Source organism: Mobula hypostoma, chromosome 18 (assembly GCF_963921235.1).
Source record: "Mobula hypostoma chromosome 18, sMobHyp1.1, whole genome shotgun sequence".
NCBI lineage: Eukaryota > Metazoa > Chordata > Chondrichthyes > Myliobatiformes > Myliobatidae > Mobula > Mobula hypostoma.
In genome coordinates, this window is record NC_086114.1 from 57494066 (window position 1) to 57616921 (window position 122856).

Consider the following 122856-nt stretch of genomic DNA (forward strand, 5'->3'; position numbering starts at 1 on the left):
GGAAGGGCATTCAGGACATCACCAGCTACAAGACAACACTACCTGCCTGTGCTGATGATGCCTCCCTCCCAGATGTGATGGACAACTTCTACACTTGCTTTGAGGCTGAAAATGACGTGGCAGCGAGTAAGACCACCCTTCCTCCAAATGACCAGGTGCTGTGTCTTACCGTGGCCAATGTGAGGAGAGCCCTGTGCAGGGTCAACCCACGGGAGGCTGCTGGACCCGACAATATTCCTGGCAGAGTGCTTAGAGAATGTGCAGACCAGCTAGCAGATATTCTCACTGACATCTTCAACATCTCCCTGAGCAGTGCCGTCGTTCCTACGTGCTTCAAGGCTGCCACCATCGTCCCCATACCGAAGAAGTCTTCAGTGTCCTTCCTCAACGACTACCGTCATGTTGCTCTCACATCCATCATCATGAAGTGTTTTGAGAGGCTCGTCATGAAGCACATCAAGACCCTGCTGCTGCCCTCACTGGACCCCCTGCAGTTCGCGTACCGTCCCAACCGTTCAACAGACGATGCCATTCCCATCACCCTCCACCTGGCCTTAACCCACTTGGACAAAGAAGACACGTATGTTCGAATGTTGTTCATAGACTTCGGTTCAGCATTCAACTCAATCATTCCTCAGAAACTGATTGGAAAGCTGAGCCTACTGGGCCTGAACACCTCCCTCTGCAAATGGATCCTAGACTTCCTGACTGGGAGACCTCAGTCAGTCCGGATTGGAAGCACCATCTCCAACACCATCACACTGAGCATGGGGGACCCCCCAGGGCTGTGTGCTCAGTCCACTGCTGTTCACTCTGCTGACCCACGACTGTGCTGCAACACACAGCTCAAACCACATCATCAAGTTTGCCGATGACTCGACCATGGTGGGTCTCATCAGCAATAATGATGAGTCAGCATACAGAGAGGACGTGCAGTGGCTAACGGACCGGTGCAGAGCCAACAACCTGTCTCTGAATGTGAACAAAACAAAAGAGATGGTTGTTGACTTCTGGAGGACACGAAGCGACCGCTCTCCGCTGAACATCGATGACTCCTCCGTAGAGATAGTTAAGAGCACCAAATTTCTTGCTGTTCACCTGCCGGAGAATCTCACCTGGTCCCGCAACACCAGCTTCAGAGCAAAGAAAGCCCAGCAGCATCTCTACTTTCTGCGAAGGCTGAGAAAAGTCCATCTCCCACCCCCCATCCTCACCACATTCTGCAGAGGTTGTATTGAGAGCATCCTGAGCAGCTGCATCACTGCCTGGTTCGGAAATTGCACCATCTCAGATCGCAAGACCCTGCAGCGGATAGTGAGGTCAACTGAGAAGATCATCAGGGTCTCCCTTCCCGCCATTACAGACATTTACACCACACGCTGCATCCGTAAAGCGAACAACATTATGAAGGACCCCACACACCCCTCATATAAACTATCTGGAAAAAGGCACTGAAGTATTCGGGTTCTCACGACCAGACTATGTAACAGTTTCTTCCCCCAAGCCATCAGACTCCTCAATACCCAGAGCCTGGACTGACACCAACCTACTGCCCTCTACTGTGCCTATTGTCTTGTTTATTATTTATTATTATTTATTGTAGGCCTGCACTGTTTTGTGCACTTTATGCAGTCCTGGATAGGTCTGTAGTCTAGTGTAGTTTTTGTGTTGTTTTTACGTAGTTCAGTGTAGTTTTTGTATTATTTCATGTAGCACCATGGTCCTGAAAAATGTCTCATTTTTACTGTGTACTGTACCAGCAGTTATGGTCGAAATGACAGTAAAACGTGACTTGACTTGATAGGGAGAATGAAGCTACACCTGTGTGAAATAATTCCTGCAGTGCCTGGTGATCAATGTGATTCTGTCTCAGAGGCTGATGTCAGAATATCTTTCAAGAGGGTATACAAGAGGGTATAGCAAGGTGTTAGGCTCTGATGATGTACCTGGCAGGCTTGGAAAACCTGTGCCAACAAACTGTTCAAGGACATCTTCAATCTCTCACTTCTGTAATTGGAGGTGCCCACCTGCTTGAAAAGGGTTACAATTGTACCAGTGGCTAAATAGAGCAAGGTGAGTTGCCTCGATGACCATCGCCCAGTGGCACCCGCGTCTACTGTGATGAAGTGCTTTGAGAGGTTGATCATGGCTAGAATCTATTCCTGCCTAAGCAAGGATCTGGACCCACTGCAATTTGCCTATTGTCACAGTAGGCCTATCTCACTGGCTCTCCACTTGGTCTTGGACGACCTGGACAATAGCAATATCTACATCAGGCTGCTGTTTATTGATTACAGCTCAGCATTCAGCACAATCTCACACCCTCAATTCTAACCATTAAAGTTCAAAGTAAGTTTATTATCAAAGTATATATATGTCACCATATAGATTTCCTTGTGGGCATACTCAGTAAATCATAATAGAATCAATGAAAGAACACACCCAACGTGATGGACAAACAACCAGTGTGCAAAAGACCACAAACTGTGCAAATACAGAAGAAGAAAAAAAATAATAATAATAATAAATAATTAAGCAATATATATCAAGAACAGCAGATGAAGAGTCCTTTAAATTGAGTCCAAAGGTTGAGGGAACAGTTCAGAGATGGGGCAAGTGAAGCTGAGCAAAGTTGTCCCCACTGGTTCAGGAGTCTAATGGTCGAGGGGTAATAACTGTTCCTGAACCTGGTGTGTGGGTCCTGAGGCTCCTGTACCTTCCTCCTGATCTCAGAGGAGAGAAGAGAGCGTGGCCTGGGTGGTGGGAGTCCCTGATGATGGATGTGCTTTCCTGCGATGGTACTCCACATAGATGAGGCCAAAGCCCAGGATTCCACACCTCCCCCTGCAACCGGAGCCTTGACTTCCTCACCGGCAGACCACAAACTGCACTGATCAGAAATAACACCTCCTTCTTGCTGACAATCAACACTAACACATCTCCAGGATGTGTGCTTAAGCCACTGCTCTACTCTCGCTAAACCCACAACTGTGTGGATAGGCACAGCTCAAACACCAGCCATGAATTTGCTGATGACGCAACTACCGTTAGCAGAATTTCATGCGGCGACGAGGAGGCGTACAAGAGCGAGATAGATCAGCTGGTTGGGTGGTGCTAACACAGCAATCTTTCACTCAATATCAATGAGACCAAGGAATTGATTGTGGACTTCAGGAAGGGAAAGTCTAGGGAACAGACGTCAAGGGACGAGCAGTGGAAAGGCTGAGCAGTTTTAAGTTCCTGGGTGTCAACATCTCTGAAGGTCCATCCTGAGTCCAACATATTGATGCAATTACAAAGAAAGCGTAAGAGCAGTAATATTTCATTAGTAGTTTGAACCTTGGGCCAAAGGGCCTGTATTGTGCTGTGGGTTTTTCCATCTCCAAAGACTCCTGCAAATTTCTACAGGTGTACCGTGAAGAGCATTCTAACAGGTTGCATCACCGTTTGGCAGGAAGGAGCCACTGCACAGGATCAGGAAAGGCTGCAGAAAGCTGTAAACTCAGCCAGTTCCATTATGGGCACTGGCCTCCCCAGCATCGAGGACATCTTCAAAAGGCAATGCCTCAAAAACATGGCAGCCATCACTAAGGACCCCCACCCCCAGGACAAGCCCTCTTCTCTTCACTACCATCAAGTACAGCAGCTTGAAGACACACACTCAACAGCTTCTTGACTTCTGCCATCACATTTCTGAATGGACAATGAATCCATGAACACTGCCTCACTATTTTTCCCCTTCTTTTTGTACAATTTAGTTAATGAAACATTTTATATGTTTACTTCTTATTGTAATGTATAACTTTTTATTATTATGTAATGCAATGCACCGCTGCAGCGAAAAAACAATTTTCATAACACATGCCAGGGATATTAAACCTGACTGATGTCTTTTCCTCTGTTGGGCTCCTACATCAACTCTTTTCTGCCCTCTGGTGGCTTAACAGTGATTGTAAAAGTCTATTGGTCCAAAAAGAGGTGTTAAAATACATAACTGACTCGATATACAATTGTAACTGAGTCCAAATGAACACATCACAGCAACCTATCCATTAACAGTTGCAAGAGCCACCACAACACCTCAGGACTGGGTGTGATTAGCTGCTCAGACTGTTCAATGACATGCTGCTCTTGTTTCCCTCGGACTGAAGTTTCAAAGGATTAAATTCTCACTAAAGCCATTGCTACATTTCTATAGCGTTTCTTTCAGGGTCAATGCACCATTCAGAAATGCCATTTTGTTGCTGATCACAGAATCTTGGACTTTGTCAGCCCATTTTGACACACAAAATTATACTATGCATAAATTCATAAAGGAGACAAAATTAATATTATTTGTGATTTGGGTCATAGAGGAAGCTTAGGAAACATCTTTTATTTTTAATCTTTTAGACCATTGTATCTGTACCAAACTAAAGCCCAACTGGTGATGATAGGGTTTACCTATCCTGTGTACCAGAAATTAAGAGAGACTCAGTAAATTTCCAGTTCAAGTAATTAATTAGCTAATTATATAACACACAACACAGTGACTGCTTGAGGTTGCTTAAATTTGTAACTAGCCTCCACTTGCTGTATATTTCTGATGAAGATCCTTTGGCTCTATTTGGAGGAGAGTCTCTTGCGAGCTCTGTATTCTCCAAGCTCTCTCAACAGGGCCTGGCTAAGTTGACTACATTTGCTTGACAGTAGACTGCTCACTGCAAGATGTTTTCTACTGGGTTCTGCAGTACATCTACAATCCAAGGGCACACCCACTGAGACTTCAGAAGAGCTTATCAAGGACATGGTGATAGTCAGACTCACTCAAGGAGTGCTTCGAAAATGGTTATTTCAGTGGTCAAAGTTAATAAATATATCATCAAAGTACATATATGTCACCATATACAACCCTGTAAGTGGCGGTGTGGAGACATGTATCTACCTAAGGAAGTGTCAGGCCCTCCTTCCCTCCATTAGCCTGTAGATCACCCTTGGGAAAGGTGTAGCATCTGCTTATTCCCCCCCCCCACCCCCACCACCACCGCATCAGGCCCATGTGAAGCCATGGCAGCAGGTGATGGATGAGTAGCTGGTTCATATCGCAAGTCCTGACCACTGACACCAGGCAGACAATCTAATCACCCATCTTGTAAAGACACTGCCCAGAAGAAGATAATGGCAAACCACTTCTGTAGAAAAATTTGCCAAGAACAATGATCATGGTGACCCACGTCATCTGACACAGCACATAATGATGATGATATGACCGTCATATTCATTTCCTTGTGAGCAATCACAATAAATAGAAGAAACACAATATAATCAATGAAAGACTGCACCCACCAGGACAGACAAACAACCAATGTGCAAAAGACAACAAACTGCGCAAATACAACAAAAAAGTGATAATAATAATAATAATAAATTAGAAATAAGTATCGAAAACATAAGATGAAGAGTCCATGAAAGTGAGTCCATAGGTTGTGGGAAGAGTTCAGTGCTGGGGATGAGTGAAGATGATTGAAGTTATCTCCTCTGGTTCAAGAGCCTGATGGTCGAAGGGTATTAACTGTTCCTGAACCTGGTGGTGTGGGTCCTGAGACTGCTGTACTTTCTTCCTGATGACTACAGCAAGAAGAAAACATAGCCTTCATGGTGGGGATCCCAGCTTTCCTGCCACAGCACTTTGTGTAGATGTGCTCATTGGTGGGGAGGGGTTTAACCGTAATGGACTAGGATATATCCACTACTTTTTGTATGATTTTCTGTACAAGGGCATTGGTATTTCCATACCAGGCTGTGATGTAACCAGTGAATATACTCTCCACCACACGTCTATAAATGTTGTCAAAGTTTTAGATGTCATCCCAAATCTTTGCAAACTTCTAAGAAAGTGGATACGTAGCTGTGCTTTCCTTGTAATGTCACTTCTGTGCTGGGCCCAGGACAGGTCTTAATCTAAAATGATACCAGGAGAATTTAAGATTGTTGACTCTCTCCGCCAATGAGGACTGGCTCATGGATCTCTGGTTTCCTCCTCCTGAAGCAAATAATCAGCTGCTTGGTTTTGCTGACATTGAGTGAGAGGTTGTTGTTGTGGCACCACTCGGCCAAATTTTCAACCTCCCTCCTATATACTGATTCATCACCATCTTTGACTTGGCCAACAGCAGTGGTCTCGTTGGCAAACTTAAATATGACATTGGAGCTGTGCTTAGCCTCACAGTCATAAGTATGAAGTGAGTAGAGCAGAGGGCTAAGCCCACAGCCTTGTGGTGCGCCTGCACTGAGGGAGATTGTGGAGGAGATGTTGCTGCCAATCTGAAGTGACTAGGGTCTACAAGTGAGGAAATCCAGGATCCAGTTGCAGAAGTTGGTATTGAGGTCAAGGTCCTGAAGCATATTGATTAATTTTGAAGGGATGATAGTATTGAATGCTGAGCTGTAGTCAATAAAGAGCATCCTGATGTATGCATCTTTGCTGTCCAGATGTTCCGGAAGAGCCAATGAGATGGTACTTGTTGTGGACCTGATGTGCCTGTAGGCAAATGGGAGCAGATTCAAGCTGCTTCTCAAGCAGGAGTTGATATGTTTCATCGCCACCTTTCAAAGCTAATATCACAATGAGTGTAAGTACTCCTGGATGACAGACATCGAAGCAGGTTACCATGAGGACAGTTAGATGATTAGACTTCCCTAAACATGGAACAGTAGGCATTCCTAATCATAGTATAGCAGTGGTCAAGTGTATTAGGTCCCCTGGTGCTGCAGGTGTTATGTTGATGATAATTTGGCAGAGATTTCTTCAAACAAGCCTGACTGAAGTCTGCGACAATGATTTGAAAGGCAACCTGGAAGGCCGTTTCTTGTTTGCTAATCGTGGCTTGCTTAACATCTGTCTTTGGTGGTATGTAAATTGCGGTCGGGGTCACAGAAGAGAACTCTCTTTGTAAGTAGAATAACTGGCACTTAACCATCAGATATTCCAGGTCAGGGGAACAAGAGTGCACCAAGACCGCTGCATCAAAGAGTTTACGTCAAACAAAGACACCCACCTTCTGTCTCCTCTGACTCAGCAGTTCAGTCCATCCTGTGTGCTAAGAAGCCTTAGGGTCTTAATGACATCTGGAGTGAGCCATGACTCCATGAAACACAGACGCAGCAATTCCTCATTTCCCTCCAATACAGCAACCTTGCCCTTTAGGTCCCCAATCTTGTTCTTCAGAACATTTGTACGTTTGCTAACAAAAAGCTGGGTAGAGGGTGTTCCATTCCTCAGCATTTCAGTGTGGCTTGGCCTCCTCCTCCCCTCCTTCTCCTTCAACTGTGGCAATGTACCTTCATCCACTTGAAGATGCTGTACCAGCATGTTTGAGGATTAGGTCCACTGTGCCCTTCAGAAAATCATGAAATCACAAGTTCATTAAGATGGTTCAAAAGTACATTGCTTAATGAGAAATAAGCAATGGGGTTCGCATGTTTAACTGTTGTTCATTCTTTGGGGCACTTCTCCATTTTCGTGGATGTTTGCGAAGAAAAAGCATTTCAGGATGCATATTGTATACATTTCTCTGACGTTAAATTGAACCTTTGAACACGCTGCAGATTGCAGTGAGAGTAATTCAGAAGTACATTTAGAAGTTTTGTATGAAGCCACAACATATCACTAGTGCTGTCTTGGTTTATAAACAAACTTGTCTTATATATCGGTCTGATAAACAAGTTTGCTGACAAAATAAGGATTGTTTGAGTTGTAGAGACGATGGTTGCCAAAGGATATAGAGGGGAAATAGATCAGCTGGAGAGTTGGCGGGTAGAATTTAATCCACACAAGAGTGAGGTCATCTGATACTGGCTGGGTGTATACACTCAGTGCCCACTTTATTAAGTACAGTACTGTGCAAACGTCTTAGGCTCGTGAAAATATTGGTAAAGTAAAAATCAGCAATATATCTTAGCAAAGGCAGGGTGTAGATTACATGTGCTGATTTAAAACAACAGGAGAAATTACTAAAAATGAAGACTCCAGATGGAAGCAAAATTGTTAGTACATTAGTAGGGGGATAAATGAATGTTCGGAGTGTTATTTCAATTATACCTCCGTGTGGGTCTATGGAGGATATTAGGGACAAACTGAGAGGGGGATAAGTTATTTTGGTGACGAGGTTACTGACCTGGAGAGAAGGGGAAAAATGTGATAATCTGTCTGCTCTGTTGTGTTTTTCTGATGAAGTGCTGCTGTCAAGTCTTTTTAGGCTGCTTTAGTTATTCAGTCAGAATGTATGACCCTCCACCATTGCGGAGTTTTAAATGCCAGTGAGAGGGACATGTTCTTCTTCCGGGGAGAATTGTGATGTACAAAAGGCAGAAGTGAACACAAATATAGGGATTGAGAAATTGGCGCTGAGACAAGATGCGGCAAGTGCAGAGGATGCCCAGTTTTACAAGAGGCTGAGGAACTTCAGGAGGTGAAGTTAGCACATAATATTTTTTATGCTGAAGCACAAGAAGATTTGATTCCTTTACATCTGTAGAGTGACGGGGGAAAACAGACACTTACAGGGACTCAGGTGGAGGAAGACCATGGAGTGAGGTTGTACAGGTGGGGAGTGGGGGGTATTGATGAATAAAAAATTGATTTTCTTGCATTTATATGTGCTGTAGTTAATGGAACAGTACGGTAGGAAAGAGATTGGGGAATGGGCTGGTGTTGAGGGTGATTGAGGAATGGGCTGGTGGTGAGGGTGATTGGGGAATGGGCTGGTGGTGAGGGTGATTAAGGAATGGGCTGGTGATGAGGGTGATTCGGGAATGGGCTAGTGATGAGGGTGATTGGGGAATGGGCTGGTGATGGAGGGTGATTGAGGAATGGGCTGGTGGTGAGGGTGACTGGGGAATGGGCTGGTGGTGAGGGTGATTCGGGAATGGGCTGGTGATGGAGGATGGTTGGGGAATGGGCTGGTGATGAGGGTGGTTGGGGAATGGGCTGCTGATGAGGGTGACTGGGGAATGGGCTGGTGATGAGGGTGACTGGGGAATGGGCTGGTGATGAGGGTGATTGAGGAATGGGCTGGTGGTGAGGGTGATTAAGGAATGGGCTGGTGATGAGGGTGACTGGGGAATGGGCTGGTGGTGAGGGTGATTGGGGAATGGGCTGGTGATGAGGGTGATTGAGGAAGGGGCTGGTGGTGGAGGGTGATTGAGGAATGGGCTGGTGGTGAGGGTGATTGGGGAATGGGCTGGTGATGAGGGTGATTGGGGAATGGGCTGGTGGTGAGGGTGATTGAGGAATGGGCTGGTGTTGAGGGTGATTGGGGAATGGGCTGGTGCTGAGGGTGGTTGGGGAATGGGCTGGTGAGGGTGATTGGGGAATGGGCTGGTGGTGGAAGGTGATTGGGGAATGGGCTGGTGATGAGGGTGACTGGGGAATGGGCTGGTGATGAGGGTGACTGGGGAATGGGCTGGTGGTGGAGGGTGATTGAGGAATGGGTTGGTGGTGAGGGTGATTAAGGAATGGGCTGGTGATGAGGGTGACTGGGGAATGGGCTGGTGGTGAGGGTGATTGGGGAATGGGCTGGTGATGAGGGTGATTGAGGAATGGGCTGGTGGTGAGGGTGATTGGGGAATGGGCTGGTGATGAGGGTGATTGAGGAATGGGCTGGTGATGAGGGTGATTGGGGAATGGGCTGGTGGTGAGGGTAATTGAGGAATGGGCTGGTGTTGAGGGTGATTGGGGAATGGGCTGGTGCTGAGGGTGATTGAGGAATGGGCTGGTGGTGGAGGGTGATTGAGGAATGGGCTGGTGAGGGTGGTTGGGGAATGGGCTGGTGGTGAGGGTGATTGAGGAATGGGCTGGTGAGGGAGGGTGATTTGGGAATGGGCTGGTTGTGAAGGTGATTGAGGAATGGGCTGGTGATGAGGGTGATTGGGGAATGGGCTGGTGATGAGGGTGATTGAGGAAGGGGCTGGTGGTGAGGGTGATTGGGGAATGGGCTGGTGATGAGGGTGATTGAGGAATGGGCTGGTAATCAGGATGATTGGGGAATGGGCTGGTGGTGAGGGTGATTGAGGAATAGACTGGTGTTGAGGGTGATTGGGGAATGGGCTGGTGGTGAGGGTGATTGGGGAATGGGCTGGTGATTAGGGTGATTGGGGAATGGGCTGGTGGTGAAGGTGATTGGGGAACGGCTGGTGATGAGGGTGATTGGGGAATGGGCTGGTGGTGGAGGGTCATTGGGGGAAATGGGCTGATTGTGAGGGTGATTGGGGAATGGGCTGGTGAGGGTGATTGGGGAATGGGCTGGTGAGGGTGATTGAGGAATGGGCTGGTGATCAGGGTGATTGGGGAATGGGCTGGTGAGGGAGAGTGATTTGGGAATGGGCCGGTTGTGAGGGTGATTGGGGAACGGGCTGGTGATGAGGGTGATTGAGGAAGGGGCTGGTGGTGGAGGGTGATTGGGGAATGGGCTGGTGATGAGGGTGATTGAGGAAGGGGCTGGTGGTGGAGGGTGATTGAGGAAGGGTCTGGTGGTGAGGGTGATTGGGGAATGGGTTGGTGATGAGGGTGAATTAGGAATGAGCTGGTGAGGAGGGTGATTGAGGAATGGGCTGGTGATGAGGGTGATTGAGGAACGGACTGGTGATGAGAGTGATTGGGGAACGGGCTGGTGGGGTGGAGGGTGATTGAGGAAGGGGCTGGTGGTGAGGGTGATTGGGGAATGGGCTGGTGGGGTGGAGGGTGACTGGGGAATGGGCTGGTGATGAGGTTGATTGGGGAATGGGCTGGTGATAAGGGTGACTGAGGAATGGGCTGGTGGTGAGGGTGATTGGGGAATGGGCTGCTGTGGTGGAGGGTGATTTGGGAATGGGCTGCTTGTGAGGGTGATTGGGGAATGGGCTGGTGTTGAGGGTGATTGGGGAATGGGCTGGTGTTGAGGGTGATTGGGGAATGGACTGGTGATGAGGGTGATTGGGGAATGGGCTGCTTGTGAGGGTGATTGGGGAATGGGCTGGTGATGAGAGTGATTGGGGAATGGGCTGGTGGGGTGGAGGGTGAATGAGGAATGGGCTGGTGATGAGGGTGATTGGGGAATGGGCTGGTGGGGTGGAGGGTGACTGGGGAATGGGCTGGTGATGAGGTTGATTGGGGAATGGGCTGGTGGTAAGGGTGACTGAGGAATGGGCTGGTGATGAGGGTGATTGGGGAATGGGCTGGTGATGGAGGGTCATTGGGGAATGGGCTGGTGGTGAGGGTGATTGGGGGATGGGCTGGTGGGGTGGAGGGTGATATGGGAATGGGCTGGTTGTGAGGGTGATTGAGGAATGGGCTGGTGATGAGGGTGATTGGGGAATGGGCTGATGGTGATGGTGGTTGGGGAATGGGCTAGTGATGAGGGTGGTTGGGGAATGGGCTAGTGATGAGGGTGATTGGGGAATGGGCTGGTGATGAGGGTGATTGGGGAATGGGGTGCTGGTGAGGGTGATTGGGGAATGGGCTGGTGAGTGTGATTGAGGACTGGGCTGATGATCAGGGTGACTGGGGAATGGGCTGGTGAGGGTGGTTGGGAATGGACTGGTGATGAGGGTGATTGAGGAATAGGCTGGTGATCAGGGTGATTGGGGAATGGGCTGGTGAGGGAGGGTGATTTGGGAATGGGCTGGTTGTGAGGGTGATTGGGGAATGGGCTGGTGATGAGGGTGATTGAGGAAGGGGCTGGTGATGAGAGTGATTGAGGAATGAGCTGGTGATGAGGGTGATTGGGGAATGGGCTGGTGGTGAGGGTGATTGTGGAAGGGGCTGGTGGTGAGGGTGATTGGGGAATGGGCTGGTGGGGTGGAGGGTGACTGGGGAATGGGCTGGTGGGGTGGAGGGTGACTGGGGAATGGGCTGGTGGTGAGGGTGATTGGGGAATGGGCTGGTGATGAGGGTGATTGGGGAATGGGCTGGTGGGGTGGAGGGTGATTGAGGAAGGGGCTGGTGGTGAGGGTGATTGGGGAATGGGCTGGTGGGGTGGAGGGTGACTGGGGAATGGGCTGGTGGTGAGGGTGATTGGGGAGCGGGCTGGTGATGAGGGTGATTGGGGAATGGGCTGGTGATGAGTGTGATTGGGGAATGGGCTGGTCGGGTGGAGGGTGATTGGGGAATGGGCTGGTGATGAGGGTGATTGAGGAATGGGCTGGTGATGAGGGTGATTGGGGAACGGGCTGGTGAAGAGAGTGATTGGGGAACGGGCTGGTGGGGTGGAGGGTGATTGAGGAAGGGGCTGGTGGTGAGGGTGATTGGGGAATGGGCTGGTGGGGTGGAGGGTGATTGAGGAAGGGGCTGGTGGTGAGGGTGATTGGGGAATGGGCTGGTGGGGTGGAGGGTGACTGGGGAATGGGCTGGTGGTGATGGTGATTGGGGAACGGGCTGGTGATGAGGGTGATTGAGGAATGCGCTGGTGAGGAGGTTGATTGGGGAATGGGCTGGTGATGAGGGTGATTGAGGAATGGGCTGGTGAGGAGGGTGATTGGGGAATGGGCTGGTGGTGAGGGTGATTGAGGAAGGGGCTGGTGGTGAGGGTGATTGGGGAATGGGCTGGTGATGAAGGTGTTTGGGGAATGGGCTGGTGGTGGGGGATGTTTGGGGAATGGGCTGGTGATGCGGGTCATTGGGGAATGGGCTGGTGATGCGGGTCATTGGGGAATGGGCTGGTGATGAGGGTGATTGCGGAGTGGGCTGGTGATGAGGGTGATTGGAGAATGGGCTGGTGGTGAGGGTGATTGGAGAATGGGCTGGTGGTGAGGGTGATTGGGGAGCGGGCTGGTGATGGGGGTGATTGGGGAATGGGCTGGTGATGAGTGTGATTGGGGAATGGGCTGGTGATGAGGGTGATTGAGGAATGGGCTGGTAATGAGGGTGATTGGGGAATGGGCTGGTGGTGAGGGTGATTGTGGAAGGGGCTGGTGGTGAGGGTGATTGGGAAATGGGCTGGTGATGAGGCTGATTTGGGAATTGGCTGGTGATGGAGGGTGATTGAGGAAGGGGCTGGTGGTGAGGGTGATTGGGGAATGGGCTGGTGATGGAGGGTGATTGAGGAAGGGGCTGGTGGTGAGGGTAATTGGGGAATGGGCTGGTGGGGTGGAGGGTGACTGGGGAATGGGCTGGTGATGAGTGTGATTTGGGAATTGGCTGGTGATGGAGGGTGATTGAGGAAGGGGCTGGTGGTGAGGGTGATTGGGGAATGGACTGGTGATGGAGGGTGACTGGGGAACGGGCTGGTGATGAGGGTGATTGTGGGATGTTGGGGCTCTTTTTGATGGTGTTGGACCTGGGTTTGGATTGGCTTTTTATGCTGATGATGGGGCTCTGTGGAAAAGGGACTGTAATACTGCCTATGTGATAAAGTCTGTGCAAACAGTGTTATCAGCAACGGAAGAATGGCTTTTGTGGTGCAGTTGGTGGCGCAACGACATCGGCACCGGACCCGGGAGCGGAGGTTCCCGGGTGGTTTTCGGGTTCGAAACTCGTTGGGTCCGCACCGCAGTACGCTTTCCATCCGTGCCGGGTAAAATAAAAGGGAAAATACTGTGGAAATGTCTGTGTGAGGAGTGGCGTGCCATACAGTCTCTCTCTCCCTCTGCACCTTGTAAAAGACAAGAAAAAGACGCACACGCAGACACACACACACACAGACTCGCACGCACGCAGGCACACGCCAAAAAAAAAGGAAGAATGGTGTTCGAAATGGGGTTCCAAATTTTCTGTTTATATATGTGGTTTTTACTCGGAAATGTTGTGTGAATCATATTCACCTTACTCTGAATGGCTGTTCATCGTTTAGGGTTCCTGTGTTTAAATACTTGGGGTTACAGTTGGATGCAAGACTGACTTGGAGAACACATATAAAGTTTTTGGAGGATAAATATAAGCAACTCTTTTCCAGATGCGGGAATAGATTTGTCGTTACTGGGAGATAGACAGGGTCTTGTGGGTGATGAGAGGGTGTCTCACAGCAGAAGTATTTTCCTTTTTTGGTTAAATTTATAGATTTCTGAAGAGCCAGTAGTAACTGGGTGATCTCAGGGATATATATCCTCTGCTTTAATGTTGAGTTTGGGGAAAAGGCTGACAGATGGGTTGTCTGTCTATGCAGCAGAATTTATGGCCACCATCATTAGTTTGCAATGGGTCAAACAAGTCGCCAAATAGTCATGATCAGTTCAGATTCTGCCTTGGGACTGCAGAGTCTAGAATCAAAGTGTTCAAGGAGACCTGAGCTGTTGATGGAAATGTACTATAATCTGTTGTTGTTGTTGTTCGTCCTTCGTTGTCGAAGATGACCATGACTTAAAGTCAAATGGGAGATTGGTGGCTGTGGGTCCGGAGGTGACTGACGAGGCCAGTCCGGGCCCTGATCCGGACACAAGTGGGTGGGTGCTGTCGTGGCAGTGGATGCTGCTCGGGCCTTGCGCACAGCACGCTTTCGTTGCGCCTCGATGATGCGCCTGACTTCAGCTGCACGGGCTCCTGTGGTGATCTTGCTGCGCCAAGCTGGACGGTCGAGGGCGAGCGTCTCCCACGTGTTGATGTCGACACCCAGGTCTTTGAGGGACGCTTTGAGGCAGTCTTTAAAACGTTTCTTCTGTCCCCCGAACTGAGCGCTTGCCCTGACACAGTTCTCTGTACAGCAGCTGCTTAGGCAATCGGCTGTCTGGCATTCTGACCACATGTCCAGCCCACCAGGCTTGGGCTGGACATGTGGTCAGAATGCTGGACTATAATCTATATGGATACCAACACACATGGGTCTATCAGGTCATGAAAGGGCAGATGTTATAGCTAAACAGGCACTTATAAATCAGAGGAAGATATTATAGTCAATATGGGAAAGTATGAAGCCAGGTCTTGTAATAGGTTGGCTGGAATTAGAAAATGGCAAAATTTGCTGGAAAGGAGTGGGACAGGGAGGTGGTAGTACAATTTAGCCTAATTAGCTCAGGGAAGGAATAGGAGGGAGGATGTGTGGTGGCCAGACTGAGGTTAGGACACACAGCTTTGCACCCCATTTTGGCACTTGTTGGTAAACATGGGAACGAGTGGTGTGACTTTTGGAAGGTACCAGAGACAATGGAGCATGTAATTCCGGAACTTGAAGCAGGGATGGTGAAGTCATGTAGGGCCCTGGTGAACCTTTTAATTAAAACAGGTTTGGAAGGCAGGATCTGATCCTCGCCATACTTCATTACGTTAGTGGCGGTAATATACTTTTCTGATAGGTGCGGGGCGCCTTCAGCACAAAAGAAGACAGTTTGTAAATCGTGCCCGCTGAGACCCCGACCCATGGTAACGGGAGGGACCCTGAGGCTGGAGCCTCCTCGTCCGGGACAAGAGGTGCAGCCGGCCAGCCCACAAAGCAGCTACCGCCCGTCGATGCGGCCCGCTGGCCACGTGACGTGAATGCGCCGCCCCGCTGGCCACGTGACGGCCGCTCGGCGGTACACGCGTGTACCTCATTGGAATGGACATCGTCACTTCCGGGAGGGTTGTCATGGTGCCGAAGGCCTACTGAGGGAGCGCTGAGCCTCTGTCGATGTCTCCTGGACACCAGCGGTAGCATCAGAGAAGGTTAGTTGGGGATTTTGGTGATGGCGGCGAGGAACTGGTAAACCCTCTGCCTCTCAGCCTGCCTGGCCTCGCGGGGGAACACCGGGTCCGGGAATAGCGGGAGCCGCACACCTTCAGCCTGGGCCCAGCGGGTGCCACACGCACCGCTCTCCACTCCCTGTCCCCTGAAGCTTGGTTTAAGTTGCTTTGCGCCGAGTCGCCTTTAAATGCACGCTATGTGTTGCTGTCATTCCAGAGTAAATCGTCGGTTGTTGTCGGTCAGAAGCTGGAACGATGAGCACGCAGGTAACTCCACAGCGTCTTTAAATTCAGATTAGTTTTATTTGTCATACACACCAGAGGGTGCAATGAGATTAATTCTCGCATGAGGCTCACAGAAATAAACTGTACACAACAATAAACCTTACAAGAATAAGTATAAAACTGCAGAATGCACAATGACTGTAGTGCAAGCAGAGATGTTAAGTGGCAATAAAGGTATTAATTAGAGACAGATAATTAAGAGTCCAAGATTGTGGTAGTGTCATTAATAAGGGGAATGGGAAAGACGTGCTTGGTTCAAAACAAAAACCTGATAGCAATGGGGAAGAAGCCTTTTGAATCCGGGTAAGTTCCTGTATCTTCTCCCAAAAATAGAATAGTTGATGGCTAGGGTGACAGGATTGCGTGACAATCTTTGTAAAGGAAGCAAAGTATTTTGATTCACTGTCATAAAATGGTTTGTGTGCTCACATCCTTCTTTCTGTTTACAGTACAGCATCCTATTCAAACAAGAACATGGTGAGTGAATTTACAAAGAGGGAAAAAGTAATGGAGTTTATTTTGTGAAAGCACGTTTAATGTTTTGACTGTATGATGCTAACCAGAGCTATCTATTTATTAAAGGAGAGTTGTATTTTGTAGGTTTAGTTTTTTTGAAGGTGTATTTAAATGGATTGATGAGGTAGAGCAGTGGATGTTGCCCATTTGATGAAGTCCCACTTGGAAGGCAAATCTAGAAGGTTAGGATCCATGGAATCCAGGGAGAGCTAGCTATGTGGATTCACAATTAATTTGGAGGTCAGAAGCAGGCAGTTAGTGGTTGAAGGTTTTCCAAAATGGAGGCCAGTGATTAGTGGTTCACTGCAGGTATCTGTTGGGACCTTTGTTTATATAAATAATTTGGATGCCAATGTACAAGGCTTCAAAGTTTGAAGTAAATTTATTTTCAAAGTACATGCCTGTCTCCATATACAGTCTTGAGATTTGTTTTCTTGCGGGCATTCTCAGTAGATCCAGGAACCATCTTCAGTACATCTACAATCCAAGCACCCAAGGGCCCACCCAGCTGAGACTCAAGAAGAGATTATCAAGGACATGGAGACAGTCAGACTCACCCAAGGGGGTGTTTCAAAAATGATTGCCAGTGGTCAATGTCAAAGTAAATTTATTATCAAAGTAACGTATTACCATATACAATCCTGCCATTCATCGCAGTAAACACAAGAAACAATATAATCAATGAAAGACTGCACCCAGCAGGGTGGGCAAACAGCCAATGTGCAAAAGACAAAAAAAAAATACTTGGTATCAAGAACATGAGATGAAGAGTTCTTGACAGTGAGTCCTTAGGTCATGGAAGCTAGATCAGCAAGTTTGTGAACGACTCAAAATTAGAAGCTGTAAATAATGAAGAAGGTTATAATACATTATGGGGCATGTTGATCAGTTAGAGAAATGGGCCAAGGAGTGACAAATAGATTTCAATAAGGATAAGTGTGATGTGATGCAGTCTGGAAAGTCAGACCAGTGTAGGACACTAGGGAGTGTAATGTAAGGGACTGAGGAGTACAGGTGCATAGCTCATTGAAGGTGACGTCAAGGGAAGGCAGGATGGTGTAAAAGGATTTAACATTCTTGCCTTCAGTCAGGGCATTGATTATAGCAGTTGGGATATTAAGTTGCAGTTGTATTTGGTGAGGCCACACTTGAAGTGGTACTGTGTACAATTTTGGTCACCCTGTTATGGGAATGATGTGGTTAAATTGGAAAGAGTGCAGAGAAAATTTATAAGGATGTCACCAGGACTAGAAGGCTTGAGTTATAAGGAGAGGTTGGCCTGGCTTTATCCCTTGGAACATAGGACAATGAGAGTTGAACTTACAGGAGTGTTTAAAATTATGAGGGGCTTAGATAAGGTGGATGGTAACAGTAGTCTCCCCAACTGTACCTGATCAGCTTTATGGGCCGAAGGGTTTGTATTGTGCTGTAGGTTTTCTAAGTTCCTAAGACTGTTAAAATTCAAACTTTCCTCTAAATGAAAGCATAAATTGAAAGAGTGAAATATGTATGGCATCTCTCCTATAGAAGGCACTTTATAGCCAGTGAAGTATAGTTATTGTTATGGGTAACAAAGAATCAAGTTTCCAGAAATAGCTATGTGGTATTGACCACGTAATCTATCTTTGATGCTAACTGAAAGATAAATAGCACCTGGGGCTTGATCTTTGTGATGTCATTGAAACTTTTGGATGCTGGCTGTATACAACATACAAACATTTCTGCCTCTGAAGCACAGTTGCTGCAAATTTTGTTCTGGTGCATTTGCATCCTGATATTACTTTCATTCTCTTATGCTCCACCTAATTTCTCCTTACATTGCCTAACTTCACGTTGTGCCATTTCAGACTTCCACTGAAAAATATTTCAAGATTTGACTGGTTTTTGAACAATCAGGAAATAAAGTACTTTCTCATCTGCTACTGAATGTTTGAACTGTCCTGTTGAGTGTCCATAACATAGAAACACTAACTGATCTCATGGGTCAAGTGGAAGGAGCTTGTGCCTTTGGGACAGCAAATTGAGTAACCTTCTGTTTAGTCTGCCCTGCATCATGATCTGTCAAGAGGTTACAACTTCTTGACTTTGGTTATATAAATTACTTCTGATCTAAATTTTTTTTTTGAGGTTTTTCATAACTTCACTAAAAGTTGACTGATATAACGTTTGTTAGTTTCTTGAGTATCAATAATCAGAGGAAAGATCACCCATTTCAAACATAATTTACAGGAATTGGGGAATTGTATTTAAATGTTAGTATTAGTGACTATCTTCTTTTAATTGAATTTTGAGTCTGCCTGCTCTTTGGTATTTATATTATCTGTTCTGTTGCTTGATAAAGATTTTACTTGTTAACATTAAATGAATAACCTTTGGTTATTTCTTGCAGCTCATGACGACTCCATCTGGTCTGTAGCTTGGGGAAAGAGTGAGAAAGATGGCTCAGAGACTATAGTGACTGGCTCATTAGATGACTTGGTTAAAGTCTGGAAATGGTAAGCTTGCTTTTGACATGGAACTGAGAACTGTTTTGGAAAGAGAAAAGCCAGTTGCTGGAGATAATAAAGTCTTGCGGGTTCTATGAACAGAAGCAGTTGATGTGTCAAGTCAGAGTGGATGGCTGTGGCCCGTCCCACTGTTTTTCACCCAAAAGGTAGTTGGGTTCTGGAACACGCTGCCTGAAAGGCAGAGATGGTCACAGCATTTGGGCTACACATTGAGTTCTGGAACATGGGATAAGCATGGGTGGATCCTCAGGGTCATACAGCACAGAAACAGCCCCTTCAGCATGGACATGGGGCTGACGGTGGCTGGTTCTGTGCTCTATGACTCTATAACTAAACTAGAAATTAGTTGATTTGCTTACTATGCTAAGACAAAAGAGACTAGATAGTGGAACCTGGAACAACAAAGAAACAGAATACTGGAAGGACCTGGTGGGTCATGCAATAACTGAAGGCAGAAGGCATCCCTAAGCGAGGAAACATTCATTTTTAACCCGGACTGCTGCATCTGGTGCTCACAATGTGGCCTCCTCTACTTTGGAGAAATCAAGTATATGCTAGGTGGCAGTTTTGTCACTCTGTCCACAATGGTCATCCAGTTGCATGTCATTTTAACTCTTCACTCCCACTCTGACCTGTCTCTACTCATTGCCATGAAAAGACACTCAAAAGAACAATAGTTCATGTTCTCCTTGGCTAGCTTTCAACACATCTTTTCCAATTTTAGGTAATCCGCACTCCCAGCATTCCCACACACTAGGTCTTATTTCCTTTGTTCCCTCTTCCCCTTGGGCTCTTCTCCAGGGCATTGCTTATCTGGCAATGTAGCAACTGACAAGCACTATAGGGTTAAAGAAAAAGTTGAGGACTTGAGCTGGATGATGTTACTTTGCATGTGGAATCTTTTAGAACAAAGTTGTCAAGAGCCAGTGGTAGATAAGAAAGGAGAGGCCAAAGAGACTATTGGCAGGCATATGGTGAGGAAAGGAGGAGAAACTATAATTGTAGGTGGGTTGTTATTAGTGGGTTTATAAGTCATTCACACAAGAAGGCACTTGAAACTTCAATTGGAGTTGTGGTTTGAGCATGTTATGTTGATGTGAAATTCCTTATTGAGCACTGATTTGGAAGGAACAACTTGTTCTTCAGTAAGGAGAGAGTGTTTGAGTGTTTGGTGGTGTAAAAATAATGAGGATGGTAATGGACCACAGGCAGAGATGGGCTGGCAGAATAGTTGATGAGGTGGTGTAAATTGTATAGGAGCAGAATGACCTGTAAGTACAGGGGCGTATATCCTCAGAAAGTGGCAGGTCGTGGTAGTGAAGCATATGGGATCATAAATAGTCAGAGGCCAGGTACTTGAAGGTAACATTGAAAACCTTTGTAAGATGTTTAGCTGCAGTTGAAATGATTTGTCTGATTCAGATTTTCATGTTTTAGGAAAGATGCAGTACTTTTGGCTATGAGGGAATTCAGTTCCACACTTGGATCAGGAAAACTGGGGGTGCCACATTTATGATCTTAAAGGAACAGACTCTTTGTTCACTGGTGCATCAATATTAGAACAATACACAGCAGGATGCACATTGTTTTGCTCCTGTATCCTTGGGCAGGTTTTACACAGGATATTTGCAATTCTAAACTGCTTTGTCATATTTGCTGCCTTCTTCAGGCAAGATGAGAAGTTGGAACTGCAGTGGACTCTGGAGGGACACCAGCTGGGAGTTGTATCGGTTGATATCAATCACACAGGCGCCACTGCAGCCTCCAGTTCTCTGGATGCACATATTCGCCTCTGGGATTTAGAGTCCGGCAAACAGATCAAGTCGTTGGATGCTGGACCAGGTAACGTATTGTTTCAAATTTCTGTTGCTTACACTAGCTGCTTTAAAGCTACTTAATGGATATCAGTTTAATTCTAGTGAAATCTGGCAAAATAATGTACAAAAATCCAGTGACTTGTATTATTGTCAATACACTTCACTTCTGGAAGGTTGTGTATTTATTCAGCTTGTTGGGCTATCCTTTGCTGGAGTATCAGACTACACTGCAAAGTGCTGCTAGTTATATGTGAAGGGGAAATTAGAATTTGAACAAATTAGCTATGAAGCTTTCTTTTGTGAAAATGATAATTGGATTATAATTGAGTTACACTTGGGGTTCACAATATAAGAACCTCCCAACAAAACATTGTTTAAAATATCTTTAGACTTGGGTTCTTGTGCAATCAGAAGGGTTGGGCTAAAAGCCAATGGCTTGCAAACCTTTCAGTGAATCTTGGGGGGGCGGGGGGGAGTCTAGTTAATTTTAACACTAGAGTTCAGATGCCTGGGGAGGGGACTTGGTGGGGTTGGATGGTGGGTCCACAGTTACATTAACCATTTTGGCTTAAGAGACCTATTTTACTACTTTTTACACTGGGTTTCCTGTTGCCTCATTTCATTCCCTGGGGATTTTGTTTCTTGCCCTGTAGTTATTGTTCAAAGTGGCTGTGCCAAATCAAGTGTTGATATTGCAAATTTTTTCACAAATAGTGATCCTTTTTTCCATAATATTTTACATTAAACGACTAACACTGATTTGTTTTTCAGTTGACGCTTGGTCTGTGGCCTTTTCTCCAGATGGCAAGTTTTTAGCCACAGGGAGTCACTTGGGAAAAGTAAATATATTTGGAGTTGAAAGTGGAAAGAAAGAATCTTCTTTAGACACAAGAGGGAAATTCATCCTCAGCATTGCATACGTAAGACAAATCAGTATAATGTTATTTTCATTTGATATATTTCATTTGATGATCTGAAACTTGGTTCTGGAGAAGATGTTAATTTTAATGTGCTATCAGTCTTTGATTCAGTTTGCTTTGCCTCTGAGTGGGCTGTGGGTTGTGAACCCCAGTGCTCAGTAATTAGCCATTAGTATTAAAAGCAAGCCTCATGTTTCTTCATTCCTGTAACCCTGCATGATTTCTGTGCTTTAGTTCTGGCTTTTTGAGCTTCTCTCAATTTTCACTGCCCTACCATGTATTCCTTAATTTTCTTTACTCTGCTGAATGTGGGTTGTTCCTTCTATTTCCAAAGCTGAAGCTCTGAAATGCACTCCCGAAGCACACTTTTTTTTCTTAAAACCATGCCCAAGTATTGATTATACCACTAATTCATGTTAAATTTGCCTTGCTTTGAAACTTGTTGTTTTGAAAATTCTGTCTTTGTACAGTAACATTGGATACCTTGACCTCAATTCTGCAGGTGTAAGAAATTTTCTGCAGTCTCCAGGGCTGACAGAATATAAGAAACAAAAGCATGAGTAAAATCAGGGTGGATCTGAGCCACTTTCCTTGGTTCCCTTAATATCTAATAAACTGTTGGTCTCTGTCTTAAGTACTGTCAGTGGCCACTTTATTATGTATACCTCCTTGTTAACACAAAATCACCCAATCATGTGGCAGCAACTCAACGCATGGAAGCATGCAGACATGGTCAAGAGGTTCATTTGTTGTTCAGACCAAACATCAGAATGGGGAAGAAATGTCAACCAAGTGACTTTGATTGACTAAGGAATGATTGATGCCAGGCGGAGTGGTTTGACTATCTCAAGCTGTTCAGCTCCTGGGATTTTCACGCACGTTGGACTCTAGAGTTTACAGAAAATGGTGCGGGGCAGTTCAGTGGGTGAAAACGCCATGTTAGTGAGAGAGGTGAGAAGAGAATGGCCAGACAACTTCAAGCTGTTAGGAAAAATGACAGTAACTCCAAAAAACCATGTGTTACAACACTGGTGTGCAGAAGAGCATTTCTGGATGGGCCACAGCAGCTGACAACTGCAAACACAGAAATTATGTATCTCCTGTACCTAATAAGATTCACATATATGAATGGAACTGCTGCCTTTTAGAATCAGTAAGGATACTAGTAGTAAATACCATCTGTCTCCCTATTATTCCAACCAAAACTGCAAGTTTTGTGGGTGCTTTATTCATTATCTGCTAACCAATCAGTTGGACATTTGCTAGATGTCCTATTGGGGGTGAGGGTTTACACAGAAAAGGCTGCAAGTACTCACTAAGTCAGGCAGCATTTGTGGCATGAGAAATGGGGCTAAATTTCAGATTGGCTTTTCATTAGAATGGGGGGGGAATAGAAATGGAGTCACCTTTTAGGTTTCAGTGAAGGGAAGTACAAAAGGAATGTCAGTTAAAGGGTGGAGTCTAAGAGAGACTGAGAGTGTAAAAGTTTGTTTCTAGCAATAGTTGGTCGGGAGGAGTAGAACTTCATTCAAATATTCAAATTGAATTTCAGGTCGCCATTCAGTGGAAATCTGAAATGGGAGAATGCTTTTCAGCTTCGGTTTTCTCTGTTGTCTGATTCCTTGGGAAGTGATCTTTTTCTAGAACTGGATCATTTTGATGTAATTAGTCTAGTAAACACATTGTTTGTTCAGGATATCACCACTTCACAGGGAATTTTAAATCTTTTTAAATTAATGCATGTATGTCACAGTTTATTCAGTGATAAAAATATACAAATACAACTTAAGCCATGTGTTGCAGTGTGCATTCGCTACTTCTGATTCCAAGGCCATCTCCTGAGGAGTTTGAGTAGCCAGTAGTGGCTTTGAATGTTCACAAGTTTTAGGTTTCAGTCTGTTCCTCAACATTTTTTCCTTTTTTTTAATATAATATGTGTGTTGGGGCCTGTAAGCGATCTTTATTTTTTTTCTTTTGCATGGTGCAATTGTTTGACTCCTTTTTAAAAAAAAACTCAATACTTCAAGGTTTAGATGTACAATAAGTTGCATTAATATGGCTTGGTGATAATGGGCAAAGTGGTAGCTACCTAGTTCATACATTTCAATGATTTAATATTTAAGTTATGAAAGATTGCTTTGTACTCTGAGTTTGTTATCTGATGGGGATGAATCAACTAATTGGAACTTTTCACTGATTATCAGTAAATCATAAATTGTGGATTGATTAACAGGCAAACAAATGGAAATGGTTCATCTTTGGTTGGGGAACATGTAACTCGTTCTGAAGTCCAGCTGTTCACATTCTATCTCAATGATTTGGATGATGGGGCCAACCTGGGTGGCAGTGAGATTTGTCAGGAGGACCCTTTGAAGCTTCGAGCGTAAGAATGAGAGGTGATCATACTCAATCATATATAATTGCCAAAGCAATAAGATAGATGTTTCCCCTGGCTGGGATATCTGGAAATAGGGGTTTGTCCATTTGAACTGAGGTGAAAGGATCTTTCTCAAGAAAGAAATCATGAGGCTTTAAAGAAGGCATGAGCTTGCCTTAGCAGAGAAGGCGAAGGAAAATCCTAAGGGATTCTACAGATAATTTAAGACCAAAAGGATTGCAGGGGACAAAATAAGGTCCTGGAAGATCAGAATAGTAATTATGCGTGGAGCCAAAAGAGGTGGGGGATATCTTAAGTGGAGTTTTTTGTATCTGTATTTACTTAGGAGATGCACACAGTGTAAAAATAAGGCAAAGCAGTAACGATGTCATGGACCCTATACAGATTACAGAGGAGGAGGTTTTTACTCTCTTGAGGACCCTGTGGGAGGCAAGTGCAGAAATTGCAGGGGCCCTAGCAGAGATATTTAAATCATCATTGACGGCAGGTGAGGTGCCAGAGGATTAAAGGATAGCTGTTCTGCTGTTTAAGAAAGGCTCTAAAAATAAACCCCCAAAATACAGGCAAATGAGCCAGATATCAGTAGTGGGAAAGTTATTGGAAGGTATTCTAAGGGACCGGATATATGAGTACTAGGATAGACATGGATATACTGATTAGGGATGGTCAGCATGGTTTTGTGTGTGGTAGGTCGTGTCTAACCAATCTTATAGTTTTTCGAGGAAGTTGCCAGGAAAGTTGGTGAGGGTAAAGCAATGCATGTTGTCTACATGGACTTTGGTGAGGAATTTGACAAGGTCTGTCATGGGAGGTAGGTCAAGGAAGTTCAGTCACTCAGCAGTCAAGATGAAGTAGTAAATTGGATTATGCATTGGCTTTGTAGGGGAAGCCAGAGAGTGGTAGTAGATGGTTACCGCTCTGACTGGAGGCCTCTGACTGGACTAGTGAAGTGTTGCATGGGTTGATGCTCAGCCCCTTGTTGTTTGTCTTCTACATCAATGATCTTAACTAAATCAGTAAATTTACGTATCACACCAAGATTGGGGGTGCAGTGGACAGTGAGGAAGGCTATCATGGCTTGCAGAAGGATCTGCACCAACTGGACAAATGGGCTAAAAAATCTGCAGATGGAATTTAATGCAGAGAAGTGCAAGGTGCTGAACTTCGGTAAGACCAACCTGGTTAGGTCTTGCACAGTGAATGGTAGAACACTGAGGAATGCGGTAGAACAAAGGGATCGGGAAATATAGGTCCATAATTCAATGAAAATGGCGTCACAGGTAAATAGACTCGTAAAGAAAGCTTTTGGCACGTTGGCAGTCACGAATCAAAATATAAAGTACAGGAGATGGGATGTTGTGTATAAGATGTTGGTGAGCCATAAATTTGGAGAATTGTGTGCAGTTTTGGTTACCTATCTAAAGGACAGCTGTAAATAAGGTTGAAAGAGTACAGAAAATTTATAAAGATGTTGCTGGGGCTGGATGACCTGAGTAATAATGAAAGATTGAATAGATTAGGACTTTATTTCTCGGAATGTAGAAGGTTAAAGGGAGATTTGATAGAACTATATAAAATTGAGGGGTATAGATAGGGTAAATGCATGCAGGCTTTTTCTACTGAGGTTGGGTGGGACTGAAACTGGAGGTCATGGGTTAAGAGTGAGAATGAAAAGTATAAGAGGTACATGAGGGGAAACCACTCAGTCGTGTGTGTGGAATGAGCTGTCGGCACAAGTGGTGTGTGCGAGCTTAATTTCAACATTTAAGAGAAGTTTGGATAGATACTTGGATGGTAGGGGTGTGGAGGGCTATGGTCTGAATGCAGGTTGATGGGAGTAGGCAGATTAACCGATTTGGCATGGACTAGATGGGCCGAAGGGCCCATTTCTGTGCTGTATTTTTCTATTACTGTATGTAAAGTGTGGCTGCACTGATAACCAATTAATTTGGGAGCATTAATTCACAACCTAAGGGATGCATCTTCTGTTCCCTGCAGAGTCCTGATGGGAAATACCTTGCCAGTGGTGCTATTGATGGTATCATCAACATGTTCGATGTTGCAACTGGAAAGCTTTTGCACACATTAGAAGGTAAAGTATACAAGTGGTGTGGTTGTAATCAGTGGAAAACACCAATCTCTGCAAAGTATAGTCATTGTACCAATGTGTTTTGAAGCTAGGCAGGTAGGCAGGAGTCTTTGTGCTTGTGATTCCCCCCTGTGGTCAATACCTCTGGGGAGAGAGGCTGATGGTGATGCAGCTGAATTTTTAAGTAAATTGTATAGCTGGTTTATGGCAGTGGATTTGCATAGCTTCCCAAGCAAATTATAATATTTTTCATAATTCCATTTACCTGCCTACACTCTTAAACTTGCTCTCTTCTCAAACCGTTGTGTGTGCATCTGAGCCACTTTGTTTCTTGGGCATTTATTTGCCGTGTCTGTCAGGTGCATTGTCATTAAAGACCCCCATCACCCAGGACATATCCTCTTTTCATTTTTACCATTAGTGAGGGAGATACAGGAGCTGTACGTGAAAGCACACATTATACAATTCAGGAATAGTTTCTTCTCTGCTATCAGATTTCTGAATAGATATTGAACCCATGAACACTACCTCATTACTTTTTTCTCTTTTTGCACTACCTATCTATTTCAACTTTTTAATTACTTTGCTGCAAAGTTTGCAGGTGATATGAAGATAGGTGGAAGGGCAGGTACTTTCAAGGAAGTAGAGGGGCTACAAAAGGACAGAAAGATTAGGAGAATGGGCAAAGAAATGGCAGGTGGAATTCAGTGTCGAGAAGTGCATGGTCATTGCTAAATCTGGACAGTCCCATACAATTGGAGAAGAACGGACTCTGCCAGTAGTAAGGGAGGTTCTGAGCACGTTTTACACAAGTCATCAGACCACATAATTAAACAACTCTGTTCAAAGACAATAGGTGAAATACCTGATATGTGGCAGACTCATTGTGCAACATACTTAGGGCAACAGAATTTCCCTGCCGTTGTGGATGAGTCAAGTTTGCCAGGCTTCAGGTTATGTTTGCTTCATAAAAGAATAAAGCATGATTCAAGAGTTTTTATTTCTAAGGAGACAAGAAACAGATACAAAGGGGAGTCAATATTTCAAGTTGTTGAGCAATTTTCAAAGAGAGGGCATACCAAGATCAAGTCAGGTCGTCACTTTTTACTGTCATTTCGACCATAACTGCTGGTACAGAACATAGTAAAAATGAGACGACGGTTTCCAGGACCATGGTGCTACATGAAACAATACAAAAACTACACTGAACTACGTAAGAAAAAAAAACTCAAAAACTACACTAGACTACAGACCTATCCAGGACTGCATAAAGTGCACAAAACAGTGCAGGCATTACAATAAATAATAAACAAGACAATAGGTACAGTAGAGGGCAGTAGGTTGGTGTCAGTCCAGGCTCTGGGTATTGAGGAGTCTGATGGCTTGGGGGAAGAAACTGTTACATAGTCTGGTCGTGAGAGCCTGAATGCTTCGGTGCCTTTTTCCAGATAGTTTATATGGGGGGTGCGTGGGGTCCTTCATAATGCTGTTTGCTTTGCGGATGCAGCATGTGGTGTAAATGTCTGTGATGGCGGGAAGAGAGACCCCGATGATCATCTCAGCTGACCTCACTATCCGCTGCAGGGTCTTGCGATCCGAGATGGTGCAATTTCCGAACCAGACAGTGATGCAGCTGCTCAGGATGCTCTCAATACAACCTCTGTAGAATGTGGTGAGGATGGGGTGTGGGAGGTGGACTTTTCTCAGCCTTTGCAGAAAGTAGAGACGCTGCTGGGCTTTCTTTGCTCTGAAGCTGGTGTTGAGGGACCAGGTGAGATTCTCCACCAGGTGAACACCAAGAAATTTGGTGCTCTTAACGATGTCTATGGAGGAGTCGTCGATGTTCAGCGGAGGGTGGTCGCTCTGTGTCCTCCTGAAGTCAACAACCATCTTGTTTTGTTCACATTCAGAGACAGGTTGTTGGCTCTGCACCAGTCCGTTAGCCACTGCACCTCCTCTCTGTATGCTGACTCATCATTATTGCTGATGAGACCCACCATGGTCGAGTCATTGGCAAACTTGATGATGTGGTTCGAGCTGTGTGTTGCAGCACAGTCGTGGGTCAGCAGAGTGAACAGCAGTGGACTGAGCACACAGCCCTGGGGGGGCCCCGTGCTCAGTGTGATGGTGTTGGAGATGGTGCTTCCAATCCGGACTGACTGAGGTCTCCCAGTCAGGAAGTCTAGGATCCATTTGCAGAGGGAGGTGTTCAGGCCCAGTAGACTCAGCTTTCCAATCAGTTTCTGAGGAATGATTGTGTTGAATGCTGAACCAAAGTCTATGAACAACATTCAAACGTACGTGTCTTCTTTGTCCAAGTGGGTTAAGGCCAGGTGGAGGGTGATGGCAATGGCATCGTCTGTTGAACGGTTGGGATGGTACACGAACTGCGGGGGGTCCAGTGAGGGGGGCAGCAGGGACTTGATGTGCCTCATGACAGGCCTCTTGAAACACTTCATGATGATGGATGTGAGAGCAACGGGACGGTAGTCGTTGAGGAAGGACACTGAAGACTTCGTCGGCATGGGGACGATGGTGGCGGCCTTGAAGCACGTAGGAACGACGGTGCTGCTCAGGGAGATGTTGAAGATATCAGTGAGAATATCTGCTAGCTGGTCTGCACATGCTCTAAGCACTCTGCCAGGAATATTGTCCGGTCCAGCAGCCTCCCGTGGGTTGACCCTGCACAGGGTTCTCCTCACATCGGCCACGGTAAGACACAGCACCTGGTCATTTGGAGGAGGGGTGGTCTTCCTCGCCGCCACATCATTATCCGCCTCAAACCGAGCGTAGAAGTTGTTCAACGCATCTGGGAGGGAGGCATCACCTGTACAGTCAGGTGATGTTGTCCTGTAGTTGATGTCCTGCATGCCCTTCCACATGTGTCGTGTATCTCTGCTGTCCTGGAATTGGTGTGGATTTGCTGGGCATGTACACGCTTTGCCTCTCTGATGGCCCAGGACAGGTTGGCCCTCGCTGTTGTTAGGGTTGCCTTGTCGCCTGCTCTGAAAGCGGAGTCACAGGTCCTCAGCAGCGCACGCACCTCCGCGGTCATCCATGGCTTCTGTGTGGTCTTGGCCACAGTGACGTCATCGATGCAAAGACCATCACTACGTGCTCTAACCAGAAGATTCGTGCTTATGGGGCATTATCAATGAAAGGATGCCACTGTGGGGGGTTTTTCCTTTCTTGAAAAAGGGTGTACCTAACATACTTGGAGTTCACTGTATAATTCACAGACACCATCTTGTTGCAAAAAAAACCCAGGTGATTGACTGCACAAATATTTAAATACTGTTATCACAGCAGTAAATGAGATCAAATCCCATGCTCTCAATTCTCGACTGTTTGAGAGCTTTGTAATGAGAATGATGAACAGTTTGAGCGCTTGCTGTTGCGCACAGAAGTCAGATGGTTCTCAAAAGTAAATCGCCTGAGATGCTTCTATGTGCTTTTAGAAATTGATAAAATTCTTTAGACTCTAATGCTTCATTCAGTAATGAACTCAAAAAATATTAAGCATGACATTGCTTATTTGTCAATTATTCACAATAAAAAAGCAATCTCCAATTGCAAGGAAATGTGAATCTTATCAATGTAAAATTGGTCGTCTCTACATTTCTGTCGGGAGGTAACCCTATTTATGTGAAACATTGGCCATCGCGGCCTTCTCTAATTTCCGAGCCCCTCTAAATTGGAAAAGGAAGGAAAGATACCAGATGATCGTCAAGTATACTGTGCCCACCTGGGTGAGCTGCATAAAGACGCGACAGATTTCAGGATTTCTCCATCACAATTCCAGATTGGGTAATAAATCCATTACTGAACACTTGGAATGAGGAATTACAGGAAGGATGGAGGAAGAACTGATCTCGCTACAAAAAGACTGAGCTGAAGCCAAGATTCAAAAAAAATCATATCAAGACTTTTGATTGCAGAAAGAAATATCTAGACGCTATCCTGCACTATGGCGGGGGCGGGGAGGGAGGGCACGGGAGGAGTCAATATGTTCTTTATTGTTTTTCCAACATCATATTTAGTGGTGGAAAACACATGGTTTCAGTGTTCTTTGAAAGCAGCAAAACAGACTCCAAGTTACTGAATGTGGGGATCTGAGAATCCTAAGTGACGTTCAGTCTGGTTGAGAAGCTGATATCACTGCACCAAGCTCATCCATCTCATTGAAAGGAGAAAAAGCCAATGAATAGTTGGACTACTAATGTACACTCTAAAATTGATGAATATTACTTTTACTGTAATTAAATAATTGTATTGGCTTTAAATTTTAATTTTTTTTTACAATTATTTGTCTCTTTGAATTTGCAGTTTCTGTTTTTCATGGTGCACCATAAATCAAGATTCTTTATAAATTCTGTGTAATGGGCGGATATGGGATGAGGTGGGGCAATGGGAATGGTCTGGGAGTCTAGGGGGCAGTAATCCGAAAAAGTTTGAGAACCACTGCTCCAGGTGGACTGGTTTCAATGTGAAATATATATTTTGTAAAGGAACTTGTCAATTACTTTGTTTTTAAATTATACAACTCTTTGAATTTCAGGTCATGCTAAGCCAATTAGATCTTTGACATTCTCCCCAGACTCTCAGCTTCTAATTACTGCCTCTGATGATGGATACATAAAGATTTATGATGTGTAAGAGGTTTCACTACATTTATTTGATGTTTTTGTTTAAGATTGGATTTCAATATTCCCTTTCTATTTTGTGGTTCTAACACAAAACCTTTAATTATGTCTTCCTACAGACAACATGCCAATCTTGCCGGTACACTGAGTGGTCACGGATCCTGGGTGCTGAGTGTTGCATTTTGTCCAGATGACACTCATTTTGTATCAAGGTAATGCAGGACTAAATGCTAGTTTTGAAATGCTGATTTCCACTTTGTTCTTCAATTACGCAGTAGGTACTGGACAAAAGTTTAACGTTTTTCTGAATTCTGTTTGTTATCTCACCAGACACATGAATCAGGTTAATTTTAGACCAATACTTCTGTTCTTTAATATACAGTTCTATATCTCGTGTCCTGTTGAACTCTAAGCATTAAAGTAAGCTAATATACTATCTGAAAAAAAATGTTCTAGTGAGGGTTTTTAACATCACTATAGATGCTACCAGTCTGGAGTTTACCAATTTTATTTCAGATCGACAGCATCTGCACTATTTTTGATTTCCATAATATATTTTTCTGGTTGGTCTCCAATAGTATCACTAAATGGTGCACCTCCATCTATAAAACAGTTGTTCTATTTCTCACTTTGCTTTGCACAACTCAGTAAAGGGAGCAGGGGTAGTGTTAATAGGATGAGAAAAGGGTTGTAACAAAGCTATGACAGTTTCTGTCAGTGCCACTGAAATGATTTGTTTAGAAGCATCTGTAGAGACAGCATTATACTTTGATGATTTAATATTTTCCATGAATTCAAATCTGTCTTGGATTAAATGTATAATTTTGTCAATTTTGTGTGCACAAATTTAGCATTGTAAAAACAATGACATAGTTCTGGAGGATTGAAAAATTGCAAATATCACTCCACTCTTCAAGGGAGCGAGGTAGAAAAAAAAGAGAATTGTAGTCCAGTTAGCCTAACCTCAGTGGTTGGAAGATGCTGGAGTTGATTGTTAAGGATGAGGTCTCAGGGTACTTGGAGGCATATTTAAAGTGGAGGTTGATGATTAGTTGGGCTATGAAAGGTTACAGGGAGGATGGTGCTGAGAGGGAAGGTGGACCAGCCATGATTAAATGGCAGAGCCCTCAATAGGCTAAATGGCCTAATTCTGCTCCTATCTCTTAATGGTCATTCTGCAGCAGCACAATGAGTCAGTTCATTTTAGATTTTCTAAATTCTAATCAAAAGTTTCAGTAAATAGGGGCAATGCACTGTTGTATCTGTTTATTCACTTGATAATGTTGATGTTAGGTGCCTAGAATCTGATCAGTGGATTTGATAACCATGACCTAGTATGTCAGTGTGCCCTATTGAAGATTGCTGCTTGAGCTGAAGTATTATTTGTAACCAGCTTCTGTTTTTCTTTTCATCAGTTCTTCTGACAAAAGTGTAAAGGTTTGGGATGCTGGTTCCAGAAGCTGTATACACACATTTTTTGATCACCTTGATCAGGTAACCTTAAAAGTGTTAAGTATAACTCTTGAGTTAATTAAATTCTGTGCTGTAACTATTGTGGCTGTTGTAAAATATTCTGCATTCTCAATAGGTCTGGGGTGCTAGATATAATGGAAATGGATCGAAGATAGTCTCTGTCGCAGATGATCGTGAGATCCATATTTATGACTGTCCAATCTGAAGTGTCCACTGCTCAATGTGAAACTGCAGTAAGATCTTCATCTTCAGCTGCAAACTGGGAATGTGTATAAGGCCAATAACATCAACAAACTAGTTAAAAATATTGTGAAACCAAAGGCCCTGTTGTGAAATCTGAATTGAATAAATCATTCCTCGTTTGCATTCAGATTATGTGGGAAAGTTTTCTCAAGCATATTTATTGCTTGTGTTTACGCTGTCCATTTGTGTATCATTTTTGTTTTATTTTTGAAGTTGGCAAAATAAATATGGTTTTATATATATGATTTGAGACTGAAACAGATGAAATTGTAGTTTTTTTATGAGCTCTTTTAATCTCAGCTACCAACCCTCTCATTTTGAGTTGGAATTGATATTGATTACAGAAACTAATCTGGCCTGTGGAAACTACATAATTATCAGGAAAGACTAATGTTAAGTCACTCGAGAATGTTTTGTACATAACCGGTAAATCTGGTGACAATAGTCGATGGTGATGGAAATGCAATATTAAAGTACAAATTTAATTCAGTTGTATATAATTGATTATTTTCTTTAAACTGGGATGAACTTCAGTGGGGCAAGAATCATTTGTTATTTCTTGCTATTGGGCTTCTTATACTCAAAGGAAAACATTTATCCAGTCTATACTGCTATCCCCATATTTCTTCATATTGAGTATCCTTTTAAAAGCATGTAAATTAGTGTCAATATTACTTGTCTGTTTCTAAGTTTTATTTTGATGTATACTTGTAATGACACTTGAGCAAAATGACTATGAAGCCAAAGCTTGCAAGAATCCCTAGAGTGACATAGAACAGAAATTGGCTACAGAATCTTTGCTACCCCTTAACTATCATTCAGTTTGGTCCCTTCGTCAGTACTAAATATTAGCATGAAAAGGTGTTAGAAAATAAGTGGATCTAGGTGAGGAGTAATAGGCAGACTGTGAAGGGGAAAGTTGAAATAGTTCCAGAAACTGGGAGCAATGAAGGGCTGAAGGTGATGGATTAATAGGAAAGGTATGCAGAATACAGAAACCAGTGGGAAGGTGATGTGCAGTTGGGAGGGAAAGAGGGCTGGGGTGAGTGTAGGAAGAACTATGTACTGAACATCAGGGGAGAAAGAAAAGGTAATGTATTTCTATGCAGAAAGAACCAACCAGAGCCCCAGGTCAGTAAGGGAAGGATTGGACCAGAAGGTAGATGTCAGGGAAAGTATTGAAAGGTAATATTGAAATAACAGTTTAAAGTGTGTATATTTTAATGCTAGGGGGCATTATGGGTAAGGGTGATAAACTTAGAGCATGGATCAGTACATGGAACTGCAATGTGGTGGTCATTACTGAAACTTGGTTGAGAGAGGGGCAGGAATGGGTAATTAATGTACCAAGTTTTTGAAGTTTTAGGAAAGGTGAGGTGGTAAAAGTGAGGGGGGGACTCTAATCAGGGACAAATCACAGCTACACTTGGGAGACATAATGGAGGGGTCAGACAATGAGTCAATTTTGAGGAAAGGGCAATCACACTGATGGGATTATACTACAGACCCTCCCCCAGTTGCCACATTGCCACTGGGACAATGAGGAACAGATACAGAATCAATTAATAAATATGTAAAAATAATGGTTGTCATGGAGGATTTTAACCTTCCTAATATAAACTGGGACCTTCTTAGTGGGGCAAAATTTAATTGTATCCAGAAAGGTTTCTTAAATCAATGTGTGGATGGTCCAATGGGTGGAGAGGCTGTACTGGACTGGTGTTGAGTAATGAGCCTTAACTTTCAGAATAGCTATAGATAAGGATAGGTATGGTCCTGCGGGAGAGTTTTAGATTGGAGTAAGACAAAATACGAGCGCATTATGCAGGAGCTAGTAGAGTTAATTGGAAACACTTTTTTTTCTGGCAAATCCACATCAGACATGTGGAGGGTGTTTAAAAATAAATTGCACGGAGTACAGGAAAGATCCTGTTAGAAGAAAGGATGGGGATGGAAAGATGAGAAAAACTTGGATGTCCAGAAAGGTGATGAATTTAGTAAAGAAGTAAAAGGGAGTTGCCGTGCTTTGGAAGTTAGAATCAAACGAAACATGAGTATAAAGAAGACAGAAAAAAATTAAAGAAGGGAGTTAGGAAAGCCAGGAGGGCCCATGATAAGTCCTTGGCAAGTAGGATTAGAATTCCCAAGGCATTTTGTATGTGCATCAAGAACAAGAGAATAACTAGGGAGAGGATAAAGAGGGGAACATTTGCTTAGATGCATAGAATATAAGTGAACAATTTAATAAGTACTTTGCTTCAGTAGCTACCAAGGAAAATAATACGGGGCCAGGAGATCGGTGCTGAGTGTATAAGTCACCAGGGCGTGAGGGATTTACCCCAAGTTATTGAAGGAGCAAGAGATGAGATTGCTGGGCCCTTGACCAGTATCTTCATGTCCTCGCTCGGTACAGGTGAGGTCCTGGAGGACTAGCAGGTGGCGAATGTACCCCTATCTAAGAAGGAAACAAGGAAAATCCTGGAAACTATAGACCAGTGAGTCTCACGTCAGTTGTAGGGAAATTGCTGGAGGGATGGGATATATGAGCAGTTGGAACCCATGGCCTAATTAGGGAGAGCTAGCGTGGCTTTGTGTGGCAGGTCGTGCCCTGCCAACTTGATTGAGTTTTCTGACGAAGTGATGAGAAAGACTGATGAAGGTAGGGCAGTGGATGTTGCCTACATGGATTTTAGTAAGGCACTTGACAAAGTCCCTCATGGGAGGTTAACCCAAAAAATTAAGATGCATGGGGTCTGTGGGTGAATTGGCTGAATGGATTCAAAACTAGCTTGAGCATAGAAGATAGGGGAGTGGTTGAAAGGACTTATTTGAGTTGGAGGTCTGTAATTAGTGGTGTTCCACAGGGATCTGTGCTGGGACCTCTGCTGTTTGTGATGTATATAAATGACCTTGATGAAAATGTAGAATGGTGGGTTAGTAATTTTGTGGATGATACCAAGATTAGTGGAGTTATAGATAGTGTAGAAGACTGGTGAAGGGTACAGCATGGCGTAGATCAGTTGCAGATATGGGCTGAGAAATGGCATGGAGTTTAACCCAGATAAGTGTGAGGTGTTGTGCCTCAGTAGGGCAAATGCAAGGAGACAGTGCAAGACCCCTAACGGTGTTAATGAGCATAGCTCCTTGAAAGTAGCTACACAGGTTGAAAGGGTGGATAAGGCTGCTAATGGAATGCTTGCTTTTATTAGTTGAGGCACTAAGTCCAAAAGTCAAGATGTTGCAACTTTGGCACATCTGGAGTATTGCATACAGTTCTGATCTCCCCACTACAAGAAAGATGTTCAGGCTTTGGAGAGGGTACAGAGGTTTACCAGGATGCCTCTTGGTTTAGAGGGCATGTGCTGTCATGAGAGGCTGGATATACTTGGGTTGTTTTCTCTGGAGTGGTGAGGACTGGGGGAAGATCTAGGATAGTGATCTATAAGATTATGAAAGGCATAGATAGAGAGGGCAGAAACTGTTTCCCAGGGTTGAAAAATCTAATACCAGAGGGCATTGAAGATGAGAGAGGGTAGGTTCAAAGAGGATGCGAGGGGTAAGTTTTCTGCTTAAGAGTCGTGAATGACTGGAATGTGCTGCCTGGTATGGTGGTAGAGGCAAATACATTAGAGGCTTTTTAAAGAGACATTTGGCTAGACATAGATGTAAGGAAGATAGATATGGATATGGTGTAGATAGGAGGGATTAATCTTTGGGTGGTTTTGATTTGCTTTTTAGCTGGTACAAGATGTGGGCTGAATGGCCTGTTTCTGTGTTGTACTCTTCTATGTTCTAATGCTCCACTGGAGCTCAGTTTTCCATTAAGTTTGGTAAATGTTGTTCGTCTGCCCATCTGAAGTTTGTTTCACATTTTTTATTGTGAAACCTCCAGCTGCAGTCCTAGACCTCCTGACTATTGTCTTACACCTTTAATTTCCCCTTTACCCCATTCCATTAGACAGTTCATAGCGATTGTTTGGATTATTTCCTTTTTGGATAATGCTGCAACAACATTTTTGTCCAGTGTTTCCTCCACAGTTCTGCAGTACCCTCACACTTCTCTGTCTTTGTCATCAAAGGGGTGCTCCATTGGAAGAGGGAGGAGCCTACACAACAACCACCCTCACCAAACAGTAACCATTAAGTATATTATAAATGTACATATTTGTGTAACATGCCACTTCAAATTCTAGCACTAACAGCAGTAACTACCTACATTCTTGCATCTTATTTATTTTCTACTATGAGCAGCTTCACTACCAACTGTCACACACATCAAAGTTGCTGGTGAACGCAGCAGGCCGGGCAACATCTCTAGGAAGAGGTACAGTCGATGTTTCGGGCCGAGACCCTTCGTCAGGACTAACCGAAAGAAGAGCTAGTAAGAGATTTGGGAGTGGGAGGGGGAGATCCAAATTGATAGGAGAAGACAGGAGGGGGAGGGATGGAGCCAAGAGCTGGAGAGGTGATAGGCAAAAGGGATACGAGAGGATCATGGGACAGGAGGCCTAGGAGAAAGAAAAGGGGGAGGGGGGGAAAAACCCAGAGGATGGGCAAGGGGTATAGTGAGAGGGACAGGGAGAAAAAGGAGAGAGAGAAAAAGAATGTGTGTACATAAATAACGGATGGGGTATGAGGGGGGAGGTGGGGCATTAGCGGAAGTCTGAGAAGTCAATGTTCATGCCATCAGGTTGGAGGATACCCAGACGGAATATAAGGTGGTTTTCCTCTAACCTGAGTGTGGCTTCATCTTTACAGTAGAAGAGGCCGTGGATAGACATATCAGAATGGGACGTGGAATTAAAATGTGTGGCCACTGGGAGATCCTGATTTTTCTGGCGGACAGAGCGTATGTGTTCAGCGAAATGATCTCCCAGTCTGCGTCGGGTCTCGCCAGTATATAGAAGGCTACATCGGGAGCACCGGATGCAGTATATCACCCCAGCTGACTCACAGGTGAAGTGTCGCCTCACCTGGAAGGACTGTCTGGGGCCCTGAATGGTGGTAAGGGAGGAAGTGTAAGGGCATGTGTAGCACTTGTTCTGCTTACAAGGGTAAGTGCCAGGAGGGAGATCAGTGGGGAGGGATGGGGGGACGAATGGACAATGGAGTCGCATGGGGAGCGATCCCTGCAGAAAGCGGGGTGGGGGGGGAAGATGTGCTTAGTGGTGGGATCCCGTTGGAGGTGGCGGAAGTTACTGAGAATTATATGTGGACCCGGAGACTGGTGGGGTGGTAGGTGAGGACAAGGGGAACCCGATTCCTAGTGGGGTGGTGGGAGGATGGAGAGAGAGCAGATGTGCGTGAAATGGGGGAAGATGTGTTTGAGAGCAGAGTTGATGGTGGAGGAAGGGAAGCCCCTTTCTTTAAAAAAGGACATCTCCCTAGTCATGGAATGAAAAGCTGAGGAACCATTACTACCACTCTCTGGCTACTCCCACAAAGCCAATGCCTAATCCAATTTACTACCTCATCTTGAATGCCAAGTGACTAAATCTTCTTGACCAACATTCCACGCAGGACCCTGTCAAATGGCTTGCTAAAAGTCCATGTAGACAAAATTCATTGCCTTGTCCTCATCCACTTTCCCGGTAACTTCCTTGAAAACTCCATTAAGATTTGGTAGACACGATCTACTACACATAAAGCCGGTCTGATTATCCCTAAACAGTCCCTGTCTATCCAAATACTTATATATCCAGTCCCTTAGAATATCGTCCAATAACTTTCCCCACTATTGTTATCAGGCTCACCAGCCTATAATTTCCTGTATTATTTTTAGAACAGAGGAACAACATTAGCTACCATCCAATGCACCAGTACCTCACCTGTTGCTAAGGATAATTTAAATATCTTTGCTAGGACCCCTGCACTTTCCTCCCATAGGGTCTGAGGGAACACCTTATGTCCTGGGGAGTTATGCCTCAAGACAGCAAACACCCCCTCTTCTGTAATCTGTAACAAGTCCATGACCTCACTGCTGTCTTGCCTTACTTCCATAGACTCTGTGTCCATCTTCCAAGTAAATACTGATGCAAAAGATCTCTTTCAGCTTCACACATGGATTACCATTCTGATCTTCCAGAGGACCAATTTTGTCCCTTGCAATCCTTTTGCTCTTAACATACACATTATTCTTCGTAACTCCCGCCACCTCCAACGGGATCCCACCACTAAGCACATCTTCTCCCCACCCCCACTTTCCACAGGGATCGCTCCCTACACGACTCCCTTGTCCATTCGTCCCCCCCATCCCTCCCCACCGATATTCCTCCTGGCACTTATCCTTATAAGCGGAACAAGTGCTACACATACCCTTACACTTCCTCCCTTACCACCATTCAGGGCCCTAGACAGTCCTTCCAGGTGAGGCCTGTGAGTCAGCTGGGGTGATATCCTGCGTCCGGTGCTCCCAATGTGGCCTTCTATATATTGGTGAGCCCCAATGCAGACTGGGAGATCATTTTGCTGAACACCTACGCTCTGTCCACCAGAGAAAGCAGGATCTCCCAGTGGACACACATTTTAATTCCACGCCCCATTCCCATTCTGATATGTCTATCCACGGCCTCCTCTATTGTAACGATGAAGCCACACTCAGGTTGGAGGAATACTACCTTATATTCCATCTGGGTAGCCTCCAACCTGATGGCATGAACATTGACTTCTCAAACTTCCGCTAATGCCCCACCTCCCCCTCGTACCCCATCCGTTATTTATTTATATACACACACATTCTTTTTCTCTCTCTCCTTTTTCTCCCTCTGTCCCTCTGGGTCCCCCCCCCTCTTTTTCTTTCTCCCTGGGCCTCCTGTCCCATGATCCTCTCATATCCCTTTTGCTAATCAACTGTCCAGCTCTTGGCTCCATCCCTCCCCCTCCCCCTCCTACTTTCAAATCTCTTACTAGCTCTTCTTTCAGTTAGTCCTGACGAAGGGTCTCGGCCCGAAACATCGACTGTACCTCATCCTAGAGATGCTGCCTGGCCTGCTGCATTCACCAGCGACTTTGATGCGCATGGCTTGAATTTCCAGTATCTGCAGATTTCCTCGTGTTTGCATCACTACCAACTATTACCAGTTGGTGTTCTCCCCCCACCCACCACCCAAGTCCAGCCTCTACAAACTTGGACATGCATTACTTCAAGCACAATCTTAACTTCATCTCTTCTGTAATGTCTTCCCACTACATCTGCTGTAGAAGTAAGTTAAATTAACAGTTAAACTTTAAAGTGTGAATGTTTAAGGTATTTATTCATTTATGGCATCCTGGTGGTTAGATAAGCTTTAGGCATTCATTTTTTAAGCAAGGGTCCTAGCAAACACAAGTACAGTTGCAAGAAAAAGTTTGTGAACCTTCTGCAATTACCTGGTTTTCTGCATTAATTATTCATAAAATATGGTCTGATCTTCATCTAAGTCACAATAATAAACACAATCTGCCTAAACTACTAACACACAAAGAATTGGACTTTTCATGTCTTTATTGAACACATTGTTTTATCATTGATGGTCCAGGCTGGTAAAACTATGTGAACCCCATATTATTAACTGGTAGAACCTCCTTTAGCAGCAATAACCTCTACCTGGCAAGGAGGAATTTTAGACTACTCCTCCATACAAAACTATTTCAGTTCATCAATATTTCTGGGATACCTTGCATGAACAGGCCTCTTCAGGTCATGCCACAGCATCTCAATTGGGTCAAGGTCTGGACTGTGACCTGGCCATTCCAAAACATGAATGTTCTTCTATCTAGACCATACCATTGTTGATTTTGTTTCAGATCATTGTCTTGTTGCATCATCCAACTTTTATTAAGCTTCAGGTGATGACTGCATTCTCCTGTAAAATTTCTTGATACAATTATTTCCTCAATGATTGCAGGCTATCCAGGCCCTGAGACAGCAAAGCAGCCCCAACCATCATGCTCCTTCCACCACACTTGACAGTTGGGATGAGGTTTTGGCATTGGTGTATAGTGCCCTTTTTCCTCTAAGTATAGCTATGTGGTTTTTTACCAAAGCATTCAACTTTTGTCTCATTTGCCCACAGAACATTGTCCCAGAAGTATTGTGGGCCATCGAGGTAGTCTTTTGCAAACTTGAGACGTGCAGCAATGTTTTTCTTTGGGGAACAGTTATTTCCTCCATGGTGCCCTTCCATAACACCATTCTTGTTTAGTGTTTTTCTTATAGTGGACACATGAACAGGCTTTAGCAGGTTTGAGAGATTTCTGCAGGTCTTTCACTGTTACCCTTGGGGTCATTTTCACCTCTTTCAGCATTGCATGTTATGCTGCTGGTGTGATCTTTACAGAACACCACTCCTAGGGAGAGTAGCAACAGTAATGAATTTCCTCCATTTGTGCAGTGATCTCATGAACACTCAGGTCTTTAGAAATGCTTTTGTAGCCTTTTCCAGCTTCATTCATCTCTACAATTCTAAGGTCTTCTAAAAGTTGTTTTGATCAAAGCATGGTGCACATAAACAGATCTTTCTTGAAGAGCAATAACCTGACATAGTGTATCTTTTTTTAAAATACAGGGCAGGGCACTTATACAAGCCCCAGCTCCAATTTCATCTCATTGATTATTACACCTAACTCCAAGTAGCTTTTGTAGAAGGCATTACCCCCAGGAGGTTCATCTGCTTTTTGATCCTGGACTGTGATTGTTTAAATGGTGTACTCCGTATTGATGAGAAGTACAATTGTTTGTCTGTTATTAGTTTGGTGTTTGTCTATTATTGTGACTTAGATGAAGATCAGACAGATCAGACCACAATGAGTAATTAATACTGAAAACCAGGTAACTGCAAAGGGCTCACAAACTTCTTACAATTGTAAATAGCCCAGTTTAATAGTGGAACATGTTACATAACCGGCAACAGTGAATATCAATCAAGACAGGTTATATAAAAACAACCAAACGTTTATTAAACACGGATAAACGATTTAAAAAAAACAAAAACCTTAACCGGAAGTTAACCGCTATGCAGCCGTTCAACAAATGGTCACTTGGCCCTGGTTCTTAAAGCATTAAATGCGAAAACAGTTCTTAAAGCAGTAAAGTCAGGTATAGTTCTTAAAATGGTAAATTCCGAAGTCCAACAGATTTATACGTTCAATTCGGAGAGACTTCTCTGGAGAAAGATTTCTTCATAGACGCGACTTTCCTGCTGGTTCTGTCCGAAGGATTCAGGATACAGTAAATAAACAGTTTAAAATAACTGACCTTAATTTCTTTTAGAAAGCAAACCTTGCATGAACTCTTTGCTCTTTTGGCAAGAGTTATCTTCGATGAAGGAGTAGTGACCTGCAACGACGACTCAATAAGGTCGATCCTTTGTTAAACTGTCAAACGATGCCGACTCCTCTCAATCCTTCGGGTCCTGTACTTTGATAAAGTCTTCACTCTCCCTTCTACTGCTAGAATAAGGTACATCAACACATCTAGCAAAAATTTCGGTCCAGCAATATTGTACCTTGCAACAGAACGTAACAACAGTTTAAAAAATGAAACTGCGTCATAAAAACAAATATGGAACAGAAATGGAGACACAGTAAGTTCTAGCTGGAAATCTAAAAACTAACTGCATCATCTGGGGTCTTCCCTTATATACCCGTGATGCACATGTCATCACGTGACCTCACATCGGCGGGAAAATTACATCAGGTGACCTCCAAAAGACCATTACATCATTCTCACACACAAAAAAAATCACAGATCTCCTTGAGGCATGTAACAAAGACAAGGACACCAAAACATTATTTGATAATCCTAAGTTTAATACCAATTATGACATTATGACCCTTAGAAAGACACTTCAAATTTATGTTTAGGTCCATGTTTTAGCATAAACAGGTCAAACATTAGATAGACTAGGACAAAGTACACCGTGCATCAATACACACAAAAAAAATGCTTCAATACACACAAATCCTTGTCACAAATTTTTTAAAATGTAGGTATTCTCTTACACCACAACTAAAAGGAAAACAAATTACCACTTTGTTTTTCAAGTATATGATGCACATGAAATGTCTTGTTATGTTCCTGGATAACCAAAGCAATGCTTTTTAGGATATTAAAATAGTTCTGATGCATTGCAAAGTCTATTTCACCCCTCAAATATTTGCTCTTCATTAAGAAGTTTGACATTGAACACCACCTCTAGGTCTTTGATCTTCTTCATATGCTTCCCCACTATAATTTCTGCGCTGCTGTTCTGGACTAAATTCTGATAACTCCACATGTTCCATATCGTCACTGATCAATAGTTCTTGACGTGGTGGAAGCAGATGTTCCAGTTCAATCAAATTTTCTTGTGAAATCCATCCATATGACGGAAACTTCACCTAATGATGAGACACAAAACCTTAAGTATGCTAAGTTGTCATATGGGGATTTCAGTAACCTTAATATTCTGTGGTGAAACTTACTGAAAATTGTATGATCAATTGTCCTTTTTCAAATGGGTCTCTATAAATAGGCATTCCTTCGTTATAAACACATCTAAGGCTGCTCTCTTTCACAACTTCACCTAAAAGAAATCAAGTGTTTGTTTAAACACTAGATCAATAGATGGTTTAATAATACAAAAAGGCATTAGATATTCCTCCATAGGCATTAGATATTCCTCCATACCCAAAGTTTGACCAAGAAAGAAAAATGAGCATCTAATAAATTCTCTCCAATACCAAGCCTAGAAGCATAGCACATATAGTAAATAGGAAATATTGAAGGCCAACATTTCATGAGGGTAATGGCCAAACTAAACAAAGTGCGCTAATTGATACGTTTATAGAATAAATAATGTTTAAACAGCCAGTCAAAGGAACATTTTTATGTAGATATTCTGTAATGATAGAAAAAGTAGGAGGAAAATCCTATGGACCATAGGAGACAGGGAAGAGGAGGCACCAGTAGGTGGTGATAGACAGGTAAGAAGTAAGGGCCAGAGTGGGGAGAAGAAAGAGGGAAGTGGGAGGGGAAAGAAGAGAAATTCATGTTCATGTCATCAGGTTGGAAAGCTACTAGACAAAATATGAGATGTTGCTCCTCCACCCTGAGGGGGGCCTCATCCTAGCACAAGGCCATGGACTGACTTGTCAGAATGGAACTGGATTAAAGTAGTTGGCCACCAGGAAATTCCACTTTTGGCAGATGGAGCGGAGGTGCTCAACAAAGTAGTCCCCCAATTTACTTCGAGTCTCACCAATGGAGGGGAGGGCATAACAGGAGCACCAGATACAATAGACAACCCCAACAGATTTGCAGAAATGTTGCCTCACCTGGAAGAACTGGGGCCTTGAATGGAGGCAAGGGAGGAAGTGAATGGGCAGATGTAGGATTGCTTTCTTGCAGGGATAAGTGCCAGGAAGGAGATTAGTGGGGAGGGATGAATGGACAAGGGAATCCCTAAGGAATGTTTGGGGGTGTAAAAGTTGTGTTAGGTGGTAGCATCCCATTGAAGATGGCAGAATTTGAAATAATTAACTGTATGCAGAGGCCCATGGGGTGGTATGTGAGGACGCAAGAAACTCTATCCCTGTTAAGGTGGGATGAGTGCAAATATCCAGTAAATAGTGGATAATGGTGAAGGTAGCATCAATGATAGTAGAAAGAAAACCCCATTCTTTGAAGGCAGGTATCCCTTCCTGGAAAGGAAAGCCTCTTCCTGGGAACAGATGCGACAGAGACGAGGGAACTTAGCAAAGGTAATAGCATTTTTACAGCAGACAGGGTGAGAAGAGGTATTAGTTAAGATAGCTGCAGAAATCAGTAGGCTTATAAAGAATCAGTAAATCCAGAGATGTAGACAGAGCGATCAAGAAAAGGGAGAGAGGTGTCAGAAATGGACCAAGTGAATTTAAGGCAGGCTGGAAGTTGATGAAATTGACAAGCTCAGCACACATGCATGAAGCAGCACCAACATAGTGGTCAATATAGTGCAGAAAGAGTTGGGAGCATTACCAGGGAAGGTTTAGAACATGGACTGTTCCATGCAGCCAGTGAAAAGGCAGGCATAGCTGGGGCCCATGAGAGTGCCCATGGCTACCCATTTGTATTTGTAGAAAGTGGGAGGAGCTAAAGGAGAAGTAACACAAAGTGCTGGAGGAACTCAACAGGCCATGCAGCATCTATTGAAAAAAGTACAGTTGACAGTTTGGGCCGAGACATTTCTTTTTTCCCCATAGATGCTGCCTGGCCTGCTGAGTTCCTCCAGCATTTTGTGTGTGTTACTTTGGATTTCCAGCATCTCCGGGTTCCCTCTTGTTTGGAGCTAAAAGGGAATTTGTTGAGGGTGAGAACCTGTTCTATGTGGTAATGGAAGGGAAATGGTTGGGTCTTTTGCTGAGAATGAAGCAGAGAGCTTTTTGGCCTTCTTGTTTGGGAACAGAAATGTACAGGGACTTCCATGGTGAAAGTGATTTGGTCCAGGCCAGAGAATTGAAAGTTGTTGAGATCAAGAGCATGAGAAGTGTCGTAGATGTAGGTGGGAAGGGACTGATCCAATGGAGATAGAATGGAGTCAAACTACACAAACACAAGATCAGTGGGCAGGAGCAGGCAGAGAAAATGGGCCTACCTGGAGAGTCAGATTTGTGGATCTTGGGTAGGAGTAGAAACAAGCACTGCAAGGTTAGGGAACTTTGAGTTTGGTGGCAGTAAATGGTAGATCTCAGAATTGATGAGGTTATTGATGGTGTTGTAGACAATGCTCTGATGGTCTTTTTCAAGAGGTAAGCAAAAGCTGAGTGTTGCTGTCAGGCCTCACCAAGACAGAGATCAGTCTACCACGCTAGAACAACACCCACTTCGTCTGCAGGTTTGATAGCAAGGTTGGGATTATAAACCCCCAATAAAACCCCCAACTTAATAAAAAGGCTTTCAAAATTTATGAAGTAGGATAGGTAGGAAATGACAAGTTCCACAAGTCTATTAGAAAGTATCAAATAAAAATCACAAATTAAAAAGATACATCACTGTATATTTGAAAAATATTTTAAAAGTTTAGAACTTTCAGTGTTATAACGGCACAAATACCAAAATAAAAAATGTTTACCTGGTTTGGAACTAATAAGAAGCATTCTCTTGTCAAGTGTTTCTATTGTTTTTTTGAAACCACACAAAGCTTCCACTAGTAATATTTCCATCTTCATGATCAAGTCATTTCCATGTCTTCGAAACACTTCATGTTCTGTTTGGTCAAGTACAATGATGACATCACCAGGTTCTAATCCTGGCTCCTGATCCCCTTCTCCACGGAAGGTTATCTTCTGCCCATCTTGCATACCTTAATTTTTAAAAAATGAATCTTTGAATATAAAGCAAAATACAAGTTATAGGATCAACACATATCACTATTCTCAGATTAATTTACCTTTGTCCACATGAACTTCCAATATTTTTCTTTCTTTCACAATTTTGCGCCCATTACAATTCTTACATCGGTCTTTTGGATTAATCTGTTCACCTTGTCCATGGCATTCTGAGCACATTGTCTGAATCTGCTGCACCATACCCGGTCCAATTTGTTGAACATGGATTTCAATCCCTCGGCCTTTGCAATTTGCACACTTTTCCACAGCTCCTTTCTTGCCTCCTAAACCTGTTCATTTTTAAAATGAGTAACAGCAAAAAAAATTATTTCATTTGCCATAGAGAGCATTAGATAAAATCTACTGTTCACTCATGATTACAACTAAATTCACACGTTACTGTTTAACAGCCATCTCTATTTACTTAAGATTTATTGGTGGCTCTCATTGTTTGTTTCTGGTTTCTTATCAATATCTTCACAAAACTACCTTCCAGTCACCAGTGATCCAAAGGCTCTTCTCAACCACAAAAAAAAAGCCTTTAGATCAGGAGACAGGGAGGAATTGAAACATGTGCAGAGGGAGCTAAAAGAGAAGATCAAAGTGGCTAAAGAGGAATACAGGAGAGCTCTGGAGAACAAACATGAGCAGAGTAGCACGCAGGTGGTGTGGAGAGGCATGAAGAACATCACTGACTTCAATCAGCCTAGCCGTAGTGCCTCAGACTGCAGTTGTGAATGGGTTAATGAATTAAACCAAATGTTCAATCGGTTTGACAATTGCCCTCCTGTTAACACCCCCTCAGCACACCAGTCCAGGTGCCAAGGCACCCAATGCCTTCCATCCTCCCTCCAATTCAATGTGGATGAACAACACAGGCTAAACTGTCTAAATCCCTTCCTTGCTCTGCACCCACCATCCACACCTCCAAATACCAACTTCCATCGTCCCAATCTTCACCTCCCCCAACTCCCACCCTTACCTTCCACCAACTCCCCAGCCATCATGAACTCACCTTCACTAATGAGTAAGTGAGAAGAGATATAGGGAAAGCATTGCAAATGGATGGTGTGAACCCTAAAGTCCTGAAGGAGTGTGCTGAGCAGCTGTGTGCAATTCTCTAGCACATTTTCAATCTGAGTCACAACCTGGAAAGGGTCCCAACTGTGTGGAAAACGTGTGGTCTCAGTACCGAAGAAGGGGCAACAAGAAGTCTTGAATGACTACCATCCAGTGGCCCTGACCTTACATCATGAAGACCCTGGAGAGGCTAGTCCTGGCTCACCTCCAATCCCTGGTCAGATCAGCTCTTCATCTCCTGCAGTTTGCCTATAAGGAGCACATTGGAGTCAACGATGCTGTCATTTACCTGCTGAACAGAGCCTTCTCCTATTTGGATAAGCAGGGCAGCAGTGTGAGGATCACATTTTTTTGATTTCTCAAGTCCTTTCAATGCCATACAGCCCTCGCTACTGTGGAAAAGCTGTTCAATGCAGGTTGGCACTTCCATTGCACCCCATATAATGGGCTACCCAAACGGCAGACCACAGTTCCAAGCGGCTTCAGAGCTGTGCATCAGATATGGCTATAAGCAGCATTGGCACCAACTCTCCCCCCCCCCCCCCCATTGTCTCCCTTCCTGTTTACCCTGCATACTTCAGAAACAACACCAAGTAATCTGCAGAAATTCTCTGATGACTCAGCATAGTTGGGCGTATAAAGGGAGGACAGGAGGATGAATACAGGGCTCTGGTGGAAAACTTCATCAAATGGTGCAAGATGAATCATCTGCAGCTCAACATTGGTAAGATAAAGAAGATGGTGATGGACTTTAGGAAGACTAAGCCTGCACAGCTCTCTGTTATTATTGATGGTGAGAATGTGGATGTGGTGAGGACCCATAAGTACCTGGATGGCAGCCTTCAGTGAAGCACCAACACAGAGGCTGTGTACAAGGGCCAGAGTCACTTCTACTTCCTGAGAAGACTAAGGTCCTTTGGAGTATGCAGGCTTCTTCACATTTTCTACCAGTCTGTTACTGTCAGTACAATCTTCTATGCAGTGGTGTACTGGGGCAATGGCATCAACACAGGTGATACCAAAAGGCTCAGTAAACTGATTAGAATGGCTGGCTCTTTTATAGGAGTCAAATTGGTTACACTGGAGGCTGTGGTAGAACAAAGGACCCTATGGAAAATCCTAGCAATTCTGTCAATGTTTCCCACCCTCTGCATGCCACCTTGGCTGAACACAGGAGCACTTTTTTGGGAAACATGAGGCTAAGGAAACATGAGCTATCAGGCAAAAACTTGTAAGCATAAATTGGAAACAGATGTTCTCAGGGAAATGTACAGAAGAAATGTGGCAAATGTTCAGGGGATATTTGAATGGGGTTCTGCATAGGTATGTTCCAATGAGACAGGGAAAGGATGGTAGGGTACAGAACCATGGTGTAGAAAGGCTGTTGTAAATCTAGTCAAGAAGAATAGAAGAGCTTACAAATGGTTAAAAAAAAACTAGATAATAGAGATCTAGAAGATTATAAAGCCAGCAGGAAGGAGCTTAAGAATGAAATTAGCAGAGCCAGAAGGGGCCATGCAAGGCCTTGGCAGACAGGATTAAGGAAAACCCCAAGGCATTCTACAAGTATGCAAACAGCAAGAGGATAAGACATGAGATAATAGGACCAATCAAGTGTGACCGTGGAAAAGTGTGTATGGAACTGGAGTAGATAGCAGAGGTACTTAATGAATACTTTGCTTCAGTATTCACTACAGAAAAGGGTTTTGGTGATTGTAGGGATGTCTTGCAGTGGACTGAAAAGCTTGAGCATATAGATATTAAGGAAGAGGATGCGCTGGAGCTTTTGGAAAGCACCAAGTTCGATAAATCACCGGGACCGGATGGGATGTACCCCAGGCTACTGTGGGAAGCGAGGGAGGAGATTGCTGAGCCTCTGGTGATGATCTTTGCATCATCGAGGACGGGAGAGATTCCTGAGGATTGGAGGGTTGCGGATGTTGTTCCCTTATTCAAGAGAGGGAGTAGAGATAGCCCAGGAAATTATAGACCAGTGAGTCTTACTTCAGTGGTTGGTAAATGGATGGAGAAGATCCTGAGAGGCAGGATTCATGAACATTTGGAGAGGCATAATACGATTAGTAATAGTCAGCATGGCTTTGTCAAACGCAGGTCGTGCCTTATGAGCCTGATTGAATTTTTTGAGGATGTGACTAAACACATTGATGAAGGTAGAGCAGAAGATGTAGAGTATATGGATTTCAGCAAGACACTTGATAAGGTACACCATGCAAGGCTTATTGAGAAAATAAGGAGGCATGGGATCCAAGGGGACATTGCTTTGTGGATTCAGAACTGGATTGCCCACAGAAGGCAAAGAGTGGTTGTCAATGGGTCATTTTCTGCATGGAGGCCGGTGACCAGTGATGTGCCTCAGGGATCTGTTCTGGGACCCCTACTCTTTGTGATTTTTATAAATGACCTGGATAAGAAAGTGGAGGGATGGGTTAGTAAATTTGCTGATGACACAAAGGTTGGGGGTGTTGTGGATAGTGTGGAGGGTTATCAGAGGTTACAGTGATAGGATGCAAAACTAGGCTGAGAAGTATCTAACTAATAGGCAAATAAAAAGGAATCACTGCAGCCCTTCTAATCATTTCACATGTAGGCCTTAATAGCATTTCCAGTGACAACACTCATATCTTTCCTCTACCCCAAAAAGTCTAGTTTCTGAGCCTTTCACTTTATATGTAGAGAAAATACCAAACCCTATCCAGAATATGCTAGTGCCAATAGACTACTGATTAACTAAGAAAAATGAAAAGAGATGTTGACAGGACAGGTAAGAAAAGCATCAGGATAAATTTATCAAAGTGTAACCAGAGAACGATTACCTGAAAGCAGGGTAGACAATGTCTTTCCCTGTTAAGTAGAGTAGTTTCTCTAAACTAGGGTGAACCCTCACCCAAACTTTGAATATTATGCTTTTAGATGGAAAACACCCATCAAATGCCCTTTTTAACTGAGTTTAGATGAAAATAGTTTGCAAAATAACTGTCAATTTCACAGTTAGATTATTAACAATAAACTACCACTGAAAAATTCTCAAAAATATCGAATGCCATAATTTAGTTCCAAACAGGCCCTTTAACCCATGATGTTGTGTCAACCTACCTATGACACCTTTTCCCTTCAGACAGGACCATCACTATCCTTTTTCCTATATAATTATGTGCATAATCTAAGCACCTCTTAAATGCCTTTCTATATGGCTCCACCGCCCATTGGTGCATTCCAGCTACCCACCACTATTTAAAACAAAAACCTGCCCAACACTTCTTTGAACATTCCCCCCACCACCTCAAATCATACCTCCTAATATCAGACAATATGATGCAGGGGAGCAAGTACTGGTTACCTAGACACGCATCTCATTTGACCTTTTCTCAATCCTCCACTCCAGAGAAAACAATTACAGGTCCACAATCCCATATCCGAAATTCTGAAATCCAAAAAGCTCCAAAAACCAAAGTTTTTTTTTGTAGAGTGTGGAGCGTGTCGTAACAAGGCTTGTTTGGCACGCCAACAGCTGACGTCACTCAGGTGTGACGTGGCAGCACTAGCAGAGGCCGCCAGACGTCAGTTAAGGCTCAGCGTTCGTACTGATCAGCTGTTGGCAAAAAAAAAACTTCAGTTTTCAGAGCTTTTTGGATTTCAGAATTTTGGATAAGGGACTGTGAACCTGTATTTCATTTATCAGTATATTACTTTTGTGACGACAAACCAAGTTATCAGAAGATTGAGAGAGATAAGTGAGACAGGCCCTTTATCAAAATGCTAATAAGAGAGAAGAGAGATTAACGAGAAAGAAACACATTTCAGAATGTTGACAGACCGGTTGCTTTGAACCTGAACTGTTTGAAGTCTGATGGACAGGCAATACCCCAGCAGGGGGATAAGAAGAACAGGTTCGCTAAGGCACGACACCACGAGATAACGAGACCCTGGAAGAGCGGTGTGCCCCAAGTTGGTGGGAGTTTGGGAGTCTGGTCGCGGGAACCAACCATAGGTGCACAGGGCGAAAGGGTACGATCAGCGGGAACCTGGTGTGTGTGTCTGCCCTTGCCTGGGTGCTGGGTTCACCGTGGAAGAATGGTCATATCCGGAGCGGAGGGGTCAGTCGGTGACCAGGAAGACATAACAAAGGGTCCGCCCAAGAGCTAACTGCGAAGAACATCAAAGGTCTGCTGAATCAGATTTGCATATTCTCTCTCTCTCTCTCTCCAACGGCACAACAGCGATTACTGCGAACTGTACTAAGTTGAACTGAACTCTGCGTCACTTGAGACTGATCATTTTACCCCTAGACTGCGATAGAGCTTGGTTGATTCCTATTACCCTAGTTCTGTGTACATGTGTGTTTTATCATGGCTAAACCTGTTGCATTTACATCCTTACGATTAGAGTACTGTGTTACTTATTTCTTTAATAAAATTTTATTAGCTTCTGTTAAACCAGACTCCAACTAAGTGGTCCATTTCTGCTGGTTTGGCAACCCAGTTACGGGGTACGTAACACTTTATAAATAAACTGTAATAGTATTTGTAAAAGACCGCGGATCGGGAAAACCCATAAGTTCTCTCTCCAGCACTCGTTATTTGAGTATATACAGACTTTTTTCTTGTCATTATTCCCTAAACAATACAGTACAACTATTTACATTGTATTAGGTATTATAAGTAATCTAGAGATGATTTAAAGTATACGGGAGGATGTGCTTAGGTCCTGAGCTCCCCTGCCTCCTAAAGTCCACCACACTGAGACAGGTTAATTATCAATATAATTATCAATTTTCTGAAATCCAAAAAATTCTGAACCCAAAATGCAACTGGCCCCAAGGGTTTCAGATAAGGGATTGTGGACCTGTCCAATTTCTAATTCAGGCAGCATCTTGATAAGCATTTTCTACAGCATCGCCATAGCCTTGACATCCAAAAGACCACAAGATACAGGAGCACAATTATGCCATTTGGCCCATCAGATGTGCTCAGCTATTTCATCATGGCTGATCCATTTTCTCTTTCAGCCCCAATTTCCTACCGTCTCCCCCATCCCTTCACACTGAATAACCAAGAACTTATCAACCTCTGCCTTAAATATAACCATTGACTTGGCCTCCACAGCCACCCATGGCAATTAATTCCACAGATTCACCACTGTCTGCCTTAAGAAATTCCGCATCTCAATTATAATTGGACATCCCACTAGTCTGAGATTGTGTTCTCTGGTCGTAAGACTCCTCCACCACAGGAAATATCTTCTCACATTCAATCTATTAAAGCCTTTCAACATTCAATACGTTTTAATGAGATTCCCCTCCCCAATTCTTCTGAATTTCAGTAAGTACAGGCCCAGAGCCAAACACACTCATACGATGAGCCTTTCAATCCCAGAATCAGTTTCGTGAACCTCTTTTGAACTCTCTCCAATGTCAACACATCCTTAAATATGGAGCCCAAAACTGCTCTCAATACTAGAAGTGAGGCCTCAGCAGTACCTTTTAAGCCTCAAAATTACATCCTTGCTTTTATAATTCTAGTCCTCTCAAAATGAATACTAACATCACATTTACTTTCCTCACCACTGATTCAACCTGCAAATTAACCTTCAGCGAATCCTGCATGAGGATTCCCAAGTCCCTTTGTGCCCCAGATTTTTGAATTTTCCCTCTCCATTTAAAAAAAGTCTACATTTTTGTTCTACTGATGTGCATAGCCATACACTTCCTGACATTGTATTCCATGTCATTTACCCATTCTAAGTTTTTCTGTAGTCTCTCTGCTTCTTCAACACAACCTGCCCCTCTACCTATCTTTGTATAATACACAAATTTGGCCACAAATTGTCATCCAGATCATTGACGTATAACGTAAATAGAAACAGTCCCAACATCCATCCTGTAATGCAGTGACCAGAAATAAATACAATATGTCTGATACAACTTAATCAGTTTTATAAAGCTGCAAAAACATAAAAAGTAACTACATTTCTTTTTGCCATTCTAAATGTTTTAAACCTCTATACTAATTCTTGATTGACCTACCACTAAACTTACTATTCAAAAGGCACTGTTCATTTCTATCTGTTCCAAAATTGCTACCAAACTTTCCATAAGGACTTTGGTCATTCTTTTGGTTCAATTAAGTCCATCCATTATTACAAATTATGTTGTATCAGGGACAAGCTGCTTCAATTTGATTCTTTCAATCGTGAATTGATAATTGCTATAAACTTGTACCAGTTATGGAAATACCACCCAGTTTTTGTTTCCTACTTTCAAATATATTAGTGTTATAAATTCGGCCTAACAATTGGGAATCTAATTGTATACTCACCATCACATTTGTCACAAATTACATTTTTCTTCAATGCCAACTTCCTTGTGGCCCCATTGTAAAGATCTTCAAGTGAAACAGCCAGCTGGTGCACAACGTCCTTGCCTAGGCACAAATGAGTAATGCAGTCAAGATATGCAGAAAACACTTACACATTAAAGTTTTAACATTAATATTTAACAATCAATTTTGCTTCAGCACCAAGATAAAAAATTAGACAACTCAAATGACAACAGGATAACTTTAAATAACCTCAGTGTAGGTGAGGGCATAGAATTAGAGGGAACATTAACAAGCAGTAACACACAATGGTGGAGGAACTCAACAGATCAGGCAGCATCAGTGGAGGGAAATTAACAGTTGAAATTTTGGGAAGAGATCCTTCATTAGGACTTCAAAAGAAGGATCAAGAAAAACAAAATGCTGGAGGAACTCAGGAAGTCAGGCAGTTTTTTAATTCCATTTTTACTTGCCTGACCCCCAAAGCTTTACTTTCATTTCCATATTTTAGATTTCTACTTCAGATGAACCCCTAAGACTGCCACAATTCAGATAGACAATTGCGCAAATGAAAAACAATTTTATATAATTAACTGTTAAAACTAGAAACTTTGACTTGGGCTTTAACAGCTATGAGTTTCAGTTCATAAACAACTTTCAAACAATTTATATAATGGTTCCTTTCATCAAAAAAAGCAAGCCTTTTGGCCCACCATGTTCACACTGATCTTTTCGCTCATCTACCATTAATCTCATTTGACTGCAACAGTACCATATCCTAGGCATTGCCTATTCAAGTGCCTCTAAAAATGTACTAATTGTATCTGATTCCACCACTTCCTCCAGCAACATGTTCCACATATCACCCACTCCACACAAAAAAATTCCTCTCAGATCCCCTTTAAAATGCGTTCCTCTCAAAACTATGCTCGTGTTTTTGATATCCTTTCCATGCAAAAAAAACTTCTCATATTTCCCATGCCTGTCAAATTTTGCATACCTCCAGTACTGTCATAGGCATGTAAAAAAATTCTGTAAAGTGAAGATGCTTTCAAAAATAATGAAAAGTTTCAAATATTTAAAAAAAAAATCACTATAAAAAGCAATAAATGGTAAAAACTAAATTGAATCAATATTTGGTGTGACCACCCTTTGCCTTTAAAACTGCATCAATTCTCTTAGGTGCGCTGTAGTGTAGTTTGAGAGGGGAAAAAAAAATCATCAGCTGGTTGGTTGTTCCAGGCATCTTGGAGAACTTGCCAGTTCTTCTGCAGACTTTGGCTGCCTTGTTTGCTAGTGCCTCTCCAGGTAATCCCAAACAGCCTCAATGATGTTGAGATCAGGGCTCTGTGGATCCCTTGTTGCAGAACTCCTTATCCTTTTTGCTGAAAATAGTTCTTTATGACCTTGGTTGCGTGTTTGGGATCATTGACCTGTTGCAGAATGAAATTGGGACCATTCAGATGCCTCCCTGATGGTATTGCGTGATGGATGGGAATCTACTTGTACTTCTCAGCATCATGGATTCCATTAATTCTGACCAAATCACCAACTCCATTTGCAAACCTGCAGGGAATTGCAACCATGCTTCACTTTGGCTGCAGACACTCATGCATGTAGCTCTCTCTAGCTCTTCTATAGACCAACTCTAATGTTTGAGCCAAAAATTTCAAATTTTGTCTCATCAATCCGGAGCACTTGCTGCTATTATTCAGCACCTCAGTCCTTGTGTTTTTGTACATAGGTGAATCTCTTGGCTTTGTTTCCACTTTGGAGGAATGGCTTTTGGCAGCAACTCTTCCATGAGGACCACTTCTGACAAAACTTCTCTGGATTATAGAGGGGTCTTGGGTTCCAGTGGTTTCTGAGAGTTTAGAGCTGTGTTGAAGGTCTAGATGGGATAGAGTTTGTCAAAGGTGTTCAGGAAAGTTTCCTTTATCAATAAATAGAAGCCTCAACAAGTGAGTATGTGACACTGGATCTGCTATTAGGGAATAAGACAGCAGGTAACAGAAGTTTGTGGAGGGAAAACACCTTGCATCCAGTGACCACAATGCCTTTAGTTTCAAAGTAAATATGCAAAGAGAGAGGTATGGTTGAGATTCTAAACTGGAGAAAGGCCAATTTTGATGGTATCAAAATGACCTGGCAAGTATGGATTGGGACAGACTGTTTTCCAGCAAAGGTGTACTTGTTAAGTGGGAGGCCTTCAAAAATGAAATTCTGAGTGTATTTGCCTGTCAGAATAAAAGGTAAAGATAACAAGTGTAAGAAACCTTGGTTTTCAAGAGATATGGAGGCCCTGGTTAAAAGAAAAAGGTTCACAGCAGGTATTGGCAAGTCGGAACAAAAGAGGTGCTTATGGAGTACAAGAAATGCAAAAGAACACTCAAGTAAGGAATCAGAAGGGCTAAAAGAAAGGCATAAAGTTGCTCCAGCTGGCAAGGTGAAAGAGAATCCCAAGGGATTCTACAGGTATGTTAAGAGCAAAAGGATTGCAAGGAACAAAGTTGGTCCTCTGGAAGACCATATTGGTAATCCATGTTTGGAGCCAAAACCGATGAGAGAGATCTTAAATGCATTATTTGCATCTGTATTTACTCAGGAGACTGATACAGAGCCTACAGAAGTGAGGCAAAGCAGCCATCAACTTCATGGACGTTGTACAGATTACTGAAGAGGTGTTTGCTACCCTGAGGCAAATCCGGGTAGATAAATCCCCAGAGCCTGACAAGGTGCTCTCTCTCAGCCTACGGGAGGTGAATGCAGAAGCTGCCAGAGCCTTTGCAGAGATATTTAAAGCATCCTTAGCAACTGGAAAGGTACCAGAGGATTGGAAGATAACCAATGTTATTCTGTTTACAAAAAGGCTGTAAACAGAAGCCATGAAATTATAGGCTGGTGAGTCTAACTTGGTGGTGGGAAAGTTATTGGAAGGTATACTAAGAGACCAGTATTTGGATTGATATAGACTGATTAAGGTTAGTCAGCACAGCTTTTTGCATAGTAGGTCATGTCTAACCAATTTCAGAGATATTTGAGGCAGTTACCAGGAAAGTGGACGAAGACAAGGCAGTGGATGTTGTGTACATCGACTTTATAAAGGCATCTGACAAGGTCCTGCATGGGAGGCTGGTCAAGAAGGTTGAGTTGCTCAACATTCGGAATGAGGTAGTAAAATGGATCAGACATTGACTTTGTATGAGAAGCCAGAGAGTGGTAGTAGAGTGTTGCCTCTGACTGGAGGCCTGTGACTAATGGTGTGCCGCTGGGATCTACGCTAGGTCATTTGTTATTTATATAAATGATGTGGCCGATAATGTGGTTAATTGGATCATCAAATTTGTGGATGACACCAAGATTCGGGGTGTACTGGACAGTGAGGAAGGCTATCATGGCTTGCAGAGAGATCTGTACCAGCTGGACAAATGGGCTGAAAAAATGGCAGATGAAATTTAATGCAGACAAGTATGAGGTTTTTGCACTTAGGTAAGACCAGCCAGAATAGGTCTTACACAGTGAACAGATAGGGCACTGAAGAGTGAGGTTGAGAAAAGAGATCTGGGAATACAGGTACATAATTCACTGAAAGTGGCGTCACAGGGGGATAGGGTCAAATAAAAGCTTTTGGCACATCGGCCTTCGTAAATCAAAGTATGAGTACATATGATGCAAAGTTGTGTTGAAGTTGCACAAGATGGTGGTGAGGCCTAATCTGGAGTATTGTGGGCAGTTTTGGTCACCTACCTAAAGATGTAAACAAAGTTGAAAGAGAGTGCAGAGAAAATGTACAAGGGTGTTGCTGGGTCTGGAGAACCCGAGTTATAAGGAAAGACTGAATAGGTTAGGACTGTATTCTTTAGAACATAAAGATTGAGAGCAGATTTGATAAAGGTATACAAAATTGTAAGGGTATAGATATGGTAAGTTATTTCACAGATCTTGGCAGTGTGGAGGATCAGAGGGATCTTGGGGTCCGTGTCCATAGGAAACTCAAAGCTGCTGCGCAGTTTGACTCTGTGGTTAAGGAGGCATACGGTGTACTGGCCTTCATCAATCGTGGGACTGAGTTTAGGAGCCCAGAGGTAATGTTGCAGCTATATAGGACCAAGGTCAGACCCCACTTGGGAGTACTGTGCTCAATCCTGGTCGTCTCACTATAGGAGGGACATGGAAACCATAGAAAGGGTGCAGAGGAGATTTACAAGGATGTTGCCTGGATTGGGGAGCATGCCTTATGAGAATAGGTTGAGTGAACTCAGCCTTTTCTCCTTGGAGCGACGGAGGATGAGAGGTGACTTGATAGAGGTGTACAAGATGATGAGAGGCAATGATCGTGTGGATAGTCAGAGGCTTTTCCCCAGGGCTGAAATGGCTATAGTTTTAAGGTGCTTGGAAGTAGGTACAGAAGAGATGTCAGGAGAAAGTTGTTTTTTTTTATATAAATACACAGAGAGTGGTGGGTGCATGGAATGGGCTGCCGGCAGCAGAAACGATAGGGTCTTTTAAGGGACTCCTGAATGGCTACATGGAGCTTAGAAAAATAGAGGGCTATGGGTAAAGCCTAAGTAGTTCTAAGGTAGGGAAATGCTCAGCACAGCTTTGTGGGCCAAAGGGCCTGTATTGTGCTGTATGTTTTTCTATGTTTCTATCTTGAACTCAATTCCTGACTACTGTGGGCCAACACACCATATGCCTTTCTAAGTGTCACTTTGAGGGATCTGTAGTCACGGATCTCAAGATCACTCTCTTCCTCCACACTGTTAAGAATCTTTCCATTAGACCTGTATTCTGCCTTCAAATCTGAAGATCCAAAGTAGATCACTTCACTTTTTTTGAGTTTGTTTCCATCTATCACTTCTCAGCCCAGCTCGGCATCTCATCAATGCCCTGTTTTAAACAGCAACAACCTTCTTCACTATCCACAACTCCATTAAACTGCAGGTCATCTGCAAACTTACTAACTTGCCTTCCACTTCCAGAAGTCTTTAATAAAAATTCACAGCAGGAGTCCAGAACAGATCCTCGCGGAACACCACTGGTCACCAACTTCCAGGCAGAAAGCACTTCATCTATAACCACCCCCTCCATTCTTTGGGCAAGCCGATTCTGTATCCACACAGCCATGTTTCCCTGGATCCCATGCCACCTGTCAGGATGAACTTACTGTGGGGAAAACTTATCAAACACCTTACCAAACTCCATATATACCACATCCACTACTCGATCTTCATCACAATGTGCTTTGTCCTCAAAGAATACTACCAGGCTTGTGAGGCATGACCTACCCTTCATAAAGCCATGTTGACAATCCCTAATCAGACTGCTTCTCCAAATGATCGTAACTCCTGACTAAGAACCTCTTCCCATAATTTGCCCTCCACTGCAGTAAGACTTACTGATCAACTCCCAGTGTTATCCTCCAGTGCCTCATCTGCATTTAAGGATGTTTTAAAAAGAGTACTTCTCCCAGAGCTCCTGCAATTTCTGCACGACCCTCTCACAAGGTCAGAGGGGGCACTTTATCAGGCTCCTGAAATGTATGCTCCCTAACTTGCCGCAAGATAGCAAGCAGCTCCTTTTTTGTAATCCCAGTACAGTCCATGACCTCACTACTTTTCTGCCTTAGTTCTATTCACTCAGCGTCCACCTCTCCAAGAAAATACAGATGCAAAAAATCCATTTAAGATCTGCCCCATTTCTTTTGGCTCCATGTACAGATGATTGCATTGATCTTCAAGTAAACTAATTTTGTCCCTTGCTATCCTTTTGCTCTTAATATAGCTGTAGAGGTCCTTGTGATTCTCCTTCACCGTTTATGCCAGAGAAATCCCATGCCTTTTTTATCCCTCCTGATTTCTTATACTGCTCAAGCATGTCATTTGTTCCTTGCTGCCTACACCTGCTATGTATCTCCTTCTTCATAACCAGGAAATATTAGGCCCTGAAAACCAAGGGTCTCTATACCTGTTAACCTTGCAGTTTTTCTAATAGGAGCATACAAACTCTGTACAATCAAAATTTCACTTTTGAAGACTTCATCTCTTTGCTAGAGAAATAAAAATCATCCTAATCCACATCTACCAGATCCTTTCTGATGCCACCAAAATAGGGCTTACTGCAATCTAGAATCTCAACCTGAGGACCAGTTCTATCCTTCTCTATAATCATCTTGAAACTAATGGAACTACAATCACTAGATCCAAAGTGTCTCCTACGAACTTCTGTCACCTGCCCCGTATCATATATAGGCCTCCAAACAGTCAAACTCTCCCGAAAGTTCTTCCTTCAGTCCTGACGAAGGGTTTCGGCCCGAAACGTTGACTAATCTTTTCAACTGATGCTGACTGACCTGCTGAGTTCCTCCAGTGCATTGTGAGTAGCCAAGTGAGTTTGAGATTGCAAAAGGAGCTGGAAAAGGCATGCAAAGGGAGACTTCAGTATGCAAGGGGATTGGGAAAATCAGGTTGGTGTTGGACCGTAGAGAGAAAATTTGTTGAATGCCTAGAAAATGGCTTTTTAGAGCAGCTTGGATTGAGCCTAGAGGAAAGGCCATCTTAGATTGGGTGTTGTGTAATAACCCAGATTTTATTTGGGAACTTAACGTAAAGGAACCCTTAGGAGGCAGTGATCATAATATGATTTAATTTACACTGCAATTTGAGAGGGAGAAGCACAACTCACATGTATCAGTATCACAATACAATAAAGGGAATTACAGAGGCACGTGAGAGGAGCTTGCCCAGGTGGACTGGAGAAAGGAACTGGCGGGGTTGACGGCAGAGCAGAGGTGCAAGTTTCTGGGAATAGATCACAAGGCACAGGATGGATATGTTCCACAAGAGTTTTCAAATGGCAGAGGTAGGCAAACTGGCTGACAAAGCAAGTTAAGGACTGCATAAAAGCCAAGGAAATAGCATATAATATTGCAAAAGTGAGTGGGAAGTTGGATGATTGCGAAGCTTTTAAAATCCTATTAAAGGCAACTGAAAGAGTTATAAGGGAAAGGATGAAATAAGAGGGCAAACTAGCCAATAATATAAAGCAAGATACTAAAAGTTTTTTCAGTTACACAAAAAGTAAAGGGAGGTGAGAGTTGATATTGGACCACTGAAAAATGATGCTGGTGCGGTATTAATGGGGGACAAAGGCAGATGAACTTAATACGAGTGGTGATTGATAAGTTCGTGGCCTAAGGTAGAAGGCGTTAATTTTAGAAAACCTAGCACATTTTTTTTCCCTACATTTACACACTTAGTCCAGTGGTCATGGAGCACACAGATCCCTTCTTTGTAGAGGTCAGCATCTTGGGCCTCCAGAAGTGGTCCACAGCAGGGGTGGTTGATAAGCTCGTGGCCTAAGGTAGAAAGGGATGAGTTATTAACTTCAAACTTTCTGCAAAATCACTCAGAGTTGAACTGCACATGCATGTAACAAGAGCTGTATAACTCATCTCCTTCTACCTTAGGCCACGAACTTATCAATCACCTCTGCTGTGGACCACCTGGAGGTCCAAGATGCTCTCATTACATGCAGGTACAGTTCAACTCTGAGTGATAATGCAGGAAGTTTGAAGTTAATAACTCATCTCCTACCTTAGGCCACGAACTTATCAATCACCCCTGCTGTGGACCACTTCTACAAAGAAGGGATCCGTATGCTCCACGACCGCTGGACTAACTGTGTACATGTAGGAAGGGACTACGTTGAAAAATAAATGTGCTAAGTTTTCTAAAATTGACTCATTCTACCTTAGGCCACGAACTTATCAATCACCCCTCGTAAGTACTTTGCATCAGTATTCACTGTGGAAGACACTAGCAGCGTGCCAAAGGTCCCTGAGTGCCAGGGAGTAGGGGTCAGTATTGGGACCACTACTTTTCATATTGTTTGTCAATGATTTGGATAATGGAATTGATGGCTTTGTGGCAAAGTCTGCGGATGATACGAAGATAGGGGGAGGGATAGGTGGCGCTGAGGAAGCAATGAAATTGCAGCAGGACTTGGATAAATTGGAAGAGTGGGCAAAAAAGTGGCAGATGAAACAGTGTTGGGAAATGTGCAATAATGTATTTTGGTAAAAGGAACAGTAGTGCAGACTATTATCTAAATGGGGAGAAGACTCAAACATCAGAGGTGCTGAGGGACTGTCCTGTGCAAGACTCCCAGAAGGTTAATTCACAGGTTGAGTGTGGTAAAGGAGACAAATGCAAGTTGGCATTTATTTTAAGGTGAATAGATTATAAAAGCAAGGAGATAATGCTGAGGCTTTATTAAGACACTAGTCAGGCCGCACTTGGAGTACTGTCAGCAGTTTTGGGCCCAGCACTCAGAAACGATGTGTTGGTATTGGAGAGAGTCGAGAGGAGGCTCACAAGGACGATTCCGGGAATGAAGGGGTTAACATATGAGGAGCATTTGGCAGCTTTGGGCCTGTACTCACTGGAATTTGAAAGAATGCAGGGGGATCTCATTGGAACCTACCAAATGTTGAAAGGACCAGATAGGGTGGATGTGGTTAGGATGTGTTTCTTGTGCGGCTATCCAGATCTAGAGGTCACAGCCTCAAAATTAAGGAGCAACCTTTTAGGACAGAAGGAGGATTTTTTTCAGCCAGAGTGTAACGTATCTGTTGAATGCTATGCCACAGACTGCTGTGGAAGCTGAATCCATGGGTATATTTAAAGCAGAAGTTATTTTCCTGATTGGTCAGGGCATCAAAGGATATAGTGAGAAGGCAGGTGTATGGGGTTGAGTGGGATCCGGGATCAGCCATGATGAAATGCCGGAGCAGGCTCGATGGGCTGAATAGCCTAATCCTACTCCCATGTCTTATAGCCTTATTCCCTCATAGGAGATCCAGTCTCTAGATCACACTCTCTAGTTGGGATCTCTATATATCAAGGAGACTTTCCACAACACATTTGACAAACCCTATTCCATTTAGTCCTTTTACAGTATGGGAATCCCAGTCTTTATGTGGAAAGTTAAAATCACTATCACATTATTATTTTATCTTATAGATGTGACACAACTGCTAGGTTTAATTTTGTATCTTTCACTGCACTCTTCCTTTTAACATAGCACCTGCAGGCACAACTAGAATCTTGCTACCATCTGAAGTTTAAGCTCTTTATTTAGGTAGCACAAAATTGCTTACCAATTATTTATCTTTCTATTCAAGTAATGTTGTTTTTACTTCCATGTTCGTGAATTTTTTTTTCCCATCCACCAAACTTCCACTGAGATAGGGATGAAATATGTACCTCTTTTCTCCCTTTGCATTCTGCCACCACCACCAAAGAACATGTCGAAGATGTCCATGGGCGAGGAGAAGCCACCACCCCCTACTCCTCCTTCTTTAATGGCTTGCTCACCACCTTGGTCATAGATGTCTCGCTTCTTAGGATCTGATAAAACCTCATAGGCTTGTGATATAAGTTTGAACTATTTAAAAGAGAAGCAAAAGAAAATTTTAAAAAAATTATCTATCACGTCCAACCATTCCTAAAAGTCACTGATGAAAAAGGTCTTAGAGAAGATTAAGTTCTGCAGAGAAATCTTTTCTCTATCATCTGGAGAGAAAAAAAATCTTTGTAAGACCACTAAAACTTATTTACCCAAGCAAATCAGAGGAAAAGAAAAAAAAAAATCACCCAAGATGAAAACAGCTATTAATTTAAATTACAGACAAAAAATAACTAAATTTTACAAACTAATAGAATTACCCTTGAAATACTTCCTTCAAAATGACCAATTGATGGGAAAAATATGGATCATTTTCCAAAACTTTTAATTAAGTTATTAAACTGTTAAAATTCAGTCATTTCCTGCTACCACCTCAAGTATCAATACTCTAAAGAAACTGTTCCAGATAAAAAATGTAGTTTTGTCACACAAGGATATTTAAAAACAGCACACACAATGGAGAATTGCAAATAACAACAGTTCAAATTTATGAACCTTGACTGCCAGGTTAACTGCTGATACCATCTAATCTTGAAAGCATTTTATATCAAGATCAGGCAAAAAAGAGAATTTTATCATTTCATCTCAAAGCACTGCACAAGCTGAGGTGGGATATTAAGCTAAGTAGTCAAGAATAGATGCAGCTAACCATGACAATATCTCTTGCATTTCATCAGGAATGTGTTGTACAAAATAAAATGAGAATTAAAGGAATAAACTGCACCAAGTAAAATTATTATTGAGATGCCAGCAATTTAGAATCTAACACCAAAATGGCATTCTTGTTCTGGATTAACAGTCCTATTAATTTTGAAGTTCCTTGTAATATTCTAATAATATGAAGACATTAATGGCAAATTACTGCCAACTATTTATATAATTTAGAACAATGTCATCAAAAATATTTTACACTTCAGCCTTGGAACTCTATAGAACACCAAAATAATGTCAGAAAATGGCAAGGCACACGAAGTCAAAAGGCATGCTCTTTTTCTATGTTTTCCTTTTTTATTTTAAACTACTTTTAAATGGTCACCACCAGTTCTTTATTTTGTTTTCTAGATTAAAGCTGAAGCAGACCATAATCTAATAACTATTCACTCCTGATAAAAAAAACTTAAAAATTGAAAAAGTAGTTAACGTGGATAAAAGTAATTCAGAGTGGAAGGACCAGAAGACCCAAGATTTAAAGGGATTCCCAAAAAGTTGACAGTTCAAAATGTCACCCAGATGAATCAATCAGTGTTTTGGTTTAATTGCATATTTATAAAGATAGCAGAAATACAGAGATATTGACAGCCAAAAGACCTGCCTAGGACCTGATGTACAAGGGAGACCTTAATTGGTAGGACAAAGTTCAGAATTAGATCCCCCACAAATAGCAGACTTACAGATAGGCTGCACATATACTATGTTTGGAGGTGGACAGGATGCATGAGTATGGATTTTCTGGCTGTTGTGGGAATCTTCTGCCAGGTGGGAACCTAGTATGCCTTCTCTCTTCACCCAATGATGCCACGTGGCAGCCACTCCTCCCATGCCTGCTCAGTCTCCTGTCACAGCTATTTCTGTGATCCTCTCCCTCACTTATTTTCATTTTTGACAGGTACAGTTACAAACAGTCCTCAGTAACAGAAACGTACAAAATGCTGGAGGAACTCAGCTATGGAAACAAATAAACAGTCGATGTTTTGGTGCCACTACACCAAAAGCCAAAACCCTTTTTCGGGACTCACAATGGAAGAGTGCTCTGAATGGCTCGGACTGGAGGAACATGCCACATCATGAACTGCTTATTTATCTCCCCTTTTGATAGAAGAAACTGCTATATCCATAATGATCTCAGTCACTTCAAAACCCAAAGACATTTATCAATATTATTAAACTATTTCAAGCAAATTCAATCAAAACTATCAGACAAGTACTCTTCCGAACAACACCATGTGGTAGTTAATCCCCATCCAAATGTGATACACTCACAACCCTGTAATTATACATCCTACCCCTAATGCTTCTTTTGGAAAAAAAAGGTATATTTGCTATCTTCAAATTATCTGGCATCTCAGCCATGGCCAGTGAAGATTTAAAGATCTGCCATGATGCTAGCAGTCTCCTCACTTGCTTCTCATTGCAACCTCCATCTTTAAGACTTCCAAAACCACCTGATTTTTAAGAATAACACCTTGAATTTCTCAATTCTCTTCAATTAAATAAGACCTCATCTATGCCCTCTGACTCTACAAAATACTGCTCTGTTTCTATTTTGTTGCTTCTGTTCTTTCCCTTAATATATGTACTTTAAATATTTCAGGGTGTTCCTTAGCCTGCCAACAATATTTCATGTACCTTCTTTAGTCTGCTAATTTATATCTCCCTCCCAAACCATGTAAGCTTTCTAAACTCCTGAAGGACGTGGTTCACTGGAAAAAATGTAAAAAGTGTAATGGCCCAGAAATGCAAATTTTAGTTTTAATGAGAATTACATCCAATAGTCCAAAAAGTCCCACTTTTCAGATTTACATACCTGCAAGCAGCTACTCAGTCCACTTTTTTCAGGCTCTGTTTTACAGTATTGAAATTAACCTTTTCCCTAATTCAGAACTTAAGTTTGGAGACCACACATCTCCCTTCAGTATAGCCACCAACTCCAAAATACTCTCCTACTTCTCCCACTACATTTCCTAAGACTGGGTTCAGGACAACTCTTTCTACAACTATACATCAACTGGCTCAAAACACTTACCAAGAGCACACTTTAAAAACACCACTGGCTCTATGCCTTTCATACCAAAGCAATCCCACTTCACCTCACCTTTCCATTATATGCCACCAGCAAACACACCAGTCCCTTTTAGTTCCCAAGGAGTCTAGAGATACCCTTCATCACTACCATGCCTCTATTAACCTTTTTTTAATATCTTACTAATCACCAATAAAACAAAAAGGCACACTTGTCAACTGTAATAACCTGTTGGGCCCAAGCCTCGCAAAGTCAACACTCACACACGCTGGAAGAACTCAGCAGGTCGGGCAGCATCCGTGGAAACGATCAAGCCATTTGTACTTATTTATTCATCTATTTATTTAGCGAGATACAGCGCGGAATAGGTAGGGCTACTCCACACCGCCCAGCAACCCCCGACAGCCTAATCATGTGGAAATTTACAATGACCAATTACCCCACCAAATGGAAACCGGAGCACCCGGAGGAAACCCACGCAGTCACGGGTACAACGTACAGGCGGCGGGAATATTTAATGGGATAAAGGGCAGTGAGATGATAGACTGTCATGATTATGAAATCGTAATATCTATTTAATTACGAAATAGAAAGGCCATATTATGGACGGTTAAGGTGTTTTGGAAATGTACCAATGTGTACAGTTATCAGCGAGGGTGGCCCAAAGAACCCCAGGGTGCCGGAGTGAGCGCGGTTCACACTCATTCACCACCCCCGGGGGCTGGTCTGATATACACCGAGCTCGGATGAAGTCCATGTCCCTGGTTTAGCAAACACTGGGATTCCAAGTGGAGCCACTTGCTCACTCCTTCCCTCCACCCAGAACGTTCTGGAAAGTTCTGCACGGCCGGCCGGCCGCTCGCTTGGCTTGTCTCTTACCCTTTCGCCCTCGCCCGGGTTTTTGTCGGGGTGATATTTCAGCGCCAGCTTCCGATACGCCTTCTTGATCTCGTCCGGGGAGGCGTTGGGCTTGACACCCAGGGTGTCATAGTAGCCCGTCTCCTTCACCATCGCCGCTCTGCCGAGGCCAATCACTATAGGCGAGCGCGGGGGTTACAGCAGACCCGGGCCAGCCGAGGTGTCACCGAGCAAGCAAGAGCTGACAGCGCTCACAGTGCCCCGGTGGATGTGGGGGTAATGCTTCGCCACACCGCCGATTTCCCTCCCGTTACGACTTGAAGCGGCTCCGCTTCTGAGCGCACAGCCTTTATTCGCCAGCTGCTGGAAGGTTCTGGATTCGCCTCGCTCCGCTCCGCTCCGCCCCGCCCCCCCGGCGCGCGGCCTTTATCCTCGCCGCCTGCTGGTTCCGGATTCGCGCAGCGCGGCTCCGCCCCGCCCCCGCCATCGCGTCACCCCGCTCCCCCTTTCACCAGTTGCCAGAAGGTTCTGGATTTGCGTCGCGACGCCCCGCCTCCTGTTGCTGTGGGAACGCTGTGGTCGTTAAGGTGAACTTCTGGAAAGTTCGCGGCGATCCTCTGGAACTTTCCGTAGCGATTCGGTCAGCGGGGGTGAAGGCAGAACCCAGCGACCCCTGCCAGCATCGCCCAGAGCCCGGCACCCGGTCACGGCGCCTCCTCCGCGACGTGGAGAATGACTCGACCTGGCAATACTAAATAAAAATGTATGTGCGTGACACAGGTGATAGCAATAACGACATGATAGTTATACCGTATTTTTAAACTAACTGTACCTATTTGAATCTTGTGAACAAAACCTATAGTAATTTTATCTCCCACACTATTTTATGTGATTGACCTGTAGATTAAAATTCAGAGGTTCATTTATTAACAAAGCATGCACCCTGTACTGTACAACACTGAAATTTGTATTCCCCAGAGCCACGAAACAAAGAGGGAACGTGAAAGGACGCATCCCGATCACCAATCCCCAAAAACCCCTTCCCCCTCGCACGAAACGGAAAGGGAGCATCGACCCCCCCCCCAAAAAAACCATACCGGTACAAAAAAAACTTAACAGAACATCAACCCCCAACAAAACGTAAAAGGAACGGGCGATAAAACACAGCACATAAAGTCTCAGAAAAAAATAGACCCACAGTCCATAAACGCAAGTCCAATGCATAAACGCAGAACGATAGCAGCCCCATCGAACGAGAGGGACACGGCACAACATTTTGAGCAGATTATAATAATCACCAGGTTAATGTTGGTAAAGAAAGTTTAGGGATAATTAGCCTTGTATATGGGGCAGTGACTCCAAAAGTCTATACAAATTCTGGGCGTGAATAACTTATCATGTGTAATACTTGTTACCCCTTTGAGAGAAGTCAACTTCACCCAAGACAAATCATAGGCTGAACCAGGGACATCCAAGTTCAATTTTATTGCCATCTGATTGACATATATACAACCAAATGAAACAATGTTCCTCTGGACCATAGTGCACCCACAAAACAAAATATTACCGTAAGTTAATAAAACACAATTCAATATGAATGTGGTGTGCTGCACAAGTAAACAGTAAACAGCTCACTCATAGTGATGAGTCTTGGTGAAAGAGCATGGAAACATCCTGCAACCCAATTCATCCATGATGAGTTCTCTCCCCCTCCTCAAAAGTCCCATTTGCTGGAATCCCTCTGTTCTACAACACTCCCCAGGGGCCAACCATTCACAATACAAGTCCTACCCTCATCGGACTTGCCAAAATAGAGCAAATCACACTTAGCTTAATTGAAAGCTGCTTGCCAAACTTCAGCCCATTTAGTTGATCAAGATCCACCTTTCATTCTTTAAAAACTTCCTCATCACCTATGATACAACCTACTTTAGTATCATCCTCAAACATCCAGATCTTTTATATAAATAACAAAGGTCCCGCACTAACCCCTGTGGCACCAAGTCATAAAGCTCTAGTTTTAAAAACAACATTTGACCATCTCTCTTTGCTTTAAACAATCAAGTCAATTATGAATCCAATTGGCCATCTCTCCTTGGATACTATGCAGTCTAACTGTTCAGACTAGTAAGCTATGAAGGATGTTATCAAAGGCCGTAAAAAGGTCAACATCTATTAAGACAACTACCACTGCTCTTACCACTATCTTCTTGGTTACCCCTTTGAAAATCTTTAAGAGATTTGTCAGACACAATTTGCCCACTGACAAAGCCTTTCTAATCATTTCTAATTAGATCTTGTCTATCGAAACATTAGTAGATTCTATCCCTCAGAATCCCCTCCAGTAACATACCTTTGTCAAACTCAATGGTAGTTCCCTGGTTTGTCTTTAGTGCCCTTGTTAAATAATGACTTGTTTGTAAGGTGTCATATCCTGCTTTTTGCCCTCCTGGACTAGTTCTACAGACTAATGTAAATACGCCTTACTGTATACAAGTTGAATATTTTCCCTTTTCCTTTTACTCAGGAGCTGGCCCTTGAGTCAATGTCATTGATGCTGTTTGTGGAAATAAAGGTCTGTTCTGTGAGAACAATGGACAGGTTCATGATTAGAAAAAGTTATGATTAGGAAGAAGCTGTTACTGAAACATTGGGTGCTTGCCTTCAGGCTTCTATAGCTCCTTCCTGATGGTGGCAATGAGAACAAGGTGTGATCTGGGTGATGTGGATCCTTAAAGCCACCTTTTTGAGTCATCGCTCCTTTAAGATATCCTGGATACTATGGAGGCTGGTGCCCATGATGAAGCTGAGTTTACAACTCTGCAGCTCATTTCAATCCTGTGCGGTAGCCTCCCCCCACCCCCATACCAGACAGTGATGCAGCCAGTTAGAATGCACTGCACAATACATCTGTGGAAATTTGCGAGTGTCTTTGGTGACATACCAAATCTCTTCAAACTCCTAATGAAATATAGCTGCTAAGTGCTTTCTTTGTACTTGCATCGATATATTGGACCCATGATAGATCCTCAGACATTGACACCCAGAAACTTGAAATTGCTTCCTCTTTCCACTTCTGATCCCTCTACGAGGACTGGTGTGTGTTCCCTCATTTAAACCTTGAGTCCATAATTAGTTCTTTGGTCTTACTGTCGTTGAGTGCAAGGTTGTTGCTGCAACACCACTCGACTAGCAGATATATCTCACTCCTGTGTACGCATTGTTAATTGTCAGCGAGATGGAGGCGGTAATTTCCATCTGCATAGATTGTGGTCTTCCAGTTGCAGAGGCCCAGGTTCTGGAGCTTTTCGATCAGAACTGTAGGACCTATAATGTTAGACACCGAGCTATAGTCAATAAACGGCATCCTGCATCTGTATTGTCCAGGTGATGATCCAAGGCCATGTGAAGAGCCAATGACCTATTGTGGAGATATGTAAATTACTGTGGGTCCAGGTCCTTGCTGAGACAGGAGTTAATTCTAGCCATAACCAATCTCTGAAAGCACTTAATCACCACAGATGTGAGTAACCAGATGATAATTATTAAGGCACCTCACCCTGCTTTTCTTGGGCACGGGTACAATTGTTTTGAAGCAGGTGGGAACTGCAGGTTGTACCAATGAGATACTGAAAATGACTTTGAACATCCCACCAGTTGATTGGCACAGGTTTTCAGACTCTGTTGGGGCCTGTTGAAACAGGGTCATTGGATGCTGCAGGAGTCCTCAGAGCTGTGGTTTTATTCCCCCTTTCAAAGCATGCATAAAAGATGCTGAGCTCATCTGGGAGTGAAACATAACCACCATTCACGATGTTAGGTTTTGCTTTGTAGGAAGTAACGGTCTGCAGAGCCTGGCAGAGTTGACATGGATCCAATTCCACCTCCATTTGTCTTTAGATAGCCCTCCACAAGTTGTACCTAGTTTTCTTGTACAGACCTTGGTTGCCAGACTTGAATGCCACAGATCTAGACCTTAAGACTACAAACCTCCTGGTTCATCCACAACTTTTGTTTTGAGTATGTACAGTATGTTCTCGAAGGCATACACTTATCCACACAGGTTTTAATGAAGTTAGTGACAGCTGTTGAGTACTCATTCAGACTCAACGATGAATTGCCAAATATATACAGCCCAGTCCACTGATTCAAAGCAATCCTGTAAGCACTCCAGTGCCTCCCTTGTCCATACCTTCTTGGTCCTCATTTAGCTGCAGTCTTCAGTCTCAAGTACAGCCAGGTGATCAGACTTTCCAAAGTGTGGACATACGATTGCACAGTAAGCGCTCTTGGTGGTAGTGTATGGTGGTCCAGTGTGTTGCTTCTTCTGGTAGTACAAGTGATTTGTTGCTATTAATTACTTAGACTTTTCCAACCTGGTTTGATTAAAATTCCCCCAAATGATATGGAAGGCATCACAATGCACTATTTCATGCCTGTTTATTACATCACACAGTTCATCTCGAGCCTGTACCTACCCAAATGCTTTTCTAAAAGTTCCAGCATGTCCTCTTTCTTAAACTTGTGACCCAGCATATTATGCTGTTCTATGCTGAATTCACATTTAACAAGATCCTTCTCACTGGAGAATATTGAAGCAAAATATTCATTAAGGAATTCCCTCTACCTCCTCTGACTCCAGGTACATTTATTTTTATCCTTGATCAGTCCTACTCTCCCTCTAGTCATCCTCCTGATCTCCATGTACATGTAGAATACCTTGGGGTTTCCCTTAATCCTACTCGACAAGGCCTTCTCATATTCCTTTCTAGCTCTCCAGAGCCCAATCTTAAGCTCTTAACCCTAGAGCTCTGTCTGATCCTTGCTTCCTAAACATTCAATATGCTTCCTCTTACTCTTGACTAGATATTCCAATTCTTTTGTCAGCCACGGTTCCTTCACCCTACCATCCCTTCCCTGTTTCAGTGGGACACCCCATGTAAGGAGGTCTAAACAACCTCCATATTTCTGTTGTACATTTCCCCGAAGACATTGTTCTCAAATTTGTTTAATAGTATCATAATTCGCCCTTCTCAAATTAAATGCTTTCCAATACCATCTGCTCCTTTCACTGTCCAAGGTTATGCAGAAGGTCAGGGAGTTACGGTATTTGTCTTCGAAATGCTCACCCACTGAGAGATCTGTCATCTTACCAAGTTCATAGTGCAGTACTACATCAAGAAGTGGCCTCTCCTTTAGTCCTCTGTTCAATTAGTGTGTCAAGAATTCTTCCTGGACACCTAACAAATTCAGCCCCATCTAAATCTTTTGCACAAACTGAGGTGCCAATCAGTATTAGGAAATTTGACAACCCTGTTATTTTTGCATCTTTTCCAAATCTGGTCCCCAATATCTGTTGCTGTTGGGGGGGGGCAGGGTGTCTGTAGAATACTCTTGAAAGAGTGAATGCTCCTTTACTGTTTCTGACTTCCACCCACATTGTCTCAGTGGACAATGGCATTCTCAATTTCTGCAGCAGTGATACTTTCCCTGATTAGCAATGCTACTCCTCGTCCTTATCCTTGGAACATCCAGCAGCCATACATCCCTTATGACAGCCAAGTATCTGTATTGGTCCCATCATAGTTTATGTACGGATCCGTGCTCTAAGTTCATCACCCTCATTCCTGATTCTTGCATTAGACACATTTCAACCCATTCAAATGACAGCATACTCTGCACATTGCATCTACCTTTACACCAACTGCCCCATCCTCTGACTTATTACCTTAGCTCCTATGTCCCTGCCAATCTAGTTAAAATCTCAATAGCGCTAGCAAACTTGCCCACAAGGACACTGGTCCCCTCAAGTTCAGGTGTAACCTTTCTCTTTTGTACAGGTCATAACTTCCCCAGAAAAGATCCCAATGACATACAAAGCTGAAACACTGCCTCCTGCATCAATTCTTCAGCCACTTGTTCACCTGTTTTATCATCCTATTCTTAATCCTCACTGGCACATGACACAGGCAGCAATCCAAAGATTACTAACCTTGAGGTCCTACTGTTAACTTTCTACTTAGCTTACCATGTTCTTTTCAGCACCTCATTCCTTTTCCTACCCATGTCATTGTTACCGATATGTACCATGACTTCCAGCTGCTCACCTTCCCAGAATACTGCAGATACAATCTGGGTCGTACTTTACTCTAGCACCAAGACGGCAACATACTATCCAGAAGTATCTTTCATGTCCACAAAATCTCCTGTCTGATCCCCCTATTGAGTTCCCTATCACCACTGCTCTCTCATCTTTCCCCCCTTTTGAACCACAAAGCCAGATTCAGTGCCAGAGATCTGATCATATGCCCCATCCCCAAAGCAGTGCACTTTTTAAAAATGGAGGGTAGTCTGCACTTTCTGCCTATTCCCTTCTCTCCTGACAGTCACCCAGCTATGTGCCAACTCCGACTCAGGTATGATTGCTCCCTGTAGTTCTCATCACCTCATTCTTCCAAGATATTCATTGGTCACCCAACTCTAGTTCCCTAATACTGTCTTGTAAGGAACTGTAGCCATTCCCACATCATTCAAGAGGAGCACACCATTTCCCTGGCTTCCATTCTCACAGCTCCACCTATGCAATAAAGAAAGTGAAGCTTGACAGAAACTTCAACCTAGCCTCTACCTCTTCTCACTGAAGCCTCTTAAGACAAAGCCTTGGTTTCCCATTCTAACACTGCCCATTCATACAATGACCACTCCCACAATGGCTGCTCCAATTAAACCTAATTTTTTTTAAAACACCAATTGTGATTTATCTGATCTATTTTAAACTGAATAGAAAGGACTAAATTTTTGAAAAAAAATCTTCCGCTTCTCATTCCAAGTAACAGCTTATGCTACCCAAGACTTCAACAGAAATTCCCAAGTTCCACTTTTTAAATCTGTTTCTTGTGACAAATAATGGACTTTGCATACTAACCGCATTCCCATACTTACCCAGAATTTTCATCATTTGATTCTTTTGTATCATAAGTCAAGAATAATACAAAGTTCAAATGCAAATAAATTTATCTAGTTGATGTGCCTTAATATGACAGTAAAAAATGCATAAGGCGTGGCCTTCATATGCTAACACATTTGTGTGAACCAAGGAAGGATGTTACCCACTGAAAAGGTCAAAGACCCAATTCTTCTACATATGCTATCCAATCTGAGTAGTTCCAGAAACTGCTATATTTTATTTTATATTTACATTAGCCACATTACCCTTATATAGTTTGCAATAAAAGTAAATGATGCCACATCATCTGGAGAACTGTACACATGGACCACCTCTGAACAGAAATGTTCCATTCAGATTCTGCATATTCGCCGTTTTCTTCTTTCTCCAATGCTGCTATGCTTGTCCAAAATAATTATAGCAAGACTGGTAAGGAATACAATTGCCAAAAGCAATATTAAGTATGACATGTCAAGGAATTCATTTCCAAATTTAACACCAGAACTAAAAATGTTAAAACTTTGCTGGCAATACCCACAATTGGATTTTACATATTTAAAATTCATGATCCACATTGGTAACTAAGAATCTCAGCTTTCAACCTGAAAACTTTGCAGTAAGGTTTTTGTTAATATTTTTCTCAGTTATACATATTACCAGATGTTAAAAATAGTCATGATTGGCAAGGATTTTACAACATCATTTAAAAAAAATACATTAAGAGCAGTGACTTGTGGTTTAATTAAAAGTTGGCTTATCATAAATAGCATCAGAGCCAGTCTAGTGAGCAACCTAATTAAAAAACATCAAATTATTACACTTAACAGTATGAGTAAATTTAAAAGTAGTTGAAAGTTCTTATAAAATGAAAATCAGTGCTTTTTGCACCTTAAAGAAACATTTTTTTTTAGCCTGCATACAAAGGAAATTAGCAGACTCTAGTCATAATTATTCAGCCTAGGGAAATGAGGCGAGTCTCCAGCAACACTTAATTAAATTTTTTTAAAAAGTACTGCAAAAAAAAATCAAGGAAATAGACCGACACTGAAATCCCATGTTCAATAGCAGAATGGATCTTTAAAACACCACTCAGGGAGATAACAAATACAAGAAGCTATTTTGAAACTGCTTTAATTAAGTGGAATGGAAGTAGTAACAAGGAAATGTCATGCGTGATCTTTATAGCAGCTTTCTATATAAAAAAATAACAACATTCCAGGTCAGTCAAAAAATACTCATTCAATCAATAAATAATCAGAATGCCATGAAAGCACATTATAACCAAAAAGGAAATTGTAAATTAGCAGGACATTTAAATGACAATTCACAGCAATTGTTTACATGAATGTGAAACTGATTCTATTCAGTAGAGCTGATTTTGCAGGTTAATTCATGAGATTTGAATACGGTAGCAAATTTGTGCTGACTCAATCCTGATCCCTCACTCTTCGGCAGATTTCACTGGTGAACTCAGAACATTTAGATTTGCCACCAAGATCTTTGGTTAGCACCTGTGAAAACATAATAAAGAATCCATTTACTAAATTAGATGAGATTAAAATACTTCAAAGCCAGGGCAGACAAGTGGCACAACTAGTAAAGTCATTACCTCAGAACAAGTCACCCAGCCTCAGATGCTGCTTGTGTGAAGTTTGAAGCTTCTCCCTGTGATTGTACAACTTTCCTTTGGGTAACCCTGTTTCCTCCCATATCCCAAAGTAATGCGAATCAGAAAGGGCGGCAGCACATTGATGGTTCTCCTGTCTACATCAATGGCACTGAGGTTGAGAACTTCAAGTTCCTAGGTTTGAATATTACCAATAGCCTGCTCTGGTCCAACCATAATTATATCATGGCCAAGAAAGCTCATCAAATCTCTACTTCCTCAGGAAGCTAAAGAAATTCAGCATGTCCCAATCAACTCTTACCAATTTATATTGATATACCACAGAAGGCGTTCTGCGTGAATGTATGACAACTGCAAGAAATTGCAGAATTGTGGACAGAGCTCAACACACAGGAATCAGCCTCCCCTTCCATGGCCTCTGTCTATAATTCTCACTAACTTAGTAAGGCAGTCTGCATAACTAAAGACTCCACTTCTCCCCTCTTCCATTGGCCAGAAAATACTAAAGTAAATGGTGATGCTTTCCATATCATTTTGAGGGTTTTTTAACCACACCAGGTTGGAAAAGTCTCTAAATTAATACCAACAAATTACTTGTACTACCAGAAGAAGCAACACACTGGACCACTGTACATCACCATCAATAGTGTTTACTGTGCTATCCCACCACCAGGATCAAAAAGCTCGCAAGTATGTACCCCTATAAACAGCTTCTATCCCACTGTTATCAGTCCCTTGTTATGATCTTGCACTTTATTGTTCACCTACACTGGACATTTTTGATAACTTTTACACTGTATTTTGCATTGTTACTGTTTTACTGAATTCTACCGCAATGCACTATGTAATGATTTAATCTGTATGAACAGTATGCAAGACAAGCTTTTCACTGTATCTTGGTACATGTGACAATAGCAAACCAATACCAATAGTAAGCTAATCAATATAGGTGAATAGGATGTTATAAGTTGCTCTAATGTAGATGCAAATTGCAGAATATGGGAGGAGTTGATAGGAAGAATAAAGTGGGATGAATGTAAATGGGTACCTGACTGTCAGTTTATATTAACTGAGGTTAAAGGTGTGTTCTGTGCGGTATGTCATATGGCAGGAAAAAAAGATGGATCTTTGGCCCCAGTAGCAGTAGTGCTCATCATGCCTCAGTCTATAGTACTCTTGGCTCTGGGCAAGTGGCTGGTAAGTGAACAAGTCCTACTCGCAATTTGAGCACAGACCGACATGCTTCACTGTCAGTGGTAACATATTTTAATAACTGCTCTCTATGCTGGGAATAAAAAAGCTTCCATGATGTGTTAAAGAGATATGATGGTGCTTCCTGGATAGAGCATTTCAGTTATAAGGAGAGGCTGGAGAAACTAGGTCTGTTCTTTCTGGAACAGAAAGGGTTAAGAAGGAATGGGAATGAGATATATAATATTATGAGGAATATAGATAAGGTATAAACTGCAGGAAACTATCCCCTCCCCCCATATCAGACGTAAATAAAGCTAGAGGACAGATACAGGAGATGGGGAAGAGATCTGAAAGGGACTTTCATCCAGAAATGATAAATGCCTGAATGCACTACTGGAAAGAGTAGCTTGAGCTGGATCACTGACTTTTTTAAGAATCTAGGTGTGTACTTGAATTATCTCGGCACAAGGGCCATGGATCAACAGTGGGGAAACAGGAATAAGAGCAGAATTAGGTATTCAGCCCATCAAGTCTGCTCTGCCATTTCATCATGGCAGATCCATTTCCCTCTGAACCGCATTCTCCTGCCTTCTCCCATAACCTTTCATGCCCTGACTAATTAAGAACCTATGAACCTCTGCCATAAATGCACTCGGTGACTTCCTGTGGCAATGAGTTCCACAGATTCACCACCATCTGGCTAAAGAAATTCCTCATCTCTGTTCTAAATGGACATCACCTTATTTTGAGGCTGTGCCCTCTAGTCCTAGACTCCTCAAACAAAGGAAACACTGTCTGCACATCTACTTTATCTACACCTTTCAACATTTGATAGGTTTCAATGAGATCCACCCCCCACATTCCTCTAAATTCCAATGAGTACAGGTCCAGAACCATCAAACGCTCCTCAAACAAGTCTTACAATCCTGGAATAATTTTTGTGAATGTCCTTTGAATCCTCTCCAATGTCAGCACTTTCTTTCTTAAATAAGGAGCCCAAAACTACTCTCTATACTCCCAAGTGAGGCCTCACCAGTGCCTTATAAAGCCTCAGCATTATACTCTTGCATTATATTCTAGTCCTTACAAAATGAATGCTAACATTACACTTTCCTTCCTCACCACTGATTCATCTTGCAAATTAACCTTTAGGGAATCCTGGAAGAGGACTGCCAAATCCCTTTGCACCTCAGATTTTTAAAGTTTCGCCTCATTTAGAAAATAGTCTGTGCTTTTATTCCTTCTACCAAAGTGCATGACCATACACTTTCCAACAATGAATACATCTGCCACCTCTTTGCCCATTCTAATCTGTCCAAATCCTTCTGCAGTTTCTCTGCTTCCTCAAGATTACCTGGCCCCCTCCATCCATCTACATATTGTCCACAAAGCCATCAATTCCATCATCCAAATCTCTGACATATAACATATAAAGCAGTCCCAACACAGACTGCTGTGGAACACTTGTCACCAGCAACCAATCTGTAAAGGATCCCTTTATTTTCACTCTTTGCCTCTGGCCAATCAGCCAATGCTCTATCCATGCTACTAGCTTTCCTGTAACACCCTGGGCTCTTGTCTAGTTAAGCAGCCACATGTGCAGCACCTTGTCAAAGGCCTTCTGAAATTCCAAATAACACAACATCCACCGATTCTTCTTTGTCTATCCTGCTTGTTATTTCTTCAAGTTCTAACAGATTTGTAAGGCAAGATTTTCCCTTAAGGAAACCATGGTGACTTTGGCCTATTTTGTCAAGCGCCTCCAAATACCCTGAAACCACATTGGAATACAAATACAGAAGGGCATCCACTGGTTCATAGGGATGAGTTGGCCTGAGTAGCCAATTTGTATGCTGTACAATTCTATGATACCAAAGAGTTGGACAGCATTCCCCAGAGTCCAGGCCAGTATTAGTATCCAAATCAACAGCAGTTATGCAGTGATCATCACACTTGCTTTGGGAGCTCTGTGCACACAATGCAACTCCCATATTAAAACAGTAACAAAACACTTTTCAAGTTTAGTTGTTAGCAAATTGCTCTGGAAGCAGAATTAATGTTAACATGGTAGAATAATATAAACATGATGATATTTGAGAAATGTCTGAAATCAGTGTCTTGACTACTACACATACAAAAGGGTTTTCTAAAATGAATTGAGAACATAGATTGAAAGCCAAGACACATATACACAGCAACAAACTTATAAGGTGATATGATAAAGTTCTCAATCGAGATGTTTTTGTCATTGAGAAATAAAGGTTCTATGAGGAGAATTAAGAACAGTAACAAATTAGAGAAGCATAGAGCATTGCAATGATTAGTGCTCATGAGGATCAGAAGCCTTTTAGGAGCCAAACTATGACTAAGATCAATTACAAGTAAGCTACAGAAATATGAAAAGACCATACATACTCCCACAGAAAGGTTGTCACTATACATTGGTTTCTTAAGATGAAGGAACTGGGGAATCAATATTGGAAAATAAAGAAACGACAGAGATTTTGAACAAGTATTCTGTAGCTGTCTTTATAGTAGAAGGCACCAAAAGCAGTTCAATAATAGAATCACAACATGCTAGTGGAGGAGGCCATTCAGCCCATCAAATCTCATCCAGATTGATAAAAGATCAACTCAGCAAGTCCTACTTACTCACTCTTTCCCCATATTCCTCAAATTGTTTCCTTCTAGATATTTATCCAGTTCCCTTTTGAACGCCGCAACTGAATCAGTCTATCATCATTGCTGGCATGGCACTCCAGATCCTAAGTATGTACAGCTTTTCCCATCATCTCATTTTTGATTTTGTCCTTTTCACCCTGTCAAAGGGGGTGGAGTGTGGTTTCTCTCTACCCAATCTCAATAATCCTCAGTTTAAATACTTTCTCTCCCAACTTCCTCTCTTACAAGGAAAACAATCTCAGATTCTCTGGTGCATACTCACAAGAATCGGTACAGAAACAAGCTCTTCAGCCCAACTTGTCCATTTCCAACAAGCATCCTATATGAGCTAGATCCATCTACCCAAGTTTGACTCATATCCCTCTAAACCTTTTCTATCAATGTACCTGTCCCACATCCCTGGAATCATTTTGGTAAATCTCTTCTAAACATCCAAACTTTCACATCTATGCAAAAATGTGATGCCCAGAATTTGATGCAATATTCTATCTGTGACCAAATCAGTGTTTTATTAAAACTTGTTGAAACACCCTGGATTTCTTGACCGCAGAAGTCTAGGGACGATACTCTCAAGTCCCGCCAAACCCGTGAGATTGAGACCCACCCCAAACCTGGTTTGTGTGGATGCTGTGTAACTTGCTACCCTGTTCCAAATTAGTGACATGAAATAACAGACAGTACACTGCATATGATTAAAGGAATTATAGTTATGAATCTTAACTAAAGGGTTAGTAAAGAATAACAAAAAAGAAAAAGGGCCCATTCTAATTAAACAGTCAAGTTGGAGCCTCACCTTGAACTTCTCTGTCACTCACGTGCCGGGCCTTCGGTCAGCGTGAACACCCACACCACCTTCTGAACGTCACTCACAATCCATCTCAAACAAACTGGTCTCCCACCGGATCGTATGCTACGACTGGTTCCCCCTAGTGTCGTCTCTTTTCATCTCCCGATGAACAAAAGCCCAGGCTCAACCTTATTGTCCCTCACCAAGAAAACCTCCCAGTAATTGGATGGCACACATTCCACATCATCCCTTATCTTCAACAATAACCTCAACAGGCTGACAGCAGAACAGAGCTGCTAAATAAAATAACTACTGCATAACAGTAAAGATGTGAACCAAAGCATTACACTATCACAACTTCCTTTCTCTTGTACTTTATCCTTATTATTCATAAAACCTAGCATCCCATTTATCATGCTTGCTACTCCCCTACCACTTTCAACTGTGCATGTATACACCTAGATTGCTCCATTCTAATATGCCTTTGAGAATTAAACCACCTGATTTATGGTGCTCCTCTACTTGTTCCAGCCATGAACTTCACATTTCTCAGCATTAAACTTTTACCGGCTATCCTTCTTCATGATAGTATATGACTACATCATCTTGAAGTCTGTCATTATCCATCTCAATTTACCAGACCATGTTCTGTGCTTGTGCCCAATGCAGCCAAGTCATTACGATGTATTAAGAAAAGCAGCAGCCCCAGTCCTGACTCCTGAAAAATACAATTGTACAAAAAGGATCTAACGCTTTCCCAGCATATATGACAAATAAGTTCTTCTACGGCTTCCAGCCGAGTACAGATATCGAGTTTAACTGAGAGTTCAGTGACAAACTCTGCCTTCTTCATAAGGGGTGATGCCTGGGCATGTCTAGTCCAGTGGTATTTATACCCTCATTGTCTGTCCCCCTGCTTGGTTAGTCCTCATCCAATCAGTTTTCCATTCTCCCACCTTGTTTACCTTGTTTCCAGTTCTTACTTAGACTGAGACCTTAGTCATTGTTAAAATTTTTTTCCTCTAGTTTTATTTCAATGGCTTTCCTTCACCAGGTGGTCCCAAAAGCCATTGGCGCAGCACAGTAGTTTCGTGCTGAAGTCAATCCTATGGCCATTGCAAATGTAATATTCTGCTACCACTGATTTCACTGGATAACCCAAATAGATACACCTCCTGTGTGGGTTTCCACTGCATGTCCCGTCTAGCCAATATATGCTGCTCCACATTCACATGGAACCCTGTAAAAGCCAGCCATCCTAAGTCCCAGATCACCTTTGACCCAGATAAGCAGTGATTTGAGCTTCCTTACAGATGGTATTAATCCAGTATTTCTTCAGGATCCTGCCGATCCTTCCGCAAAACCACGAAAGTATAGGGAAGACAGGCGGTAGCAACAAGCTCCTCCTTATTATTAGGTTTCCTGGTTTTTCTGTTTGCCCTTTTAAGCCCCCTGATGATTTCCTTCACCTTGTAGCCATTCTATAGGCACTTTATGTGTAATCATCATATTTCCTCCTGGGGACTCACAGGGTCCAAAATAGTTTTTCGCCCGGTTAATCACAGTAGAAGGAACTGCTTTACATTGGGAGGTATGATGGGTGGCTGTCATTGTTGAGGTACAAGTCCTTGTGAGTGGTTTTCCGATAGATGCCATGTCCGAGGCTATCATCTGGTTTCTGTTGTATTACAATGTCCAGGAACAGGAGGCAGCCACTCTTCTCCATCTCCATTGTAAATTGAACGTTTCGATCTATCCTGTTCAGATGGTCATGGAACTGCTGGAGTTCCTGCAGCCCATGAAGCCACACTATGAAGGTGTTATCGATGTACCTGAAGCAGCATTTGGTGTGTAACAGCGATGAACGCAGAGGCCACTCCTCAAAGTCCTCCATGTAGAAATTAGCAATAGCCAGCAGCAAGGGCGATCCCCTGGCCACTTTGTCTGTCGTACAATTGTACACTTCACCTCAAAAAACCATTTTATTGCAAACAATGACAACATCTATATTGCAATTTCTCCTACCTCAAATTCCTTAGAGGCTTATACCCATTTTCATTACTGTATTCCTTTTTACTTACAGAAGTTCTCACACATTGGTCTCACTCAAAGAAAAAGCTGCTTTCAAACCCCTTAGATGGAGGTAGTGTCCCAGGTTAAATATTTTATTACCCAAGATAGTGCAGATCCCATTATAAGTTGATGTTGTAAACTTAGAGGCTGGTTGCCCAACTTGAAAGTCTAGTTGTAAACCACAGTTATTGCATTGCAAATCAATTTTGAAGGTCACTCAGCTGTTGAGAAGGCATCAAATGCCTATATCCCCATTTATTTAAGTAATGTATTTGCAGTGCCTACCTTTCCATTCTTAATTGCTTCAAAGCAGGCAGTTTCTATTTTGTTAGCATGGTCATGAAGTTCCATATGTCTCAACATCATTACAGCACTTAACAGAAGGGCTGTGGGATTTGCCATATCCAACCCAGCAATATCTGGTGCTGTACCATGAACCTGGTCAGGGAAAAGAGCACAAAGCAATTAAAAATTAAATTCTGGTGCAGAAGACTCAGACACCTCAAAATTCCACAAATTTATTTGTACAAATAAGAAGAAATATCACAATCATTAAGACCTAGCTGTTTTCACATAAAGATTAGCAGCGCTCTCTTCAAGTTGAGAAGAATGAGGAATGATTTACTGAATCTTCCGGGTAAATGTGAAGCTGTTTCTACTAGTGGGAGGATCTCAAATGAGACAACATAGAAAGATGACATTTAAAAATGAGTTGTAGAGGAGTTGGACAGTAATAGTCTATACCCCAGGACAGAGGAGTCCAAAGCAAGGGGGCATAGATTTAAAATAAGGGGAATTTTTTTTTTTTTTAAAGAAGGGTCCTGAGGGGCAGATTTTTCCACACAATGGTAAGTATATGGAAAGAGCTACCAGAAGTAATGGTTGAGGCAAGTACAATAGTATAATTTAAACAGCACATGGATAGGTACATAGAGGGATAGAGATTAGAGGGATATGGGCCAAAGGCAAGAAATTGGGGTTGGATGGGTGAGCAACATATTGTCACATACTTATTGAACTGAACAGGGGACAAGGAAACAGCAGATGAACTAAATGAGTATTTTGCATCAGTCTTTACTGTGGAAGACACTAGTAGTGTGCCAGATGTTGAAGGGTGTGAGGGAAGAGAAGTGAGTGCAATTATTATTATAAGGGAGGTGGTGCTCAAAAAGCTGAAAGACCCAAAGGGTACATAAGTCACCCAGACCAGATAAGTTTTCAGATAGGGTTCTGAAAGAGGTAGCGATACGAGGTTGTGGAAGCATTAGCAATGATCTCAAAAATCACTGGACTCTGGCATGGTGCCAGGTAACTGGAAAATTGAAAATGTCACTCTACTCTATGAAAGGAGGAAGGCAGCAGAAAGGAAGTTATAGTCCAGTTAGCCTGACCTCAGTGGTTGGGAAGATGTTGGAGTCAATTGTTAAGGATGAGGTTATGGAATACTTGATGACACAGGACAAGATAGGACAAAGTCAGCATGGTTTCCTTCAGGCAAAATCTTGCCTGATGAACCCAATGGAATTTTTTGAGATGATTACAAGTAAGATAGATAAAGGGGATGCAGTGGATGTTGTATATTTGGACTTTCATAAGGGCTTTGACAAGGTGCCACACGAAGCTGCTTACCAAGTTAAGAGCCCATGGTATCACAGGAAAGTTACTGGCATGATTAGAGCATTGGCTGATTGGTAGGAGGCAGGTAATGGGAATAAAACGATCCTTTTCTGGTTGGCTGCCAGTGACTAGTGGTGTTCTGCAGGGTGTTGCGATCACTTCTTTTTATGCTGTATATCAACTATTTAGATAATAGAATAGATGGCTTTGTTGCCAAGTTTGCAGATAATACAAAGATTGGTGAAGGGCAGCTAGTGTTGAGAAACTGGTAGGCTGCAGAAGGACTAGGACAGATTAGGAGAATGGGCAAGAGAGTGGCAAATGAAATACAATGTTGGAAAATGCATGGTCATATATAAATGTACAGACTACTTTCTACAAGGCAAGAAAATCCAAAAATCCAAGATGGAAAGGGACTTGGGAGTCCTTGTGCAGAACACACTAAAGGTTAACTTGCAAGTAGAGTCTGTGGTGAAGGCAGCAAATGCAATGTTAGCATTCACTTGAAGAGGTCCAGAATACAAAACCAGGGATGTGATGCTGAGGCTTTATAAGGCACTGGTGAAGCCTCACCTTGAACAGATCTGGGCTCCTCATCTAAGAAAAGATGCCCTAGCATTGGAGAGGGTTCAGAGGAGGTTCACAAGGATGACTCCGGGAATGAAATGGTTATCACAGAGGAATGTTTGATAGCACTGGGTCTGTACTCACTGGAATTTCAAAGGATGAGTTGGGATCTCATTGAAATCTTTCGAATGTTGAAAGGCCTAGACAGAGTAGATTGTGAGGGAGTCTAGAACAAGAGGGTACAGCCTCAGGATAGAGGGGCATCCATTTAAAACAGAGATGCAGAGACATGAACGCCAGATCATTGGGTGTATTTAAGGCAAAGCTTGATAGGTTCTTGATTGGACACTATGTCAAAAGTTACTGGGAGAAGGCCGTGGAGTGGGGCTGAGAAAGGGAAAAGAAAAGATTCAGCCATGACTAAATGGTGGAGCAGGCTCAATGGGCCAAATGGCCTAATTCAATTATGTTTTATGATCTTATGGCGAACAGCCTGTATTGCGCAAGTACTTCTTGCAGAAGGGAAAAAAATTTCTGGAATTTTCTATCTAGAGTGCAAATCATTGGTTAATATAAAGAGGAATTGCATACATTTTTGAAAGATAAGGGAACTGAAATACATAGGGAAATGATATAGAAGAGTTCTAACCAACAAGCTCCAAAACCTGGGCCTCTGTCTTCCTTGACTTCCTCAGTGGCAGACCAGTCAGTGTGGATATGAAGTAACATCTGCTCCTTGCTGACAATGAATACTAGCATACCTCAAGGATGTGTGGCCACACAGCTCAAGTGCCATCTGTAAATTTGCCAATGATATCTATTTTTGGCAAAATTTCGGATGGTGACAAGGCAGCATTTAGGAGTGTGATTGATCAGCTGGTTGAGTGGTGTTGCAACAACAGCCTTGCACTCAACACAAGTAGGACCAAAGAATTGATTATGGACTTCAGGAAGTGGAATTCGAGGGAACACACACCAGTCCTCATAGAGGGATCAGCAGTGTTAAAAGCGAGCAGTTTCAAGTTCCTGGGTGTCAACATCTCTGAAGATCTATGCTGGGCCCAACATATTGATACAATTACAGAGAAGGCACAACAGCACCTATATTTCATTAGGAGTTTTTGGTGACTTGGTATGTCACCAAAAACACTCGCAAATTTCTACATGTACCTTGGAGAGCATTCTATATGATTGCATCACTGTCTGGTATAAAGGGGCCCTGCATATGATCGGGAAAAAAAAAATCGCAGAAAGTTGTAAACTCAGCCAGTTCCACAATGGGCACTAGCCTCCCCAGCATTGAGGATACATTCAAAAGGTGATGCATCAGAAAGGCAGTATCCATCATTAAGGACCCCCATCAACCAGGACATGCCTTCTTCTCATTGCTATTATCAAAGTGGTGGTACAGGAATCTGAAGAAATACAATATTTCAGGAACAGCTTCTTCCTCTCCGCCCGATTTCTCTTTTTGCAACACTTTTCTTCTTATTGTAATTTGTAAGTTTTTTTTCCTAGTATTATGTATTGATGTATACAGCTGCCGCAAAACAACAAATTTCATGACATATGACTGTGATATTAAACCTGATTCTGATTTAAGATTTGTGGGAGATCAGCAATCATATCTTATGCAGATTTTTTTCTGAAGAGTTCTAATGAGACAAAATTCATATTTATATAGCAATGCACTTTATCTATTCAATCTTATTTTAATTTTGCTGAGAAAGACAAGTCATCTTACAGACTCAAAAATTGCAACTCCATTTTCTCCAATGTTTCCACTTGGTGTAACTCCCAGACCTCCAATCAACCCAGCGCATAGATCACTGAAACACAAGGAAAACAGTCAGAAAAACAAGTAGGTGTAAATAGAGCACCTACATAACACCTCAAAACATGAATATTTAAACACTCTTAGTTACTGGCTTCACCTGCAACCCACTCCATGCCATTTCTCTATTATGTTCCTGATTCACTGATGATAATAATTGTGTTGTTCTTGTCTTCTTTAAGCTGGAAAATCTAATCAATTTTGCAGTCAAATTCCATTCTTGTCTCTCCTTAAGGAGCCACGTCTGACGCGCACCTCCTGAGACTAGGTCAGTGACTAATAAACCCGTTGACTATACTTGTGCCAAGAACAAGGCAGCGCAGTATCGTGTAGAGTTCCACGTAATACTAAACAGAGCCAGCAATTGGAAGATTGGATTCAATTCCTGCTGTTGACTGAAAAAGGTTTGTATATTCTCCCCATGACCGATTGGGTTTCCTCCCACATTCCAAAAGGCATACATACAGGTTAGGATTAGTAAATTGTAGGCATGCTTTTCTGGTGCCAGAAACAAGGTGATGCTTGTGGGGTTGGCCCCAGCACATCTTCGGGTCTGTTAGTTGTTGATGTGAACAATGCATTTCACTGTATGTTTCTAAATAATGTGACAAATAAAGCTCATCTTTAAATCTTTCCTTCTCTGTGCATGTATTTGGAAGATTCTACTTTCTACATTAGTGCTTCCTATAGGATTTCCTGCCACCAAGATCATTAGATGGACTCTAACTTAGCTGTCGTCCTTTTCCTTTCCCTCCAGAAACACTGACTTTGATTACAGGTAACAGTATAACCTACTGAATCTGTGTTGCTCTCAGGATCTTGTTGTACGATTGAATTTGTGGGCACTTACACAATGCACTCCATGCTAATTTTCCCTTTATTGCTGTAATACAACATTGGTAATCACACTCCAAAAAAAACTTCAGATGAAGCGGATCACTTACCTTTCCTGCTTTCAATGATGTATTCTCCACTATATTGGTGAGACTTTCATGTATTCCCCAGCAGATTCCTGCGAATTGCTACTTTCATTTCCAGTCTGTTTCCAATAGAGACGCCTTCATCGCGTCAACAAGGAACAACTCAACTTTGATTGGACAAATTATAACCCCACCAGAATTTTTCAAGTTTCAGTCTCTTCTTTCGCAACACAAACCAGTCTGACCAATCTTCCCTGTCTGTATTTGCCACATCTCTGTCTTATCACTGTATCACAGAACACTTGTTACCAGTCATCTTATAATTTGTAATCCCTATTTTCTCAGTTTTACAGCATTTTTTTTTCACACACAAACAGACTTGACTACCATGTTGACCATGTTTAAAAACAACATTGCCAGCCCCAATGACTCTTGGAGAATGACAAGAGGAAAAGCATGCAAACACTTTGTAGAAAGGTTGTATCCAGTCATTCAATCTAAAATTACCAACCTTAAGATGTCACCATAGAGGTTTGGCATTACAAGCACATCAAATTGTGACGGGTCCTGCACCATCTAACAAAGGAAAAAAAAAGATAAATTAGCTTTATTTGTCACTCTGCAACAAAACATACACAATGAAGTATGTAATTTGCAACAATGACCAACACTTCTGATTCCAGCACAGCATGCCCACAACTTATTTAGATTAACTCATGTCTTTGATATATGAGAAAACCAGAGCACCCAGAAGAAACCCATGCTGATAAAGTATGTAAAGGGTTAACACGGTCGGTTGAACATAGCAGGCTGTTTTCTCTGAAAGAAACCATTGATGATCAACAGATGTGCTTTTCATTGCTGAGCATTATTTCTTCTCAAAGTTAGCCAGTTAATGTTTCAGGGTCCTTGTCCTTGTGCAGTCATGCGCAGAGATAAGACCAGCCTGTTCTGTGTATGAGGTCATTATACCCATTCTGTAATTTGTCTCTCAGTACTGTCAAGCAATAGGTCTGACTCCAGCTTGGTATGTGTGGGGGTATCTGAACGACTATATCCATTTTGTAAGGGGAATTGTGAGTTAGTTGGTGGACCGGATAGGAACAGTCACAGACTGTTCCTGTTTGAGTGACTAACTGAGCAAGCTCCGGGAGCTTTGAATAAAGTGCTTGTACTTACATGGCTATGAGTGACTTTATCCGGATTTGACTTCCACAATGTAGTCACCAGGAGAACGTACAAATACTTTTACAGACAGCAGAGGGAATTGAACCCCATTCGCTGCCAATGCAATAGCATTATGCTAATCGCTACGCTACCAGCCTGCTCTACCAGGCCAAGGAAAGGAACAGACTTTAAATGTAATTCTGCTCAATGGGTTTCATTTTTATTAAGCCAAAAAAGTCAATCTCATAATCACAATACTTACATTAAGACAAACTGTATCCAAATACATTTCATTGAACTTGATATCTTTAAAGTTTTCTGCTACTTCTCTGCATTTCCTCAGGAATAGTCCATCCGACATTCGCCTGCAACACATTCATACAAACGAGTTCAAGTGCTGGCAAGCTTCAGACTCCCACACAGAACATAAAGACCACTGTTTTGATGATGCATATAATCAGCTCCAGACACATATGATGTCAATGGTAAACAACTTAAATATGATGACATACATTTTAAAATTCATTCAATGCATAGGCATTTAGTCTTTAATTAGTAAAACAATTCTATTTCACAACAGATAATGTTGTCTCTACAAAAAAGAGCTGACCACTTCTATAAACAATTAATTTCCACTCATATTATTGCCATTATGCCGCTGACAATTAGGGCAGCAATGAAAGTCCTCCATCTCTGTTGGTCTCCCGCATTTCCTCCACCCTTCAAGGGTCCAGTTATATGCTACCTTGATGGATTTAACCTCTTCTCTTCACGTGCCCAATCCATCTCCAACGCTTCATACCATCGCAAACAGATGTAGGAGGATACTTCATTGCTGTTTCCGTAAGTTTTTTTTACCAGTTAGGGTTGTTAGCCCTAGGCTGAATTCCCAAACCTGGAGAACTGGTGGATCAGTCAGTCTAGCCACTATCTCAGACATGCCACCTTGCAAAAACTCATTTCAGGGAGGTAGCAACACCACCCCCCCCACCACCGGGTCGACCTCCAAGGGTGTATGTAATACTTTGTTTAGTGATTTTGTCTAATCTGTAAACCAAGTTGGGTATATGCAGAAAATGTGACATTAAAATATGTACTTATGTTATATTATCATGTTTATTCTATTACAACTTTAAGCAAGTCTACAGGGGGTTTGGCCTCATCACGTAGGACATTAATAGGGCAGCTCCTTAGCAGCCAGCCAGCTAGTTTAAATAACGTTAGCTATGCTAATGAATGAACGACACCTGTTAAACTCATCTCAACATGTCTTTTACATTTTAACCCACCACGGGCAATAGAAATGTCACTGTTGCAAACAGTGCAGCGAGCAACACTGTCATTATTTTTGAGGTTGACTATAAAGCCCGCCCACAGAGAAAACTGATAGGTCTACTTAGCAGGGATCCCCAACCTTTTTTGCACCTTGCACCGCGGACCGGTTTAACACTGACAATATTTTTGCGGACCGGCCAACCTGGGGGGGGGGGGTGTTAATCACGACTGGAATATAGGCGATAAGTCAACTATAAGTCACTTATAAGTGGCTAATACACTCAATTTCGTTTCTAAAAGGGTTTAACGAATTTAATATTAAACACACAGAGCATATTTTCCTGGCATGAATATAGTGATAAGTCAATAGCATCATAATATTTTAAGTAATGTTTGGATATTAAACACACAGCGCATATTTTCCTTGTATGAACATATAAAATCATTGCATCACACCAAAATCACTGAATCAGTGGGAGCCCTGGGCTTGTTTTCCTGCAACAAGACGGTGCCATTGAGGGGTGATGGGAGACAGTGATACTCGAAGGGGGTTCCTTATGTCCAGTCTATTCCACGACTTAGTTTTCATTGCATTCATTGCGGAAAACTCCGCTTCGCAGTGGTGTTGGAAATGGAAGCAACGTTTTCAGTGCTTTCATGGGTATCTCAGGACATTTAGCATTGACTTTGATCCAGAATGTCGGCAGAGATGTTATGTCAAACACACTTTTCAGACCGCCGTCATTTGCAAGCTCGAGGAGTTGATCTTCTTCCTGCGCTGACATGGATGACGCGTGGGTAATGACCTTGCATGCATTCAAGTTCAACAGTGGGCGCGACAGGGAATGAGGAAAGGTGCAGCTGACTCATATTGTTTCATAGCGCCGAATCATATCGTTTCCTCGCTTGGGTTGGGGACCACTCTTGCACAAAGAGAGACCAATCAGGATACTTGCTCTCCCTCTCTTTCTCAAAAAAATCGATTTCTGGGATATTGTATATAATTTCCGGGCGTCAGGGAGCCACTATCAATATGTGGGAAACTCCCAGAACTTCTGAGAGAGGTGGGATATCTGCTATCTTTGACCTGTTTGGGGTGACCCTACCAACAGCCAAAACACAAGGCCCAGACTCCAGCCGTATAGATCTCTAGGTCACTGAGGCAAACAAGTCTTCAAACCATGACAAGGTTGTGGTCCTATTGGAGGTTCCAGTAACTTACCGCTGTTATTAATGACCAGAAATTTAACAACGAGAGCTACCCAAATACCATAGCTACAAGAGCACAAGAGAGGAAAGTTTGCAGCATGCAACTAACCTCAACTCTCAAAGGAATCAAGAGTCAATTAACACAAAAAAAAAATCGTTGCATTATCCAGGGCAGAAGCATCTCACTCACAAGAGTTTTCCCCCAAAATCCCTTCCTAATCTAGTATTGAAAAGGAGGGCAAAGAAAATAGCTAAATGGCAACTTTTCCACCATTTCCAATCCCATCCAAGAAGCACATGTTTAGAAAATTATTTTTTAGGAACTAACATTGCAAGAGTAGCCAACATCTACAGTCCCAATCATCTTATTCAGTACTGAACAGAGAGCTTTTGATTTGTTCTTGTATCACAGTATTATGTATATGGTTCAGTGGAGTTTCCAGTCAACGGTGATTCTAGGAACACCTCGGGCAACACTGTGTGTGGCACAGCAGATAATGCTGTCTCATAACTCTACTGACACAATCTTGGATGCCATCTGGAGTTTACATATTCTCCCTGTGAGTCTAAATTTCCCTTGGGTCCTAAAAAGATGTTGGACCAGACTACATCTACGAACAAATTCCTGACCTAATGTGACCGCCACACATTCTCAGCATAAAAGTTCTCTTTCTGCCCCTCTCATTCACTGCCTGCAGAGTCTAAACAGTCCATGAGTATGTACATTCAATCTTGACACATGTTGGGTTGGATTGCCAGACTGGTAACTATGTTCTATTTGTCATACAGGATGTCCCACCCCAAACTCAAAACCAAAGCTTCCCAAAAGATCCTAGCATTGTGAATCTAGAATTAAAGTCACCCATGCTATAGCTACCCCCTCCACTGGTATCCCAAGCTCTCCTTATTAATCTGCCCTTCCTTTAAATATGACATTTTCAGATGTCTCACTGTTCATAAAACTCCTTCTAATCCTCTCTAAACTGGGATCAATATGTACTGAATTTTCTTGTCAATCCCAAAACAAAGAAAGAAAGCCATCGTTACCGAGGTCAATTATCCCAGCCCTAAAACACAACTACAAGAATTTCTTAGGACAGTGTCCATAACACAATCAACCTCATGTCAATGATGTTTCTATAATGTCAGAAATATGTTGGTTCCCTGATTGTACACTGCTCCATTCCATTTGAAACTTATCAGCAATTGAAACAATCCCTGCATGAATACAGCAAAACCAAGACACATGCAGACATGTACAAATTACCATAAATCAGTTCAACAAGTAGTACTGAGCAACAATCAGTTCCAATTAAGAGAATCCCATGCCCTGTCCTTAATATTCAGTGACATCACCATTACTGAATCCACAGCATCAGCATCCTGGAGCCATCTCTGATGAGGTCAACTGGCCTAGCCATATCAATACTGTGGCTACAAGAATAAGCTTGAGGTTGAATTTCCTGCTGAGAGAAGGTCACCACCTGCTCCCCAAATCCTCCCATCGCATAGAGGCATGTCAAAATGTGGTGGAATACTTCTCATTTGCCTAGATGAACACATTTATAACAACACTCAATAAAGCTCAATGCCATCCAGAATAATACTGCCTGCTTGTTGGTATTCTATCCAACACCCCAAACAGACTGACTTGGGAATCTATCACTGTTCCTTCATTGTTGCGAGTTGCAAGCTCTGGAACTCTGAATCCTAAAGGCATTGTGGGAGTATAAGATTGTAAAGGTTCAAGCTGGCTCAGCACCATCTCCTGTCTTGCCAGAAAAGCTCATAACTTGAATAATAAAGAAAAACCCTTCTAATTTCACCTCTGTATCAGCACTCAAGCTCACCATCTCAAGGCAACTTATCCCATAACCATTACCCCATCTTAAACCTCTCTCTCTCTCTCTCTCTCATTTCAGGCCATAGAGCCTGCTTATATGCACAGATCCCTCCTCATTAAGTAAGGAGGAGGGCTTCACAACAAGAGTTTCTCACCCAAGTGGAGTACAGTGGCCACTCTGGTCATCATCACGGGCAAGAAAAGCTCACGATTTCTTCAACCCTTTTCATCCACAATCATCTACTACAGTGTCAGGTAAGCAAATCATTGCAACTTTATATGGCAAATTAAACACAAGGAGCTCCCACATCCTCCTTCGCAATAAAACTCATTCCATTCCACTTACATGATGTTTGCCTTGTGCACAGCTGTGACCGTATTCCTCTTATTGTTCCGTGAATATTCAAAAGCAAACTCTGCAATCCTCCTGCTGGCATCCTCTGTGATCAGTTTAATACTCTGGACCACCCCATCGACAATCTGCAACAGGGCAAAAAGTCACACAAAATGTTTACAAACTGCTCACTAATCAGATTAGGTTTTTTTTTGGATCAATAAGTCTGGATAAATTCTGGAAGCCAAATAACAGCTGCAACAGAAATAACTTCATCTTAACCATTTCCTATCTACCCATCAATTTTTGAATTTTTTTTTGAAGGGATTGTAAATATTAGTTGTAAATATTTCTGAACTGTACTGAGCATTAAACCAGAGCACCATTCTATTTGTTCCTTACACCTACCGGCACATATTATTTGGAAAGGACATTACATGATACCCTGGAGCATTTTACTTTCTGGTGCCTCGATAGGCTGTGTTGCCAGAATCAGTCCAGCTGGCATTGACCAGAACTGATGCGTTTTCTGCACAGCTGAGAATATGACCTACTTGATTTATCAACCACACTATTCAATGACTTACTGTTCTGTACCCAAATTTGATATCCACCGATTCTTAGAGAATGCAAGACTCTCTTCAGTACTTCCAGAAGGGATACAGAGCTGAGACATGCAAAACTGGTAACCTAGCCTGCTATTCAAAACAACAGTGGAGATGCCACATTTATCTTTAATGGTCATCTTTAGGCAAACATAATGGTGATACAGCCATTTCCTCTCCACTTCTGTAACAAACAATCAGCACTCATCCAGTGCTCTCCTCTTCTTCTTCCCACCCCTTCTTCTAAGTGACATGGTACACCACAGTGAACTGATGCTCTACCAAGCCACACTTATGGTATTTGCAAGTATACTTCAGCACACAATTCAACGAAGTACATGTAGAATGATTATGTAATGAAGAAGTCTGTCAAAGGGACGAGACGACAAGCAAGATTGATCAGAGTAAGAACCACAACTGACATCTCCAGCCCCCACACTATCTCAACCTCAGTGACTCACAAACTTCCATGCTCATTACAAGGGAGGAGGATTAGCTCATGACACTTGGAGAACAGAGTAAGTTCCTTGTTCATTGTCTTGAATGTGCTACATCTCAAATTTCTGGGGAATGATTTCTGAAGGGCAATTTTCTATCACCAGAACAGACATTACATGGGGGCAGGGGTCACCTTTACTTTGCAATCAAAGTATTCATCTCTGCTTTTATTTACTGTGAGAAGTAAATCCACATTAACAGTGGAAAGACAAAGCCAGCTCTTTTTAAAAAAAATATTGTTCTTCTCAAAAAAAAACAATTGCGTTAGGTTTCCCTTTGAAACTGTCTCCCCTCCAAGTCCCCTTGGACGTTTGGCTACTTGTTCATTTAGTGGTTCAGAATTTCACCCAAAAGTAAACACAAAGTCTAAATGGCAAAGCACAGGCAAGAATAGATAACCTTAGTGTTTCGACAGCAACCTACCAAATGTGAATGTGAAGGCTAAAATTTGTATAGCATCCTTCATATCTTTTTACTTTGTGGCACAATACCCTTCTGAGGTATAATCATTATTAAAAAAAATAGCAAATGCACGCACACCAAGCTCCTGCAAACAACGTGGTAATCACCAATCAATTTTATAAAGGTTGATTGAAGGCTAAACATTGGCCAGAAAGTGAGTGATAATTATCAGCATTATTCTAAATATAGTGAAGGGTCTTTTATATCCTCCTGAAATATCAGACGAGGCTCAATTCATTTGAGACAGCGAGCCCAGTCATCGCCCCAACACCTTCTAAATGCATTGCTGTTGCAGATTCTTCCAGTGAGAGAAAATGTGGCAGGGATCACTACTGACTAGCTGATAGAGAGCCGATATGAGGGAAGCTGGACATTCGAGCCCCAAAACCCCTATAAGGCAAATGAAAACTTAGACATAATTTCACTGTTTACATACACAGGTACATTTGAAGCATTGCATAAACCAGAATAAAGCAACTTGATTGACCGATCCACACTGTTGGTCTTTGAATCTACCCTCAACCCCTTCTGAAATGTCTGCCGTGCATAATATCTACAGATACATTTAAACTCAATTTCTGCTGCACCTCTCTTTGTAACCATTATTTCAATGGCTGGAAAGAATAATGTTGCTATAACACATTACTTCCAAATCTTCCCTAGTGCGCACATTAATCCTCATTTAATCACTGTCTCACATTTCCAATATATGGGGTGGTTGCGCAATTAGCTAAAAGGTGGTAGTGATTCAAGCAGTAAGCTCAGTATATTAGAATAAACAAACAATATATGCCCTCCTAGATAGCATCAGTCACATCTCAAAGATAAAACTAAATCACATTATTCCAAAACTAACTTACCACATGTTCTATGCCACTATATTCACCTTCTGTGTTCTCTCTAATCGTAACAAGATTCACGTTATTATATGGAGTCTCAAAACCTTCAATTGATACGCAAGGGCGCACATTTGCGTAAAGGTCAAAGGTCTTACGAAGTAGCAAATTCATTGAAGGATGCCCCGCTGCAATCGGAGTCTTCAAGGGTCCTGCAAGTTTAAAACTGACTATTAAATATTGCCCAGCAAAATATATCAATAGTAATTAATTACACATGGTCAAGAGAAATTGAAGATGTCAAAATATTCTAAAAATATAACAAATGTTATCTCATCTTCCTTTTAGTTTTTTTTCTTAAATATGTGACAAGAATACACATAGATTAAGATGTAGCTGGCCTGGGCTGGCACCAGTGGAATCAGCAGTTGGTCTGCCACCTGTCTTCAGGAGAGACAGAGATAAGGAAAACAATGGAGCAGCATTTGGAGATGTTAATGAAGGAAGGAGAGCTGGCAAGAGCGGCTCCCCCTTTGAACCCTGAACTGTTTGAAGTGATGGACAGGCGATACTCCAGCAGGGGGATAAAAAGGGACAGGTTCGCAAAGGCAGGACACACACGACACCCGAGGTAACAAGACCCTGGAAGCGGTGCGTCTCTCACAAGTCGGTGGGAAGTACCGGGCCATAGACGCACAGGGTGGAAAGGCACGATCGGCGGGAACCTGGTGTGTGTCCACCCTTGCCTGGGTGCCAGGTTCACCGCAGGAAAACGATTCGTATCTGGAAACGGAGGGGTCACGGTCGGTGACCTCAGATGACATCACAAAGGACTCGCCCGAAAGCTGACTGCGAAGGTCTGTGTGGAAGTTGTTTTGAATATTCATTCGTTTTGCTCTCTCTCTCCTTCCCCCCACTGTCCATCGCCATGGCAGCGATTACTGCAAACTGAACTGAACTAACTTGAACTGAACTTTGCGTTACTTTGAAACTGGTCATTTACCCCTAGACAACGATAGAGCTTGATTGATTCTGTTTTCTTAATTCTGTGTACATGTATGTTTATCATTGCTGAACTGTTGCATTCATTATCCTTTTGATTAGAGTACTGTGTTGCTTGTTTCTTTAATAAAAGTTTCTTAGTTCTAGTAATCCAGACTCCAACTGAGTGATCCATTTCCGCTGGTTTGGCAACCCAGTTACAGGATACGTAACATAAGTGGGGTTCTCGTCCGCGATTTTGAACGCTAAATTTGGGACGGAGTAAATTGATTGGGTCAAAATTCCCGAAAGAAAGAAAAGACAAACAGCAGAAATGGAGGCTGAGGAAATTATAAAGGCGCCGACCTTGGAGGCATTAGAGGATGCCAGGAAATCGGAATTGGTAGCTGTGGCCAAACGGTTGAATCTTGCTAAGGGGAAGTCGACAATGAGGAGAGAGGAGATACACAGAGCTATCGTAGAGCACTATGTATCTAAAGGTGTGTTTCCCCAAGGCGAGCTGGAGGTGGTGTGTATTGAAAAACCTGCTGGAGATGCGGTACAGGTGCAGCTTGAAAAACTGAGACTCGAGCACGAGTTCCGGGTAAGGCAGTTGGAGCGAGAAGAGGAGAGAGAGTTAGAAAGGCGAGAGAGAGAGGCAGTTGGAGCGAGAAGAGAGGCAGTTGGAGAAACAGCGGGAAAGGGAATTCGAGCTGGAGAAGTTAAGGATAAGGGCAGAGCAGGGGCCCGTGCCGAACCAAGGTGGAGGGTTCCGGGCGACCCAGGAGGTTAGGCTGGTTCCCCCATTTGACGATACCGACATGGATCGGTACTTTCTCCATTTCGAAAAAGTTGCTACAAGTCAGGACTGGCCGAGGAATAAGTGGGTTGTTTTGCTTCAGAGTGTACTGAAAGGGAAAGTCCAAGAAGCTTACTCAGCTTTGTCCGCGGAAGATGCCCAGAGGTATGAGGTGGTGAAAGAGGCCATCCTCAGGATTTATGAGTTGGTCCCGGAGGCATACCGGCCGAGGTTCTGGAATGCGAGGAAGCAGTGGGACCACACATACTTAGTTTGCCCGTGAGATGCAGACATATTGTAAGCGTTGGTGCGCCTCGAAAGGGGTAGAGGGGGATTATGACAGACTGCTACAGCTGATCCTGATTGAGCAGTTTAAAGGTTGTGTCCCTGAGGGTATGAGACCCTACCTAGATGAGAAAGAGGCAGCCACGTTAGCTGCAACTGCTAAGTTAGCGGATGAGTATGCGTTGACGCATAAAATGAAGTTTGCCCCGAGTAAAGGCTACCAGAAGGGTAGTCAGAACGGCGGGGAGAGTCCGCCAGAAAAGTCAGAAAGTAAGCCGGGGAATAGTGAGAAGGATAAGGTAGACCGGGAGCAGTCTGGTAGGAAGTCTCCTGGGGTCGTCTGTTATAATTGCGGGAAAGTCGGACACTTTGCGTCCAGGTGCTTTGCCCCAAAGAAGGAGACGGGAAAAGGAAAAGCAGTGATTTTGACTGGCTGTATCGAGCTGGTAAACGAACCGCTAGGACAGGACAGGTCTGCCAAAGTTCAGGAAGGGCACGAGAAGTTTATCTCGGCCGGATTGGTGTCAGTGAAGGAGGGGTTAAAACCAGTTCCAGTGCGGATCTGGGGAGACACAGGAGCGTGGCAGTCACTGATACTGAAGAGTGTATTAGAGTTTCGCTCAGAGACCCAGACTGGGGAGGTCAAGGTCAAAGGTATTGGAAAAGGGACGGAAGCCGTCCCTTTGCACCAGGTACACTTACAAAGCAACCTGGTCTCTGGACTAGTCACGATCGGGGTGAGGTCCGAATTACCGATGAAAGGCGTGGAAGTCTTGCTCGGTAATGACCTCGCCGGGGGAATCGTGTTCGAAGCAGTGAGATTGACAGGTCAGCCTGCCAGCATTGAGGCCCCACCCATGGACTCACAGGTTCATCACTGGACCGCGGTAGTAAATTTAGCTGAGACGTTTCTGCCAGCCTTGTACGAGAAGGGGGTAGAAAGTGAAAAGAAGGAGTGTAGTGAAACAAGAGGTAGGGAGGGAGCTGAGACAGACTTAGCATTAGCCAGGAAAGAATTTGTGCAGGCACAGGAGCGAGACGAGGGGCTGATGGTTTTGGTGGAGGAGGAAGTGCTAAGGAAGAAAGGGAGACCAAGTACCGTACCCGCAGATGAGGAATGGGGGGGGTGGTGCAAAAGAGTTATGGGGTGAGGTTTTTAACCTGGCCCACAAGGTACCCCCCGGTGGACATTTTGCGGTGCTGGAGAAAACAGTTGGTAGAATCATGAAAGAGGTTTACCGGCTGCACCGAAGGAAGGATGTTATTGATTATGGCCGACGCGAACTGAGATGGTCACAGGCTTTTGATATGTTAACAAACCTAGTCGGTGTTAGCGCGGAAATCAATGAAGCTAGGGTCCCCCGATAAGAGAAAAAAAAACCATTTTGAAAAGATGAGTATGGTATCGACCAGATGGGAGAAGGCTATTGTTTTGGCCAGCTCTGCTGATAAGGTCTCTCCCTTAAACCCCGAACAAAGCGACTCTTTAGGAGAAGTAATTAAACGACTCGCACACGTGTGTTTGATTGTCCCGAGGCGATGCAAAGAACTGGGACATTGGGTGGTGCTTGTTACAATAGGTCAGCCTAGCGAGCAACATCCATATAGAATGAGTAATTCAGTGACTAAAGGGCTGACGAACACAGAGGTGTGTATTGGCGATGTAATACGGCTGTCTGAAGCCAGCTTGATAGTGAATCTTGAAAAAAATGAGTTCGGCCACACGAAGGTCACTTACCTGGGAATTGGGGTGACACAGGGGCAGCTGGCAGCGATGTAAGCTAAAATGCGGGCTATCGCTGACCTCCGAACCCTGACAGACAAGAGGGCCCTCAGAAGGCTCTTGGAGATGGTGGGGTACTGTAGGAAGTTTTGCAATAACTCTGCGGTCACTACCCCTCCCCCTCCTACTAAGCCCTTGCGAGAGAAAACTAAGTCGGAATGGGACGACCCTTGTTATTGTGGTCCGGGACAAAACCAAATGAGAGGCATTGATTGCAATTCATCAGTGTTTTTGGCCACTATGAAGTTTGCTAAGTTGGAGCCTGGTCTAAGGGATTATTAATAACACATATAAAAGGAACAGAAAATGTGATGGCTGACTGTCTGTCGGGTGTTGACAACTTCAAACACGCTGTATTAGCCAAATAGCTGATAAAGATGTATATTTGTGTGTACCAAATAATGTATTCATGTTTGTAATTTTTACCCCAGGTAAAATCCTTAAAGGGGGGAAGTGTGACAAGAATACACATAGATTAAGATGTAGCTGGCCTGGGCTGGCACCAGTGGAATCAGCAGTTGGTCTGCCACCTGTCTTCAGGAGAGACAGAGATAAGGAAAACAATGGAGCAGCATTTGGAGATGTTAATGAAGGAAGGAGAGCTGGCAAGAGCGGCTCCCCCTTTGAACCCTGAACTGTTTGAAGTGATGGACAGGCGATACTCCAGCAGGGGGATAAAAAGGGACAGGTTCGCAAAGGCAGGACACACACGACACCCGAGGTAACAAGACCCTGGAAGCGGTGCGTCTCTCACAAGTCGGTGGGAAGTACCGGGCCATAGATGCACAGGGTGGAAAGGCACGATCGGCGGGAACCTGGTGTGTGTCCACCCTTGCCTGGGTGCCAGGTTCACCGCAGGAAAACGATTCGTATCTGGAAACGGAGGGGTCACGGTCGGTGACCTCAGATGACATCACAAAGGACTCGCCCGAAAGCTGACTGCGAAGGTCTGTGTGGAAGTTGTTTTGAATATTCATTCGTTTTGCTCTCTCTCTCCTTCCCCCCACTGTCCATCGCCATGGCAGCGATTACTGCAAACTGAACTGAACTAACTTGAACTGAACTTTGCGTTACTTTGAAACTGGTCATTTACCCCTAGACAACGATAGAGCTTGATTGATTCTGTTTTCTTAATTCTGTGTACATGTATGTTTATCATTGCTGAACTGTTGCATTCATTATCCTTTTGATTAGAGTACTGTGTTGCTTGTTTCTTTAATAAAAGTTTCTTAGTTCTAGTAATCCAGACTCCAACTGAGTGATCCATTTCCGCTGGTTTGGCAACCCAGTTACGGGGTACGTAACAAATAATAGTTAAAGGCAGAATATTATCCTTTCTAAATGCCCTTGTGCAGAATCACCTTCCCTCTGGAGACTTCCATACTGCCATTGGATAAGGATTTCCAGGATTTAGAACCAATGAGAATGATAGGTTTTTGATATATTTCTAAGCAGAATGGTATGCAACTCAGAACCTGGAGGTGCTGATTTTCTAATGTACTTGCTGATCTGGCTGAGTGGTGTGATAATAATAACCTCTCAATGTCAGCAAGACCAAAGAGCTGATTATTGACTTCAGGAAGAGAAAACCAGAGGTCTATGAGCCAGTCCTCATTGGGTATCAAAGGTGGAGAAGGGTCAGCAACTTTAAATTCCTCAGTGTTACCATTTCAGCAGACGCAGCACCCAAGTGCAATTATGAAGTAAGTATGACAGTGCCTCTACTTCCTTAAATGTTTGCAAGGTTTTGGCATCATATCTGCAACTTTGACCAACTACAACAGATGTGTGGTGGAGAGTGTATTAACTGGTTTCATCACAGCCTGGTTTGGAAACACCAATGCCCTTGAATCGAAGATCGTACAAAAAGCAGTGGATACAACTCAGTCCATCCGGGTAAAGCCCTGCCCTCCATTGAGCACATCGATACAGAGCACTGTCACAGGAAATCCATCACAGACCCTAACCACTCAGGTCATGCTCTCTTCTCGCTGCACTCACTACCACATTCAGGAACAGTTATTATCCCCAACCATTGGGCTCTTCAACCAGTAGGGATAACTTCATTCAACTTCACTTGTCCCATCACTGAACTGTTTCCACACCCTATGCACTCACTTTCAAGGACTCTTCATCTCATGTTCAAATATTTATTGCTTATTTATTATTATTTTCTCTTTTGTATTTGCAGCTTGTTGTCTGTGAACATTGGTTGTTCGTCCACTCTGTTGGATGCGGTCTTCCACTGATTCTACTGAGAATGCCCGCAAGAAAACAAATCTCAGCATTATATATGGTGACATACATGTACTTCACTAATAAATTTACTTTGAGCTTTGATCTTATCCTTGGTAACAGCGGCTGTAAGTTTGCCAGGTGAGTAACTACAGTATATTTTGCAAGTAGTGTAGGTAATAATTAGAATCCAAACTGGGGTGCTAAGTCACAGGATTCGTATGGCGTGGATGATGCAGAGTTTCTGAGCTTCAGAGCTGGAACTGCACTCGTTCAGGCAAGTGGAGGTGATCTCATCACACTCCTGAACTGTGCCTTATATATGGTAAAAAAGTTTAGGAATATCAGAAATCAACTCACTTGATGCAGGATACACAGCCTCTGTAGCCACCACAGCAGTTATTGTTATTCCAGTTAAATTTCTCGTTAATTGTGATGCCCAGTAATGTTAATGAAGGGTGACTTGGCAATGATGACAACGACAACATTGAATATCGAGCTCAAACAGTTATAGTCAATTATTATCTGGCAGATGGCAAGATTCTACTTGCTACCAATCTATCCACACTTAAATCTTATCCACATCTTGATCTTTCAGGCATGGACTGCCTCACCTGCTTAAGGAGGTATCATACTACTAACTACTAAGCTGAATCAATATAACAGAATAAACAAGGATAGAAACAGCCACAGTGGCCAGGCCTGTAGATGAGAAAAATAAAAGACAATTTCTGGCCCTTATAAAATCATGCTGATTTTAAGAACCAAAGTTTGAAATACAATTCAAAACAATTTAATACTACAGGAAGTTATGAAAAACAAGTCTTTATTCAAGCAAGTTCCAATTATAATAAATCTGAAGTTATTATAACAATCTGCACAAACTTTCTCAATCATTTTAAAAACAACAGGAACCTATTAAATATACTATGGAAATACTCTATAAAAAAATTTTGCCCATGCCTAAATTACAAACAAGCTTAAAGAGAATCCAATGAATTTATAAATTGAATTAGTAATTCATAAATAATTATCTATAGAGTACTTTTCATATAAATAATGTAATTCAAAGTACTTTTCAATGGGATAAAGTGCAAACAAAAATGGAAGACAAAATGATTAGTTAAAAGTATTAAAAGATTTTGAGCTGGTATTTAGAAGTATTGATCGAGTCTGCAATCCTTATAGTTTTAGATATTCAGTTCCACAGTTTAGGAATGCAATAAAAAAGCTGACCTGCCAATTTTCTTATGAAGGTGGAGGCTGCAGAGTACAGGAAAGCATCAATAAAATGAAACATGAAGGACACACTCAACTATCAAAGTAGAGTCCAGGGTTACTTCTCCCACAACAGAAATTACATTTTAGAGTTCAAGATTTTAAAGTTCAAGATCTAACCAAAATGCTTTAACTAATGTACTTTTTAAAAATTGTAATCACTGTTGGACTACAGCAAGTGCATCAGATGTTTTCCCCCAAAAGTAGCACACAAGTGAAGCGATTCACTTTGTAAAGTCTAATTTGAAGGCAGTGTGGAGGAACAGAAGGATTCAAGGGCCCACCATCCATAAATCCCCTCAAAGGTGCTGCACAAGTTGATACAGTGGTTAAGGAGCATGCCTTGTTGGCCTTCATTAGTCAGGGGATTGAGTTTAAGAGCCATAGAGTTATGCTGCAACTCTATAATACCCTGGTTAGACCACATTTGGATTATTGTGCTAATTTCTGGTCACTTTATAGGAAGAATGTAGAGCTTTAGAGAGGGTGTAGAGATGATTTACCAGGATGCTGCCTGGATTAGAGAACGTGTCTTATGAGGACAGGTTGAGTGAGCTAGGGCTTTTTCCTTTTGAGCAAAGGATAAGAGATGACATGATAGAGGTGTACAAGTTGATAACGAGGCATAGCTCAATCAAGTGGATCATCAGAGACATTTTCCCCAGGGTGGAAATGGCTAATACCAGGGGACATCATTAAGGCTTTTGGAGGAAAGTATGGTGGGGGGGGAGGGCGGGGGATGCTAGAAGTAAGTTCTTTACAGAGTGGTGAGTACATGGAACACGCTGTTGGGGTGATGGTAGAGACAGATACATTAGGGGCATTTATGAACTCCTGGATAAGCACATAGTAACCAGATAATGATCATTTTATTCCTTAAGTAATTCCCCTCATCAAAATTAGCAAAAACAGTGCCACAGGATCTTTATATACCCTCACTGAAACACACAGGGCTTTAGTTTAGTCCTACATAACAACAGTATTTAAAAGAAATAGGATTAGAATTAAATGGACGGTTGTCTGCTCAGACTTGGTATCTCTCCTTGACTCAGAACTCACTACTTCTGACCGCATAGTGAATCTTTGGAGACAAATTTCTGGAATTCTCACTTAAACGAGACACAAGTCGCTGGTGTTTCCGCACCAGCACCTACTACGCACCTTTCAATCCAATTTTGTTTACATCCATGGATTCTTTAGCTTCTGGAGGAATAATCCATTTTCCACTTGATGTTTGAATGGCCGTCACAGTCCTCTCCTCCCAACGAATGGGAGCCTTCAAAATGCAAGGAGTTTGAGAAAATTACTTTCATTTTGTAGTTACAACTTTAATTGCTCTTCAGTTCTCCCACTGCACCCCAATTCATGTGCTTACACTGAAGGAAGCAAATTTCATTATCTGCTTGAACCACACACAACAAAAACTAGAACAAAATACTGGAAGCACTGAAGAGGTTAAGCAGTATCAGTGGAGATGGAAGCAGTTAACACTCAGAACTTGTGAAATAAAATGTTTGAAATAAAGCACATACATAATATGAAAAGGTAGATGAGGAAACACAAAATGGAGGGTTACAGACTTATCCCTTAAAGCAAAACCATTAAACACGACACTGCATGCAAAAGGCAATAGAAGAAACACACCAGTATGTTAACACTGGAGATCTGGCAATGGTAGTACAGTTGCCTGGCATTTGTGGGTCAAGCATGTTCTTCCACATCAGCTCAAGCTTATTACCTGATCTTTCTGCAATTTCGGATGATTCCACTTTCCCTATTTACACCAATATCAGACCTGTCACTAGATGACCAACTTCTTCAGTTATGGAAACAGTTACACTGGAACGTCTGCAGTAGTTCAAGAGAGCTAATCACCAACATCTTCACAAGGACAATTAAGCAAGTTAGGAAGAAGCAGAAGTTTGTTAGGTTTATCCAGGAGTGTTTCTTAAATCAATATGTATTCAGCTCAACAAGAGAACAGGCCACATTGGACCTGGTGTTAGGTAATAAGTCTGGCCAGGTGATTGACCTTTCAGCAGGAGAACAATTAGGGAACAGTGATAACATTTCCTTAAATTTGAAGCTAGTTATAGATAAACACAAGTATGAAGCTTTCAGAAGAGCAGGGCAAATTATGAGAGGATTGGGCAAGAACTAGGGAAATCGGGAAGAGCTTTTTTTGGCAAGTCCTCATCTGACACATGGAGGGTGTATGAAGTCCAACTGCACAGAATACAGGACAGGTATGTTCCAATAAGGAAGGAAGGAAGGAAGGAGGAATACAGGGTAAAGGAACCCTGAATGTCAAGCGAGGTAGCAAATTTAGTCAAGAAGAGAAAGGAAAAGTATGCAAAGTTTAGAAAGCTAAGATCAAACAGGGCTCTTGAGGATTATAAGAAAGCCAGCAAAGAACTGCAGAAAAGAATTAGGAGAGCCAGGAGGGTCCATTAAAAGTACTTGGAAAGTAGGATTAAAGAGAACCTCCAGCCTCTCTATACATACATCAAGAACAAGAGGATAACAAGGGAGCAGGAAGGACCAATCAAAGATAAAGCAGGGAACAACACACATCAAAGTTGCTGGTGAACGCAGCAGGCGTTATGTGGAACATTTGCTTAGAGGCAGAGGATGTGGGCGTGGCCCTAAATCAGTACTTTGTATCAGTATTTATCAAAGAGGAGGTCATGGAGGATAGTGAGATCAGTGTGGAGCATATTAATTATTTTGAAATAAAGATAGGTAATGTTGGGTCAAAACATTAAGGTGAACAAGCCCCAGGGCCTGAAGAAATATACCCTAGGTTATTGAGAGAGGCAAGAGATGAGATTGCTGGACCTTGGCCAAGATCTTCATGTTCTCCCTTGCCACAGGCAAGATCTCAGAAGGTGAGAAAGTAAATTTGATTTACAGGCAGTCCCCAGGTTAGGAATGAGTTCCATTCCCAAGTCTGTCTTTAAGTCGGATTTGTACGCAAGTTGGAACAGGTTAGCCTATCCTTCGATGCCTTATGCCCTGGTGCACTTCGTTCCTCTTTCGAAATGTAGGCCCTTTCGGGCATAAGCCAGTCTCGTATACATCAAATATTTGGTCTGGCAAATAACCTCCCTCCTCAATTTTTTTTTCAACGTTTCAGGAAAATCACTCGCAGCACATACATCAGAACTCACTGCTTCACCTTGCACTTCAATATTATGTAAATTTGCCCTCACTTTGAAACGTCCGAACCAATCCCTACTCGCAACAAATTCTTCATCACAGAGTGAAATAAACACGAGATGGGAATTATTGATCCATAATTTTAACTCGTTTACCGTGTCCGTCAACAGAACAGAAACACTGTGGATTCGGCGGTGGGTCCTGAGCTCCCCCGGGTGCTAAAGTCCACCGGCACTGAGACAGGTTAAATGGGACAAGTGGGGGGCAGTGCTGACTGGAAAGGGGGGGGGGGTCAGGGTGATTCTTGCTAAGAACAATTTAAGCCAAATACAAAGTTACACACTCAACACAGTGTTAACGGCAACATGATCTGACTTAAAATGGCGGACAGCGTTCTCCTTCCTCGAGCCGACGTGTTTTTAATATAATAGGCTTTATGGCAGTCCGTTCGTAAGTACGAGTTGTCTGTAAGTCCAACGTTCGTAACTCGGGGGATAACTGTATTCAAGAATGGAAATCAGGATAACCCTGGAAACTATTGACCAGTAAGTCCCATTCCAGTGTATGGACATTACTGGAAGGGATTCTTGGGGATAGGATTTATAAACATTTGGAAAACAGTGGCTAATTAAGGATTAGCAGCATAACTTTGTCACGGGCAAGTTGTGTCTTACTAACTTGATTGAGTTTTTCGAGAAGGATATGAAGGTGACTGACAAGAGTAGAGTTGTCTTGTTGACCACATGAGTTTAAACAAGATGGTTGACAAGGTCCCTCAACCAGAAGATTAAGATATATGAGATCTACAATGAATTTGTTGCTTGGATTCAGAATTAGCTTGCCCATAGAATACAGGAGTAGCTGATGGGACTTATTCTGTCTGGAGGTCTGTGACCTTTGGTGTTCTGCAGGGATCTGTACCGGGACTGCTACTGTTTGTTATGCATATAAATTGCATGGATGAAAACGTGGATAAGTGGATTAGTAAATTCACAACAATGTTTTGCATATTGCAGATCAAAGGATACAGCAGGATAGAGGTAAGTTGCAGATATCGGCAGCAGGAAAACAGATGGAATTTGACCCAGCCAAATACAAAGTTTTGCACTTTGAGAGATCAAATGTAAAGCGATGTACAGGGGGAGCTTGGGGTCCAAGTCCATAGCTCACTGAAAGTGGCTACTCAGGTTGATAAAGTGGTAAAAATGGCATATGCATGCTTGCCTTTATTGGTCAAGGAATTTCAAGAACAAGCTTTATAAAACTCTAGTTAGACTGCACCTGGAGTATTGTGTTATATAGAGATTGGACCCCTATTTTCTCTGGGACAGTGGAGGCTAAGGATAGTTCTACGAGATTATGAGAGGCATAGATAGAGTAGATGGACAGACCTTTTTATCCACAGGGATGAAATGACAACTACCAAATGCCATGCATCCAAGTTCAAAAGAGATGCATGGAACTTTTTTATTTTTGTACAGTGGGGGATGCCTGAAATGTGCTGCCCAGGGTGGTGGTGGAGGCAAATAAAATAAGGATTCAAGATATGAATGTGTAGGAAATGGACAGGTATGGATTTGTGTAGCATAAGTGATTAGTGTATGTTGGCATTTGATTACTTATTTAGTTTGACACATTGCAGGCTGAAAGGCCTGTTCCTATACTGCTACACTGCCATGTTCTAATGGTTTTGCCAGCAATGATCACATTTCATTAATAAAGTGAAAACAATGTTTGAATTCAGTATCTGGTTATTTGAAGAGCTGCAAACAATGCATCTATCCATATTGTTCCCATTAAAATGTACACCAACTTAATGTATTAATTTTTAAAAAGAATTGTAACCCTACTCCAAGAAAGAAATCAAGCATTACAGACATTAGCTAGTCTGTAGAATTTGAATATAGTGGAGGTTAGATGTGGTTGTATAGTCTTTGCCAGATTTATAACCATATAACAATTACAGCACGGAAACAGGCCATCTTGGCCCTTCTAGTCCATGCCGAACTCTTACTCTCACCTAGTCCCACCAATCTGCACTCAGCCCATAACCCTCCATTCCTTTCCTGTCCGTATATCTATCCAATTTAACTTTAAATGACAACATCGAACCTGCCTCAACCACTTCTGCTGGAAGCTCATTCCACACAGCTACCACTCTCTGAGTAAAGAAGTTCCCCCTCATGTTACCCCTAAACTTTTGCCCTTTAATTCTCAACTCATGTCCTCTTGTTTGAATCTCCCCCACTCTCCATGGAAAAAGCCTATCCACGTCAACTCTATCTATCCCCCTCATAATTTTAAATACCTCTATCAAGTCCCCCCTCAACCTTCTACACTCCAAAGAATAAAGACCCAACTTGTTCAACCTTTCTCTGTAACTTAGGAGATGAAACCCAGGCAACATTCTAGTACATCTCCTCTGTACTCTATCAATTTTATTGACATCTTTCCTATAATTCGGTGACCAGAACTGTACACAATACTCTATATTTGGCCTTACCATTGCCTTATACAATTTCAACATTACATCCCAACTCCTATACTCAATGCTCTGATTAATAAAGGCCAGCATACCAAAAGCTTTAGGATAAACATGGAAAAAAAACCCTCAAATCAGGTTACCAGGTGCCAAAAATAAAGTGAAATTGGAGAATTTGTCTTGCATCAAAGAGTGTTTTAGGGAAGTCTTGTGCCCTGGAGTTCCCCCTCACATTCAGCTGTAAAGACTGACAAAGCTCAACAAGCAGTTAAAGTGTTGTGGCTTCATTACATGGGAGCCGTGGCATGTTTACTTAACTTTTAGATAGGTTAGCAAGCAGTTTATGATAAAACAGGTTTTTTTTTTGACAAGTTCACACATTGGGAGGCACTGCCTACCACTGTGCTGTTCAAATGCCTAACAAAAACCTGAACAGCCATTTGAAAGCTGGTCAGAGTTCTCCAGAAACCATGAATACAGGCCCTTCAGCCACCAATTCTATGCTGATCATCAACCACCCATTTACATTAGTTCTGAATATTTATTCAATTAAATAGATTTAATAACTACACTTTCAATTAAATAAGCAAAAAAGTGAAAAGCATTTACCTCAGCAGCATCAAAAATCTTCACTACAGCATCAGATATCTCTGGGCCAATGCCATCACCTGGGATTAAGGTTACAGTTCGTATCTGAAACAATAAATTAATAGTTTAAACAAGTCCCAAGAACATTGAATCTTATAAATTTTGTTTAGGGTATTTTAAAAGTGGGATTACATTTACAAAACTGGTTTCTACAGTCATTTTACCTAACACTGGTGACCTAGTTACTGCAAAATATATATTGTTTATAATCCTGCATCTTTTTCTCCTATGCGTGTACAGTTGATGCTGGAAACAAATGCAAATTAGTTTTGTATCTGGAATTGTTAACTGTTGTAAGATGTCTAAATGGCAACATATTTTTAGCAGTTTACATACAGTGTCAAAGATGGAAACACAAAAGGACATGAAGCAACTGCATGCGAAGCATTTGTAATTTGTCAGTTATTTTTAGCCTACCCGTGCCTCATGATTTCATAACTACATATTTTTATTTCACAACATAGGTTAACAATCTGCCAAGTTGTTTGCTAGCACAGTACATTAATGCAGAGACAAGTACTGCAATTTCAATAGTGAGACTTCCCATGGACATCACAATTATCCAGAATGTTCATTATATTTCTTTACTAGAAACTATTCAATGTAGAAATTACAAACGAGGCATTTATGCTCAAAGTGTCATTTTCCCACTGCTTTAAAAATCTGGTTTGAGAGCAAGAAAACTCAATTAGACACAATTACTATTTCAAAAAAGGATGCCTCCCTTATTCTAATATGTTTGCATTAGGGAGACCTCACCACTATTTAGAGATATATTATACGTGAGGTAGCCAATTTATTTGGACATCTATCTAACACAACCATTACTATTTCAGATGGTAAATTAACTAATAATGCTGGAGTTGAACACCCTTTCTTTCCCAACCCATAATCAATATTTAATAAGAAGTGCTTCAAGTACCAGAAAGTTGTAAATACTTTTTATCCAAAATTCAGTTTACTATTTGTTCAATATCTTCGCTTTTTTAAAAAAAGATAAATTTCCTCTGACTGTGAAAGCATAAGAAACACGTATCATATTAAGCAAGCTCTGTACTTCAATCTTGTGGTTTGTAGTCTTTGGTTATTCCTCCAATTTTCTGCTGAATTTTCAATAACACCCAACTCCAACTGTATTCCAAAAAAAAAACTTATTCTTGAATACTTTAAATGACTAAACATTCACATAACTTTGGGGTGGAGAATTTCAAAGATGCACAACACAAATGAAGAAATTTTGCCACATCTCATTGGCGATCTCTTTATGACACAATGCCCTCTAGTCCATGACCCACACCATGTGAAATCTGCATTTTGTACCTAGCTTGTCAAGCCCTCTCAAAAATCTTGCATATTTAAATAAGATTCCATCTCATTCTTTCAAGCTACATAAAGGACAGGGCCATGTCACTCAATCTTCTTTCCTCCACTCCTCCCAGACAATCCCCAAATCCCAGAATTCAATTTAACAGTTCAATGAGGATTCAGCTCCAAGGATATATTTCCTTTATTTGAGGAAAGAAAGTCCACAAGATAGACTGTGTGGTTTTGCTAAAGATTTAACACAATTTCAGGGCAACTAGGATTAGCAGGGTTCCAGTATGAAGACAACACAGCTGGAACCCGAGCTCACATGCTCTGATTGTGTGTACAGGCTCTACGGGCTTACTAAACCACTGGCCTGAGCAGCTGGTCATTAATTAACTGCTTCTCTCCCTTCAGGGACTGCCTGACTTGTCGTATTTATGTTTTTACTTCAGATTTTCAGTATCTTGCTGTTACTGAAAGACCTGAAATAGAGTGGACATGGAGAGGATATTTCCATCAGTGGAAAAGTCTAGGATCCATGGGCACAGCTTCAGAATAAGGGGTCATCACTTTAGAACTGAAATCTGGAGGAATTTCTTCAGCCTGAAGTTGGTAAATCTGTAGAATTTATTGCCACAGGTGTATTTAAGGCAGAACTGATAGGTTCTTAATTGGTAAGGAGGTGAAGGGTTACAGGGAGAAGACAGGAGGATGGGATTGAAAAAGAAAATCACCCATGTTAGCATGTTGGATCAGACTCAATGGGCCAAACAGCTAATTCTGCTCCCACATCTTCTGGCCTTATGATCTTCAGCTTTTCCATTGTTTGACCACACCCTGACAGCAGTTCTGGGTACCAGAAGAAGTTATTTCTTTGATGCTGGAAATCATTGATTTTCATTTTCTGCAACAAATATACACGCAAGACAAAATGCTGCAGTATTCTGAAACACTTGAATTGTCTTTCTATTATCCATACAAGGCACAGAGGAGCCTAGACCACGCTGTGCATTAATACAAAGAATAACCTTTGGGTGATGGGTGATGGGTGATCATGGTTTTGACCATGATTGTTGTGGGCAAATTTTTCTACAGAAATGGTTTGCCATTGCTTTCTTCTGGGCAGTGTCTTTACAAGAGGGGTGACTCTAGCCATTATCAGTACTCTTCAGAGATTGTCTGCCTAGTGTCAGTGGTTGCATAATGAGGACCTGTGATATACGCCAGTTGCTCATATGACAGTCCGCCACCTGCTCCCATGGCTTCACTCGACCCTGATCAGGGGGCTAAGCAGGTGCTGCTACACCTTGCCCAAGGGTGAAAGAACGTGGAGGGAAGGAACACCTTACACCTCCTTTGGTATAGACGCATCCCCACCTTCGATCTGAGATTAAACTTAAGAATTGACTGTTAGTAAAGATTTCTAAGCCTCAACACCCTTAAGAAGTGCTTCTTGACTTCACTATAGTTCTTCAGATGTGATCGCAGACCTAGAAATACCAGATTGTTGGATGTTAGTTTCCTTTAATAACTTTCCGACACATATGCACCTTCTCAAGGACACTGATTCAAAGAACAAATATAAACACAACGCTCAGCATGCAGAAACAGAAAATGCCAACAACATTCAGCAGCTTAGGCAGCATAATAAGAAATAAATTTAAAAGTAAATAGTCAAAATGTTTTAAGTCAGAAACCCTTCATGAGAACATTAAAACCATATGCAGGAAATAATTGATTTTCATTTTCTCCAATGAATGTACATGTGGGACAAAATGCTGCAGTGTTCTGAAACACTTGAATTGTCTTTCTATTATGCACACTAGGCACAGCATAACCTGGACCATGCTGTGCATTAATATAAAGTTATGGTTATATGATAATGAATAAACAGCATTAAAGAGAATATCTCACACAACACAGTCAGATCAACAGAATCATAAGCACATTTAGGCAAAGGTCACAGCGACCCTGAGAAAGGCTGAAATACTAACATCAGACAAGGTCCTGGCGACTGGTTGGTGACTCTTTACTGCTCCCATTACACGGGAAACCTGAAAGACAAAACAGAGAAATGCCACTGCAATTTCATCTGGCTCAGCTAACTCATCACCCCCGAATTCCCCCATCTCACTCTAGACATTCCTTCAACCCCAGGCTCAGCTTGCACTTATTACACCCCATCTTGTTATATATCTTTCACGATAGAGTTAATGTGGCCCATCAAATCTGCTAGCTACCAAAGCATTCCCATTACCCCACTTATTACCATGACCTATACTTTCTGACATAGTCATCAACTTCCCATCCACTGTCCACAAAAGAGAGGAACAATTCACAGTTGTCAATTAACCTACTGGGGCATAGAGAAAACTGAAGCACTAGGGGAAAGCTACAGCCACAGGGAGAACACAAAGTTCAGCAGCCAATAACATTACTGAATCCAATTCATGGAACTACAGGATAACAATGTAAAATGCTGTAGCAACCATAATCTGTGGCACAAGGTCCTTCACCTTGCCTTCTTAGCCTCCTTCTGTCACCCCACACCTGCTCTACCCAAACCAACCATTCCAGGGTCCCATCACCCTTAGAGCCTCAGCATCTTAATGCCCTAGACACCCCAACACACCCACGCTATAGGTTCCCAAGATCTTCCCCCACACCCAAGGATGGCAGCTCTCTCCCCTTCCATCAGCTCCTCCTCCTCCTCCTTAATTACCCTCACTGCCCTTCCTATCCACATACTTCATTGACCTGTCCACAGTTCAGGGCCTGAGCAACTAGACCCTGCCCTCCAGTATCCAGCTCCATCCAGTCCATGCCCACTTGGGAACACGACAAACATCTCATAGTGAGTCGGGAGGGACACCATTCCCCACGCCATCCCCACGTGTACCCAGAACCTACTACCCTTTAAATGACCCTCCGGCTGATCAACCCTGGCCCGATGCCAAATGCCCGCCCACGTCGGCGGCTCCTCTTCCGCCCGCTCCGCGTCCATGTGGCTCGAGCATCCAGGCGTCAGCAGCAAACATGTTGCGGCCTCGCCTCTCAGGGTGCTCCATAACGGATGCCAAGGTACGAGAAAGCTCCAGCCCCAGGCACCGAGCCCGGACTCCATCGCCTCAGTCCCCCTCACCGTGCTCCTCCACAAGCCAGCCGCCATCTTCGCGCTGCACTACTCGAACCAGCAGCTCCGTGATTCCCCTCTCTCAGTCACCATAGGACCCGGCCACTACCAATCACTGGCCCCGCTCTGCTGGAGTCCCGCCCCATCCTGTCACCATAGGAACCAGCCCGTACCAATCATACACTCAGGTATGCCGCAGTTTTCATCCTCCTCCTCCTCCTCCTCCTCCCCCTCCCCTCTTCATTCCAACTGCTCCATGTCAATCACAGGCTCCGGGCAGCCCAAACCCGACCCGTCAAGAGAGGGAGATACCAGGTTCGGGCGACGTCCATTGCATAGGTCATCCCCGCAATCACGCGTTGGATCTGGTAAATCAGCGCACCCAATGTTGTCATTCTGCCATAGGACGAGAACCCTGTCAATCAGATACCCGCAGTTGGAAAGTCCCACCCCCAATCGACCGTGGTACCAGGATACGATCCATCGGAATTCTCTGACCCCCCCCGCCGGTCTGATAACCAGGAGAGGCCGCTGAGCGACCAGGCGCAAGAATTCATCGGGTCGCTTTTATCAGGACTCGGGTTATCCGGGCAAGCTAAATCCACTCTAATGCGCCAGTTGTCATTGGCACCTCGTGCAGTTTCTGATTCAGGGTCCGAAGCAGCTTCAGACTACTGGCCGCAGTGTGCCTCGATCGGAAAGTCCTGGATTGGTCCCGCTTCAGGGTCCATCTTCCTGAATGCTCTCTAAGGTGAAGGTATCCCGGGACAGTATTGAAACTGGAGAGTTCTTGAAGCGTCACAGGAGTATGGCACATGAGAGTTGTAAGGGAACAATGCAAGTTCCTTTGCTCTCTTATAGCACATTTGAAGCCCCATCTTTACCGCAATAAAAAGAGAATTTTCAGGCTTGCAGCTCCCCATTTTTGGGATTTGGCCTCAGTGGACCAAACAACCGTCATTTCCCGATACTCTGGTATATAGTACTAATTAATATTGCAAATACTGCAGACATGAAGGTACATGGTCAGGCTAGTCAACTCCTCACGCTGGCTTCAGAATCAGATTTAATGTTACTGGCAATGTCGTGAAATATGCTATTTTGCGGCAGAAGTACAGTGCAATACATAATTAAAATATACATTATCTCTCACATACAGTGGCATGCAAAAGTTTGGGCACCCCTGGTCAAAATTTCTGTTCCTGTGAATAGCTAAGCGAGTAAAAGATTACCTGATTTCCAAAAGGCATAAAGTTAAAGATAACATATTTCTTTTTTAAGCAAGATTACATTTTTATTTCCATCTTTTACAGTTTCAAAATAACAAAAAAGAAAAAGGGCCTGAAGCAAAAGTGTGGGCACCCTGCATGTTCAGTACTTAGTAACACCCCCTTTGGCAAGTATCACAGCTTGTAAACACTTTCTGCAGCCAGCTAAGATTCTTTCAATTCTTGTTTGGGGGATTTTCACCCATTATTCCTTGCAAAAGGCTTCTAGTTCTGTGAGATTCTTGGGCCGTCTTGCTTGCACTGCCCTTTTGAGGACTATCCACAGATTTTCGATGATGTTTAGGTCGGGGGACTGTGAGGGTCATGGCAAAACCTTCAGCTTGTGCCTCTTGAGGTAGTCCATTGTGGATTTTGAGGTGTGTTTAGGATCATTATCCTGTTGTAGAAACCATCCCCTTTTCATCTTCAGCTTTTTTTTTACAGACAGTGTGATGTTTGCTGGTATTTAATTGAATTCATTCTTCCTCTACCTTGAAATGTTCCCCGTGCCATTGGCTGCAACACAAGCCCAAAGCATGATCGATCCACCCCCATGCTTAACAGTGGAGAGGTGTTCTTTTCATGAAATTCTGCACCCTTTTTTCTCCAAACATACCTTTGCTCATTGTGGCCAAAAAGTTCTATTTTAACTTCATCAGTCCACAGGACTTGTTTCCAGAATGCAATGATGTTCCTTTGCAAATTTCTGATGCTGAATTTTGTGGTGAGGACGCAGGAAAGGTTTTCTTCTGATGACTCTTCCATGAAGGTCATATCTGTGCAGGTGTCGCTGCACAGTAGAACAGTGCACCACCACTCCAGAGTATGCTAAATCTCCCTGAAGGTCTTTTGCAGTCAAACAGGGGTTTTGATTTGTCTTTCTAGCAATCCTACGAGCAGTTCTCTCAGAAAGTTTTCTTGGTCTTCCAGACCTTAACTTGACTTCCACTGTTCCTGTTAACTGCCATTTCTTAATTACATTATGAACTGAGGAAACGGCTACCTGAAAACGCTTTGCTATCTTCTTATAGCCTTCTCCTGCTTTGTGGGCATCATTTATTTTAATTTTCAGAGTGCTAGGCAGCTGCTGAGAGGAGCCCATGGCTGCTGATTGTTGGGACAAGGTTTCAGGAGTCAGAGTATTTATAAAGCTTTGAAATTTGCATCACCTGGCCTTTCCTAACAATGACTATGAACAAGCCATAGCCCTAACAAGCGAATTAAGGTCTGAGACCTTGGTAAAAGTTATCTAAGAGCTCAAATCTCTTGGGGTGCCCAAACTTTTGCAGGGTGCTCCTTTTCTTTTTCTCCCTCTAAAATTGTACAAAACAAAAATAATACATTAATCTTGCTTAAAATGTTGAAAAGAATGTTTCATCTTTAACTTAATGACTTTTGGAGATCAGTTGATCTTCTACTCAATTATTCACAGTGTTACGAGAATACACATAAAATTAAGATGTTTGCTGGCCTGGGCTAGCATCAGTGGCATCAGCAGTTGGTCTGCCACCTGCCCTCAGGGGAAGGAGAGATAAGGAACAATGGAGCAGCGTCTGGAGATGTGTAATGAAGGGATGTGGGAGGAAGAGCTGTCTGGAGCGGCTCCCCCCTTTGAACCTTGAACTTTTTGAAGTGATGGACAGGCGATACCCCAGCAGGGGGATAAAAAGGGACAGGTTCGCTAAGACAGACACACACGCCACCCGAGGTAACGAGACCCTGGAAGCGGTGCGCTTCTCACGAGTGGGTGAGAAGTATCGGACAACGACAAGGGTGGAAAGGTACGATCAGCGGGAACCCGGTGTGTGTCCGCCCTTGCCTGGGTGCCGGGTTCACTGCAGAGGATCGACCGCATCTGGAGGAGGGGTCACAGTCGGTGACCTCAGGTGACATCACCAAGGACCTGCCCAAAAGCTGTCTGTGAGCCATCCCGCTGGTCTGTGAGTGAAGCAGTGTTCTGAATGATCAGTTGTTCCTATTCTGTCTCTCTTCCCCCACCTTGTCCATCGCCATGGCAACGATTACTGCGAACTGAACTACAAACTGGACTGAACTTTGAGTCATTTTGAAATTGGTCATTTACCCCTAGACAACGATAGAGCTTGATTGATGCTGTTATCTTAATTCTGTGCACATGTGTGGTTATCATTGTTGAATTGTTGCATTTATTATCCTTTCGATTACTGTGTTGCTTGTTTCTTTAATAAAACTTTCTTAGTTCTAGTACTCCAGACTCCAACTGAGTGATCCATTTCTGCTGGTTTGGCAACCCAGTTACGGGGTACGTAACATAAGTGGGGTTCTCGTCCGCGATTTTGAACGCTAAATTTGGGACGGAGTAAATTGATTGGGTTAAAATTCCCGAAAGAAAGAAAAGACAAACAGCAGAAATGGAGGTTGAGGAATTTATAAAGGCGCCGACCTTGGAGGCATTAGAGGATGCCAGGAAATCGGAATTGATAGCTGTGGCCAAACGGGTGAATCTTACTAAGGTGAAGTCGACAATGAGGAGAGAGGAGATACACAGAGCTATTGTAGAGCACTATGTATCTAAAGGTGTGTTTCCCCAAGGTGAGCTGGGGGTGGTGTCTATTGAAAAACCTGCTGGAGACGCGGTACAGGTACAGCTTGAAAAACTGAGACTCGAGCACGAGTTCCGGGTACGGCAGTTAGAAAGGCAGGAGAAAGAGAGAGAGGTAGAAAGGCAAGAGAGGGACAGACAGTTGGAGAGAGAAGAGAGAGAGAGGGACAGACAGTTGGAGAGAGAAGAGAGAGAGAGGGACAGACAGTTGGAGAGAGAGGAGAAACAGAGGGAAAGGGAATTTGAGCTGGAGAAGTTAAAGATAAGGGCCGAGCAGGGGCTCGTGCCGAACCAAGGTGGAGGGTTCCGGGCGACCCAGGAGGTTAGGCTGGTTCCCCCATTTGACGATACCGATGTGGATCGGTACTTTCTCCATTTCGAAAAAGTGGCCATAAGTCAGGAATGGCCGAGGGATAAGTGGGTTGTCTTACTTCAGAGTGTACTGAAAGGGAAGGCCCAACAAGCTTACTCCGCTTTATCCGCGGAAGATGCCCAGAAGTATGAGGTGGTGAAGGAGGCCATCCTCAGGATTTATGAGTTGGTCTCAGAGGCATACCGGCAGAGGTTCCGGAATGCGAGGAAGCGGTGGGACCGCACGTATTTGGAGTTTGCTCGTGAGATGCAAACATATTGTGAGCGTTGGTGCGCCTCGAAAGGGGTAGAGGGGGATTATGACAGACTGCTGCAACTGATTCTGATTGAGCAGTTTAAAGGTTGTGTCCCTGAGGGTATGAGACCCTACCTCGATGAGAAAGAGGCAGCCACGTTAGCCGCAACTGCTAAGTTAGCGGATGAGTATGCGTTGACGCATAAAATGAAGGTTGCCCCGAGTAAAGGCTACCAGAAGGGTAGTCAGGACGGAGGGGAGAGTCCGCCGGAAAAGTCAGAAAGTAAGCCGGGGACTAGTGAAAAGGATAAGGTAGACCGGGAGCAGTCCGGTAGGAAGTCTCCTGGGGTCGTCTGTTATAATTGTGGGAAAGTCGGACACTTTGCGTCCAGGTGCTTTGCCCCAAGGAAGGAGACGGGGAAAGGAAAAGCGGAAATTTTGAATGGCTGTATTGAGCTGTTAAGCGAACCGCTAGGGAAGGACAGGTCTGAAAAAGTCTAGGAAGGGCGCGAGAGGTTTATCTCGGCCGGACTGGTGTCAGTGAAGGAGAGGTTAAAACCAGTTCCAGTGCGGATCTGGAGAGACACGGGAGCGTGTCAGTCACTAATACTGAAGAGTGTATTAGAGTTTAGCTCAGAGACCCAGACTGGGGAGGTAGAGGTCAAAGGTGTTGGGGAAGGGACAGAGTCAGTCCCTTTGCACCAGATACATTTACAGAGCAACCTGGTCTCTGGACTAGTCACGATCGGGGTGAGGTCCGAATTACCGATGAAAGACGTGGAAGTCTTGCTCGGTAATGACATCGCCGGAGGGATCGTGTTCCCAGTCGTGAGATTGACGGGTCAGCCTGCCAGCATGGAGGCCCCGCCCGCGATGGTGAATTTGGCTGAAACATTTCTGCCAACCTTGTATGAGACAGGGTGTAGTGAGATAAGAGGTAGTGAGGGAGCTGGGACGGACGTAGCAGTAGCCAGGAAAGAATTTGTGCAGACGCAGGAGCGAGACGAGGGGCTGATGGTTTTTGCCGAGACCGCTCTCTCTGACACAGCCTTGACAAGCTATTGTGCGGATGAGGAAGTGCTAAGGAAGAAAGGGAAATCAAGTACAGCATCCGCAGATGAGGAGTGGGGGGTGGTGCAAAAGAGTTATGGGGATGAGGTTTTTAACATGGCCCACGAGGTACCCCCCGGTGGACATTTTGCGGTGCTGGAGGAAACAGTTGGTGGAATCATGAAAGAGAGTTACCGGCTGCCCAGGGGGAAAAATGTTATTGATCATGACCGACGCGAACTGAGACGGTCACCGGCTTTTGATATGCTAACAAACCTAGTCGGTGTTAGCGTGGAAATCAATGAAGCTAGGGGCCCCTTGCTAAGAGGAAAAAACCATTTTGAAAAGATTAGGATGGGATCGGTCAGATGGGAGAAGGCTATTGTTTTGGCCAGGTCTACTGATAAGGTCTCTCCCTTAATCCCCGAAGGAGTAATTAAACGACTCGCACCCATGTGTTTGATTGTCCCGAGGAAATGCAAAGAACTGGGACGTTGGGTGATTGTGGTTACAATAGGGCGGCCAAGTAAACAACACCCATATTTTTTGAGTAATTCAGTGACTAAAGGGCTGATGAACACAGAGGTGTGTATTGGCAATTTAACACGGCTGTCTGAAGCCAGCTTGATAGTGAACCTTGGAAAAAATGAATTCGGCCACACGAATGTCACTTACCTGGGAATTGTGGTGACACAGGGGCAGCTGGCAGTGATGCAAGCTACAGTGCAGGCTATCGCTGACCTCCCAACCCCGACAGACAAGAGGGCCCTCAGAAGGCTTTTGGAGATGGTGGGGTACTGCAGGAAGTTTTGCAATAACTCTGCGGTCAATACCCGTCCCCCTCCTACTAAGCCCTTGCGAGGGAAAATTGAGTCGGAATGGGACGACCCTTGTTGTTGTGGTCCGGGACAAAACCAAATGAGAGGTTACATTGGTCGCAATTCATCAGTGTTTTTGGCCACTATGAAGTTTGCTGAGTTGGAGCCTGGTCTAAGGGATTATTATTAACACGTGTAAAAGGAACAGAAAATGTGATGACTGTCTGTCAAGGTGTTGACAGCTTCAAATTCTCTGTATTAGCTAAATAACTGTTAAAGATGTATATTGTGTATGTATCAGATAATGTAGTCATGTTTGTAATTTTTACCTCCCGGTAAAAATCCTTAAAGGGGGGAAGTGTTACGAGAATACACATAAAATTAAGATGTTTGCTGGCCTGGGCTAGCATCAGTGGCATCAGCAGTTGGTCTGCCACCTGCCCTCAGGGGAAGGAGAGATAAGGAACAATGGAGCAGCGTCTGGAGATGTGTAATGAAGGGATGTGGGAGGAAGAGCTGTCTGGAGCGGCTCCCCCCTTTGAACCTTGAACTTTTTGAAGTGATGGACAGGCGATACCCCAGCAGGGGGATAAAAAGGGACAGGTTCGCTAAGACAGACACACACGCCACCCGAGGTAACGAGACCCTGGAAGCGGTGCGCTTCTCACGAGTGGGTGAGAAGTACCGGACAACGACAAGGGTGGAAAGGTACGATCAGCGGGAACCCGGTGTGTGTCCGCCCTTGCCTGGGTGCCGGGTTCACTGCAGAGGATCGACCGCATCTGGAGGAGGGGTCACAGTCGGTGACCTCAGGTGACATCACCAAGGACCCGCCCAAAAAGCTGTTTGTGAGCCATCCCGCTGGTCTGTGAGTGAAGCAGTGTTCTGAATGATCAGTTGTTCCTATTCTGTCTCTCTTCCCCCACCTTGTCCATCGCCATGGCAACGATTACTGCGAACTGAACTACAAACTGGACTGAACTTTGAGTCATTTTGAAATTGGTCATTTACCCCTAGACAACGATAGAGCTTGATTGATGCTGTTATCTTAATTCTGTGCACATGTGTGGTTATCATTGTTGAATTGTTGCATTTATTATCCTTTCGATTACTGTGTTGCTTGTTTCTTTAATAAAACTTTCTTAGTTCTAGTACTCCAGACTCCAACTGAGTGATCCATTTCTGCTGGTTTGGCAACCCAGTTACGGGGTACGTAACAACAGTAACAGAAATTTTGACCGGGGTGCCCAAACTTTTGCATGCCACTGTGTATATGTGCAAAAGGAGAGCAAGAAAAGAAAAAAAAAGTGAAGTAGTGTACATGGGTTCATTGTCCAGTCAGAAATCTGATAGCAGAGGGAAAGAAGCTGTTCCTGAAATGTGTGTGTGTCTTCAGGCTCCTGGTAGCAATGAGAAGAGGGCATGTCCTGGGTGAGGGGAGAATTTAATGATGGATGCAGCTTTTTTCAGGCATTGTCTTTTGAAGATTCCTCAATGCTGGGGAGGCTACTGCCCATGGTGGAAATGGCTGAGTTTACACATTCCTGCAAACTTTTCAGATGCGGTGCTGTGGCCCCTCCATACCAGACAGTGTTACAACCAGTTAGAATACTCTCCAGAGTACATCTGTAGAAATTTGTGAGTCTTTGGTGACATACCAAGTCTCCTCAAACTCCTAATGAAATATAACCATTGTCAGCAAATTATAGTGGGTCCGGGTCCTTACTTAGGCAGCAGTCATCACCTATCTCTCAAAACACTTCATCACCGTAGATGTGAGTGCAACTGGGTGATAGCCATTAAGGCAGCTCACCCTGCTCTTCTTGGGCACTGGTATGACTGTCACCCTTTTGAAGCAGGTGGGAACCTCCGACTGCAGCAGTGAGAAATTGAAGATGTCTTTGAACTCTCCCGCCAGTTGGTTGGCACAGGTTTTCAGAGCCCTAGCAGGTATGCTACTGGGGCCTGACGCCTTGTGAGGGTTTACCCTCTTGAAAGATGTTCTGACATCAGCCCTTGAGACAGATCACAAGTCACCAGATGCTGCAGGGATTCACACTGTATTTCAAAGCTTGCATAAAAGATGTTGAGTTCATCTGGAAGTGAAGCATCACAGCCATTCACAGTGTTAGGCTTTTTGCAATTCCTCGGTTTAGTCTCAAACCTTTGCTGTTTCTACCTGGCTCTCCTAATTTCTTGTTATCAAGAATTTCACAGGTTCCCTTTTTAAAGTGTCTCTAGAATTGCCTTTTGCCACTTTTTTAAACAATGTTCTAGGTTAATTTTAAATAATAAATCTATGAAGGGATTGTTGATCACTAGAATAGTTCTTTTGCCAATTACTTGAATTGTCCAGTCAATGACTCCATTTGATTTCCTTTTCAATTTATTTCTAATTACCTGCTGCATCATTAATAAACTGAAACATAATCAATTTAGCATTGAGTTCCTGATGATAGTGACTGTAGAATTAACAATGTTTTACCTAATGAATATAAAACCACTTTGGTCTGTAATAGCTTGCTCATTCCTAGTCAGGCCACAAAGCATAAAATGTTGAGCATCACTGTTCATACTTTGAACAGCACAATCTAGTTCAGAGCTCTCAGTTATCTTGCAACCAAGAAAAATTTGCAGAAAGAAGCAGTTGAGTGGTGTCGCAACACAATCTTGCACTCAATATCAGTAAAACTATGGAATTGATGGTGAACTTCAAGAAGGTGAAGTCGAGAGAACGATGTTTCAGTTCTGATGAAAGGTCTCAACCTGCTGAGTTCCTCCAGCATTTTGTACGAGTTGCTTTTATAATTATAGTTACGAGGCATTTGGACAGGTACTTGGAAATAAAAGGCACTGGTAGATTAATTACTACACACAGGCATCAGCATGAGCATGGATAAGGTAGACAGAAAAGCCTTTTTCTGTGATATACAAAGTCCATGTTCTTTATTCTGCAGTTTAAATTCCCTTTCTATTAAGGTTAGCCTATTGCTTGCCCTTCTAATTGTTTTGATGCGTATTTCTACTGCTTTCAAAGACTGGATTTTAGAAGCTTGTATTTAACACTTAAAGCCAAACAGTGGCATTCACCCATTTTGTCAAGCACCTCATCAACAGCTTAGCAAGTTTCACCACACAGGTCAGGCAAATTGCAGTTAGCTCCCAAGAATGATCAAGAATCATAATTTGAAAGTTGAAAAGACGCAGAAGCTATGCTTTTTGGGGATAACATGATAGTTGGAAGCTATCAGAGCTTTATCACTTCAGAGACAAGTTGAACCAAAACAAATCCATTATATCTGATTTTATACGATATTAATAATACCTATGTAGCGCCCCCCCCCACCCCCCGGCCAAGCCTCAGGGTCGCTTGGCTCGCTGTCGTCTAGGGAAACAGCCCTCGGCCCCGCCAGACTGGGTAATCAGTTTATGTGGATGCTGTGTGATGTACCCCACCCTGCCCAAATAACAGACAATACACCAGATACGATTAAATGATTTACAGTTTGTAGATATTACTGGAACTATATAATTAATAGAAAATAAAATATAAAAGGAAAATAAAAGGCGCCACACTTATCAAAGTTCAATCTCTTCGTGCACAAACAGTTGGAGCTCAGGACCCTTCTTCTTCACCCTGCGACCCCTCGGACCACCTCG

At 43.0% G+C, this 122856-nt stretch overlaps 3 protein-coding genes across 5 annotated transcripts; 1 reads left to right on the forward strand and 2 right to left on the reverse strand.

Moving 5' to 3' along the window:
* Positions 1–15454: 15454 nt before the first annotated feature.
* On the forward strand, positions 15455–32991 carry skic8 (SKI8 subunit of superkiller complex). The gene is made up of 11 exons (XM_063070248.1): positions 15455–15589; positions 15825–15874; positions 16342–16369; positions 18798–18903; positions 20585–20757; positions 21504–21652; positions 26049–26142; positions 30698–30791; positions 30902–30994; positions 32198–32276; positions 32371–32991. Exons 2-11 carry the CDS (start codon positions 15863–15865, stop codon positions 32458–32460), a joined length of 918 nt encoding a protein of 305 aa, XP_062926318.1. The 5' UTR covers positions 15455–15589; positions 15825–15862; the 3' UTR covers positions 32461–32991.
* Positions 32992–41325: 8334 nt separating this feature from the next.
* On the reverse strand, positions 41326–66707 carry LOC134358569 (dnaJ homolog subfamily A member 4-like). 2 transcript variants are annotated; one of them, XM_063070941.1, is made up of 7 exons: positions 66327–66707; positions 62506–62686; positions 53240–53344; positions 45887–46114; positions 45569–45799; positions 42942–43042; positions 41331–42857 (listed from the first exon to the last, which is right to left on the reverse strand). In XM_063070941.1, exons 1-7 carry the CDS (start codon positions 66456–66458, stop codon positions 42645–42647), a joined length of 1191 nt encoding a protein of 396 aa, XP_062927011.1. In that variant the 5' UTR covers positions 66459–66707; the 3' UTR covers positions 41331–42644. The 2 variants fall into 2 exon arrangements, with proteins under 2 accessions (XP_062927012.1, XP_062927011.1); XM_063070942.1 differs by lacking the exon at positions 62506–62686 and having other exon boundaries at positions 41326–42857; positions 66327–66465.
* Positions 66708–73339: 6632 nt separating this feature from the next.
* idh3a (isocitrate dehydrogenase (NAD(+)) 3 catalytic subunit alpha) lies at positions 73340–112986 on the reverse strand. 2 transcript variants are annotated; one of them, XM_063070944.1, is made up of 11 exons: positions 112882–112986; positions 111734–111793; positions 108393–108476; positions 103304–103418; positions 94806–94993; positions 92393–92526; positions 87982–88084; positions 87064–87128; positions 85543–85627; positions 81900–82052; positions 73340–74762 (listed from the first exon to the last, which is right to left on the reverse strand). In XM_063070944.1, the coding sequence occupies exons 1-11, from the start codon at positions 112906–112908 to the stop codon at positions 74679–74681; spliced, it is 1098 nt and encodes a 365-aa protein (XP_062927014.1). In that variant the 5' UTR covers positions 112909–112986; the 3' UTR covers positions 73340–74678. The 2 variants fall into 2 exon arrangements, with proteins under 2 accessions (XP_062927014.1, XP_062927013.1); XM_063070943.1 differs by lacking the exon at positions 73340–74762 and adding an exon at positions 80146–80259.
* Between the last annotated feature and the right edge of the window lie 9870 nt (positions 112987–122856).

What these genes read in the sequence shown, in the direction of transcription:
- skic8 (XM_063070248.1), top strand. An exon ending in GTCGTTGGATGCTGGACCAG is followed by an intron (nt 20,758 to 21,503) that starts GTAACGTATTGT and finishes TTTGTTTTTCAG; the next exon opens with TTGACGCTTGGTCTGTGGCC. An exon ending in TACATAAAGATTTATGATGT is followed by an intron (nt 30,792 to 30,901) that starts GTAAGAGGTTTC and finishes GTCTTCCTACAG; the next exon opens with ACAACATGCCAATCTTGCCG.
- LOC134358569 (XM_063070941.1), bottom strand. Translation starts at nt 66,458, where the DNA reads ATGGTGAAGGAGACGGGCTACTATGACACCCTGGGTGTCAAGCCCAAC. An exon ending in GGAAGTTCATGTGGACAAAG is followed by an intron (nt 45,800 to 45,886) that starts GTAAATTAATCT and finishes TTAAAAATTAAG; the next exon opens with GTATGCAAGATGGGCAGAAG. An exon ending in AATTGATCATACAATTTTCA is followed by an intron (nt 42,858 to 42,941) that starts GTAAGTTTCACC and finishes TCTCATCATTAG; the next exon opens with GTGAAGTTTCCGTCATATGG.
- idh3a (XM_063070943.1), bottom strand. Translation starts at nt 112,908, where the DNA reads ATGGCGGCTGGCTTGTGGAGGAGCACG. An exon ending in GAGTTGCAATTTTTGAGTCT is followed by an intron (nt 82,053 to 85,542) that starts GTAAGATGACTT and finishes TTCCCTGACCAG; the next exon opens with GTTCATGGTACAGCACCAGA. An exon ending in AAGCAATTAAGAATGGAAAG is followed by an intron (nt 80,260 to 81,899) that starts GTAGGCACTGCA and finishes TGTATTTTTCAG; the next exon opens with GAGTCAGGACTGGGGCTGCT.